Source organism: Salvia splendens, chromosome 3 (genome assembly GCF_004379255.2).
Source record: "Salvia splendens isolate huo1 chromosome 3, SspV2, whole genome shotgun sequence".
NCBI classification, from domain to species: domain Eukaryota; kingdom Viridiplantae; phylum Streptophyta; class Magnoliopsida; order Lamiales; family Lamiaceae; genus Salvia; species Salvia splendens.
Window position 1 is genome coordinate 11,481,332 of NC_056034.1, and position 120,095 is coordinate 11,601,426.

Consider the following 120,095-nt stretch of genomic DNA (forward strand, 5'->3'; position numbering starts at 1 on the left):
ATGTCTCGCGTGTGTGTTTTTACTTTCTACAGTGAGAGCACCATAGCTTCGGATTTGTCCTCCTCCGGTCGTCTGCTCCAATTTTCACCATTTCCGCCACCGCTTCGTTGGGTGGGGTTCCGGTGCGCTGTTGGATTTGGCCATGGCTGAGTCACAGCTAGCTCGGCGCCGATTCCTTGAGTGTTGACAGAGTCTCTGATGCACTTTTTATTAGCACTAAATAAACCTGTAAGTATACAGAGTATATAGTATAGCTAAGGGTCAGTACCGGATATCGAACACGGGGAATAAAGTCACAGACTGGCTACCTTCTACTAAGCTTCGTTCACTATTTGGAAAACCGAAAGTTTTGGAGAATTTTGAAAACAAGAACAACTTGAAAGCAATAAAACAACTAATAGTAAATAATTAAAAAGATAAAATTATGAGAGATGAGAGAATTCCACGGATGTGCGTTCACAGTTATGGTTACACAAATTCCAACTACAATACCCTAGCACAGTTTATACTTCGATAGGACGAGTCACATAAGTCTTGCCTATGCGGTAGCGTAGATTACTAACACTAGGGTTGTCAATCCTAGATCCGTAACTCCTAATAGTTCCTAAGACTCTTATAAAGTCCTCACTCTCAATTAACAGTGCTGTTTTAAAGGAAGCTAATTGTAGTGTCTACTAAATGGATCTAACTTGACAACCTCCTCTCACGATTATGTAGCAAGTTATATTAAATCATCACCGAATGTGTCACTCAAACGTGAAGTATTATGGAACAAATTAGGGAAGAAACGAAGTAAAAACAAAACAGATATTAAATAGCAAAACAGAATTGTATAACCAAAGTCGTTACTAACACATCCCTATAATCATATGAATTTAGTTACACATAATTGAATAAGCTAAAAACATTGCATGAAGGGAAAACAAAATGAACATAGGAACTAAAGTAATAAAACCCAAAGGTTGAATCCTTATTGCCTTGATCTTTTTCTTGATTCCTTCTTCAACCTCTTCCACAATGAAGAACTCTCTCAATTTTATGCTCTAGAATTATATGGCAAAATGAAGATTTTAATGAAGAGGTTTGAGGGGCTATACATAGAGGGAAAATCGGGCTCCATCAAATAAGGCAAAAAATGGCTTAGTTTGGTAAATCTTGGGGATAAAGTATGTCAACTTCGTGCGCCGCATTTTCACAGCGGGCCGCTGCACCTTAGCCACTGGTCGCTGCACAATGATCCGTAGCCTCTGCCCCTTGGATAGCGGTCGCTACACTGTGTTGCAGCAGTCGATGTGAACATTCCAGTAGCTTCGGAAACTCTTCGAGCGGTCACTGGACGTGTTCTTTGTTGCAGCACAACTTTCTCCGGAGCGGACCACTACTGGCTCAGTGGTTGTTGGGCCCCAACGGTCGTTGTGCATGTTGCAGCGGACCGTTGGGCGTCTCGAATGCTCCAGATTTCCAACTTCGGCTTTTTCCTGTCTTTTAAGGCTCAAATATGCACAAATCTCACAAAACACCTCAAAATATCAAAATAGAGAAAATATGTAGAATATGGACATGAATTGTGATTTTGACATTAAAAATAGGCCAAATAAAGGCCTTAAAACAATGTAAAATCCTAGCGTATCTGTCTCCTGACTGCAGGACATTAGATCTGGCATCTTCTTGCTGGAGGATGGTGTATGCGACATCCACGGAGGGAAGTGGTTCGGTTCTGAGTATCTCTTTTTTGATGCCTTCGTATTTGCTGTTTAGGGCTACCAACAATTGAAATAACCTATGTTCTTGTTTCTCAGTATTGTAAATCTCTATATCCTCAGTATACTTCATTGGATTTGGGTGTCTTCGATCTTTGGAAATCCATATATCATTTAGAGACGTCCATAGATCCTCTAGAGATTCCTCCTTCTGTTTTAATGTAATTGCTTTCATGTACAAGTCATACACTTGAATTTTATCGCCTCCACTGGCGTAGGTGATCTCCAGGCTGCTCCATATTTCTCTGGCCGTCAAGTATTGAGACATACGGCTGACTAATTTCGATTCCATGTTGTGAACTAACCACGTGAAAACACACTGGTCCTGCTGCTGCCATCGTTCGAAGGCTTGGTCGGTCTTTGCCGGAGGGGGTGAGACTCCATTGATGTGAGAGATCATTCTCATCCCACTGATTGCCGCCTTCATAAGGATAGCCCAAAGAGGGTAGTTTTCGCCGTTTAATCTTTCTGAGATTACTAACGGTGAGGAGTCAATCCTGTAGGCTTCTGGTTTCGGTTCTGGAGGATTTGTGGGTATCATTTGTTGTTGGTTGTGCGCTATTGTTGTGCGCATCAGTTCGGCAAACATTCGAGCAAATTGCTCTGTTTCCGATGGCTTTGGTGGTTCGTTGTTATCTGACATTTTGCTGAATTTGACAGGATTATGCCGGATTTTGGTTTAGAGGGTTCGAGATTGGTCCCAGACAGTGATGAGACTACTTTGAGTCTCACCCCTGCTCTGATACCATCTTGAATGGTGTATCAGGCATGGTTTATAGTTTAGGATGGAGAAGTTGTAGAGAGAAGAGTATAATCGATAATTCCTTGATGATTTTTATTACTTCACATGTAGTCTCTTTATATAGGCATTTATAAGTGTGCATACAAGGAATGCTATCAATCTATTTTAATGATATCAATCTCTTCCCATAATTGTATCAATCTATCTTTGGAGTATTATTGTGATTGACCTCCCATAATCTTCTCTTCTTTTCCTTGTTTAACAGATTTGAGTTTTTTTTTTATGTTTAATTTTGCTACTTTAATGTTGTGTGGTTCTTGATACTTCTTCCGAATCAAATCTACACCAGCAATGTTCTCATCGTGGGATACAAACTGGAGAAGACACTCGTACTAATTTTTATTTGATACTACTACTAAATATTTAAATATACTGTATTATTAACCAATCACAGTAATAAACAGGAGGATTATTCTTAGTATATAGCCTCCAGTTTAAACTCCGTGGCATTTTCTTAGCTCGAATTTACAGTTATTTTGTTACTAGTAGTATTTTTTTTCCGATAAACACAACACAATATATACTACGAAGATTTAATTCTATCTTACATCTATCTTACCAATTTGTGACACCTATTTGATCAGAGAAACTTCTTCCAGGGTCATGAAAAGATACAATTAATAACGAAAGAAAAAGAAAAGAATATATTGCATGTTGGCCACTATTTCATTTATTTGCATTATTATGAATCATGTCATCATGGCCACTATTTGAATGCATAATGCAAAAGAATTTAGAATTAGGCAAGAATTTTTACCGAATAGTTGTAAGCAGCATATATGCCTGAATGAATTACTAGATTTTGTGCATTGTATGATAATAATAATTATTAGGAATAATTGTTATTTAAGTACATAACTTTTTTGTTAACTTCAGACCATGTCTCAAAAGTTATTGAGAATATCTCAAAAGTTATGGAGACATGGTATGAAGTTAACAAAAAGTTATTTACTTAAATAACAATTATTCCTAATAATTTAAATCATGTACTTCATGATTTTAATAACTTTTTGAATAATTGTTTTGAGAATGTCTCAATACATAAAAGTTATTGAGAATAACTTCATGATTTGAGGTAATTAAAAGTTATTGAGACATGGTCTGAAGTTAACAAAAAGTTATTTACGTAAATAACAATTATTCCTAATAATTATTATTAAAAGTTATTGAGAATAACTTTTTGAGAATAATCATGTATTTGAGGTACTTTTGTATTATTATCAATACATAATGAATATGAAATCAAACTTAATGTGAAAAAATCAAATATAATGTGAATATATATAAAATCATCACTTTTTATTACTACCATTGAAGAAATTTGATGCCACAATTTCCTGCTCATATGTACTTCATCGATCGAATTTGATTGCTTTTAGAGGATGAAACAGATGCACCATGTTTTGCTGCTGCTACCTTACTATATGTTGTTCATGTTATTTTTCTTTCTTTCGTGCTTTCTGCTTGTCTAGTTATTTGTTGAACGAGATGTTTTGAGTATGATATTGTGCTCTTTCGTTGGTGCCTTTGTGCTAATTGTAGACTTTTGAGTATTAATTGACAGATTACTCCCTCTATTCCACGCTACTTGACAGATTTTTTTTGTAGTCTTTTTTAGAAAAAATGATGGACTACTAATAAATAGTTAAATAGTGAAAAAGTAAAATAATAGAGAGAAATAATGTAGATAAAATGTGAGTCAAATATCGGGGGACGAATAGATAAGTGAGATAAATATGCATATATACATGGAGATGAATATATAACTAAAGTTACTATTAAGATTATGACTTAAAAAATAATTAAATTTTAATGCATATTCAAATAATCAATTATACAGAAGTCTATTTTTTATTACAAGCAGATTATTTCAAGTTCATACTATTGATTAAATGGGCTGTTATGTTGGTGGACTATTATTATTGGGCCTGGAAGTTGTTGTGGCCCAGGTAATTTTGCGGGCTTGTGTTTGCCCTAGCCCAAACCCTGGGCGATATACATCCTTCCACTCCTCTCCACCTGATTGATTGTCTGTCTCTCGCTTCTCTCTGCTCTCTGCTCTCTGCTCTCTGGCGATTAAGTTTCCCTTGAGTGATTTTCTTCTCCGATGGTTCTACGGTTGATTCACTGCAGTTTTTCATGGATATTTGAGTGATAAACGTGTGTGTGTGTAGGAGAAAGCAACTAGTTCGGTTGCTTGGGTTCTGGAGAAACTAGGGTTTCTTGTTGAGAGGTTTCTTGTGAAGTGTGACTTTGAGAATCAATAGATCCAGTGTTGTGGAGTGGTTTGGAGTTGTAATCCGTGGTATGTGAAGAGTTTCACGGTTGGATTCAACGTTGCTTCCTTGGATCGTGGTTTTGGTGAATAGATCTGTACTATTAGCGGGTGGTTGAGCCATAGCTACAAGATCTATGCGATTCCTTTGGTTTCTCTCTTTTACATGCATTACTTGTTTAGATCCGAGAGGATCTTGTATTGTATTACTAACTAGGGTTCTAGTGTGCAGGGTTCTCGGTGGTTCTTGGAGCTTCTGGTCCAGGAGTGCTGTGGTCTGATATAGTTAGCTATATTTGCTGAAATAGCTAGACCTTACTTGTATAAAATCAGTCGCGAGGGTGATAGTTTGATTGAGCTATCTTGTACAAGACCAAAGAGGTCTCGGTAATTAGTGAATCCGGGTAGTCTGATCCCTACAGTGGTATCAGAGCCACGGGGGGACTATTCCGGCACGCCGAGTCACTTAAAGGAGGTGTGCAAGTTGAACCCTCCCTCGAGTGAGGGTTTGCTCTGGTAAATTTGCTGAAACTTTCTGGATTTCTGTTTCCTGTATAATGCCAACTATAGGATTGAGATTTTGCTTCTGGTAGACAGTCTTGGCAAGACTTAGGGTGTTATCTGTGTTTCTTCACTGTGTTTTGCTTGCTTCCGTGGTTTCTTGAAGCTCTCTGATCTCTGATCTCCTTTCACCTGACCACCAAGCATATTATACTGCCTAAGTGACCCCCTGCGCCCTCCAGAAGTGAGTGATTGCGAACTGGGATAGCCTTAGCCAATGTTGCTCGTGACAGTCAGGGATTTTGAGGTCTGACCAGTGTGTTTGTGTGTTTCTTGGGTGAAATCTGTGAAAAAACCTGTCCTCTGTCTGTGTGGACTTGTTTCTGTGTTTGCTGATGCAAGATTGTGTGTTTTTTGTATATTTTCTTGATCTCTGTGTTTTTTGAAAAATATTTTTGGTTTCAAAGATGGCCCAACCTGTTAGCTTGGTCCCATTTAATGACAAAAATGATTTTGTAATTTGGAAACAGAAACTGAAGTGTATTCTTATTCCACAAAAGGTTTTCAAATCTGTTGATGGCTCTGTGCCTGATGATACTCGACAAGAAAAACTAGATGAAATGAATGAGTTGGCTAAAGCAACTATTATTCTTAACTTGCCTGACTCTGTGATTAGGAAGGTTAATCATATTGAATCTGCTTCTGAAATGTGGAAACACCTTGATACTTTGTATACTGAAACTTCTATGTCTTCAAGGATGTATCTGCTTGAAAACTTTTCAAATTTAAGCTTGATTTGTCAAAAGATATTGATGACAATGTTGATAGATTTCAAAAGCTTGTTCAAGACATAAAGAGATCAGGAGATAAAACTATTGATGAATATACAAGTATTGCTTTGATGAATGTCATACCTGATTGTTATAGTGATGTGAAAGCTGCCATTAAATATGATAGAGATACTGCCCCTCTGGATTTTATTATTAGTTCCCTAAAATCTAAAGAAATAGAACTGAGGGAAGGGCCTCTGACAAAAATATTTTAAATAGAGCTTTAAATGTTAGAGGAAGGTCTAAATCAAGAGGGAGAAATGAATCAAATGGTGGGTTTAATGCCAACTTAAATTTCAAGATGAAATTCAGATCCAGGTCCAGTAGCAAGGACCCCAGATTTGTTAAGAAATGCTATAATTGTGGAGAAGCTGGGCATTTTAAAAGGGATTGCAGTAAGCCTAAGAAGAATAAGCCTCCTAATAACAATGAAAACTCTCAGATTGAAAGTGTTGCTAATATTGCAAAGTTTGATGCTGACAATGAATCTGTGTTTATGTTGCATGATTTGTTGTATATAAATGCTTCCCCTATGTGTCCTTTCTCATCAAATGATTGGTTGTGTGATTCTGGTTGTACATATCATGTTAGTCCCTTCAAAAAGGTGTTCACTGAGATTAAGTCTGTAACTAACACTTATGTGTCAATGGCTGATGACAAGAAGTGTAAAGTTCTTGGTATTGGCACTGTGTGTTTAAAATTTGAAAACGGCTATGTGCTGAACATGAAGGATGTGAGATATGTGCCTGAATTGTGCTATAATTTGATGTCATGCACTGCTTTAGAAAACTCTGGCATGGGTGGAAAATGGGGAGAAGGGTACATGAAAATCTGTAAGGGTTGTCTGCTCTGATGTGCCTCTTACTTGTGAAAAAGCATGTGCCAATGTTGTTAAATCTGACAAATTGATGTTATGGCATAATAGGCTAGGTCACATGAGTGAAAATGGGTTAATATTCTGAAAAAGCATGCTATATTGTCTGAATCTGATTTGTCTGGTGAATTGCCTTTTTGTGACACATGCGTGCTAGGTAAACAGCATAGGGTTACCTTTCCTAATCATGTGCCTGCAAATATTAGTGAAAATATTTTGGAATACTTGCATATGGATGTTTGGGGCCCTGCTTCAGTATCCTTTCACTCTGGTTCTGTGTATTTTCTTTCAATCATTGATGATTTTTGATAAGGCCTATTTCATGCATCGGTTTAGGGGTGATATGTATGCTACTCGATCAGTTTATCGCGCAAAGCGAGTGTTAATTGTGCAGGAATGCCGCTTGACCAAGGGCAACAAGGTCAAGCTGATCTAGTTGGTACAAAAAACGTCAAGGCCAAAAATCGAGTGGAATAATCAAGGGGGTGATCAAGCAGTTAGGCGGGGACCACTGTGTTCTAGAAGAAAGACACGTGAAGCTAATGCGCTGGATGACGATCATCAATCGGTTATCAAGGACGACATTCTAGAAGGGGACACGTGTTGATGCGTAAGACGCAAGGACGAAGCCAAATCCCCATTCCTTTATTGAAGAACCATTGTATTCTAGAAGAAGAGCACGCATCAATCGATGAGACGCTCAATCCCAGCAAGGACGAATATTCGCTGCAAAAGACGTTACCCCAGCTAGAGATTGTTGCGACGAGCTTATAAATAGAGATGTGCCACCATAACGAAGAGTTCTGCTTTTGATCTTCTCTTTTCTGTTTCTAGTTTAGAAGATAGCTTAGTTAGAGAAATGGTAAGTTAGAGAGAGCGAGCGAAGGGAGCACCATCTCAAGTTTCCGACCGAGAGCTTCTCGGCTTTACTCGCTTTCTTACTTTATGAAGTTGTTAGCTTAGTTTAATTCTGTATTGTTCCGTAGTTAAATAATCGATCTTTTTGTATTCATCATGTTTACAGTTCTGTTTTGGGCATTGAGTATAAAAATCAGAATTATTTTGTTTTCGTCATCTCGATTACTGTTCCAGTCTAGTTCAACGTTAAAGTCTCTGATCCAGTGTTTAATCGTGATGAATGGCAAAGTGTTTTGTGTTTTCATAGCAAGCCTAGGTAGTTAAGTCCTTTTCCAGCATGATGAGTGCCTTGATCAAGCAAATAGTTTATATTCTGCCTAGCGTGATCCAATAGCTTAAAAACTCCCAAATTAAAGCGTGGTAGCAGCCGACCCCTGTTCACTATTCATACACTCAACGCACCGGTTTCTCTGTGGGATCGATCCCGAACTTGCCGTTGTACTGTTAAAGTAGTGCAAATTTGGGAGTTATAAATATTTCTTCGGTGGAGCGAGAGAGAACACCTTGATCAAGTGGCAACGACATTTGCTAACTAATCCACTAGGTTCAGTTATCTTCCATATAGCTTGATCCACTCGCTTCTTAAATCGCGTCCGACCAATTTTTCAAGGAAGGTTTGGTGCTTCCTTATGAAGCATAAAAATTATGTTTTTGAAAAATTTGGGGCTTAGGAAAGTTTTGATTGAAACTCAAACTGGAAATAAGATTAAGGCAATAAGAACAGACAATGGTTTAGAGTTTTGTAATAAACAAATGGATGAGTTGTGTGCTGGCTTTGGTATTAAAAGACATAAAACTGTCTCTTATACCCCACAACAGAATGGGGTTGCTGAAAGAATGAATAGGACTTTGCTTGATAAAGTGAGATGCATGTTAGCTAAACCTGGTTTGTGTAAAAAGTTTTGGGGTGAAGCTTTGATGACTGCTACTTATCTTGTGAATAGGTCTCATTTTGTGCCTTTGTTAGGACAATGTCCTGAATATGTGTTTAGTGGAAAATCCCTTAACCTTTCTTATCTGAGAGTGTTTGGTTGTTCTGCTTTTGTGCATACTAAAACTGACAAACTTGAACCTAGATCTAGGAAATGTGTGTTTTTGGGATATCCTGAAGGTGTGAAAGGGTATAGAGTATGGCTGAAAGATGAGTCTGGGTTTAGAGTCATCATTAGCAGGGATGTTGTGTTTAATGAAACTGAGTTCCCCTGCTTGAAATTGACTGAAAACCCTGTTCCACAGAATGTGGACAATGACCCTCTCACTGAGGTGGAGTCCACAGACAAGCCCACTGATGTGGAGCATCCAGAGGATGTTCCAAGTGAGGTGGAGCAGCCATTTTGGAACTCTACATCAATCTATACACCTAGTGAAACACCTACTGAGAGAAATCTGTAAGATAATGTTGTTAATGTGCCTCTGCCTGTTGATGATAATGCTGATGATATGCATGCTAGTCCTGCTAGAGTGAATGTTCCCTTACCTCCCCAGAATGTGTTAAACAGTCCCTCAGGGATTCAAAATGCTATTGATGCTCCAAACCTGAATGATTATGTGTTATCAAGGAATAGGCCTAGAAGGGTTGATGTTCAAAAACCTGCTAGATATGATGGATATGTAGGGCTGGTTGCCTTGATAAATTTGGCTTTCCATGTGCATGAATCTGATGGGGATGAGCCTCAATCTTATAAGCAGGCTACTAAATCCAAATTCTGAAATGAATGACATAAAGCCATGTTGGAGGAAATGAATTCACTAAAAATCAATCTTACTTGGATACTTATACCCCTGCCTCTTGGTGCTTCTGTGGTAGATTGCAGGTGGCTTTATAAGCTAAAATCTGAGGTGGAGGGTCTGAGGTACAAGGCCGGATTAGTGGCCAAGGGTTTTACTCAACAAGAAGGGGTAGATTATACTGAATCTTTGCTCCTGTTGTTAAATTCACTACTATGAGATTAATGCTTACTTTGTGTGCTCATTTTGATTGGGAATTGAAACAAATGGATGTCAAAACTGCTTTCTTGCATGGTGATTTGGATAAGCCAATTTACATGAAACAGCCTGAAGGCTTTGTTGATCCTAAGTTTCCTAATCATGTATGTTTGCTCAAAAAGGCTTTGTATGGCTTGAAACAGTCCCCTAGACAATGGAATATTAAGTTTAATACTTGTATGCACAAACTTGGCTTTGTTAGAAGTATTTTTTATGCATGCTTGCATGTGAAGAACCTGAACACTATGCATGTCTTCCTTCTGTTATATGTGGATGATATGCTGATTATGGGTCCCTGTTTGAAAACCATAACTGCTGTGCAAACTGCCTTGAGTGAGAATTTTGATATGAAAGACTTAGGGGATGTTTAGAAAATATTAGGGATTAATATTTTCAGAAATAGAAAAGAGTGTGTGCTTGTTTTGCATCAAGAACCCTATGTGCACAAAATTCTGAAAAAATTTAACATGTTTGATGCTAAGCCTGCTTCAGTGCTCTTAGCTGCTCATTTTATGTTGAGTAAAGACTTGTGTCCTAAATCTGAATATGCTATCAAAGCCATGAAGAAAGTTCCCTATGCTAATGCTATTGGATCTGTGATGTATTTGATGGTTAGCACTAGGCCTGATATTGCATATGCTGTGTCTTGCTTGAGTAGATACATGTCTAATCCTGGTCCTGTTCATTGGGAAGCTTTAAAATGGTTGCTGAGATATCCGAAAAATACTGCTAAGTATGGACTGTGCTATTCTAGATGTGAAGAAGGTGTTAAATTGATTGGTTATGTTGATTCCAATTATGCTAATGATAGAGATAAGAGGAAGTCCACCACCTCCAATGTCTTTACTGTATGCAGATCTTGCATGAGTTTGAAATCACAGTTGCAGCATATAGTGGCTCTGTCCACTACTGAATCTGAGTACATTGCCATTATTGAGGTAATGAAAGAGGTTGTATGGTTGAAGGGAGTACTTTCTGAACTCAATTTTCTGAAAACCCCTCCTGTTGTGTTCTCTGATTCTCAGTCTGCTATTCAATTGTATAAAAATCTTGTTTTCCATGATAGAACTAAGCACATTGATGTAAGGTTTCATTACATCAGGGACATTGTAGAAAAGAATGAAGTTTCTCTTTTGAAAGTGCACACTGATAAAAACCCAGCTGACATGGGGACTAAATGCTTACCACTTGAAAAACTTTTTTTCTGCATTAAGTATTTGCATTTTGACCTAGGATAGCTGCATGTCCCGGGGTATAAAAAGACCTCAGCCACCTGACTATTGTGGTAAGGGTGTGTGGTGGCTGAAGACACTAAGACCTATAGGCTAATGGGTGTCAGCCCCTCTGGAGCATAGTAGGCAAACCTGGTGATTTCCCTAAGCAAGTGAACTTGGTTCTTTGGTGCTGTGGGGACTGCCTTGTAGGAAATGATGAGTTAAAACCTTAGCTAATAGTGCAATTGGTTTCCCAAAATAATGCCCAAGGTGGAGTATGTTGATTAAATGGGTTGTTATGTTGGTGGACTATTATTATTTGGCCTGGAATTTGTTGTGGCACAGGTAATTTTGCGGGCTTGTGTTTGCCCTAGGCCAAACCCTGGGCAATATACACCCTTCCACTCCTCTCCACCTGATTGATTATCCGTCTCTCACTTCTCTCTCTCTCTCTCTCTGCTCTTTGGCGATTAAGTTTCCCTTGAGTGATTTACTTTTCCGATGGTTCTCCAGTTGATTCATTGCAGTTTTCATGGATATTTGAGTGATAAACGTGTGTGTATGTGGGAGAAAGCAACTAGTTCGGTTGCTTGGGTTCTGGAGAAACTAGGGTTTCTTGTTGAGAGGTTTCTTGTGAAGTGTGACTTTGAGAATCAATAGATCCGAAGTTGTGGAGTGGTTTGGGGTTGTAATCCGTGGTGTGTGAAGAGTTTCACAGTTGGATTCAACGTTGCTCCCTTGGATCGTGGTTTTGGTGAATAGATTTGTACTATTAGCGGGTGGTTGAGTCGTAGCTACAAGATCTATGCGATTCCTTTGGTTTCTCTCTTTTACTTGCATTACTTGTTTAGATCCAAGAGGATCTTGTATCGTATTACTAACTAGGGTTCTAGTGTGCAGGGTTCTCTGTGGTTCTTGGAGCTTCTGGTCCAGGAGTGCTGTGGTCCGAGATAGTTAGCTATATTTGTTGAAATAGCTAGACCTTACTTGTATAAAATCAGTCGCGAGGGTGATAGTTTAACTGAGCTATCTTGTACAAGACCAAAGAGGTCTCGGTAATTAGTGAATCCGGGTAGTCTGATCCCTACACATACAAATACGAATGTCATTTTAAAATTATTTTAGTTCATATTATGCAAACTATCATAACCCTACATTGGGCTTTTACTTAATCACAATAATAGTTACTAATTAAAACATGTATCTTTAAAATATGAATAGTAATAAAAAGATCAAACACAAAATAATAAAGGAATATGAAACGAAAAATAAAAATAACAATAACAAATCAATAAAAAGAAAAAAATTAAGAAATGAGCAAAAGAATTATTTACAATCTTCAGTTTAAGATGGATATTGCATATTTTATGAACAATATAATATAATTATTAACTTATAGAATAATTCTCAAGCTTTTTTTCAGAAATATAATGCTGACTTGGTCGCAAAAAAACGTTACTAATGTTTCTTATGATGATTTTGCTTATATTATTATTATTATTATTATTATTATTATTATTATTATTATTATTATAATAATAATATGTATAATGTAGGAGTATATATTTATATACTAATAGATATATGGAGTGGGACGTGATCAAATCAGTAAGTGAAATATGTAAAAAAATCAAAGCAAATCTCAGTCATTGGATCTTTTGATGTAAGCGTTAGATTAATGTCACGTGTCATCTAATAATGTAGATTGTGTAGTTTGATAATGTAGTTCGGCTAATAATGTAACGCGTTTTAGTCTAATAATGTAGATTTTGTAGTCTAATAATGTAGTTCGGCTAATAATGTAATGTTTTTAGTGTAATAATGGTGCTCGGATATTATTATCACAATCATTCAATCTAAGGATCCAAGGGCTGAGATTTATTTTAATTTTTGACAGAATTTCACTTATTAACTATAGTGCACCCCATATGGAGTACTATAAATGTAGTAGGCGTACAATATAATGACGTATAGATTATGCCAAGAATACTGAGAAAAGCAATTAATTAGGTATGCATAGATAATTCTTCAATTAAAGTGGGATATTCTGAATTGATAATAATATTTTACCAATAATATAGGGGCATTTGCATGGAATCCTAATCCAGAATCATATGCTTACATTTTGTTAATATTGTTGACACGAGGAAGCACAATGCACATATGGAGTATATATAACATCTCAGTATATTATATTTCGTCGTGGCATGAAGAATATTTTTATTAATTAATTATATACATCTAATTATCAAACCATAGTTAGGCATAAAGTAATTTAAACACTAATAAATTAATTATATTGCTATGTTTACTGTGTTTAAATATTCCGAAATTAGGGGAGGGTAAAAACGTAAAAGCCAAGGAGGCGAAGGGGCGGAATAAGTTTGGGCCCTGCTTACGTGCGCACCCACCAAAAGTTGACATCCTACTCAGACCATGATTCGCATAACTTTGCCATTGCTTGTTTGGACTAAAAACTTAAAAAGCCTTAACTTTCGGGGTCTTTTTGTAATTCCCTTTCTCTTTTTTCTTTTTCCTTTTATTCGCAAATGCCATTGTACCAAACATAGGGCACACAAAAACGAGATCAAGTTTTATGTTTCGTCCTTGATATTCAATTTATGTCTTATTTCGTGTTTATAGATTTTCGTAATCATCATGCATTTATTTTTCTTTGTAACATTCTTTATTTTTTGTAAAAACTTCACATGTATTCCACACAACGCACATTACCTTATTAAATTATGAAATAAAAAAAACAAACTTTATAGTATAAACAATCAAAAGTAATATTAGACCTTCAACTATATAGTCTATATTGTGAATATATTTATAATGATTAAATCTACGAGGATTGTGTAACTAAGTTTATGGAGTACTAAAATAATAAATTACAAATGCGCGCGTGTGTGGTCACACGTGTGATGAAAAGAAACAAGAAAAACAAGTTGGTCGAGCGTATCTTGAAGTCATCACCTCTGCAAAAATGGCGCTTTCAATTATCCACATATGTAACATCATTGCTATTGCAATTCCTTCTCAAGGGACAAAATAAATGGGTTCATATTTTTTTTATTTTAATTTTAAGTGGAGTTTTTTCATGTGAATAATTTGGTGGAATAGGTGGGGGGAGTATTATTATACATAGGATAAGAATATAACTATTTCTCATTGTACTTACAGCATCTGTCACAAACAATACTCTCAACTATCAACTAGAGTAATTTACAGGCAGCAGTTTATGAAATATTTTTCCCTAATTTGACATGGATGGCTTGGATTAATTATTTCATTCCATCTTTGAGCAGTAAGAGAATGCACTAATACTACTATATATTGCATCTTTTTAGTTTTAGTGTTTTAATTTGGACAATAATGCAATGCCATACTAATCTTTTCTTACTTAAGAAAGGAAACCTTTTTCCTAAGTGAAAGTGGAGATTATTGCAAAGCTATCTCTTTTATTTTTTGTTATCTTCAATTTAGTGGGTATCAGGCTGGTCTAATTAGAGACATCCTTCGTGTGATTACAGATGATTTGGCCAATAATCTTTAATTCCATAACAAGGAACTATTGACCAAATGAACACAATCCAAATCCCAATTTTGCCCTCCGCTCCATGCAGCCCCCAGGCACATGCACAGGGACATCATAGGAAATTAGGAATTCCCATTACTACAAGGCACAACTTTAAATTCAGACCTCTTCAATAAAGGCTTTCATGCAGAAGGTTGTCTTAGAACAAAAAAATAAAAGAAAAAAGAAGCAGCAGTTTGGCAAGTCTGCAGCTGCAAAAGATTATAGTGGAATGAGCATAGGATAAAGATGCAAAGGATGTAAGAGAATGTGCTGTCGAGCATCCGCATCAATCAAAATTCCCTTCCTTCTCCATAAATAACACGATTTTAGTGCTCAAGAGATATAACATTAGGCCATTTTTTGTCTTAATTTTAAGTAGAAGTTATAAGCTTTGAGATGGTGAAGTTTTCGAAGCAGTTTGAAGGGCAATTAGTCCCTGAATGGAAAGAGGCCTTTGTGGATTATTGCAAGCTGAAGAAGGAGATCAAGAAAATCCATTTCCTCAACAATCTTGACACAAACAGCAAGCAACCCAAGTCTTCTTTTCCCCACACAATCATCTCGTCTTTGAGAAAATACGCGTTTGTTGAGTATAATCAGAGAGATCATGGGGTCATTCATGTATTTCCCCTGCCTCCATTTCAGTCAAAAAATTTAGTATATTTCTGTCAATCTCACTGCATTGAATGTGAAATGTGTCGCGTCTCAATTTTCAGGTTCACCGGAAGCTTGCAGCATCGGATAGCAAGGGGGACATGTATGAGACAGAGCTGCTCGAACAGTTTGCTGATACTGATGCTGCAGTGGAGTTCTTTGCATGTTTGGATCATCAGCTTAACAAAGTGAACCAATTTTTTAGGACAAAGGAAAAGGAGTTTCTTGAGAGGGGTGATTCTTTGAGGAATCAAATGGAGATTCTCATTGAACTCAAAACCGTGCTAAAACAAAAGCACGGTAAAGGCCCTTCTTCTGCAGAGGAATCTAAAGAGGATGATTCTGTTTCAGGCACCATATCATGTGGTAATTATCAGACAACTCTCTTTACCACATTTTTTAATAATGATGATGTTGATTTTGTTCTGTTTGGCTGTAGATGAAGAGGTGTTAGAGCAAGGTTTGGAGAATTCTAGTGATGTAGACAAACTTGGAGCTGAATTCTCAGTCTCTCCGAGGTCAGGTGAAGTAGGGAAGCCATGTAAACTCAAGAAAGAGGACAGGAAAATGAGGTCTTTTTCAGACAGAACTGTAAGCTGCCGTGGAAAGAATCTACGAATCCACATCCCTCTAACAAATCCAACACGCACGTTCTCAGCTATCTCGTACCTTCTCTGGGATGATTTGGTAAATCAGTCCTCCAAAAAATGTGGTGTGGACGGAAATAAGTTGCAAATTAACAAAAAAAAGTTGCATCATGCAGAAAAAATGATCAAGGGAGCCTTCATTGAGCTCTATAAAGGATTAGGATACCTCAAAACCTATAGGTATAATTAATCATATTTGGTATTACTTAAGAAATAAAGAGAACACTCTTAAAAACATATCTTGTTTGTGACATTTCAGGAATTTGAACATGCTTGCGTTTGTAAAGATTTTAAAGAAATTCGACAAAGTAAGTATTTTCAGCCAGTACGCGCATTATTTCCTTCTTTTAATCAGAATGGCCAACACCACTTCTATGTATTTTTCAGGTGACAAATAAACAAGTTCTCCCAATTTACCTAAAAGTGGTTGAGAGCTCTTATTTTAACAGCTCAGATAAGGTAAATCTCTAATCCTAAAAGTTGCAATATCTAGTAAAATATCGAGTGAACATAAACAACAATAACTTTTTATTCATAACTGGAGGATGATTGGATGTGGAGTTGATAATTTTGGACAGTACTAAGTGTGATATGTTAGTTGAGAGCCTTTTTATGTGTTTGTGTGTTTGCCTAGATTCCCATTTCATGTTGTCTGAGATATTCTTGTCTCACACTACAGCCAAAATCTGTCTGAAATCTAAACTAAGCTTCCACTAATATGACAGGTTTTAAAGCTAGCAGATGAAGTAGAGGAGCTTTTTGTGAAATATTTTGCTGATGATAACAAAAGAAAGGCCATGAAATACCTTAAACCGGCTCAGAAAGAAGAGTCGCATTCTGTCACATTTTTCATCGGTGAGTTTCTAGCAATACTCTATACCTAATGGAGAACAAACAAGAAATTGAAAAGATGAAGAAATGCAAGATAATGTTCAAAATTAAAGATTTGAGTACATAAAATTTGTGACTATCAGACAAATTAATGACCATGAACCAGACATTGAATCCTCAATAAAAAAGAATCATATAGGGTCCACTCTTTGGCAGTGGACAATAAAGAAAAGGTCATTTGTAGAAGCCATTATTGATTGAATGAAAAAAAAATAGAAACTGTATGTATTGCTATGGACAGATAACAGCAGAAATCCTCTCTCTGTTCCTCAAAATTTGAAATGATACTAATGAAAATCTAAGATAAATATCTCTATTGTAACTGATTTTTTTTGTTCCTTTCGCAAACCAGGGCTTTTCACTGGTTGTTTTATCGCGCTTTTTGTGGGATACATTATCATGGCGCATATTACTGGGATGTATCGACCTAAATCCGATGCTATGTACATGGAAACAGTGTATCCAGTCCTTAGGCAAGTGATGAAAAAAATCACTAATTTTGATTCATTACCAACTCAACTAATAAGAGATAACTAAACATTCAAATCTGATTTTTGCAGCATATTTAGCCTCCTGTTCCTTCATTTATTCCTCTACGGATGCAACATGGTCATGTGGAGAAAGACGCGTATAAACTACAACTTCATCTTTGAACAGTCACAGACGAAAGAACTTAAGCACAACGACGTGTTCTTGATCTGCACAACATCAATGGCTGCTGTGATAGGTGTCATGTTTGTTCATCTCTCCCTTGTATCTAAAGGCTACTCATACGCTCAAGTTCAAGCCATTCCCGGCCTTCTGCTGCTGGTAACTTCTAGAACATCACGGTCAAATACCATGACAAATTTTCCATTTTCTTTAAGTACTAATTACAGAAAATCATCTCTTCTGGTGCAGGCATTCATCATAGTTTTAGTTTGCCCCTTGAACATAATGTACAAGTCAAGCCGCTACTGTTTCCTTTCTGTGATAAGAAACATCGTTTTATCACCTCTCTACAAGGTTGTAATGCTGGACTTTTACATGGCAGATCAACTCTGCAGCCAGGTATAATTAGTACACATTACGCCTTCTGAAACAAGAATTCTACACACTAAACATGGTACAATCCGTTCATTTCCTCAGGTGCCGATGCTCAGAGATCTGGAAAACATCGCGTGCTACTACATAACAGGGAGCTACAAAACTCAAGACTACCAATACTGCATGAGAACCACCTACTACAGAGACCTCGCCTACGCGGTTTCATTCCTACCATACTACTGGAGAGCAATGCAGGTCCAGGCCTAATCCATCTTTCTCCAACAAAAAAAACTAAACAAGAATCTCACCAGAATCACACTAAATCCTTTTTTCATTGGTTTGGTAGTGTGCAAGAAGATGGTTCGACGAGGGGCACACAAGCCACCTGGTGAACCTAGGCAAATATGTATCTGCAATGGTGGCTGCAGGAGCCAAAGTGGCGTACGAGAAGGAGAAGAGCGCGGGGTGGCTCTGCCTCGTTGTGGTGGTGTCGAGCGTTGCAACACTCTACCAACTGTATTGGGATTTTGTCAAAGACTGGGGCTTGCTGCAGCTCAACTCAAAGAATCCATGGCTCAGAGATGAACTCATGCTTAGGAAAAAGTTCATCTACTATATCTCAATGGTATATGCCTCTTCATCACAAGATTAACACCACCAAAAAATGATGATTTGTTCTTGACAAAAGATTCATGTTTGTTGATGAATGAAGGGATTGAACCTCATTTTGCGGCTAGCTTGGCTGCAATCGGTGTTTCATTACAATTTTGGGAGAGTAGACTACAGAGTAACCATGCTGTTTTTAGCAGCACTTGAGGTTGTAAGAAGAGGGCAATGGAATTTTTACAGGTACATAAATATCATCAAGATTTATCAGTACATAAATGTATCAAGATTGTTACATATTTTGTGAAATGATTGTTGTTGTGCTGAATTTTCAGATTGGAGAATGAGCATCTGAATAATGCAGGCAAATTTAGAGCGGTGAAGACAGTGCCACTTCCATTCCATGAAGTGGATGATCAAGATTGAATATTACCTTATATTCCTACATTCTTAATTATCCAACTAGAAAAATCAGAATAAAATTTTCTTGCAAGTTGATGATGATTGATGAAGAATATTGTCTCAACTTGCTGCACTGTATTTCTTTTCTATTGTTGGATTATATTGAATAAATTTATACCTATAATTTTAGGGGATTTCGAACCTTATTATCAACACCGTAATTATTTTCGTATTTCTGTGTTCTTGCCATTTTGCCAACTCCTTACACATGTCAATGTCATAGGTAATTCAGAAATATAATGAGTATTTCTAATAAATACTCCGTCCGTCTCAGTTTAAGAGTCCTATTTTGTCATTCCACCCGTCCCAGTTTAAGAGTCTCATTTAGAATTTACTATATTTGGACATAAAATTTAACTTTATTGTTGATGAAATTTACACTCAAATGACATTACTTTCATAAAAATAAAACAAAACAAAATCTTAAACATACAAAAAGTCAAAAAGGTCTCACTTTCCACTACCTCACTTCAATTATTACACACTCCAACAATTTCTTAAAACTCGTGTTCTAACTAAATTGCACTCCTAAACTGGGACGGATGGAGTAAAAAACTACTCCCTATGTCCCACAAATATTGTCTTATTTTGACTCGGCACGAGTTTTAAAAAATGTAATGAAAAGTGAATTGAAAAAATTAGTGACATGTGGGTCTTACTTTTATATATTAGTTTTATAATAAAATGTGAGTAGGAATGAGTTAGTGGAATATAGGGTCCACTACAAAAAATGGTAAAATATGAAATGAGATAAATTTTGTGGGATGGATGGAAATAGAAAATTGGGACAAACTTTCAAGTACGGAGGGAGTACTAGAACAGCAAGCCCATTTCCCACTCTTCAGTTCAGGCCTATTTTACCGAACTTTGTTTACAAGCTTAGCATCCCCGGCCCATATTGATTATCAAAATCTATGACTAATATTATTCTTTGTTTTTTTATCAATAGACAACAAGTACAGAAATAGTACAAAGTCTTATAAAAGCAAAATGGATATACGAGCAAAATTCCAACACACAAGCAAACGGAAACACACAAGTTTAAGATAAGGTACCCTCCAAAGTCCAAACAAATCATCATTAAAACGGAACATCCGTCCGTCGTCAATAAGAGCATCCGCAATAGGGCGGATATCCCAAAAACACTTCCTGTCACGTTATAAGGACATCCCACTATACAATAGCAGATATCCCGGCGGTCATCCACAATAATAAAAATTCACCAAATTAAACAATTTACGGAATTAAAATTTTGATACGAATACGGATGGAGAAAGTGCAATGATAATTTCATTAAATAAAAAAAGTACAGTTCAACAAAAAAAAAATCAAACAAATTACATTATAAATATCAACGTGCACCACTCCGCGTCCATAGCTCTTCAATTATATCATTTTGGAGTTGAATATAGGCTTGTTGTTGGCGCATGTCGGCAAATGCACGAACCCGATCGGCCTCTCCATGGGGTATCCCCATACGTACATTGGCGGTGGCCACGCCGTGGCTTGGACCGGCAGCATGAACATCATCATTTCCCTAATCAGTCAGTGTTGGACCTTCATTTTCGACAATTATGTTGTGCATGATAATACATGCGTATATGACATCAACGATGCTGTCAATATACCACAGCCGTGATGGACCATTCACTGCCGCCCATCGAGCCTGGAGCACACCAAATGCCCGCTCTACATCCTTGCGTGATGCCTCCTGACGTTGTGCAAAGTAGATCTTCTTATCTTCTACTGGGCATCTGATCATCTTCACAAAGACGGACCACATAGGGTATATCCCATCCTCCAAATAGTAATTCATATCGTGCTGGTTGCCGTTTGCGACGAAACAGACGGCCGGACCAACGCCCATGCACTACTCGTTGAAAATGGGCGACGACTGGAGGACGTTGATGTCGTTATTCGACCCGGCTACTCCAAAATACGCATGCCAAATTTACAGCTGGTAGTCAGACTACCACTTCGAGGATCATCGTGGGATTCTTGACTTTGTAGCCGGTAGTGTCCACTCCCAATGCATACAATCTATGTTGCCCAACATTCTCGGAAACTCGTGCTGACTCTCGTGCATATCCATCAGAGCCTGGCAGTCCTTGGGGGTAGGCTTCCGAAGATACCTATCCCCGAATATCTCCCTAACGCCCTCACAAAATACTTCAAACAATCGCGAGCAGTCGACTCGCCGATGTAGAGGTACTCGTCGAACAAGTCGGTCGCGCCTCCGTATGCCAGCTGCCTGATTGCGGCAGTGCACTTCTGTATGGGCGTGTGACCGGGTTTACCTACCGCATCCTCATACAACCGACGGTGTGCAGCGATGTGGTCCCGGGGTACTATAGCTCGACGATGGATGCGGCGAGGTACCGCCGGCTGCTTCTGCTGCAAGGCCGCTTGTATCAGGCGATTTATCTCCTGTGACGTATAGGCCCGCACCTCTTTGTTAATTCGCCGCGTACGTCATCAACACCTCCACCACTACCACCCGCACCACTACCACTACCACTACCACCACCACTAGCCATTTTGGATATACTGATAGAAACGTAGAGAGAGAAACTCGTTAAAATAAGTGGTGCGAATGAAATGAAGTTCAACGAGCCGTATATATAGAGTTTTTTTTTTTAAATTAAAAATCGGGACGTCCGTCGTGGCACCGCAATGGCGGCCGTCCCGACGGACGTCGCCGGACGGCCACGGATACCTCACATCCGCGGCGGACGTCTGCATCCGTCTCTTCTCGCCTAATGGCGGACGTCCCAAGCGGACATCCGGCACGCCGGTCCGACGTTCGGCGGGAAGTCCGCCATTGCGGATGCTCTAAAGCTGAAAAACCACTACTCACCGAGAATTGAAGGAATAATACGGAAGTCACCTTTACTTTATCCAGCAAGAAGATAATTGTCTCTGCAATTATGTTGGATTATCTTCTAAGGCTCGTTTGATATATTGGTGATGGCAAGATATGGCCCAAATACAGAAATATATCTGGTCATTTCAGGCGTTTGATAACAAATTGTATAATTGTAGTGGCCCTTGTTTTTTTGCAAAAGCCCAACTCGGCCCGCAGATTTTTCAACAAAATACAATGATATATATCTTCAACATTTTGTGGGTTAGCAGCATCGAGAAGCGTACCCAAATTCAAAAAAAATATCCCTTTCATACCCATCTTGTTCAAGCCTCATTTTGTGAAACCTTCTTCCGAAGTCCGACGATCTCCATCGAAATTACTTCATGGAATGGTAAGATATCAAAATGGTGGGTGAGATCGACGAAGTTGGTTGTGTCATTCTGGGCATCATTTTTTGGAAATTATTTTGTGATATTTACTCTGATGGTCAGCACGTTTCTATTTATCTTTGAGGCAAATGTCAGATATTTTTTGGGGGAGGGGGGGGTTGAGGAGGGGATTGGGAGATGAACACCTTTGCTTCAACGCGCCTCGATCCTGTGATGTAGTAATTTTTTGTTTCCTAGAGTGAAGGAATGTATGAGTTTTTTTGAGCAGGGAAATTGAGCATCAGACATGCGAGTTGCAGTAAGAGAATTGTTACAAAATTCTAGTGTAAAACCATAGCTTACCTTGCAAACTCATATGAAGAACAATGCCAAAGATAAGAGGGAAATTTGGACAGAGAATTGTGATTCCCGCTTGGGCTATTTAGAGAGGGAAATTAGAGGGAAATTAAAGAGTAAAAAATTAGAATGAAATTAGAGAGGGAAAAATGCGAGGGAAATTAGAGAGGGGAAATTGAAGGCCAACTTATGGACATTGCGTATCAAACATGCGTTAATGAAAATTTTGGGCTCTCAGACTAGGCCCAATAACTTGGTGATGTATCTCACCTGTGCATAACCTAACCAACATATCAAACGTGCCCTAATTCTAGATAAACCCTCGCACACTAGTTGGGTAAATATGAAAATTTTAGACACCGTCCTTTGATCCATGACACAAGCCTTCAGATAATGTCATATTTCTCGACATGCCAGTTTGCTTTTATCTTTCCAAATATTATTTTATCTATGTGTGTCATTAATGAACCATCTTACATACATTTCTTGGATGTTATGGGTTTTAAGAGTAATTGATTAATGTGTGTACTAAAGAGTCTAATATTATTGGATGTATTAAAAAATAAAAGAAATATAATGTCATATTTTTAAGAGAGAGAAAAAAAGTAATGAATATTAAACGGAGAGAGAAAAGTGTTCGAACTGTTTTATTATTTCTAAAAAATACTCATTTGTACCATAATAGGAGTCACTCTTATTGTGGGCACGAGTTTTAAGAAAGGTAAAGAATAGTGAGTTGGAAAAGTTAGTAGAATATGAGATCTACTTTTTATATTAGTTTTATAATAAAATATGAGTAAAGTGAGTTAGTGGAATATGAGACCTATTTATCATTTATGGTAAAAATGAAGTGTGGCTTTTATTGTGAGACGGACCAAAACGACAAAGTGTGACTCTTATTGTGGAACGGAGGGAGGGAGTACTATAGAGTAACAACGTTATTTTGTTGGAGATAAACTCGGTGGGTTTTAATATTTGGGCCCGAAAATTCGTCGGAAATAAACTATTTATATATGACCGGAGTCAACATAATCTACAATTGGACGTTACGATAATTAATGATCATCTACTCAAAATTGATGGTACTTCTATTTTCACTAATTTTCCAATTTTTTAAATCATTTATGTACCAATCAAAATCAACCCATATTCAGCCTAACAAAGGTATCGTTTGTTCCAAAACAAAATTTTATTCAAATCACACGCGCGCGCACACACACATCTTTGAATTTAGGCATAATCATAATCTAGAAGTATGTTTTCGATGTACTCTGTACTTCCTAATTTATTACACACTTGGAATAAAATCCAGCTAAATATTTGGCCAAGTAAAATGAACTGCCGGACATCTTACAAGTTAAATGCAATCTTACATTATTTTAGCTAATTTATCGAATTAAAATCGAATGTTTGTATATATGTGCAGGCGAGATAAATGATTCAGTCATTCAGCATCTTTGAATGGTTCTAAACCCTCCTCTATGTAACCCCCAAATTCACAAAAAAAATATACATGTTCATTTATCATCTACACGAGAGAGATGGATAAATTTTGCACAATTCTACTTATTTCTTCATTTTTCATAGCAAGCACACACGCTACATCGAGCAAAGAGGCCGAAAAATGGTTCAAAAACGTGCCTCATCGCAAAGAAAAATTCGTAAAACTCCATTTCTACATCCAGGACGCCCTAGGCGGGCCCAACGCCACCATTTGGGAGGTGGCGCGGGCTCAAGTGACGGCCAACTCACCTACTTCATTCGGGCAAGTTAGAGTTTTGGATGACTTGATAATAGCTGAGCCCGACCATAACTCAAAGAAGCTGGGACGGGCTCAAGGGCTCATCGCATCTGCAGGCCTCCACGAATCGTCTCTCACCATGAACATCAATTTTGTGTTCATGGCGGGCCCGTATAATGGTAGCACGCTTTGTATTGCTGGCTGGAACCCTATCGAGAGGGTTAATCGGGAACTGCCAGTTATCGGTGGCACCGGAATTTTACGGATGGCTAGAGGATTTTCCATTTCTAACACTTATTCGTATGATCCTATTAAAGATTTAGGGGTTTTGGAGTACACGGTTTATGTTTCTTACTTTTAGAGTTTTTATGTAAGAAAGAAGTGTGTTTAATTCATTATTTATAATTTTTGTACTACTAGTATGTATTATGCGTAAGTTATGTTTTGATTAATTTGTGCGATTTAAGGTTTTGGGGTATTTTATATTTATGTATGATTGTATTCGGAAACATGGCTAAATGATTCTAATTGATTTTGAAATATTTTCTCATGCGCTTTGAGTTATTAAAGATTTCTAGCAGCTACACTACAGTTGTGATTTAAAGATTTCATGTAGTAATATTGTATTTGCTCCCGATAATACTATATGTTATACGAATGTCGAATACTATGAAACTAGTTCGGCTCTAATAAAGGCCCATTAAACGGCCCAATATGGCCATAAACAGCACATGTTCTATTTCAAACAATTACTACTCCTAAACTATTCTATTTTTAGTTTATCATATTGTTAATTCTATCTTCCAAAATTGTTCTACATTTAATTGTCAATAAATCTATACATATATAAAATAAAGTTCTAGTTTTTTGGCATGCCGTGTGGCACTGATTTGGGTGGGAAAATGAGGTTTCTTTATATTTTTATATTTTTTTGCTTTATTTCATGCATTATTGTTACTGTTTTTACCCTCAATGTAAAAGCAATTTATGGTTCCAATGTTTATATTCTATTTTTTCAATTTTTTATCTATAGGTGTCATTGGTGTGTACTTAAACCTATTCTATTACAAATAGCTAGGTTTTATAGAAGATTACATATATACATATTTGAATAGGAATTGAGATACAAAAATACTCCAACTTCCAATGCAACTCGAAACCTGAACAAACATAAAAATACAGATTAATTTTCATACATTTATAACATGAACATTAGGATAAAATTATATAATTGAGTTTGTACAACTAAAATATGTATTGGAAATTATATAACCGCATGTTTACAACTAAAATATGAACTGGAAATATGAACTCTATGTACATTTGTATATTTACAACTAAAATATGAACTGGAAATATGAACTCTATGTACATTTGTATATTGAAAGTCATCTAGAGATATAGCTAATCTGAAATGCATAAGTAAAAGTCATACATAAAATCTATGCAAGTTTGATAATCATATAGTAAAATTTAAAATAGCAAAGAGAGAATGAATAGTATATTAACACTAAATGGAAAGCATCAACAAAATTAATTAGTTTTGGAAGTCATCTAGACTTATTGCAAATCTAAAATATTTGATTAAAAGTCATACATGAAATGTATGCAAGTTTGATTATGATGTAGCATTAATTAAGAGAAATGGCAAAGAGATAATGATTAGTATATCAACAATCAACAATTAGTAAAAAGCATAAACTAAAATAAAGAATAATGTTTTTCGAATTGATGAGCATAAATGCATTTATGATTAGATTGTATTGCGGATAAGTCATGTATAATGTTTCCGTATTTTTATGATTCATGTGCAACTAATAAAAACAATAGAAATCCATACCTCTTTTAAAATTATCTAATTTCATAATCCAATATAGCACTTAAGTAGCCACTGGAATGTTGCATATTTCCAAATCTACTTTTTAATATATAGATGTCAGTGTTAATTGAATCATTACAATCTGCATTAATAAAAAACATATCAATTAATGTAATCCTTCATATTATAGCTGGATATATAAATCAAATCATTTAAGAACTTAGACCTTGAATTCAATATTTTACCAATGATTCTATTATAATCTTATCATTTTTAAAACATCTAATTTTGAGCATAACTGTGTATATTAATAAATAAGAATAATACATTTTTTTGGACAAATTCTGATATTAGTTTGTAAAATCCTTCATTGGTCTTGCAATTGTTCTTGAATATATATCCTGCAAATGAAATCATTTGGAAATTAGTATGTTAATCTGAGAAGAATATAGTTGTTAATTTTTTTTAAAACAACTAATGTTGAACTTGAACTGTGTTTAACGCATAGTAATAAATAAGGATAGTACCTTTTCTATTGGAATAATTCTGATAGGATTTTGTATAATACTTCTCTTGGTTCTGCAAATAAAATCATCTGTGGATAAGTATATTAATCTCAGGATAATATATTTTTTAAAGCTTCATCTATAAAATATTTTACCATTTCATAGTAATGCCTTCTTCCTCTTCTATTATTTACTTTTTAGAGAGTAGAATCAAAGAGGTATCAGGCGTGCAACACCCTTTGTGCCATCTTTCTGTAATGATTGCTTCTTTTATTCTCTCTCATTCTCTTTCCATATGAGATGTATTTTGTATCCTTTCTTCTTCCTCTTATTTTTGACATATTCTGATTTAGGTTGCAGATTTGAAGAGGTTTTTACATATTCTGATTTAGGTTGCAGATTTGAAGAGGTTTATAGGCGTGCATCCTCTAGGTCTCTTTTTGTATTTATTGTAGCTATATTTCTCTCTCCTCTACCTCGAAAATGTGGGGCGGCTGTTATCTCATTATGTTTTCTTCTATTTATTGTTCTTATTCCAGCAAAATAGGGCAAATATCAATAAGGGAACACAATATATTAGTCATTAATAGGGCTGTCAGTAGGCTCAATTAATGAGATCTGTATTTAATACACAATGCATGGAAACTCACATTATTTATATTCCTATATATCAGTTCTAATAAATAACCTATTTCAGAACATGGGCATTGTTTTTTTATTCGATTTTGCATATTTTTTAGTTAATTCTTTGTGTTATCTTTTATTTTTTATTATTTGTTATTTGAAAGGTCTTACCAATGATTATGTTTGTTTTCCAAAGCTAATTTCTTTTTATTCTACTGCTTTATGCAAATGAACTCCTATAAATACTCTCTTCTACTTCTTCTTTACTCACCCTGCAATATACCTCACTCCATCATATACTTCCATTCTTCTTTTGGTATCTGACTCTTTCATCTATTCCATTCTCTCTGATTTCTCTAATAATCATCTTTCATCTTTTCATACCATCATAATTCCAGTTCTCTTTGCAGCACCATTCCTTAGTTTTGTTATTTTAGTTTATACTCTCTGGATATTCTTTGATGTATCTGCAGTTTAGTTTAGTTTAGTTTAGTTTAGTGTAATTCTTCTATACATTCCTCTAATATCATCTATACATGAATCTTATATTCTATATGCATTAGTCATTAAAGATCTTTGGCAGCACCATTGTTTAGTTTTTTTATGTATAGTTTATACTCTCTCTATACTCTCTGGATATATCTACATTTTAGTGGACTTTAGTGTAAAAATCATGGATTAAATATGCTCGGTCAATGGTTTTGACCAAAGAATAAATGTGACGAGACATTTAATTTTGTGAAATTAAATGATATAGCGTCGATCTACATTTTACGTAGATAAATGTAGTATATTCACTTTCTCAAATCCGATTTCCGGTGAGTGAGAAATAGTGGATTAAAGTTGGGCATAATTAGCTTTTAATTAAAGCTTAGAGCATGTGCTTAGGGAATAATTAACTAGTGTTAATTATCTCACATTGGAAGATTAATACATCTTTAATGTGTTTAAATTAAGTGACTTTATGTTACTTAATAATTATAGTGGATCAAGATGGGTGAAAAAGCCCACACGCGCGCACACGCGCGCGCCGCCGCCGCCCGCCCCGCCCGAGCCCGAGCCCGTGCTCGTGGGCGCGGGCGCGGGCCGCGGGCCCGATCCCGATCCCGATCCCGATCCCGATCCCGATCTCGATCTTGGGCTTGGGCTTGGACTTGGATCTTGGCAATTGGTCTTTGGGCTTGGGGCTTGGCCCAAACTATTCTTTTTGGACCACCGCCGAGTCAGCAATCCAAGTGGCTTGACACGTCGTCAAGCAAGGCACAGTCACGGCTGCCACGTGAGAAATCCACACGCTCCACATGCGAAAGGCACACGCCTGCCACACGCTCGTAACCGACGTCGGTTACGAATCTGCCATGATGAGCCTTCATGGCTCGGTTGACCCTGCATGGTGGCTTGGCCTATAAATAGGCTAGCCATACCACTGCATTAGTACACACCATTACAAGCCTTCTGCATCATCATAAGCTCTCTCCCTCTCTCTGCATTGTCCTTCTGTCGAAGCTCTGCCCTCTCCCCCATCCAGTTCGCCGGAGCTCTACTGATTGCGGTGCTGCATCAATAGAGACGTAGCCGTTTTACCTTTGGGGACGACACGCCAAACCGAAGAGCACTACCGGGGCGTATCTCGTCTTGCGGGAAGAGGCCTCCTCGACTCGGCTCAAACATTTTTCACGGTTACTGTTTCGTTTTTACATTTGTAATCTCATTCTAGTTCAGTTTCCTCTTTTGTATTCCTTCTTTTGGGTTGTATTACGCCCGGCTCTTATCTCTTGTAATCCAGAAACCAACAATCGCAAGACGAGATAACTTGCCTTTGAAGGGATTTGGACCTTTTAAACTGAACTAAAAACTTTCGAAACTTAATACACCTTTGCTGGAGATGTCGACGGAATCCAACACTACCGCTGCCGCCACCACCGCCGCCATTCCTTCAACCATGGCGACCACTGGACCTGTTAACACGTCGTCGACTCCGACGATGATGCCCACTCCCGGGCGCTATCCTTCTTCCTCAACAACCCCTTGGGAGTTCGTTAACCCTCTTGGGCTCACTGGTGGATCCACTTCGAGTGGGTCGGTTGGTTCCACTTTGAGTGGTTCCTTCGGGTCCTTTAATGGATCGAGTGCTGGGGCCTTCGGGTCTCACACGGGTGTTGGGGCCTTCGGGTCTCACACGAATGCTGGGGCCTTCGGGTTTCATGCGGGTGCTAGTCCCTTCGGGGCTGGTACGACCATGGCGGGCTCTATGCCTAACGTGAATGGTGGGGGCTCTATGCCCAACCACGTTGTTGGCTCCTTCGGGGGCAACGGAATTGGTTCCTTCCAAGGACCAACTGCGGCACCTTTGGCACCAAGAATGATGCCACCTGCCGAGAAGCCACCAAAGTTTGGAGGATCTGACTTCAAGCGGTGGTATCAAAAGATGTTGTTCTACTTGACAACATTGGGCGTCGCCAACTTCCTCACGGAGAACGAGCCGCCCGCGCCAAGCGACCAAGAGACTAGGCTCGAAGTCATGGCGGACTATGAAGCTTGGAGAAAAGGGGATTATCTATGTAAAAATTTTATTTTAAGTGCATTAGATGATAGCCTCTATAATGTATACTCCAATGTAACCACATCTAAACAAATGTGGGAAAACCTAGAAAAGAAGTATAGCATAGATAATGCTGCAGGGACGGAACAAGTTGTAGCATCCAAGTTTATGGACTACAAAATGGTCGACTCTCGACCCGTCATGGAGCAAGTCCAAGAGCTCCAAATGATCATCCACTCATTAGTGGCTGAAGGGATGACCTTGCCCGATAAATTCCTAAGGTGCACGATCATTGACAAGCTCCCTCCAAGTTGGAAGGACTTCAAGAGTTATCTCAAGCACAAGCGAAAGCAGATGACCCTTGAAGACTTGATCGTGAAGTTGCGCATCGAGGCCGACGTGCGCAAAAGTGATTAAAAGGCTAAGGGCTTCACCCCAAATGAGGCCAAAGCCAATCTGTTGGAGCGGGGCGGACCCTCCAACAAACGCCCTCGCCCAAACCATCCAAACGACAAAGGGAAGGGAAAGCAGCCTTCAAAGAAGTTTGAAGGCGACTGCTACAAGTGTGGCAAACCAGGCCACTTTGCTAAAGACTGCCGCAGCAAGAAGAAGAAGCCGACTGCCCACGTCATTGAGAAGGAATTCAAGGACTGGGATGAGAACGACCTCATTGCTGTGGTCACTGAAGAGGTCAACCTTGTTAACAACAACAAGGGTGGCTGGTATATTGATACCGGCGCTACTGTACATGTTTGCGCAGATAGGAGTATGTTCTCCACCTACAACAACGTTGAAGGGAGAAAGATAAACATGGGGAATCAAGCCTCGTCTGAAATCCTCGGAGTTGGTGATGTAATCCTCAAGATGACGTCTGGCGTCTCAATCACCTTGAAGGATGCGCTGCACGTTCCGGACATCCGGAAGAACCTAGTTTCAGGATCAATACTAGTGAATAAGGGTTTTAAACTTGTATTTGAATCCGATAGGTTTGCATTGTATAAGTTTGGGAAGTCCCTCGGAAAAGGTTATGTAACCGACGGACTTTTCAAGCTTAGTGTAGCAACACTGCGTGTTCCAAAGCCATTGGCTAATAAGAATAAAACATCTACTTCCTCTTATTTGATTGAGTCTTCAAATTTGTGGCATTGTAGATTGGGACATGTGAATTCAAAAGCTATTAAAAGATTAGTGAATTTAGATTTACTAAAGGCTAATGAATTGGATACCCAAGATAAATGTGAAATTTGTCTTGAAGCAAAAATTACTAAGTTGCCGTTTCACTCGGTTGAACGAAGCACAAAACCCCTTGAATTAATTCACACGGATGTATGTGATTTAAAGATGGTGCAAACTAGAGGTGGTAAAAAGTACTTTATCACTTTCATAGATGATTGCACAAGATATTGCTACATCTATCTTTTAAGAAGTAAAGATGAAGCAATAGAAGCGTTCAAAAATTATAAGAACGAGGTTGAGAATCAACATGGTTGTAAAATCAAAATGATTCGAAGCGATAGAGGAGGCGAATATGTAGCCCCGTTTGAGGAATTATGCAACGCAAGTGGTATAATCCATCAAACGACTGCACCATATTCACCACAATCTAATGGTGTTGCAGAACGCAAAAATCGAACTCTAAAAGAGATGATGAATACACTGCTACTGACTTCAGGATTACCTCATAACATGTGGGGGGAAGCTGTTTTGACAGCCAACTATATCTTGAATAAGATCCCTCTCAAAGGAAAAGATGTTACTCCTTATGAGTTGTGGAAGGGAAGGAAGCCATCCTACAAATACCTCAAAGTGTGGGGGTGTTTGGCAAAGGTAATGGTTCCTCCGCCCAAAGAAGTTACAATCGGACCTAAAACGGTTGATGGTATCTTCATTGGATATGCACTTAACAGTAGTGCATATCGATTTGTTGTTCACAAGTCTGAAATATCGACTATAACAGTAGGGACAACAATTGAGTCAAGGAATGCCGTATTTCTCGAAAATACATTTCCTTGCAAAGACAAAGAAAAAGTCGTAACCAATTCTGAGACAAGAATTGAAGAAGAAGCCACTAGTTCTAAACCAGTGGAAGAAGAAGCCACTAGTTCTAAATCAGCGGATGAGTAACCTAAATCGCGCAAGCGTTCAAGGCCCGATCCGAATGATACAGTACTAAGACGTGGTAATAGGGTCAGAACGCCAAAAACATTTGGTCCTGACTACATTGCTTTTATGCTAGATGAAGAACCGACATCTATAAAAGTAGCTTTCGATGGCCCAGACGGGTTGCATTGGAAAGAAGCTGTTCAAAGCGAAATTGATTTAATTTTGCTAAACCACACGTGGGTGTTGGTTGATCTACCTGAAGGTGCAAAACCTCTAGGTTGCAAATGGGTCCTTAAAAGGAAATTTAAGGCCGATGGAACAGTTGATAAGTATAAAGCCCGACTAGTAGTAAAGGGTTTTAAACAAAAGGAAGGACATGACTTCTTCGATACATACTCACCTGTAACGAGGATTACTTCCATCCGCGTGCTTCTCGCGATTGCTGCATTGCACAATCTTGAGATTCACCAAATGGATGTAAAGACCGCGTTTCTGAATGGTGAACTCGAAGATGAAATCTATATGGAACAACCTGAAGGTTTTGTAGTACCTGGACAAGAGAAAAAGGTCTGCAAACTGGTTAAATCCCTCTATGGATTGAAACAAGCGCCATTGCAATGGCACTTGAAGTTTGATAATGTGATGTTATCAAATGGGTTTAAAATCAACGAGTGCGACAAATGTGTCTACATCAGGAGCACTAATAACGGTCATGTTATAGTGTGTCTCTACGTTGATGATATGTTAATCTTGGGTAGCAACACTCAAGTAATTAACGATACAAAGGCCATGTTAAAGAGAAACTTTGACATGAAAGACATGGGTCTAGCCGATGTAATTCTTGGAATGAAGATTCTAAGAACGAATGATGGAATCATCTTAACACAATCACATTATGTTGAGAAGATATTGAATAAATTCAAAGCCTACGATGGCGCGCCGGTTAAGACTCCAATTGAACTCGACGTTCACTTGAGCAAGAACAAAGGCGAGCCCGTTGCTCAAGAAGAGTATGCACGGGTCATCGGGTGCATTATGTACTTGACTAATTGCACTCGACCTGACATCGCTTGTGTCGTGAACAAGTTGAGTCGTTACACGAGCAATCCAAGCAAAGAGCATTGGAGAGCTCTTGTAAGGGTTTTGAGATATTTAAAACATACTCAAAATTATGGGCTACGCTTCTCGAGATACCCCCCGGTACTTGAAGGGTACTGTGATGCCAATTGGATATCTGATAATAGAGACTCACTTTCGACAAGTGGATACGTCTTTACTATTGGGGGTGGTGCTGTATCGTGGAAATCCACAAAACAGACATGTATAGCCCGATCAACAATGGAATCGGAGTTCATTGCCTTGGATAAGGCTGGTGAGGAAGCCGAGTGGCTTAAGAACTTCCTTGAAGATATTCCATTTCTGTCTAAACCAGTGCCACCAGTGCTAATCCACTGCGATAGCCAAGCGGCTATTGGAAGGGCAAATAATGGTTTCTATAACGGTAAGTCTCGACACATACGTCGACGACATAACACCGTGAGACATTTGATCACAACTGGCGTGATTACAATTGACTATGTGAAGTCAATAGATAATCTAGCGGATCCGCTAACCAAAGGGTTAAACCGTGATCAAATGAATAAGTTGCTAGAGGGAATGGGTTTGAGATCTACAAACTAAAGAATTGTCATAGTGGTAACCCAACCATGATGACTGGAGATCCCAAGAACTTGGTTCAAAGGGACAACTAAGCTATGAGAGTTCATGAAAAACACTCAAACTATATCTATTCCCTAAGAGCAATAGAGTGTTGGAGAACTTGCCTAGTGGTAAAGGCTAAGTCTATGACTTTTAATGGTTCTTAAAGATCTCAAAGAGATGGAGTTCTCAAAGAGACCAAGTATGGCAAGGTACTTGACTAAGAATCACCTATGTAAGTGCGAAGTGTGGTCGCTTCATAAAACGTACTTATGAATCCAAAGTGGTGTCCAAGACCGCAATGGACACAAAACGTGAGAACGGATGAGGTTGAGGTGTTTAAGCGTTAACACCATTGTCTCGGTGCACGCCGTGGGGGATTAGTTCAAAGCATCGCGCTACTAAGCCGCATGTGTATCCGATGGTGTCGACTATGGAGGGTTCAAAGTCAACAACTACCTATCCTTATGCTTATATACCTCTCGAGGGTTGAGCTTATGTCTGCATGCATATGCATTTGGCTATTTCCACTCATGTGGGGGATTGTAAAAATCATGGATTAAATATGCCCGGTCAATGGTTTTGACCAAAGAATAAATGTGACGAGACATTTAATTTTGTGAAATTAAATGATATAGCGTCGATCTACATTTTACGTAGATAAATGTAGTATATTCACTTTCTCAAATCCGATTTCCGGTGAGTGAGAAACAGTGGATTAAAGTTGGGCATAATTAGCTTTTAATTAAAGCTTGGAGCATGTGCTTAGGGAATAATTAACTAGTGTTAATTATCCCACATTGGAAGATTAATACATCTTTAATGTGTATAAATTAAGTGACTTTATGTTACTTAATAATTATAGTGGATCAAGATGGGTGAAAAAGCCCACACGCGCGCGCCGCCGCCGCCCGCCCCGCCCGAGCCCGAGCCCGTGCTCGTGCTCGTGGGCGTGGGCGCGGGCGCGGGCGCAGGCCGCGGGCCCGGGCCCGGGCCCGAGCCCGAGCCCGATCTCGATCTCGATCTTGATCTTGGGCTTGATCTTGGGCTTGGACTTGGACTTGGATCTTGGCAATTGGTCTTTGGGTGGTCTTTGGGCTTGGGGCTTGGCCCAAACTATTCTTTTTGGACCACCGCCGAGTCAGCAATCCAAGTGGCTTGACACGTCGTCAAGCGAGGCACAGTCACGGCTGCCACGTGAGAAATCCACACGCTCCACATGCGAAAGGCACACGCCTGCCACACGCTCGTAACCGACGTCGGTTACGAATCTGCCATGATGAGCCTTCATGGCTCGGTTGACCCTGCATGGTGGCTTGGCCTATAAATAGGCTAGCCATACCACTGCATTAATACACACCATTACAAGCCTTCTGCATCATCATAAGCTCTCTCCCTCTCTCTGCATTGTCCTTCTGTCGAAACTCTGCCCTCTCCCCCATCCAGTTCGCCGGAGCTCTACTGATTGCGGTGCTGCATCAATAGAGACGTAGCCGTTTTACCTTTGGGGACGACACGCCAAACCGAAGAGCACTACCGGGGCGTATCTCGTCTTGCGGGAAGAGGCCTCCTCGACTCGGCTCAAACATTTTTCACGGTTACTGTTTCGTTTTTACATTTGTAATCTCATTCTAGTTCAGTTTCCTCTTTTGTATTCCTTCTTTTGGGTTGTATTACGCCCGGCTCTTATCTCTTGTAATCCAGAAACCAACATTTAGTGTAACTTATATGCTTATACTATTTGTTTAAACACTTTTGAAGTAGATGCAGTATAGTATTGTTTAGCTGACCCGTTTGGAAGCTTTCTTCTCTCCAGCACTTCTTAGATGTCATTTTTCATTTTTGTTGAACAGCTCCTAATGTGGAATCATCAGTATCTGCAACAGAATTTATTTAGAATGTTCATGTTTTGGTATTTGTCTATTTAATTACAGTGGCTAACCATTAGCTAATTCTATCATTAATCATATGTTCATTCTAATCTTATATGCAGTTTCTTTCATTATACAAATGTACTGTTATTGCAAAGCTTTTTTCCTATATAATTGCTCATACTTTGAAATTGTATCTTAGGTTAAGTTTATTTTAACTGGCCTCTTTGGAAGTATTGTCTTCTTCTTTCCTTCTCCTCCCCTTTTTGGAATCTTTTGAACCTGCATAAGAATAGAGTTTTTATTGATTTAAATTTTTGCAAATGTTATTAAAATCTATATTTTTGTCTCTAACAGGCTGTTGTTGAACTATGGCTCCTTATGTTACCTTGGTGCAGAATCTTCACACTGCCATTATAAACTCTATCATAAAAGTCTGTTGTGTTCGTGTCTTTGGAGGTCTTCCTGATGACAATAAAGATATCAATTCAGAATGTGTTCTTCATGATTCAAAGGTCTGAATGACTAAAACCATATAAATGTTTAGTTATCTTTGTTAAATTACTTTTTATATTTCTATTTCATAAAGGGGAAGACATATAATCTTCTATTTATCATTTCACTCATATTTGATAGCTTATTTCTTTAATACTCGGGGTACATTCATTCAAGCAACATTTCCCAAAAGGGTGCTACAGAATCTGGAACGCAAACTTTATGAAGGAGGCATCTATTATATAAAAAATTTCTTTGTTAGGGACAACACCCTCATAAACAAAGCTACTAATCACCTTTATAGACTGAATATGAATTTCAGAACAGAGATGTATGAAGTCAGAGATCTTGCTTTTCTAGCAAATTTGTTTTCTTTTAAACCATTTTCTGACATATCAATCAATGAGAATGAAGATCAGACATCATTTTTTGGTATAACTTCTATTATATATTTTGTTGCAACACTTTAATTTACAATTTTTTGGTTCATTTATTTAGTTTTTTATTTTCCAGATATTATTGGTGTAATAACTGCCCCTGGAAGAGATTTGAAGCAAAATAGATATAGGTTGATTGAGGTTGAAATAAGTGATGAGCAGTAAGTCTCTCTGCCCCTGCATTTCATTTTTTATATTTGATTCTGTTTTTGTAACTAACTTTATTTCATTCTCAACAGCCATAATAAGATATTATGTACAATTTGGGGTTCCAATGTGGATTCTTATTTGTCTCAATTGAAAAAGGCTAAAGAGACTGTCCTATAATCATTGTGCAGTTTTGTAAGCCTAATGTTTTCAGAGGTTGTATTTCTATCATATTTATATACTCTCTTTGATATTTTGAAACTTTATTTATAATATTTGTTTGTCATATTTTCAGGTGAGATTGGTGTATCCACTCATTATCAAGCATCTAAGATTTTGACCAATGCTGATGTGACTGAAGTCTAGGAGTTTTGGAACATGTGGTATTTTTTTCAAAGTCTATATTACTGTATATTTTTCTGAATATTATACACTTTTGTAGTTTTTATTCTTTTGATCTTTGAGACTATACTGATATACATATAGCTTCTAACAAATTTTAATTCTAATGTTTAGGATTAAGCATGATGATACCTTCATTGCACAAGGGTCAGTGAATCAATCTGGAGTGAAGCATAATAGAGAGTTCGATGATCTTGATGTCAAGTCTATTAGTGATGTTGTTTGTTTGGAGGTATTGAAAGATATCATTTATAAATAATTTGTTTATAAACACTGATCAACAACGGTATACAATCTGTTCTCTTTTTAATTATGAAATAGTTTATTTCTGATCTTGGTAAACATGATGGTTGCTACTGGATTTTTGGGAAAGTTGAATCAATTGAGGCTCATTTTGGAGAGTGGTATTATCTAGCATGTAAAACCTGTGTTAAAAAAATTAGAGTGTTGGATGGCAACAAGTTTAGGTGTGATTTATGTATCAAGAACTATGATGTTGCTGTGAAAAGGTATTCTTATGCATTCTGTTTTTATCTAACTTAGTTGTTTATAATTTATTGCAAGAAGTTAATTAGTTTAACATCTTATTTCTCTTGTTTAAGTTCAGGTTTGTTGTCAACATTGTTGATGACACAAGCAATGCATCCCTATTGTTGTGGGATAGAAAAGTTGTTCAGCTTATTGGAAAAAGGGTGACTAATTTGATTGGAAGCAATATGGAAGTAATAAAAGAATCAATTCAAATATAAGGCTATTTATTATGCATAAGGATTATAGGTTTCTATGTTTTAATCATGAGTGGCTTTTGCTGTTTTACATAAATCTGCTATGGAATATATTCCTAGGAAAATTGAGGAGCTGGTTTTGGGTTAAGAGGTATTGTTTAAGGTTCAAGGCAGGAATAGCAAGGAATATTATCTCAGATATCCATATACGGTTAACAAAATTTGCAATATCCCAGAAATTGTTGAGAAGCATGTTCCTCTGAACATTGGATCACAAGTTCTGAATTCTGATGTGAAGTTGTCTGATTTACTCTTTGGTGATGATACTGTAGAGGTAATTTTTCAAATATTAAGTTGGCCTTTTCTTACATTCTGATGTTTATTTGAGTTGTATGTAATTCATCTTTAACTTCTTTTTTAGGTAACTGATAAGGGCTTTGTCACTCCTAATTTATCTGTGGTACTAAGCAAAATGGTGTTGAATGAATTGCTGAAAGAAGTGTGAAGAGGTGCTTGGAAGATGAGTTTGGTAACTGTGATGATTTCTGCTTTGGAAAGATCAAGAAGAAGATGAAGAAAGTAAATGTGATAGAAGAAGATGATGAGGCTTCGTCAGCTACAGTCAGGACATCTCTATTGCTGATTAGTGTGGGAAAAACTTCTGAATTTATGTGTTTTTTTAATTTCTGCTTAACCTTTTTGAACTTATCAGAATCTTCATCTTAGTTTTTTGGTTTTATTTGGCACTCTTGAGATGAATTTTATTTGTATTCATGACTGATGCCTTTTTTTAATGAATTCTTCTTTTGGTTTACAATTCTTGGTTATATATTTCTTCTTTGAAGTTGTTTATCATTTATTAGATTTATCTTTATTCATGGCAGATTTTTATATTTTTTCAACACTTATAAATTTAACATTATTTTTATTTTTTCCTAAGTCTTCACAGATACTTTCATAGAGTATCTTTCATAGAGTATTGCAGATACTTGCAGAGACTATAAATGAAATACAATTACACACTACTTTTGCTTATTTTAGATAATTATCTTGATTAATTTATTTACTCTCCTAAATACTACACAGAAATTTTTAAAAGAAAATTATCACAGTCAAATGCTGAAATTAAGAAGTTATTTTAGGCAATTTTACATACATGTATCACCAAATATTAATCCATATATATTAGTATCCATTTACATGCAGATTGATTCAACATCATTTTTAAAAAACAGAATGCATAAGAATACATAAGAATTATAAACAGAAGGAACCACTCTATTGAGATAAAGATATCTTACATGCATTTTTAGGTTTTACTTAGGATTTCTTGAGGCTAACCTTTGTTATTACTAAGTTTTGATTCCTAACATGCATAATTAGTTAACTATGAGGATCATTATTTTATAGTTATACCTTAAATCAAATATGTCTGCCTCCTCCATAGCCATCTTGTAGATATTCTTCCTGATATGTTTTCTTCCATCATTTAGGTACCTCTGCATATTAATTAACTGTCCGTATAAATAAAGAATAGAAATTGGAACATGTGTACATATGTTTAAAACCTATATGTTCCTAGAATTATACTACATATTAAAACCAATTCTAAATAAGTGTATGGATGTGTAGAAGTATATTAGCCCATTCTAAACTCATTTTGATCCCCAAACCCTAGGATAGTGTAACTGAAAGGTCATGTTGGAATCTGTGATACTCTCTAACTTAACACCTTTTTAAGAACACTTTTGCTTTAAGTAATTCACTCTTTTCTTGCAGACAATTGTGTTTTACATTTTTTAGGTGTTTGCAATGAAAAAATTGAAGAAATCTACAAGCTTAAAGAGTTGTTCCTATCAAGGTTTATCAACTGAAGTTTCAGGTATAGATTATACCTTTGAGTTATTTGATTAGTTTTCTGTTATAGCTATTTATCCTTCCTCTTTATGGCTATTCCATTGGTTGTCAATGTTAATCCTGTCAAAAAACAAATGTAAGTACAAGTTTTTGTAATAAAATTTGCAATTTAATATAATAATCTCATAGAATCTGTATTCTATTCTTCTTCTTCTTTTGAGAAAATTCAATTTACTTCGCTTACAGTGTTTTTATATTGCCAAACCAGAAAGATTATATGATTTGAATACTATATTTGATTAGTGCTTCAATATTTCTGGGCAAAATGTTGAAAATCCCCCAATTTTTGAATTGTAAGGCCAAATTTTCAATTCCCAAATTTTTTCACTAAAATTCTGTTTTTCAATATCTAAATTTAGCCCCAGCTATTCCATTTTATTCTGGGCAAAATTTTGAAAATTTATGTTTAGGCCACAAACTTGCATCAAATTTGAAAGCACATTCTGAAAATTTGATGTTTTATTCATAGTCACAGTTTAGATCTCCTAAAATAGAGTCTGATAACAACATCAAATAAAAAGTTCTTAAAAAATTTTAATTCGATTATTAAATTGAAACTTATCTCTTCAGGCATGCAATCCTAGGGTTTGGAAAACTAGATTTCTGATTTGTGTCTGCAATTTTTTGGGTATCATCTTTGAATCCTTTAATGGCAGCCACTCTTTCTCCGTTTCTGAAAAATATTACTCCCTCCGTCCCATTAAATATGCAACATTTGGGAATCGGCACGGGTTTTTATGTAGTGTTGTTTTGTGAGTTAATGAAGAGAGAGTAAAGTAAGAGAGAGTAAAGTAAGAGAGATGAAAAAGTAGAGATAGAGATGTTTCCATTTTAGGAAACGTTTCATTTTTAATGGGACAAACTAAAAAGGAAAACGTTTCATTTCTAATGGGATGGAGGGAGTACATGAAAAATGTCAGATTCCTTCCTAATCTTCTACCTTCTGTAAATAAAAACTGAAAAATCTGTATTGTACCTGTAATCGAAACCGGAATCAAACAATTTGAGTAGCATCTAAACCGATTTGCTGAGGTTAGGGTTTCAATCATTCCGTCTTCGATTAGGCTGTATAGATCTGTTTTGCGTCCGGCCAATTCGTCGTCTAATGGAAGGAATTGCGCCGAGATGGAGTAGATAATTTTTATGGTTGTTGAGTGGAAAACAGGAGTATTTTAGCTCCAAATCTTTGTATCGTCGTTGCTAAGCGTAGAGACGGTCGGTATTGTGTCGCCGACGGAGGCGATTTGCTGGTCGTGTGGATTTTCTGGCTGGACAAAAGATCGATTTCGTCGGTAGGGTTTTGATAGTAGAAGCGGCGCCTCCTTTCGTTTGGAGGAGGAAAAAGCCTTTTATATGGCTGTATAAATTATGGTTTTTACTCCTAAGTGTATTAATTTAATTAATCATAGAGTAATTAAATGAATTAATTTGCTACTTATGTAATATTATAGATTTGGGTTCATTGTTGGGCCTATTAATGTAGAATGGGCCAATTTAATAATCCGATTGGGCCACTTCTATTCTTTGTTTGGGTATGTGTTTTAATTTTGATTGGGCCATTTATTAGTGTATTGACCTTTATAATTTTTTTGTAATTTTAATTAACTTTTTTTTATTTAAGCAATTATATTTTTAAATTATTATATATTTTGGAATGTATTTATTTAGTCTTTATATTTTAAAATGGATTTTGTATGTCTTCATGAAGTTATTTTATTCATAATATGATGTAATAGAATATAGATTAGTTTTCAACATTTTTGTTAAAGTATATGACATATTTTTTCGTATTCAAGGTTTTTACTAATTAAGGAGTATTTTCGAAAAATAATATGACATTTATTTTCTTATTCAAGATTTTTTCTATTTAAGGAGTATTTTCTAAAACCTTATAAGAATATCTTGGTATTATTTAGAGTTTTATTTGAACTTTTATATAATTTTTTTATATTTAATAAGAATAATTTGGTCTGTATGTATATTTAATAGAAGTATTTGTTGAATTATTTTTTGTTAAATTCAAATGTACTAAATATTTTTTTGAGCAATGAGTAAATAAGGAGTATTTTCTAAAACCTTATAAGAATATCTTGGTAATACTTAGAGTCTAATTTGAACTATTTTATAAGATTTTTATAGTTAATAAGAATAATTTGGTTTCTATATATACTTAATAGAAGTATTTGTTGAATTATTTTTTGTTTAATTCAATTGTACTAAATGTTTTGTTTTTTGGAATTTATGTATTTGGTATTTGTAGTTTAAAATGAGTAAATTATGTTTTAATGAAGTTGTTTTATTCATAATATGATGTAATATAGTATAGAAAAAATTTACAACATTTTTGTTTAAGTATATGACATTTATTTTCTTACTCGACATTTTTTCTATTTAAGGAGTATTTTCTAGAACTTTATAAGAATAGCTTGGTATTAGTTAGAGCTTTATTTGAACTTTTATACAATTTTTTTATAGTTAATAATAATATTCTGTTTTGTATGCATATTTAATAGAAGTATTCTTTGAATTATAAATATTTTATAGTTAATAAGAATAATATCGTTTGTATATATAGTTAATAGAAGTGAGTCGATTCTAGGCCGGGTCGGGCCGGTTCTGGGTCGGGCTATAGGGCACGGCTACATTTATTTCATATATAAATATAAATGGTAACTGTTGATGTTAACACAAACATCAGGTAGTTTAGCTCGTACTTAGAAAGAGCAATGTCAGTAGAAAAGCCTTATAAGAATATCTTGATAAATATCTTGGTAATGCTTAGAGTTTTATTTGAAATATTTTATAAATATTTTATAGCTAATAAGGCTTATATCGTTTGTATATATAGTTAATACAAGTGAGTCGGGCCGGGTCTGTTTTGGGCCGGGCTATAGGGCACGGCTATATTTATTTCATATACAAATATAAATGTTAACTGTTGATATTAACACAAACATCAGGTAGTTTAGCTCATACTTAGAAAGAGCAATGTCAGTAGAAAAGCCTTCATTTTTCAAGGTTCTTGCCACCTTGGATTTCACAAAGCAATTGTTAAGCCATTATCCTATTTAAGCTTATATATATACATCTACTGATCGATCAGTTGTTAAATATATTTTTTTTTGTGCAATTACTAAATAAGGAGTATTTTCTAAAACCTTATAAGAATATTTTGGTATTGCTTAGAGTCTAATTTGAACTATTTTATTAAATTTTTATGAGTAGTTAATAAGAATAATTTAGTTTCTTTATTACCTAATAGAAGTATTTGTTGAATTATTTTTTGTTTAATTCAATTGTACTAAATAAATTTTTTTTTGAAGCATGTGTTGGTGGATCCGTTGAAAGTCCTATTATTATAAGTGATATTGTACCAGATGAACGGAGTATATCTCTTACGGAAGGGAGCACTATGGTTTCGTCTTCGTTGTATCAATCTGGAGGTATTCTTTTATCACTATTGAGATGGAATTTTATTAACTTTATGTTTATGTAAGTTTAATGAATTTGATACATTGCATTGATAACTATTTTTATTATTTATTTTTGTTAATAAATTCATAATATCCGATAATTAAAATTACTATATTTAACCAATGTATACTTTATAACGCTTTTGATACGAGGAACGTCTTGGCAAACCGAATAAACTGTTTGATCCAAGGCTACCTTTCACATTCCAACGACGTCAATTTCCTCTGGTTGTGTCATATGCAATGACCATTAACAAAAGTCAAGGCCAATCATTGTCCCATGTTGGATTATTTTTGAAAAAACCGGTCTTCAGTCATGGACAACTTTATGTTGCTATATTTAGAGTCACAAGTCGTGAAGGATTGAAAATTTTAGTTTGTGGGGATGAGGTTGATAGTAGAAGTGATTCTACTCTTAATGTTGTATACAAAGAAGTCTTTCAAAACGTATGAATTACTGGTGTTAGAGAGAGGTTTGTAACGTTTTTGTTAAGAAGATATTTGAATTCTATATTTTGTTGTTCGAATTTATAATGAACAATTTAATTTTTCAAACGGTTTTATTTATTTACTTCAGTATTTAGTATTTCTCAATCTTTTGTTTGTATATCCTATTCTGTTTGTATTTCTTTCCCTCATGTCTTTCTGTTATTGTGGATCGATAGATTGATAATGTAGAAGTAAAAGTATGTTTTTGAAATGTTAATAATCAATTTTTACAAAATATTCAATAGTTTTTATTCTTGAATTATGTTTGTATTTCTTTCCCTCATGTGTATCCGTTATAGTGGATCGATAGATTGATATATGTAGAAATAAAAGTATGTTTTTGAAATGTTAATAATCATATTTATACAATATTTCAATAGTTTTTATTCTTGAATTGCAAAAATATCAACAATATTATATTTTAAAAATATATATATTTTATTTTTTTCTAAAGATAATTTGGCCCGTGCATAGTACGTTGGTAAAACTAGTTTTACTAAATTGAAGTGTTAGAGTGTCCACTATAGTATAGGTGCGCCGGCCGCCCCGGCGGGGGCGAAGGCGGGGCGGTCTATAGTGGGCGGGACGTCCGCCCCGAAGCGGACAAAAAAAAAGGGGGCGGAAGGCCTTCCGCCGAGAAATGTGCGAGGACGCGACGGTCGCTGGGCGGCGGGGCGGACGATTTTTTATTTTTTTGTTTTTTCTTAAATTCACTTTAATTTACCTATAAATACACCCTCATTTCACTCATTATTTTTACACCATTCCAATTCTTCACTCATACTTTCTCTCACTAAAATTTGTGGATTCCATTGGTATTTAAAATGGACGATTTGTGGAACGAGGCATAGAATTCTCTGATTCAAGAGGTGCAGAACGACGCCGAGGCGGAGGATGCGGCGCGCGCGGCGGATATCGCGGAGGCCGCGATCCCTCGTGCGATTACTCGTCGTCGGACCATCCAACAAGACCATAGCGGAGCGCACCAGCGTCTAATGGCAGACTACTTTGTGGATAACCCTTGTTATCCACCCGAGATTTTTCGTCGGCGATTCAGAATGTCGCAACGGCTCTTCAACCATATAGCGATGAATTTGGCGGAGCGGTACCGGTGCTTCACCCTCCGAAGTGATTGCACTGGCCGGATCGGGCTGTCTACTCTTCAGAAGTGCACCGCTGCAATCGGGCAGCTTGCCTACGCCGGACCGGCTGATATGTTCGACGAATACCTACAGATGGGTGAGACGACTAGCCTAACGGTGCTCGGGCAGTTTTGTAAGGGGATCCGAGAAATATTTGGTGGGGAGTTCCTACGAAAGCCCACCCCTGATGAGTGTCAGAGACTGCTAGATATGCACGGTGCGGTTCACGATTTCCCGGGAATGTTAGGAAGCATCGATTGCATGCATTGGGAGTGGAGAAACTGCCCGGTGGCGTGGAAAAGCCAGTTCACTACTGGTTTCAAAGGCAGACATCCCTCGATGATCTTGGAAGCCGTTGCTGACTACCGTTTGCGGATCTGGCATGCGTATTTCGGTGTTGCAGGTTCGAACAATGACATCAATGTTCTTCAGTCATCGCCTCTATTCAATGATGAGTGCCGGGGTGAGGGTCCTGAAATCAGCTTCGTAGCCAACGGCACACAGTACAGTAGGGGATATTATTTGGCAGATGGGATATATCCTCGGTGGCCCGTATTCGTCAAGACAGTTCGCCAACCGGTTGGACCGAAGAAACAATATTTTGCGCGAAAACAAGAGGCTGCTAGGAAGGATGTTGAGCGAGCTTTTGGTGTCCTCCAAGCGCGATGGGCCATTATACGGTGCCCGGCACGAAGATGATGTTGCGAATATTATGTTAGCATGTATCATATTGCATAATATGATAATAGAAGATGAATGATTTGCTGCAGAGCGCTGGGCACCAGAAGATAGCGCAAGTACAAGTAACGGTGTTGCCTCCGCGCCGATCCAGATGGGTGTACCACGTAGCAATGAATATTTGATCTAGCGTTTCACTGATATGCGCAGGAGCACAGCACATACCGCACTCCAGGCCAATTTGATTGAAGAAGTTTGGGCACGTAGGGGAGGTGGCGGCATAGTGTGAACACCATCGTGATGTTCAATAGATTAATATTTCGTTGTATAATTTTTCTAGTACTTTAATACGACGAAAATGTAGTGTTTAATTTTAATTTCTTCACTTATAGCCGTTTTTTTCAAATTACGTATAGTCCGATCATTTTAATTATAATTGAATTAAAATAAACGAAAAAAATTGAGGCTATTGGAGGTATCCGCCTATAGTGGCGGAACCCTATTTTTTAGGCGCGGATAAAAAAACTGGGGTTGTGGACAAAAAATGGGGGCGAGACTATTGGAATTGTCCGCCTTATAGTGGACACTCTTAGATGGACAAATGACAAATTAATAAATATAATACTATACATTAAAAACTCCACTAATTTTGTAAGTGTAGAGTTGTAACAGATCCCAATGCTTTGGTTCTGCAACATTCTAAATGCCAATATCAACTTAGATCAAAAGAAGACATCTGCCGCCCCAAATGCCGCGGCGGCAGTGGTGGCGATGGTGGCCGCGGCCACAGTAGTCATGAACAAGCGTGCAGTTGATGGTGGAACGACACACAATATGTTTTAGGGGAGTGCAGTGGTCCAAACCTGGTCCAATTGCTTTACTCACTTGTCTCACTCTCTCCCCTACCACACAACAAAATTGCATCATACACTAAAAACCAAATACTATTATTCAAGATTTATAAATTCTTGTCTCTTCACCTTACCATTATTACTTAATTATCTCTTTCTTCACTACCATAGTCCACTGTGTGTACATTCTCATGTTTTCCTGATTCAGCTTGGTGAGGCTGAGATTACCTTCTTTTTGTCAGAATCACTCTCCCACCATCAAAAATCAAATATACTACTAGATATATAACCATAAATTATTAGTAGTTCAAAACACATTCTTCCTTTTTTTTCCATTTTACCAAGCTCACTTTCAAGACAAAAAGAACCCATCTTTTCCTTTTTAATTTAATTTGCTTGCTTTTAGCTAGTCCTCTCCTTGTGTAGATGAACCCAATCATGGCTAAAACCCCTCAAGACTCACTCTCTTCCTCCAGCAGATACTTCCACTGGAAAAACAAGGCCATCCAAGACCAAGACAACGAAATGGAAGAAATCTTGAATTTCACCCACAAATCCAAATCCAAACCCAAATCAGAAAACCCCAAGATTTTCCCAATTCACCAATCCCCACCCACCGCCACCGCCGCGAGAGCGAATTACCGGAAAAGGGTATCCGTCAAGTTTCGGGCCGCCCTCGCATTTGGCCGGGCCCGAACGCCGTTTTCGTCGGGCCTAGGGGAGCGGGTGGTGGGAACCCTCTTCGGGCAGCGGCGCGGGCACGTTCGTTTCGCGTTCCAGGAGGATTTCAAGGCGGCGCCGGCGTTCCTGGTGGAGCTGGCGACGCCGACGAGCGCGCTGGTGAAGGAGATGGCGTCGGGCCAAGTGAGGATCGCGCTGGAGTGCGAGAAGCGGCAGCAGCAGGAGAAGAAGCTGCTTCTGGAAGAGCCCCTCTGGCGCACCGACTGCAACGGCAAGAAATGCGGCTACGCGATGCGCCGCGACTGCGGGCCCGACGACTGGAAGGTGCTCAACGCCGTCGGCCCGATCTCCATGGGCGCCGGCGTGCTCCCCGGCGACGGCGAGGTCATGTACATGAGAGCCAAATTCGAGAGGGTCGTCGGCTCCAGAGACTCTGAAGCTTTCTACATGATGAATCCGGATAGAAATGGAGGCCCCGAGCTCAGCATTTATTTACTCAGAGTTTGACCACTTTCTTACCAATATGTAATGCGATTTTAGTTTAATTTTTGTTTAAACATAGTGAAGAATGGAGTGGTGAGATTGGTATAAGTTGTGAATATGTTGCTGTTTTTTATCAATGGAAGAAGAAGCCATGAGCGATTTCCAGTTTTTTGTCTGAGTTTTTTAGATAAGGAATTTTGTCGAACACTTTGCATGCGTTTCTAATTTAGGATTAATGAAGACGAGTGAACAAAGATTTTTAAGGAAAAAAATGTACTCCCTCCATCTCGGACTACTTGCACTTATTTCCTTTATAGGCGTCCCAAGTTATTTGCACTCTTTGCATTTTTAGTAAAAATTATCACCTATAACCGCAATTGTTGACTTTGCTATACCCTCATTCCTTAATCTCCGTGTGAAAAGAAAATGTGCGAGTAGTCCGGGACGGAGGGAGTACTAAGAAAGATGGAATGGCAATGATTAGGCATGATTTGGAGTCAGGGTTATGGTGACACACGTGAAGGAATGGATCAATATGTTTCTTCAATTCTAAGTTTAGTCACCACTTTAATTATCATATATAATGATGTATATTCAATTTCTTCTTTCTTAAATTTTTTTTTCTTACTCATACATTACCTTAAGATGTTATATGGGGACGGTTATGTAGCGTTGGAATTTAAGTGAGTGACAATTTGGGTTTGGAAATTTATGAATTTGAAATTTACCATTATTCTTGGTTGAAATTTTTAAAAATCGTGCAAGTAACCTTCTTCTCTGTCACTCTATACTTATGGAAATGCTCACAAATGATAGTACGAAGTACTCCCTCCGCCCCACTCAAGATGGTCACATTCTTGAATGGCACGAGATTTTAAGAAATGTTGTTAGATGAAATAAAGTAGAAATAAAAAATGTAGTTAATATTTTAATGAGAAGAGAGGAGGTTATTTCTAAAATTAGAAAGTGACCATTTTGATTGTGATAAACAAAAAAGGAAAGATGGTGATCTTGAAAGAGACGGATAGAGTAATAATCAGTGATTGACACCATAAATTAGGGTCCTATAATTCATAATACTTGCATTTAGTATTTTTTATGATATTTCTATAATTTAATGAGTATTATTTGAAAGTCATATCTCTAAAAATACGTCAAAGTTATTAATATAATTATTGCTAAAATTATTTAAAAGTTGTGTTATTGGGGTATTATTCATCGTGAAGTTTCTTCCCTATATGTAATGAGTAATTGACGGCCTAGTCGACAATTTTTTTAAATTGATAATTGACAACTATGTCAATAATATACGTTACAGATGTCAACACGAATGCATTTATATGTCAACAAAATGTAGCTGATATACATATGTCTTCTGTTGACATCTAAATTTACATGTTAATGGAAGACATGTAAAATATATTTAGTTGACATACAAATATTTTTATTTTAACATTCATATTATTAGCTATTAATTTAAAAAATTATCAACCGATCCCGACTCATATTAGTATACACATATCCTTTCAACTTATATGGATAATGAAGAATATAATAGTCATAAAAATTATGGTGTACGGAATACTTTTTTTAGGGGAGTTAACTAATTGTAGTAAAACTTAATCGATATTTACTTTAAATAAAATTATAATGCAAAGTCCTTGAAAAAGTACTACTACTCCACTTGTTTTCTTTCCTTAAATTTCACACAATTCCCAATTTTCAAGAAATTAAACAAATCTTATATGCACGCGGATCTTCAAAGTGGGTTTAAACTTGAAACGTAAAAAATCAAATCAAGCCCGGCGGCTGCATATTAAACGTTCGATTTTTATAATGATCTCTCAAATAATTCACGATTATTTAGAATGAGAGGGAGATTACTTTTGCCTTGTGTTTGATAGTCACAATTCATATGTCAGAATCTGAAACATGAAACAAATTGTCAATTAGTATAATTGCTTGTTTTTTGTCATGTAGTAATAGTAGAATTGAAGGCAGAATATGTATGTATATCAGCGATTGTTGGTTGCAGCACTGGCAATTCTGCCTATTTGGATCCACTATTTTAGTCAAGTCTTATTTTCTTTTTTATTTTTCTTGCACCATTCCAACACTACTTTTTCTTTAATTTTTCTTTATTGTTTTGAGTCTTTTTATGCAACAAAGTCTGAAATTCAGCGATCATACCCTACTCAGAGTAGTACTCCATCCTCCTTCAGTCCTTGAATAAAGTACCATTTTTTTTCATTTTAATTCATCCACAAATAAATTTCAATTCACTTTTATTATAAATGGTAATAAATGGTAATAGAATCTCATATTCCACTCATATTTCATTAAAATTAATATATACAAGTGAAACTCATATTCTACTAACTTTTTCCACTCACTTTTCTTGACATTTTTTAAAACCCGTAGTATCGCCAAGAAATGAAACTTGTAATTGTGAAAGAATGGAGTACTTCTTTGCCTTCTCCTTTTTCGTGATTTATCATATCTCAGTTTCAAAATTTGTGATTAGGAGGTGTACCTATAAGTATGATTTGTTACAAAGTTTTACTACTACTATATACTCCTCCGTCCCGAAAAAATATGCACTTTGAGTTCGACACGAATTTTAATGCAAAATTGGTAAAGTAAGAGAGATATAGAGAGAAAAGGTAACTAAAGTATTGTTAGTGGTCTTGGCGGACGCAGGATTTTGAAGTTGGGGGGTCCAATTCTCCGATAACAATTGTAAGGTATTATTTGATGTCGTCGTAGCCGAAAGTTGCGATATTATTACGATGCGATGGAAATGAGTAATGAGATTGATTTAATTAGATGATATAGAAACTAGATATATGTATATATTTAATATTATTAATTGTTAAATGCTAGCCTGAATTCGAATTTGATTTTATAAAATGAGCTTGATTTAATAAAATGAGCTTGATTTTATTCGAATTCAGGCTAGGGAGATGCTAGGCGAGGAAATTTACCATATGTGCTAAGTTATCATTTAATAACTATGAATATAAAACATATACTAATATTTAAAATTGTTGGGGGTTTCATGGGACCCCCAAATCCCCACGTAGGTCCGTCACTGGTTAGTGGAGAATGAGTCTCATCTCATTGGAGAAAAAAGAGTTCAAAATTAAAAAAATGCATATTCTTGTTGGACGGATGTAGTACTATATAAAATTGCACTGTTTTGCCTTTTTTTAATAAAAATATCAATAATGGTTCATCTCATTAGAGATAATAGAGTTTTTAAAATTAGAAAATGTATATTCTTGTTGAACGGAGGGAGTACTATATAAAATTGCACTCTTTTGCCTTTTTGTTTTAATAAAAATAGTATATCATTCTCTTTCACAATCGAGACCGACCTCCCCGGCCTTGTCGCCATGCATGTATAATGTATTAATGAGAAGGAGAGCAGTGAAGATTAGAGTTTTGAAAGACGAAGATGAATTAACATGAAAACAAAGCCATTGTAATTTGTAAAGTACTTTTAAAACTCTATTTATTTCTTTTTTAAAAGAAATTTTGGGAATGGTGTATAACTTTTCTTGGTGATGAAGAAGAGAGAGATAGATTTATATATATGTTGTATGCAGTGGCGGATCCACTAAGGAATAAGGGGGTACAATTGTACCCCAAAGTATGATATTATTATTATACAATCAATAGATAACCAAGTTGATTGGCTAGCCTAGTGGTAAATTCTTCCACTATCAACGAAGTGCCCCAAGTTCAATTCCCTTTGATCCCAGTTATTTAAGTCCATTTTCCTCTTTATTCATTTCAGTAAGTACTTTTTCTCCTCATTTTAGCTTCATTTTATTAAGTACTTTTCCTATTTATTTTAGTTTCTTCATTTCAGTAAATACTTATTCTCCTAATTTTAGCTTCCATATTTTATCAAGTATTTTTTCTTTTCATTATCCTCTCTACTAACACGTCTTATATTGTACTACTATTTCTATTTCAAATTTATGTATGCACTTTGTTTTTAAAACAATTCCTTATTTAATAAAGATTATGCATTTCGATTATTTTCTAATGTATTTTAATATTATCTTTTTTATTTTAAATTCTTCTATCATATTTTATTTTTTTTATCATCTATGTTTTTAAATAATTGAAACACTAAAGATTTATTAGTAAAAATAACACAAAAAAGTTGATTTATTAGTAAAGATAACCCGATCTATTAAAATAATTTATTTATAATATTTAAATCTAAGAACATTAATTTAGAATAATGAAAGTCATTTAAGTAGTAACACCAAAATTAAAAATAATTCACGTTTATATACAATGAATAATCTTAGTTTAAAATACAGTTAAAAATTTTGATTGAGAGAATAAATTAAAGAGATGAAAAAATATAGGTATTTTAAAATTTCAAATCACTACAATTATTTATCGTACTCCCAAACTGATAATCTTGGATACGCCACTGGTTGTATGCACATATGTGGATGGTTTTATTGAGGATTTGTTTAATTATCATATATTAATATTACCTATTTTAATTAGTACTACTACACTACTACTATATACCACAACGCTGTGAGATTGAATATGTATTTAATGGAGTATATATTTCTTCATAAAAATGGAAACAATCGTCACCGAAATAAAATAGTAGATATTATTCGCCAACCCAATTCCATATAAGTGGATTAAACAAACCTATATTAACTGCAAATAGTTGTCGGTTACCGGGTGAACTAATTACTAATTGGAAGCTGCTTTGTTTCGAACTACTAATTACTACAAAAAATAATAAAATTTGCACCCTTTTTGCTTTGTTTTTCTCTTGTCCCTCAGAGTTAGTGTTTATAAATTTTTATAGTACATTTTAATGACGTCAGCAAGCTTAATGTAACACAAAAATGATGGCTAAGATTTTCTCTCTTCTCTCAATTAGTGGCATCCTAATAAAATATGCCTCGTACGTTTTACAGGCATATAGCTATTTCGAATGAAAACCATAAATATACTACTAATATTTATTTATTTATTTATAATGCTATGTATAGAACTTTCTAAATGAAAAATCTATATGGGAAGTTTGGGCCAGTTCTAGTAAAAAGGCCATAAGTTGAAATGAAATAAAAACTATCATTTCCTGGCCTTTTGCTTGAAGGCCCGATTCAGTTGGGCCTAAGCCAGAATAGATTGGCCCTGGATGACCAATTATATTTATTTGTTCATAATATAGGTAGAAGTACTATAAACAAGATATCAATAAATGTACGTTCTAATTAATCAACAGGCAATCCACAACTTAATTTAATGTATCACAAGAAAAAAAAATTAACACATGAATTTTGACCTATATATTCATCTATGTAGAAAGCTAACGAAAGACAACTTTTTACACGAACTCTTTGACTACGAATAAATAAATATTCCTCTACAATAATTACAATATCAAATCCAAGCTTTATTACATTTCCAATTAGGCCAGAACTCTAATCTTGAATTATGAAATACTCCCTCCATCCCACAATAATAAATGATAAGTGGATCTCACATTCCACTAACTCACTTCACTCACAATTTATTATAAAACCAATATTAAAAAGTGGGTCTCACATTCCACTAACTTTTCCAACCAACTTTTCTTTACATAACAATAAGACTGACAATTATTGTGGGCGGAGGGAGTACTACTCAACAAAGCCATAATATAACTATTATCACCCATTTGTAATGTTTTTTTTCTTTTGAATAGAAGAAAAAAGTTTAAACAAGGATATCATCCTGTATATATTTTCAATCTTGAGGTAAAGAGTTGTGGTTCTTGGATGGACCAGAAGGAGGGATAGGTACCCCTTTTGGAAGCTTAGCAAAGTACAACTCCTCACTGCGTCGCTTTGCCTTTTCTTGGAAATAATTTGAAGCCATTGAAGAATGATCACTCTCCTTCACAATCAAGATGGATCTCCCCGGCCTAGTCGCAATGCAAGAACTCCATGTATTAATGAGAAGAAGAGCAATGAGGATTAGAGTTCTGAACGCCGAAGATGAAGATGAAGATGAAGAATAAGAAGAAAACGAAGCCATTGTAGAGTATTTTTAAAACTTTTTATTTTTATTTTTTGCTTTTAGAGAATAATTAGGAACGGTGTACAGCTTTTGTTGGTGATGAAGAAGATAAGGGTTTATATATACTTATGTGGATGATTTATAGAGGATTTGTTTTTGCATGGGGAGGCCGAGAATAGCTGAATAGGATAGTTGGAAATGTGATGTCAAGAGTTGAGAATTATCTAATAATTTTAGTAGTACTATATGTATGAATGTATTAAACACGCAAAAGAGTGTTGAATTTTCGTAATTATGAATGTATTAAACCGTGTATACAATTACAATGCAGGGGAATTCTATTGGATGCCGGCTTGAGTTTTTCTTAATTTAAGTATATTTTTCGTGTTAGGGTTTTCATTTTTCAATGAAGAATAATATTTCTTGTACGTCAAACTCAATTATTTGTCATATATAGGAAAAAGTGTGATATTGGTTTAGTTATAAATTTATACGTCTATTTATTGGGTTATAAGATTCTGGTGTATTTGTGGAGCCACCGATCACGTGACATATGGTAGTCTTATACTCATACTCTTACCCAATATGGTCATCAATTTTTAAAGTGAGCTACGTATTTAATTTACAAAAGATTAAGAGCATTACATAGCTACGCTACGTATCTACTAAATCTTAAGCACTAATCTACGAAGTGCTTATCTTTCTACATTCATATGTATTTAAGGGCAATTAAATCTTAACAATAATCATATTAATTTTTTTAAAAAAATTATTCTTAATATTATATTTTATCAATAAAATAAAATTAATAATATCATTAAATAATTAAAAGAACAATACGTAATTGAACTTACATAATTTCAATGAAAATGAAACTTCAAAACAAAAAATGAAATAATACACTAATTAATTGAAGGTATATTAAACATATGTATATAGGAGTATATGTTTGTGGTGTGTATACCTCTGCCATTATGTGTATCTAACTATTTATACACGAGTTCCTTAAATTGCATGTTTGGTGCATTAGCATGAATTTATTGAAGGAAAAAGGAAGATTAAAAATTTCAACAATGAACTTTTTTATAAATCTTTTGCGTGAGAAGCTACCAAAAGCTACACATGGGCCACTAATTACGATTAATAATCACTTTACTATTTTAAACTCGACAACGATAGTTATGTGCTGTTATTGGTTCAAATCTTAGTACTATCAATCTAACTGAGACTTGTAAATAATGAAATCAGTTCGGTTTGCAATAATCGAAGTTGAATAGTTATAATTATTGTTTAGATTATGATACTTTGTTTGTTGTTAAGCGGCAGCTTTATTGACCATATCATGTTCATACAAAAATTTTCTCTTTTTTTAACTAAAAATAAAATTAAGAGAAAAATAGGGTGCCATATATATAAATTACAAATAGTTCAATATATGCGATATCAAAGTTCAGAAATTACCATAAGTATAAATAGAAATAGAATGATTCTTCTCATTTCATTAGTGATCTAATTGATGAAGTGTGAATCCTAGCTACTAATCGTTACTAATATTTTTTTAGTCTAGATATATTGTGGGCATTCAAGAATAGCTAGGTGTTGTCATTATTTTTCAATTCTCTTTTTAAAAATTGAGATTTTATGATTGTTTAAAAATCTAATAAAAAGTTATTATGAATTGCGGTTGTTTGTAGAGACTATAAAATTTTTATGTTTGTAAAGACTGCATCTTTAAAGCATTTTTTGACGATTTGCTTAATTTTTATGTTTATTATTTCAATTAAATTTTGTAATAATGATCGAAGATGATGAAATTTCCTTTGCGTGCCTTCTTATTAAAATTTGCAACCATTTATTTATTTATCAATTTTCTTACTTTAATTATATTATACGACCTTATTAATTAGTATAAAAATTGAATGTTCTTTATGGGTATTTAATGGAGTATATATTTCTTCATAAAAATGGAAACAATCGTCACCGAACAAAATATTCGCCAACCCCAATTCCATATAATTGGTATAGTACATTAAATAAACCAATATTAGCTGTAAATTGTAGTAAAATGAATCACCAACCAATTTTGAGACAGCATATACATAGCCAGAACTGCCGGCCGGCCGGTAATGATTTTGGAAATAAATTCATACTATGTCAGTGACATTTGAAGCAGCTATAATCCAAATTTTATGTATAAGTATTGAAAAATAAAATAGTTTATTTAGCATTAGTAAATTTTTGTGTAAAAATTTGGGATTATGCATGAACAGTTGTGACAGCTCTGGGGTGGACCCTAGAGGCCAAAGAAGTCCAAAACAGAACACTAAAATCTAAGTCACAATAGATACCTAGAGCAACAAACTCTGAATTAAATTTAACCACATCCTCAATTCTGACACCCTTGCATCACTCTGCATTACTGCCCTTTGTAATTTCTAGTATGATTTTTTTTATCTTCAAATGGTCCTCCACCACTTCCACAATCTCTATACTTTCATGGACCACATTTCTCTACAATCAGTGGCGGATCTAGGGGGGGGCAGGAGGGGGCGGTCGCCCCCTCCGTCCGACTATTTTTCCCTTATCGGGATGTAAAATTACCGTGTTCGCCCCCTCCATTTGCCTCCGGCGTCGCCCCGAACTACAAAAGAAATAGCCATGTCCGCACTAAATCAAGCTAATACTATATATTCCGCCCCCTCCGTTTCCGGATCCTGGATCCGCCACTGTCTACAATCTATACATATACACATGCAATGCAATGCAATGGTGGATAGGATCGTGGGGTCGAGCGACTCTATCACGAGCACTGTAGTTGTTGTTGACCTCACGGTGCGACGTCTCAGGGTCCAAACCCTTCGTGGTATGATTCACTTTCGTTTTTCATCCAGTTGCCGCACTGCCTCTACCTTTCGACATTGGCAACAACCTTTGTTAATATGTATCCCTCATGTATTCCACCTTCTAGATCCGTCAGTGTTCACACGACTAAATTTAAGTGACTAGTGTGTGTGTGCAACAAATATTCTACCCATACCTCCAAAACATAGCTACAGGTTGTTAGTTCCATTGCAATTGATATTTCGCTTTCGCATCATTAATCACCTCAACAATGACTGGATCAAGAAGGTGCTCTTGATAATTCCAATTTTATTTTTTTCCCCTTTTTGTCGTTTTTATTGGCTTTCAAAAGCCAAAAATTATTTGGGATATTAATTAAAAGACTAATAGACAAAAAGGTAATGCAAGGAGTAAATATCGTTGGAAATATAATGAGTTTAATTAGCTTGATTACATATACAGAGTGACATTTAGCAAATTTTAAAATGTTGTTAAGCCAAGACTAAGAAGGCATCAATAAGCAAAAGTAGCCCACTAACACTAAACACTTTGAATTCCAAAGAAGGCACTGATGATGCGGGGTGATGTGTCCAATTCTTGTCGAAATTTGAACTCGAATCGAGACCATTTTCGTACTTGATCACTTGAGTTCGACACAGCTTGACCCCAAAGGGCGCATAAGTGGGTGACTCGAGCTCAGCTTGATAACAAAGGTTCGGGTTTCCCCACGCCCCGAAGCGCCGTCCCATCCGCTGGTAGAAGAGCTCCGAGAAATCGAGCTCGCCGGTGAGATTGTTGCCGTGGAGATAGATTGCACTAACATTAGGTAAAGTTGCAATCTTTGATGGTATATCCCCTGTTAACTTGTTGTCATTGAGACCCAAAAACCTTAGACTTTTCAAATGTGTTAGAGACTCTGGGATGCCACCTGTCAAGCTTGTATTGGCCAGATCCAAAGCAGTTATACAATTCAAATCTTGCCATCCAATACTCATTATGTCTCCGCCAATGGGATTGTTTGAGAGGACTAATTCTTGCAATGACCTCAATTCTTGAATAGATTCACCCAATCCTCCACTTAACCTGTTGTTACTTAGGTCTAAAAGTGTGAGGTTCTTGAGATTCCGAATATCACTCGGAATCTCGCCCTCTATTTGATTATCCCTCAAGTCGAGTTTTAATAGGGCCGTGAGTCCTCCTAGAGTGGCAGGCAGGGTGCCCGACAGCGCATTCCCACTCATATCAAGAATCAAGAGTCGGTTAAGCCCACCTATGCTGCTCGGGACCCTGCCCGTGAACGAATTCCCGGCAAGATTCAAACGCCTCAACTCCACCAAACTACCAATGCTCTCGGGCAGCTGCCCTATTAGGCCATTTTCTGTAATCACCAAAGATTGAAGATTCCCAAGCCACCCAAAGGTCTCGGGAACTGTTCCGGTGAGGCCGGGATTTGACCGGAACTCGAGCGATTCCAAACTTCTGGAGAGAACCTCCCAATTCCCGGCCGGGATCGAGACGGCACGGCGGCGAGGCGCCACAAAGCAATTGAAGAAGGATAGTGATTTCAAATGCCTTAGTGCAAACAAATTGGGACTAAAATCCACATCTTGACTACATGTTAAAGAGTTATCTTGAACAGGTCCAATGCTTAGATCAGTCACGTACCAAAATCCATCATACAAATCACAAGAAACTCCCTGCATTATGAGTGATAGAAAAAATAAATTTCCATATGTAGACAATTTGTAGCAAGATTCATTTTTCAATACTTATTATATCAGACAAATTGAGTCAGAGAATGAAGGAAGCTGCACAAGCGAAAGCTTTATTTTGTTTCAGTCTCTTACACAATGCAATACATATAATAGAGAATAAAACTAGAAATAGAAAGTGGAAGTCTTGAATTTTAGAAAGCTTCTCCAAAACGACGTAGTTTTAGTCAGCAAGGAAGGAATCCACAGTATACCAAAAAAAGTTGCACAGTTCTGCACGGATTTGACTACTCTTGCAACTTAAAACGAGATCCTAAAATAAGATGGATATTCTACTTTCCAATACTACAACTTTAAAACTGGATAAAAGATTCAAAGAAAATTTATGGAAAGTTTTTTTTTGAGAGAGAGAGACCTGAATAGGGGTCCAACCGCAAGGATCTGGATAAAGATCAGAACCATTCCACCATTTTCCAACAAAATCTTGAATAGTATTATACAAAGCTTCTTGCTCAGCTCTCACCATCGGAGCTCCGACGCTCTCATCTTGTCCAATGCACGTCGCAGTGAAATGAAGCAAACACACAACAAGAACTGAAAACCTCAAAGACTCGATTTTTATCATGGCTGTTTAAACCCCAGATAAAAAAAAAAGCTAGCTAGAAACCAGCAACCAAGAAAATGCAAACAATGGCTTCAAGAAATCAACAAATTTACAAGGATGCGAATGATAAAAGAGAAAAGATTAGATTTTTATTGAAATGAAAGCGCATGGATTAAACGCTGAGAGAAGTAAATGCCGGGAGATGCAGGAAGTGGGTAGTGGACAGAATGAAATGCGGAAAGGTGGGATTTTTCGAAGCGGGATTGCAACACGAAAGTAGTGGAGGCTAGAGTTCGATTCTTGCATAAATGGGGAGTAATGAAAAGGGAGCGTAGACTGTAAGAGCGGCAGAGTTCGCAGTAGTCTGAGGAAGCCTAAGGCATCTTTTCAGCTAATAAGTTCACAACCACAGTTGTCAGTTCGAAAAAGAGAAAAACACACATAGCAGTTGTGGTAACTCCAATAATACCAAAATCTAACCAGTGGCAAAAGAGCTGATCAAGAAAATGTTGCAGCTTCTAATTTGTACAAAGAAATCTACTTCCAAAAGCTCGGGTTCACATCAAAATACCTAACTCAAGTTGCTATAGTTTGAATTCTTGATTGGATTAATATCGATATGTGAAAACCAATGCTAGATAAGTGATGGTAGTTTAATGAGTGAGTAAACAGTTGGGAGATTTATTGTGGGATATAGGCATCTAGGCTTCTGATCAAAGGGTTTCACGAGAGATGGGGGGTGGGGTGGGGGGGGGGGGTTAGGGGACCATATGAATCTTTGATGCTCAAGTCAAAACTCAAAAGTGAAATATGGGCTTGTAAATGCATGCAAGACAAAGGTAGTTTTTTGTCTAGAGGAAACTTTGGCTGTTGGGTTCAAAACTGATTTTGCTGTAATAAAAGAGGACAAAAGGAGTGGGCATGAATTCAGACATGGTGAAAGACTCTTCGAAATTTGGACACAACTTTTTTTTTCTTTCTTCCTTGACAGTTCTAAACGCTTGTTTAGTAGTGGGCTTCAATTAATACGTTTCGTTTCATTAGAGCCTTCACAGTAATGTCAATTCTCAACCCCAACAGCAACTAGAAAAATGGCAGAGCTAAATTATTGCTTGTTGGGACTGTTTAATGCACAATTTTGTGGTTAAACAACCGTAACATATGCAATGATGTGTGTATTCACAGACAACACACTGTAGTGTGTGTACTATGATATTTTTGTGAGGGGACCAAGGAGATAAGAGTGTCCACTATGGGAGCGGCTCGGCGGTCGCCGAAGAGGGGTGTGGGGCGAGGCGGGAGGCGCGGCGGTCATAGTGGCTGGGGTGGCCGCCGCGCCTGAGGACGGGGGAGGGGGGCGGAAACGGCTTCGCCGCGTGCGGGGCGAGGACGCGGCTGGTGGGGGTGAGGCGCGCCTATAGGCGCGGCGGTCATAGTGACCGCAGCTTCCGGCGCGGCGGTCGACGCGTGCAAAATTTTTTATTTTTTATTTTTCCTTTTTCCTCTATAAATACAACCATTCCCCACTTATTTTTACCATTTCCACAACAATCATTCAACATCTCAGCTCTCTAAAAAATGCACCGAGGAGACGACGAATCACCCGACTCTCAGGAATCGGGATATGGCAGCAATCCGTCAAACCAGTCGGCTAATCCTTTCCATGCAGCTGGATTTGGCGGATATGCAGGTCAGGGGTCGGGATTTGGCGGATATGCGACTCCGTCCCAGACATGGAATTGGAATCAATCTCCCCCACCGTGGGCATCGAGTCCACCCATTCATCCATCTCAGTCGTGGAGGTCTTCTCCAACTCCCCCATCTTTACAGCGGAGTCTGAGTCGTGGAGGTCTTCTCCAACCCCCCTAGGGATACCGCGGCCGGCAGCAACGAGAGAGGAGGAGGAGAAGACGAAGAAGAGGAAGACGAGGAAGCCGACTCCGACACCGAGTAGACGGTGGCGGAGTTTTGTAGTTGTATTTTATTTTAATTATTCGTTGTATAATTTTACCACCTTCCAATACAACGAATATTCGGCCCTAATTACCTCGTTTTCTATTTATTTTACACTGCAATTATTTAAATTACACTTCATTAAAATAAAAAATATTTTAAAATGAAAATTGATTATAAAATTTGGGGGCTATTGGAGGTGTCCACTATAGTGGCGGAAATAGAATTTTGGGGCTATGGACAAAAATCCGGGGCTATGGACAAAAAACTGGGGCGGGGCTATTGGGCGTGTCCACCTTATAGTGGACACCCTAAATGCAGTGTTGTAATGGGGAATTAATGAGGCTTTGGTGTTGGAGAAAGGGCAAAAAAAAAAGGCTAGTAAAAGAGAGAGGGAGATGGGGCTAGCCCACTCTATAAATATCATTTTCCAGACCTAACAATGTGATAAGTCATTTTCTAGACTTTGTGCCTTTTTTTCCTCTAAGATCCTTTCTAAACAAGATTAATGCACCCAAATTTAGCATTTGATTTTGATGTGAATCCAGGTATTCACAATCATAGAATGCAACGATGTCGAGGGTCATGGGTTGATTGGGGTCCGAGGAGAGGGTCGAGACATGGCAAGGAGCCTAGCCGGATTAGGAGGTCTGATTCAAACTGGAATTTGCCTATGAAGATAAAGTCCAAATCCTCTCTTAAGACAACCATTGTCTTTATCGTCGAAAAAGCTTCGCGTGGGTATCTTGCATGCCTCAATCGGAGCCCGAATGAGGAAGTTATGATCGTTTTAAGAAAGCCGCGCAATGCAGAACAAAACGCCCGGTCGGGCGTTTTTGTCGAGAGATCAGTTTTTGTCCAGAAACTTTGCGCGGTCGGGCGAAATGAGCCTAGGGAAACGCCCGGTCGGGCGTTTTGTCCGGGATGTGACTTTTGAACAAGATTTGTTTTATTTTGCTCCTTTTCACTCATAGTATAAATAGACATGTTAGGGTTTCTTCTAAGGAGCTTTGAACATTTTGTAAACCTACCAAAGACTCCATTGTGAGCATTCCTCTTCATCTTTGAAGATTTATCAAAATCCCTTGTGGTTGCATTTTAATCTATTGCCGGGCTTAGATTGAATGTTAAGGTATGCAATTCTAGTTCTTGTGTTGCTAGTTTTGTGGAGCCATTAGATTCTTGCTTTGGTGAAAGTTGTCTTGGGTTGTCTTCATTGTTTTGTAGAAGGTCCATAGGTTTCAAGCATCTATCTAAATCATAACACCTTCACCTTCTCCCTTTTTCCATCATTTTTATTGTTTCATTTCTTGTTGGGTTTGTTTGGGTTGTTGAAATATTTACAAGAGCAAGTCCGGAGCCAAACATATGTATCTTGAATCCTTAAGATTCACATTAGATTTTCTTACTTCTTTGATGATATGTGACTTAATAGGGGAAAAGGATTAGGATTGGCATTGGCCATTGCATTTCTGGATTTGTAACTGCTATGGGGTTGATGGAAGTGATTGGGGTCCTTTTCTTGCGTCTTTTCTTAAGGCCATTTCTTGTTGGCATGTGCACGAACATGGGTCCCCCTCAGTATTAATTAGCTTCAATTGATATGAATAAGGGTGCCTTTGCCTCCACAAAAATATAGTTCAAGAATTATTGTCAATTATGAGTGGAGCAGATACATAATTGCCACCTTTTAACTTTAACAGATTGAATTATTAGAAAGTTTCTCAAATTATTTGTGAAACAAACGGCTTAGGCCATAAATGAAGTTTCTCAACCTAAGTTGCTCTCTACTGTCTGGATTAGTGGATGTAATAATTTGGGGCACAATTATTAGCTTTAGGTGGTTTTATTTAGTGCAAAGATTTGACAAAATTCAGTTTCCCCGTCCTTAACAGAAGCTGATCACACTTGGTTTGAAAAAATAAAATAAAGAAGAATAAGGTATTTTGAAATACAACCTGACTACAAAACCGAATATGCTGAAGGATTCTAAACAAAAAAAAAATAGACCCCAACAATTCGGAATCCACGACTTACCTATGAATATTACTACAACATTCTAACCTTGTGAAGTTCTACTACGTCAAAAATGACAGGTTACAAGATAAAGAAAGCCATCAAGATGTGAAGAATTTCCAAAGCTTTCTGGGCACTGAAGCTTCACCGGGATTATCTTCTTCATCTTCCTCTTCCTCTTCCTCTTCCTCTTCCTCTTCCTCTTCATCATCCTCTTCTTCTTCTTCTTCGGGATTACCTTCATCTTCTTCTTCTTCTTCTTCTTCTTCTTCTTCTTCTTCTTCTTCTTCTTCTTCGTGCAATGGACTTTTGTGCTCATCTTTGTGGTTGTTGTCATGATCATCTTTGTCGTTGTATTCTGATGTGCCATTGACCTCCTCACTGACTATTTCCACTTTATCCGTGGACTTGACAGCATTCGAATTTTCATCAATCTTGGCTTCTGATGGAACAAACTGCATTGCAAATTTGCAATATACAACTGATTTAAACAACGAAATACTTGAGGAAGAAACGTGATGCATTCATAATTTCAAGAGAAACTTACCCTGACTACTCTATCAACCATGATCGTTTGTTTGCGTTTATGAGCCACGACCTGGGCTGGATCCTCAGGGTTGTCACTCCGACTGGCGACTTCAGCTGGTGTGGAAGTAATTTCATTTGTGTTGCTGTCCATTTCAAACATGCAAAAGGAAATCAATTTGAAGAATGATGCATCAACTCATAGTAACTATTTTCATGAATGTGTAGTGAGATTCAGGACTAACGCTTTATGACGTCGAAGGTTATAACGTGACTTTCCAGCATCTTGTGCCACTGGAGCAGCAGCCTGCCGCCTTTTCCTGCAGCCACCCACACTCATGCTTTCTGACTGGCCATCACTTTCATCGCCATCACTCATTTTAGAAGACACTGCACGAGTTCGCTTTCTCTGAACAGAACCAAATCCTTTACCAGCAAGGCTAGAATCTCCTCCACTTTCCTCATTGACAGAAGCAGGGGCGTCCTTATTTTCCTCCTCATCTGGATGATCATCTTTTGATGTCCTCCTCAAGAAAGCTTCAGCATCTTCAACTACTGCTTTAACAGAATGTGTTCTGTGGATTCCATTCCCTGGTTTTCTAGCATATTTTCGTCTACGATAAGTCATCTCAGAATGCTTTGAATCTTCTGAAACTTCTGGTGCAGCTCGATCTATTTCGGGCGCATTAGATTGAGTGGCACCTCCAACTGGCATGCTGGGCTCTCCAACATTTTGAGCACTGACCAGTGTATCAGACAATGCTTGGTCCAAGTTTTGAGAAGGCACGTCTTGTTGAACTTTTGTAGTTGGAGACAACTTAAAGACTCTGGGGGTGCACTTCCTAAGAAGCCAGGATATACGCCCACCAGAGTCCGGAGATTTTGCATCATTTTCACCAGGAGTTCTCTGAGCCTTTACTTCATAAGAAGCGACTTTTTCCAGAAGTTGTTCACCCATTGCCTGAAGAGGAGAGGCTCCGTTTTCGTCCAGTTCAATAATAAGATCAGCTAGCATGTAGTCGCTTGCCATGTCCCCGCAGTTTTGACAACTCTTTATCCTCTCAAGAAAAGAAACAAATCGGCTTCTTTCTTTGACAAATTGCTGCCTCTCTGACTTGAGTTTTTTACTTAAAATGCCAAGTTCATTAATGTCATTTTGCATTTCTAGCTGCCGCTCTTCCAACTGCTGCTTATTCCGGGTAATATTTACTCTTTCCTTCTCTAATCTGCTTCTCTCTGATCTCATATTTTCCATTTCCTTGTCAGCAACGTCCTTCAAATGGCTGATATTGCTACATTCTTTCTCAGTCTTCTCCTCAAATGCCCTCTCTCTTTCCTGAAGAGATTTCTCGAACTCCTCTTGCTTATTTCGCATTTCTGCCTCAAGATCACTCTTACGAGTCTCAAAATCACGAATTAACTGATTATGCTCGTGCTGAGCCTTTTCTGATAACATTAACTGCTCATGCTTCATTGTAGCAGCAAATGTTTCTTTCTTAAGTCTAAGAGCCTCCATCTCCCTCTTAATGTAGTTTTCCAAAGCTATTTTATCTTCTTCCAATTTCCTTTCCAATGAGTGTTTGAATTTATCATTTGTTTTTTTGTCTTCGTCAAGTTGTTGCAACTCTCTAGTAACTTCAGCTCTTTTTTTATCAAGAACCTCCCACTCTTCCTCGAATCTCTTCCTGTCTAGCTTTAAATCATCCCGTTCCTTACAAAGCAAATCATTCTGCTGATTGTACCTCTGTATCTCCTGTTTCAATTCCAGTATCAAATGGTTATGATTCTCCCTCTCTTCTTCAGTAATTCTAAGCTTCTCTTTTTCATCATGCATCTGTAATTCTGTCTGACTAATCTCAGCTTTCATCTTCTCAAACTCATCCCTGAGACTTTGTAATGTTTCTTTCTCTGAAATTATTTCTTGTCTAACCGAGTTTAGATTCTTCTCCTCCAATTTGAGGGCCTTATCTTTTTCCTTCACTCCCTTTAACTTTAGATCAATATCCTTCTCTTTCTCCTTTACCCTTTCAGATTTCTTCTCCAGAGCCTGCTCCCGCTTTTTCAATTTTTCCATCATATGGCTGGTTTCGCTCTCCTTCTTAACCAATTCATCAGTTTTGACTCTAAGCTCATCCTCAAGCAACTTTCTCTTCTCTTCCATTTCTACTTCAAGGTCCTGCTTTTTTATCTCAAATGCAGCTTTGTGCTCATCAACAAGGTTCTGAATCTCCATCTGCAATATGACTTATAAACCTTCAGAGGGTTTCTATGAAAAATAAAAGGGACCCTAAATTCCAACTATCCAACTATCCAACTAAATAGCTGATATATAATCGAATGAAATTGCACAATAGGGGGATTAAGCAACCATATAGTAATCTCATCTTTTGCACTACTGTCTACACACCCTATTTGTTATTGTACAAGATAGGTAGATTGATTGCAGGAACAACACTAAACATTCTTACAAATATAATGAAAGCATATGATGGCCTACCTAAACTTGAGTAGGAATATCAATTCAATATAAAGATGAATTTTTGGTACCGAGATGATGCAAAATCAACAAGATATATTCCACAAATAAATTTCCCACAATCTATAGCAAATTTTCCAACACAAAGTAGTCATTATGCAAAACAGTTTCTCGTCCGTGAAGAGAGGAAATGCAGAAAAAAGGCTACTAACAGATACCATTACATTACTCAACATCCGCAAATTATTTGGATCATTAAGGAAGCTATAAACAAAATCAGAAAGTGCAGCAAAAAAATCAACAAATCTGCATGCAAAATGCAAACTAAGGAAAGGAACTCACTCTCTCCCTCTTGCTCAGCTTCTCAGTCAACACACTCAAATCTTTTTCCTTCGTCTCTAAACTAGATCTAAGAGCTTCAGCTTTCTGCACAGAAGTCAATCCTAAGTTAGACATAAAAAGTATAGAGTACAATTTAAAAACTAAATCCAATCAGAGGCTTACTTCCTCTTTCTCAATCAGCTCAGAAAGTTTTTTGTTGACCTCCTCTTCTTTTTTCTTTAGATTCAAATTTAGCAACTCAGTCCTCTTCTGTTCTTCAGCAAATTCACTCTCTTTCTGCTTCAACATCCTATTTAGTTCAATTAACTTCTCCTCTCTCTCATTAATATGTCTCCTATTCTGACAAAGTCTCTCTTCACCTTCTTGCAGTTTCCTTTCCCACTCCTGCATATCTTCTTTATGCTTCAGATAAGTTGCTTCGTGGGCATCCTGCCTGGTATATAATTAGACAAAGATATTTATAAACAAAATCATGAGCTACAATCAAATAAGCAAAACGATTAAGCCATCACATTAATCATACTCGGAGATGAAGGAAATGCGCTCCGTTTTAAGTACACTTTCATGTGTCTCAACCTCTTGCAATTTCCTCTCCATCTCTAAACTCTTTCTGCTGGCCTCAGCAAGCTTTGAATCTGCAGCAAGCAACTTCTGTTGCACCTCCAAAGACCGATCTTCAATTCCAGCCACCAAATGATTGGCATCAGCAAGCTTCGTATCAGATGTTATCTTAATTTTTTCATGCTCTGCATATATCTGACGAAGAGACCTCTCGAGCTGCAGAAAGTAAGCTTTAGCAAATTTCACAATGACAAACACCACACATTGAATTTACAATGATAACATAATCACCTCTGCCACACATTGTCTCTCAACCTCCAAAGCCTTTCTCAAATTAGTTTCACGCTCCTCCACTTGATTAACTGCAGTCAAGTGTGTTGCCTTTTCACGTTTGAGAAGCTCCTGCGCTTCTAGAAGAGATTGATGAAGTTCTTCATACTTTGAAGTCCACTCTTTATTCTCAATTAGTAGCAAACCCATATTATATTGATAATCGTGAAGCTGCATGAACATGACAGAAGATTGGACAAGCTTCAAATTGGTTCCACACTTCCAGTATATGCTGCATCTTAACATAATCAATGATTCAATATACACCAACAATATATGGCAAATTTTAATCAAGTCCAGAAGAAAGAGTTTATACTTTCATCTTTGGCAATAGTTCATTCACCTTATCGATGTCTCAGCTCATTATATTTATCATTCTCAGCATTATACAATGTTACTATGATTTAATTTCTGCTCCATTATCTCGTATTGCTCCAGGCACCTCACATGAAGCAACTACTTTATTTCTCAATGAGATGGACGAATTTCCAGCAAGCATTACACATAAGCATATCAAAACCTAACCAAGAGTGCTATGTGATCACCTATTTACCTGGCTCTACAACGCAGTCAAGTTAAAGACTCAAACGTTCAAAATGAAACAAAGCCGCAAAAAGTAAGTACAAATTTGGCAAATTTGGCCATTCTAACCTCTCTTTCAAGCCTCTGGGCTTTCTCCAGCAATGCTTCTCGATCACGTCTCTCCAACGCCGCCTCATCCAGCAGCCCCACCTCCCGAAACCTTCTCCAATCGTCCATATTCTCCGTCTCAGCTCTATCCTCATTGTCATTCAACAAGCCCCTCGGTGGAGGCGGCGGAGGTCCGTCAATAAATGTCACCAATTTGTCCTTGCCGGTAGTAGGGTTTGGCGTACGCACTCCATTCCTAGGTGTTCTCGACGGCCCCTGCCACTGCCGCTTGGGAGTGAACATTGCAGATTTGATTTAAGATATAAGCTTCAAAATTTTAGTTCCAATTCTTGAAAAAAGGTATAAAACCCCAATTGAGATGATTGAACAATGGCCTGAAAAAAAAGATTGGGTTTTCACGGTAACTAGAAGTTAACAGGTTCCGGTAGCCAGTGGAAAACGGAGAAGCTACTATTGGACGGAATATTCTGGCTCCGGTGAGGGAATATTCAGAAAACTGTGTGCTTGGAAAACTTAATGAAAGAGAAAGAAGAACCCATTGCGATGCGGAAATTTCGTCTGATTTTCTGTTATACTGTACAACTGTGTGCTGTTTGGCGGTGCCATATTACATTTATACCCTTAGCGGTTGGGCACCAACCCTCCACAATAGGAATAGCCAGCAATAGCTCAACCACAAACTCCTTCTGTCACATCATCAGCACTAAAAATCCTTCTGCCACATCTTCAAAACAAGCAAATAGCTCAGTCATAGCCTAGCCACATCACTAATAACAATTATATAAAAATGAAATAATTAACAATCACACAATATACAAAATTTAATTTACGAGACATATACGGGAAACATTAATAATACTATTAAAATTTTAAAAAGTACAATAATTTTAAAAAAGTACAATATTTTTAAAAAATTACAATAATTAAAAAAGTACAATAATTCACTCTTCGTCTCCGTCGTCGTCTTCTCCGTCGCTGTCGCCACCCCCGCCTCCGCCTCCGTCGCCACCATCGCCGCCGCCTCTACTCCCGCCGGTCTCTCTCCGTGCCGCCTCCAACTCGTCCTGCATGCTCATGAGCAATGTTTGAAGCAAACTCTTCTCCACGGGTTCCACCGTCGTCCGCCATTCTGCCATCGTCTTGACCATCTGAGCGCGCGTTTGTTGACGCGCGAAGAATTTGAGATCCGCTGTGGATTGGCCAAGGGGGATGCCGACTAGACCTCCTGGGAACCCCCGACGACCCCCCTCGCCTCCCGTTGAGCCCGCTTGTGCCCAACCGGGCGAGTTCGGCGAGCGAACGAACGAGGGGTCGGGACCTCCTGGGCCGTCTCGGGGAGGTCGTGGGAACCACCGCTGCTGCCGCTGTAATCACCGGTATAGTTCAGTCGTTGCTTCTTCGGCCAGCCAACGTCGTCACCTACTCGGAACCTCTCGGAGTCGTTCAGCACAAGATAGCAGTTCCAGTAGGTGAACTCCTTATACAACCCGGGCTGGGGGAAGGCTTTCTCCGCTATCCTCCTGCAGTCTTCCTCCGTTTGGCCACTGCTCTGCATGCGGAGGGCGTTGGCGTACAAACCCGAAAATCGGGAGACGGCAGCCCTGATTCGGTCCCACCCCTTCCGGCAATGCTCCCCGTTGCGTGGCCTCCCCTCCAGGCAAAATGTCTGGTAGGCTGCTGCTAACTTGCCCCACGAGTTGACGATCCTCTGGTTGTTCGAAGCGAGAGGATCATCGCAAACACTGACCCACGCCTTGCACAACGCGACGTTCTCAGAGTCCGTCCACCTCCTCCGGACCCGGCTATCCTCACCCGACTGCGACGACTCGCCCTTCTTCTTCCCCTTGCCCTTCTTCTTTGGGGCGCCCCGCACTGCTCCCCCCGTGGGAACGGGAGTTTTCGGAACACCGAGCATATCAATCCCCAACTCCTCCAAGGAGAAAGTCTCAAATTGCGTGAACTGCGTCTCCGTTGGGATCGAAGTGTGCGAAGAAGCAGTCGAAAAATCAAAACTGGGGTGATAGACGTTTTCATCCCCCGGCGTCCCCTGCGTCCCCGGTACCCCCCCTGTCGGGGGTTGCACCGCCGGTACCCACCCTGTCGTCCCCTGCGTCGGGGGCTGCATCGTCGTCCCCCCCAGGCATCATCTGCATCCCGAGTGCCCACCCCAGCATCATATGCACACAGGGTTGCATCCCTGGTACCCCCTGCCACGCCGGCATACTCCCCCCAGCTGCCATCCCGGGTATCATCCCCTGTCAAGGGTACATGTTGTAGTACCCTGGCATCGGACCCCATCCACCTCCCACGGGTACCGGGGAAGTTTGAGACCTGGTCGTCACTGGAGTACCTTCGTTGGTGTTCTCCATTTCTCGGTGTTGATCTTGTACATAAATTATAGAGAGAGTACTCGTTAAAACAAGTGGTGCGAATGAAAATGACGTGCAAACGGCGTATATATAGTGTTTCGAAAAAAAAATCGTCTAGGCGATGCGCTAGGCGATCCGGACGCTGCAATAGTGCCGAGCGGATCGCCCAGCATATCGCCTAGCGCCACGAAATCACCGAGCGCTAGGCGGTTTTTAATTCCGAAAATGGCTAGGCAGTTGCAATGGACAGCCTAGCGCCGGCGCTCGGCTAGACGGTGCGCTAAGCGCCATTGCGGATGGCCTAACTACTCCATCTCACCTATTAGAAGAGTGGTGTAACTGAGTTGGCCAAACGAGCCTTGGATACAAATTTCATGTCCTCCGTGATATGATCTTTAAAATTTTAAATTTAAGTTTATTTAGCTATAAAGGTTACTTTGTATTTGAGAATACTTAAAAATTTTATTTTAAAAAATTAATGAATAATTTTATTGGAAAATTAGTACTAGAACTAAACAATTTTTCCTTTCCAAGACCATTTTTAATGGTATACTAAAACTCAAAATGGATTACATAATTAGTTGTAATAGTATTCCAAAAGACCAAAACCAATTTCATTGTTGATTTTTGAGTAAAATTATAGCTATCCAGAAATGCCCAAAGTGTAGTGAACCTACTGATAATCGTGAAACCGGAACTGCCGGTTACGGTTCCTAACAGGAATCGTGATATTTTGAACCGCTGGCCAGTTAAGGTTCAAAAAGTTTGGGCTTGAAGCCGTGACGGAACCGCCAGTTCTGAACCGGAACTGCGAAAAACAGCCCAAAAAATGGCTGATTGAAACCTTAACCGTAACCGTTGGTTCCTGAACCTTGGGCATGTATACACTTATTTTTAGGTGTGCACTAAAACAAACTCAAATCAATTTTTCAAATTTTGTGAGTAAAGAAGATATAACATAAAGAATATTCTTTTAAGTTTTAGTTTAATATAAAAGATTAAAGAATTACTATTTAATGTAACATTTGCACTAAAGTATGTTTGAGTTTAGTGCAAATGGTTGGATATGCTCTCAGTTCTAATTTTATACTTCAATGTAGGGATGTCAATCAGTCATGCCTAGCGAATTTCGGGCCAACCTACTTGGATTGTGGGTTTATCGGGTGCCAGCTTATCAGGTTGAAATTTTATCGGGGTAAAAATTACAATCTTAACCCTAAGTACTCGGGTTGCATGTTTTGACCAAAATTGACCTTTACTCATTCAGTAATTTGCACATTTCAAATACTTTTTCCTTTTTTATACTATAATGTCCTCTAAGCTTTGAAAAGTATTTTGATATATTTTCATATTCTAATAGTAGTACTAATAAATTAGATATCTAAAGACATAGTAGTAAATATAATACTAATACATATTTGTAATATAAAATCAAAATCGTACAGATACTATATGAGTATGTATTACATAAATATATTTGTTTGGAGTTAATAATAATTACATTTATTAATTAAAGCAATCCAACCAATTTGTGAAGTGTTACGAGGGATTAGTTAAATCAATTTAACAAATACGAGAAGTGCATAATTCTTAATTCATAACATCTCACAAATTGGCTAAATAATTTAACAAATCAATATATTTTTAATTAACTTTCAACAAGTATATTTTTGTAATACTTATATAGAATTATTTACAGGAAAGATTTTATCACTAGCATTAATTATTAAAATATATTGAATTATAAATATTATGATGAAACCCATAATATTATATGCATGAATTTTATATTATTAAGGATAAAGGGCATGTAAAATATATATAATTTTTATATTACGAATTGCTATTATAATATTCAATAATATGTTTACCTACTTAATATTCTATTTTTTTAACATGTGGAAATGCAATAAAATGCCTTTTGTAGCTTTGGGGACATTTTAGCTCAAAAAATTTGAAAAAGTGTAAAAGTATTTTAAATGTACACTGTGAAAAGTTAGAGATGTTTTATTATAATATTTTTTTAGAGCATTTACAGCGGTGGACTAGCCCACGCCCTAGCCTCTCGCCCATTGTGCGCGCTAGTCGATCGCTAGTCCAGTATTGCGTGGACGAGCGACCGGCTAGCCGATTTTTTAAATTTTTTTTCTATTCCCGTTTCATTTTTTTCTATATTTTTTTTCTCCAATTCATTTCGTTGTTTTTTTGGGATGGCTAGGGCATTGGCTGGGCTATTGATGGGCTATTACTTGGCTAGAGCATTGACTAAGCTATTGCTAGTCCATGATAATGTAACATGAGGAGTTTTAGGCTAGGCTATTGCTAGTCTACACCATTGTGGATGGTCTTATAGGAACAATGAATGTGCATGTAGAAATAATTTGATTCGGTTGATTTAATTTATACTTATAATATTTTCATTATAAAATATCCCACCATATCATATCATATCAATTCAAATTAAAATTATTTAAAATTATTCAAATTAAAATAGATTTAAAACATCCCAAAATTAGTCTCATGCATTAAGAAATAAAGATTTTTTGATTCTCCACATTATGTATGTTATCTTTTTGTCATAGAAAATATATTTTGATTTATATTTAATAGTTCCATACAAAATAAATGATTAACCCCATTTTAATATGATTAATGAGTTAAATTAATGGACTAAAACATATTTTTCTGTGAATATGTGTAGAACCAAATAATTTTTTTGTGCAAAATTTTGAATTTTAAAATGCGTTTAACTGTTAATTTTTATGAATAGTTAAATATAGATCAATAAATTATTTAAAGACTAGAAATTAACACAGTGAATATGTAAGAATAAATTTTTTTGAGCAAATCTGTGTTTAGCATATGAAATATCCTCATTTGTTGTGTATATCCAAGTTTTAAAATTGTTTAACAAAAGATAAATGCACCGAAAACCCTAATATATTGCCTATTTCACTACATTACGATTTGCCTCACAAGGAAAGAAGAAAGCGATAGAAAAGAGTAAAATTTCTCTCTGATAAATACTCATCTCACACTACTGGAGCTGTCCAATTTCCTCTTTCTACAAAATTTGCATATATGCGCGAATAATTTTATCTTTTCTGTATAGTTAAACGCCCAAAATTAGAGTAGCAGCTGAAGATTTCGAAGATGGCTGCGGAGCCTTCGACGGCGGCGTCAAGCGGTAGATCTGGCGGCGGCGGGGCATCGGCGGACTCGTACATCGGCAGTTTGATAAGTTTGACTTCGAAGAGCGAGATCAGATACGAAGGTATACTGTACAACATCAACACAGAGGAGTCCAGCATCGGCCTACGCAACGGTGAGTGCAAATCGAGCAGTTATTATCTGTATAGAAATGGTCAAACTCTTTAATTTTCTATGTGTTTGTTTCCCGAATTCTTATTCACCAGTGGTTTGGATTCGGCTTAATCGTTTTTTGTTTTAAGTTTCAATCGCTGTATTGTTCGTTCGTTTAATTTTCGTAATTTTTATAATTTTGTGTGCCACATATTCAGTAGCATATTTGGGTTAGGGTTTCCACTGCATTTCTCTATTATAATATTTTTTTCCCGAAAGAGCTTGCTTTTGTTAGATGTGTTCAATGTCAATTGATGTTCATCGCATCTTAGCTTATTACTCATGTTTCTCTAATTATTGCCTATAATGAGTATTCGGTATCGTCAAATAGTGAATATGTTGTCAATAGGACTTTGATGCACTAACTTGTCTAACCTTTCATTCTTGTGTGCATATAACCAATTATTTTGTGTTCTGCTTTCACGAAATGTGTATTTTTGAGATACTTGTCAGAAATCAAGGATGCTTTATGTTTCGAACTAGAAAATCACTAACTTTTGTGTGAAACCAAGATCGTTTTCAATTGATAATGGTGTTCTTGTTTGTTACTTTTAGAATGGTTTTTATTATTTCGGCTGATTGGTTCACCCCATAGTAATTTTCATGTTGGGCTTCATTTACATGGCTGTTAGATGAGAAATGTAATGTACTTGAACTTGTTTATTGGTTGTTATTCTTCATGTAGAATTAATTGATTATCTTAATATGTAATTTGTTTCAGTGAGATCATTTGGAACTGAAGGACGGAAAAAGGATGGACCCCAAGTCCCTCCTGGCGACAAAATTTATGAATACATACTGTTTAGAGGAACTGATATTAAGGTACTATTTGATTTGATGCTTGTTTGTCTCTTCAGGATGTCAGTGCTCAGCAAAACCTTTGTTCATGTTGATTGCTTTCCTAATTTATATTGTATCAACCTTTAGTTTCACAGATTTTGTCAACACTCATTTTTATTTATGTTCTTATCCATTCTTATGCTGCATGTGGCATTGGCATTTCCTCATTCAATTCATATCAGACCCAAGTTTTTAATACTTGTCTATTTTCCACAGGATTTGCAGGTCAAAGCTTCCCCTCCTCCAGTTCAGACCACACCACCCATCAATAGTGATCCTGCAATTATTCAGGCAAGTAGTAATGCAGATTCTGTCATAATATGATGCATGAAATAATTTAATCTGACAATCTGAGTTCTGATGCAGTCACATTATCAACGTCCGGCAGCCCCACCTACAAGCTTGCCTACAGGTCCTCCTGGGTCTTTAGCAGACCTTGGTCCTCATTCTGCTCCAATGGGACTCCCTGGGCCAAATTTCCAAACTGGTCCGCCTTCATATCAACCTGGAGGGAACTTGAATTCTTGGGGCCCAACTCCACCAAATGCAAATGGTAGTGGCTTACCTATGCCAATGTATTGGCAGGGATTCTATGGTGCACCTAATGTTCTTCCACAACTACCTCAACAGTCCTTGCTTCGGCCTCCTCTTGGCATGTCAATTACTCCACCCATGCAACAGATGCAGTTTTCTGGCTTCAATTCATCTTTACCAACGGCTGCATCTAGCCTGCCGAGTTCTAGTTTGCCTGATCATCATTCTTCGATTATTCCTAACAGCACTAGTTCTTCTAGTTTACCATCTAGTAGTTTTCCTGCTTCAACTTTGACTTTGAATCTGCCCCCTATGCAACCTGTTTCTTCATCTGAAATAATGACCAATCTGCTGCCAAGCAAGGCTCCAGTTTCTACCATCCCTTCATCAATGCAGAGTTCTGGATTGCTATCTTTAGCTCCATTTTCAGTTCCTGATAATGCAGGAACATCTTCCATCACTAGCAAGAGCATAGGACATGTCCCAACAGCCGTGCCCCAGCAGACCCTATCTCAGCCTGTAACATCTAATGTTGGGACATCTGGTTCTGGTCTTACAGAAACTCCAATGCCTTCTTTAATAACCCCAGGGCATCTGCTACAGTCTGGACCATCTACTGCTTCTGCACCTCAATCTTTACAAACAACACATAAGGATGTGGAAGTAGTCCAAGTGTCATCAAAGCCTGTGAAAGAACCATCAGCTCCTGTGGCAGCGGAAGCTCAACCACCTATATTACCATTGCCACCAAATGCTCGTGCACACAAGGTTATCTTCTTTTTCCTTTACATCACATGCACTTATTCTTCTAGAATGTTCGCAATTCAACAGGAATTCCATATTTTAAGACTTAAGCCATGTTAAATGTAAGAGAGATGAGTTTGGAACCAAAGTGAAAATAATTCGAGAGTCGACTGGTGTTGGGAAGTGGATCAGAATGGTTTTTTAGAGTGGGTTGGGGGGGGGGATTATTAGTTTAACATGGATACTCTAACCCTGTTATTAGACTTTATGAGCTAATGATCTTCTTGTTGTCCCTTAGCCCAATGGAGGCCCTTATTACACGCGTAACAATTACAGAGGCCGTGGTGGTCCTGGTGGAAGAGGATCTGGGGTAAGATCTTTGTCTCTATATTATTGCACATCGTGGGTTTCCTGCATGTGTATATAGCCAGACATAGTTATACATCAATTTTTTCTATGCATGGCTGGTTACTGGATTTCCTTTGTAAAATGTTATCCAAATTGTTTATGGAGCTTTAACTTTGCCTTGCAGAATCAGCGACCAATTATGAAATTTACTGAAGATTTTGATTTTATGGCAATGAATGAGAAATTCAATAAGGACGAAGTTTGGGGTCATCTGGGAAAAGGTAATAGATCCAATGATAATGAAGGAAATGGTAGTGGCAGTGATGAGGAAGATCGAGAGGATGAGGATAATGTTGAACTGCCTAATGTTGAAGTGAAGGTTGTTAATATAGTCAATGCTTAACTTGATGCCCAGCAATTCAAAAAAGATTTCATGCTAATGCTGAATTATGTCTCTTGTTGTTGCAGCCTATTTACAATAAGGATGACTTCTTCGACTCCCTTTCTTCCAATGCTTTGAACAATGATGGAAGGACAAGATACTCGGAGCAAATAAAGTTAGACACAGAGGTATGCCCCACCCTTGTACACCAATCTCCTAGTTTCTGCTTAATGAGATTGCTCATGGTGATTTTATCGCTGTGCACAGACATTTGGAGAATATTCAAGGTATCGAGGTGGTAGAGGAGGCCGGGGACCATATCGTGGTGGCGGTCGTTATCGTGGGTCGTCCTATGGAAGAGGAGGTTATGGTGGTTATGGATATGTAAATAGGGGACGTGGACGCGGGCGTGGCATGCCCCAGTGACTGGGATCAGCGTATAAACTTTCATGTAATGTGTTTGTATCTTGATTGTGATTTGAGTATTAAACTTAGGGTATGGGACAGGAGTCGTTGATCTTCCTCTTATATTCAATTTCCCTTTTTCATCAACGTGAAGTTGAAGTAGAGGCTCCGAGTTGAGTGAGCCTTGTAGAGGAGGTGAAGTTGCTGATATTTTGTTTTTCGAAGATGTACTTGAACTGCAAGGTAATGAAGACTTCAAGTGGATTCTCTTCGGTGTTGAGAGCATCCGCAGCGGTGGCGGTTGGCGCCACCGCCGTCCGTGCCAGCGGCAAGGCGAAGGACCGCCACCGCTGCAACCGCGCCGCTGGCACGGCGCTGCTCGATGTATCGAGCACGTCCGTGCCAGCGGACGCACACGTGGCGGTCTCCCATTCGCCAACGGCATAGCCGTTGGTTTCAAACATTTTTTTATTTATTTTTTAAAAAATCGGATTTTTATTAAAAAAAATCGATAAAAAATAAAAAAAAAAATTTTTCACTTCCTCAAAAAATTATATCCGTTTATAACCGTTTTTCCCCACTTTTTAATTTTTTTTTATTTTTTTACCCCAAAAATACACACTTTCATCTATAAATACCCCCAATTTCACTCCAAAAAATTCACACTTTCACTACACAATTCTCATCATCAATCTCTCATATCCATTTTCATCTTCCTCTCACACCCTACAACACCACTATGTCCGGTAACGACGACAACCCAAGCGGCTCTCACGGTTGGAACCCCGAATGGTTCGGTTCGCAACCGTTTCATAGTCCGGAAACGGTTGCGAACCGAACCATGATATTGGGTCTCCAAAAACAATTGGGGTTGGTGCCGCCGGATGCGTAGTCTTCCTCGGGTTATATTAGCCAATAATTATGTAATTTTTAATTTTTAGGAGTTTAATTATGTAATTTTTAATTTTTAGTATTTTAATTATGTAATTTTTAATTTTTAGGATTTTAATTATGTCTTTTTATTTTATTTGTAATTTGTTATTTTTATTGTGGTTTTTTTAATGAATTTTAGTATTATGAAAATGTTTTTGTGTAATTGAATTTTATATTAATTGTGCTCGTCCTTGCGGAAGAGCACAGTTGTGGGTGTTGTGCTCTTGCCAGAGAGCAGGCATGAATAGTACCGCCCGGGCCCACAACCGTGCCGCTGGCAAGAGCACGGTTGTGGATGCTCTGACTATTGATTGATTCAATCATTCGAAATAAATCTTTGGCAAAACACCTTTTAAGGCTATCCATAACGCTGTTGCTATACCGTTCATTAAACTACTATTTGCGGGTCTCGGGCCCCACTGTACTTTTTAATTTCATTTCTTAACTATGGAACGGAACCTGCAACTCTCCGTGCCTTATCCGTCCCTTAATCGTTCGCTAAATTACTATTCATTCAATTTCATTTTTTAATTTTATTTCCAACCAAATTTAATTAAAAAGAACACACTTCATTAAATAAAATAAACTTACAACATAAAATTTGTAAAAAAAACATAATTTAATAATTTCTTAAAAAATAAAAGTACACAATTTAATAATTTCATCCGCCAAAGTTTGCCAAAATGTGCTCAATTAGATCCTCTTGGAGTTGGGTGTGAGCGCTAGAGTCGTGTGTCCTTGCACGAATAGATAACCGTTCTTGTATAGACGGATGCGCTCCACTTCGAGGCGGACTACTTGCGGTTGAGCTTCCGAGGGATTCGGGGTCGAACCAATTTCCCGCCTCGGGTCCTTCGTCTTGGACAATCATGTTGTACAAGATTATGCACGTATACATGATGTCGACCATGCTCTCCATGAACTACGTACGAGCCGGGGCTTTGATGATGTTGAAGCGCGCTTGGAGAACCCCGAACGCCCTCTCCACATCCTTGCGAGCAGCCTCCTGCTTCTGCGCAAAAAGAGTCTGCTTTGGGTTCGCACGCCTGCTGCACGTCTTCACGAAGGTAGACCACTTCGGGTAGATGCCGTCGGCGGGATAGTACCCCATTTTATAAAGCCGGTTGTAGGCGACGAAGTTGATGGCCGGCGCTTTACCATCCAAAACTTCGGTAAAGAGGTCGGATTGGTAGAGCACGTTTACGTCGTTGTTCGACCCGGGGACCCCGAAGTACGCGTGCCAGATCCAAAGCCGGTAGTCGGCAACTGCCTCGAGTATAACGGTTGGGTGGGTGCCTTTGTGGCCGCTCGTGTAGGACCCCCTCCACGCCACCGGGCAATTCTTCCATTGCCAGTGCATGCAATCGACGCTGCCGAGCATCCCGGGGAATCCGTGCACTGTTTCGTGAAGGTCGAGCAGGAACTGACAATCGGTCGTGCTTGGCCTCCGGAGAAATTCGTCGGTGAAGGCTGCCCGGACGCCTTTGCAGAATTTGAGCAAGCACATTCGCCCAGTTGTGTCTCCGATGTGGAGGTATTCGTCGAACATGTCGGCCGTTTGTCCAGTCGCAAGCTGACGGATTGCTGCAGTACATTTCTGCAGCGTCGTGTGGCTGGGACGGCCGACCGCGTCGAACCATTCCTGGAAGAACTCTTCCCGGGCTGCCAAAGTATTCGCGATGTGGAGAAATAGCGGTTTCCCCATGCAGAAATGGCGACGGAAGTACGTGTGTCCCCAAACTGGGTTATCGCAGAAGTAATCGCGTACTAACCTTGCGGCGGCTTCCTCCCGGTTACGATGGATGTACGTACGGGAGCGTCGCTGGGGCGGCACGGCTTCCTCCGCCTCCCGTCGTCGATCTTCTTCAAGTGATTGTTCCATTATTTGACGCATTTGTTCAAAAGGATCCATTAGTTTGATTAAATTTGGGAGAAGAAAAACAGAGTTGATTTGAGATGAAAATTGGGGTGGAAATAGAGAGGATTTGAGAGGAATAGATGTGTGTTTGTGAGTGATATGAGTATGAAATAGGAGTATTTTATAGAGTAAAGAAATAAAAAAAACTGAAAAACGGCTATAAAAACGGTAACATTACCGTTGTAAATTTTTTTTATTTAAATTCGATTTTTTTTAAAAAAATGAATTATTGCGTCATCGTAACGAAACCCACTCGCGGGTCAGCGAGTGGGCGACACGCATGGCCTGGGAGCTCGCCACGTCGCCTCGGCGCGTGGCGAGACGTCGCGTGCCGCGTCTCGGGACTGGCTGGGGACGAAACGGCCTGCTGCAACGCGTTTCTCCGCGGTTTCGTTTCTCCGTCACGGAACGTGGTCCGGTTGCGCCACGCGTTGTGGATGCTCTAAGTCCTTATACTTTGATTGTTTATTTCAATAGATCCTTGTACAAATTTTCCATTTTAATAAGTCCTTTATTTTTGTTCCTTTATTTAATTAAAGTTTGAATATTAATTAATTTAATATTCGGTTCCAATAATATAAATCTGTGAAATTCTTTTAAAGTTTAGAAATTTTTTAGGTTTTATTTTTGTTTTTATCTTTTTTTAATATTTATGTTATGTTACATTTTTCAATTAGGATATTAGGTGGAATATATTTAAATAATAAATATATGATGTGTTATTTTATAACGGAAAAGTTAACGGTTCTATTAAATAAGGATTGAAATATATCGAATATAAAAGTATAAGGACTTATTAAAACAGAAAAATTGTATAAGGACTTAAAGATGTGTTTTGCCTAAATCTTTTCGTGTGCCATATATATATAGCATGATAATGAAAATAAATTAAGATTTGAAATATCGATTTGATGTATTTTGCTGTGAAAGGACCAACTCATCACTCTGAAGATAAGATTTTTTTTTTCTAATTAATAGAGAAATCAAGTCATGGCATTGACACAATTAATTACTTCCCACCGTTTGTGAAATGTTGTCCACTTTTGCCATTATGATCCGTGCATGAAATGTTGTTCACTTTGTTTTTTTACCATTTTTTGGTAAATGAAACTCACTTTTCCCTAATTCATTATATTCACATTCTATTATAAAAGTAATATATAAATGTGGAACTTACATTTTACTAATTTTTTCATTCACATTTCTTTACATTTTTTTAAAATCTACCAGGTTAAATGTGAACAATATTTCAAGGATGGAGTACTTTAACTGTAGTAATTGCAGTATAAGTATATCCTCAACCACAATAAAAATTTGATGCCGACAACTCCAGAACATTTGTAACGGCACCAACAACGTTGTCGATTTGTGTGTGTTACTACTTTGTTTCGGTTTGATGTACTACAATCATAAAACCAAAATTAGTAAACTGAAATTCATGGATGGTTATTCTTTTTGTTTAAACAATCTGAGTTAATAGTTATTTGGCGATCCACACTGCTTCACTAAAATAGCAGAAGGATACTCCAAAAAAAGTAGGACCCCAATAATAAAGATGCTTCTTTTTCCTAATAACCATGTACCCTACTTAAAAAGTTGGCATTGTTACTTAAAATTGAGGCCACATTATCATTATTGCGTCGGTGGCTCACTGTTTCTCATCACTAGACACTACCACTATGGCCAAGAAAGTGCTCTGAAAATCAAGGTTACTTTGAGGCCATGGCCGCAGCTTTTACTTCTTCATTTCCTGTCCTGTTCTTTGCAAGATTTTCAGCTTGTCTAGTTGCACTGCTTGTAGTAATATGGGCTCTTCACTTCAAGGATAGCTTCATTCCTCAGTCCCCAATCCAAGAAGAACACATTTACGCTGTAAAAAATGAACCCGTTTTTCTATTTTCTTGATCTATGGTTTTTCTTGAATGGAAGGTGCATGCATGTTTACATTGAATTTCTGTGGATTTTTTTGTGAGCAGGTTATGCACCCTTTGTTAATGGTGATTGGCTTCATCCTCATCAGTGGAGAAGGTAGATTTTTCCCCCTTTCTGAAAAAGTGGGAAATTGGGGAAAAGGGACAAGTATTCAAAGACTAAACAAAATTTGTGCCAAACTGGGGAGGAAAATTCTGATTGGTTTCGAATTGGGCTTTTTTTAATAAAATAACTTTGTTATATTGTGGTTGTTTCAGCCATTTTGGTGTACAAATGGTTGCCTGGTTCAAGAAATTTGAAGAAATTAGTGCATCTCTGCCTCCAAGGTGTGGCTTTGGCTTGTGGGATTTTTGGGATTTGGACAAAATTTCAAGGCCAAGATGGAATTGTTGCTAATTTTTACAGTTTACATTCATGGATGGGAATAGTCTGTATGTGCCTGTTTGGGGCTCAGGTTTGTTATAGCTATATCCTTTTTAGACAGCATTGGTTGCATAAATGTTAGATTTTGTGAGTGATGAAATTAAGAAACTGATATTCCCATCATCTCATTGACTCTACACAGAGTGAAACACACTTGCTAAGGCTAATTTCACATAGATGCTACGCACGGTGAAATACACGCGCATTAGTGCCTATAGGGCGAGTTTTCGCTTAGTGAAATGCAAGCACTCTAGTGCTTAGTGGAAGGCGAGTTTCACATAGATGCTACACATGGTGAAATATACGGGATTTAGTGCATAGTAGATAGAACATGGGGTGAGTTTCACATAGATGCTACGCGTAATGAAATATACGAGCACTAACGCACAGTAGATACTAGTTAGTATTTAAAGAGTGTAGCATCTAAAACACTTTCCACATTTATCATGAAATTGAGTGATTCTCTCCACATAATGGTGCAGTGGTTGTTTGGATTCATGAGCTTTTGGCACAAGGGCGAGGTGCGAATGACAAGGCTAAATGTACTTCCTTGGCATGTCTTCCTAGGTTTGTACACATGGTTTAGCAGTGGTAACAGCTGAGACAGGGCTTCTTGAGAAGCTCACTTTCTTGCAAACCTTGGGAAACGTGTCTAACCGTTGCCCGGAGACGGCGGTCGTCAACGGTTTAGGGCTCAGTTTGGCCCTGCTGAGCAGTGTTGTGATTGTAGCAGCGGTTACACCACCAATGCGCCAAACTTCAGACAGGAAGCTTTCTTCTTTCTAGCTGAAAAGAGTTTTGTTACATTGTACATATTGATATACTACATGCTTTGTAATGTGAAGTGCTACTTCTAAAACAGTCTTTACTTTTGTGTCACTTTGCATTATTGTCTAGTTGAGTTATGTAGTTTTGCAAATTTGTAATGGAGGATCTTATGTGATTAGGGAAACCTGGAGTTAATAAGGCCATCTGCAACGCTGTCTCTTATCCGTCCCTTGACCGTCTCTTAAATTACTATTCTTGGGCCCCACAGTACTTTTTACTCCATCTCTTAACTAAGGGACTGAACCTGCAACCCTCCATCTCCTATCCGTCTCTTAACCATCTCATAAATTACTATTCATTCATTTTCATTTATTATTTTTATTTTCAACAAATTCAATTAATAAAAACACATTTCATTAAATAAAATAAAGTAACAACATAAAATTCATAAAAAAATAAAAAAACATAATTAAAAATCCTAAAAAAATGAAAAAAACATAATTTAATTTCTTCCGCTCACTCTCACTAAATTCAAAATCTTTAAAGCTCAAAGAAGCAGAAGAACGGCGATGATGTGCGTCTACCGGTTGCCAAATTTTGCACAGATCATCTTGGAGTTGGACGTGGGCGGTAGAGTCACATGTCCTTGCTCGAATAGACAACCGTTCTTGTATAAAAGAGTTGATTTGAGATGAAAATTGGAGTGGAAAGAAATGATTTGAGAAGAATAGATGTGTGTTTGTGTGTAAAATGAGGATGAAATACGAGTATTTACAGAGTAAAAAAATATAAAAAAAAATTGGGAAAATGGTCGAAAAATGGTAATATTACCGTTTTCGAATTTTAATTTTTTTATTAAATAAATCATTTTTTATTAAATAAAAAAATAATTTATTGCATCAGCGTGACGAAACCCACTTGCGGGCCGGCAAGTGGGCGTCACGCATCGCGCCGGAGAGCGCCACGTCGCGCGCGCGCGTGGCGAGACAGCTCGCGCGCTGTCTCGGCGGGCTGGGGACGAGACGGGACGCTGCAACGCGTCCCGCGCCCGTCTCGTCACGGAGGGACGGGATTCGAGCCACCCGCATAACGCGTTGCGGGTGGCCTAATAGAACTATTTTTTAGTTTCTGCGGTAAAATTTGTACAGTTGTTTTAAGTTTTAACAACCTTAAAAAACTCTGTGACATTTGTTGACCCAATTCCAGGACCACACACGGTTGTGGTCTAGATCATGATAATCATTCTTGGCCCAGATTCATCAGCCTGGACTTAATTTGAATTTGAAATTCAACTATTAATTTAAATTGGAAAATTCCGGAATATAGTTTATGTATTAAGTATCAATTTTTGAATAATTATAAATCAAAATTTTACAGTAACAGCATCCACATCCATGCTCTTAGGCAAGAGCATGGAGGTGGGTCCGGACCCATATTTATTCATTTTTTACTCTCTGCTATTCCGGAAGAGCACAACATCCACATCCATGCTCTTCAGCAAGAGCATGCTCAAGGGTCCCACAATTCTATTATTTAATTTAAATACTTTAATTACTAAAAATATTTCCACAATATTAAAATGTATTATAAATACATGAACTACTATTACAAATTAAAATAAAATAAAAATTACATAATTAAATCTTAAAAAATAAAAATTACATACTTAAAATCCTAAAAAATAAAAATTACGTAATTAAAATCCTACAAATTAAAAATTACATAATTAAATCCTAAAAAATACATCAGTGGAAATTTAAAGAAGACTACCCCGATGGCGGTATCCCCAATGTTTTTCGGAGAACTCGTATCATTGCGTGATGTGAATCAAGTTGCTCGGGAGTCATCCGAGACATATCAGTCATATTGGCTTGACCCAAAAGGGCCCACAACGAGTTGGTGGGGGGGGGTGGAGGTGGCACAAAGGGAGCGGAAGCTGGAGCTCGCGTTGTGGCTGGGGTCGCGACGCGACAACGGTTGGCCGTCGCCTGTTTCTTTCCTGGCGGCCGGCGTTGGGAACTGTTCGGGCCGGCGTCGGCGCTATCCAAGTGAGCTCCGGCAAGCTGGCTAGCCACCTCATCCTCACCGGCGTCAGATAGGGATACCAACCTCGACCGTTTACTGGAGGAGGATCCGACGCCTCCCTTATACTTCGGATGATGACACACCTCATGCCAAGCGTTGAGATGCTTGAATGGTTTGTACTGAATTGATTGGTAGGTCGACCTCGCTCGTGCCGCTCCCTGCCGACCGTTGTTCCTGGAGGTAATACCCCTGGGACTTTTGGATTCCACCAGGTAAGGCCGGTAGCCACCCGGAATATGCGAACCTTGGGTTTGAGGAGAGAGCGAGCAATCCGTATCCGGATTAGGGAATGGCGATGAGCTGAACCATTCGTGGTTCCATCCGCGGGAGTCGGGGGGTGATCGCCGGAGCCGGACATTTTTATGCAAGAGTGAAAGAGTGAGAATTTTGATGAGAATTGACAAGAGAATTGTTTTGTGTAGTGTAGTGTAAAAACTTTTGTGTGGAAATGGGGTATTTATAGAAGAAAATGTGAATTTTTGGGTAAAAATAATGAAAAATAAATTAAAAGTGGAGAAAACGGATATATTTTATTGGGAAGTGGGAGCATATTTTTTTTATTTAAAACTGATTTTTTTAATTTATTTCAATTTTTTTTTAAAAAAGAAAAATGCCAATGGCATTACCGTTGGCCAATAATACGCCGCCACGTCACCCTGCTCATCGGCACGGCAGTGCTCGATGCATCGAGCAGAGCCGTGCCGTGCCGTCGGCAAGAGCACAGCGACAAGCAGGGTGTTTGCCGCGCCTTCAGCACGGTGCCTGCTCGATGCAAAGAGCACCAACATAGGTGCTCTAATACAGTGGAAAATGACTCTGCCCATTATGCAGGCAACTAGTTAAGATGTGTATGGAGGTGTTAATTAAAACATTTAGGGCCTGTGAGAATATTAGTTCACAGGCCCAACTATACAACTCTTTAGGGACTCACGGGCCAATGGGCCGCTCTTTAAGACCTTACACCGCCAACCAAGATCGAGAGTATGATGTCAGTGATTTTAGAGCATTATCAATGGGAGCCGATCGCAAGAGCCGAGCGATTGGGTCCCCCATCGGCTCCCATTGTGGAGATTGAGCTGATGGCCACTCCCTTCCGCCTCCACCCCAAGGCCGATAAATCGGCCAGCCGATCTGCACCCCCCCTTCTAAATCTAATTCATCTTTTATCCACTATATATACCTCATTCCCCATCAATTCACATTCATTCCTCTCCAATTTTAATTCTCTCTTGTTTTTTTTTAATGTAGGATGTTTTATTTTTAATTTTATTTAAATTTGCTTCTCGTTGTATTCTTTTTCCCAATATTGTAATACGACGAAGAATTAATTTATTATGTATATTTTATTTTAAAATATTTCGACATTGATATTAAAAATAAATTAAAATAGTGATGATGTGGAAATGAGATGGACTCTAATTGCAGGGAGATAGGCTTCGAGATGGGCCTACTGACGTGGCAAGAGAAAATGGAGATAGGCCCTGAGATAGGCTCCAGAGATGGATGATAAACCTTCGATGGTCTATCGCCGGAAATCAAAGAGCACACGAAAGATAGAAGATGAACGGAACGATAAAAACCCTAGTTGAGGTTCTAGGGTGCGTTTTCACTTCAAGAAGAATGAGAATAAATTTATGTTTATTTCTCAATGAATGAAAATACTATAGAATTCTAAACCCTAAAACGTATCTTGCTAATCAAGCAAGATAATTAAATAAAATGCTTACAAAAGATATGGAAAATAAATAAGGATAACTAACTAAACTAAAAGATACTGAATCAAATAAAATCAAGGTATATTGAAGATGATCATCGGCGAGATTTGCTAAATCGAGGACCCTATCAATAGACCACCAATGCTAATGCCCTTAGAGCATCAGCAATGGCATCCGTCCCGGCGAAATTCGGACCGGCGTGCCGGAATTCCACGGCGGACGTCCGCCATTGTGCATGGTATGCACAGATACAGAATTCCGCCGAGGACACCGCAGTTCCGCGGCGTTACGCGAAATTCCGTCGTGACGGGCGTGCGGACGTCCGCCATTGCATTGACTCCCACGGACGTCCGCGCGAAATTCCCGTTTATTGCATTAATTTTTTTTAAAAATTTCTATATATACGGCTCGTTGAACTGCATTTCATTCGTACCACTTGTTTTAACAAGTATCTCTCTCTACATTTCTTTTATATATCTGAAATGGCTGGTAGTGGTAGTGGTGGGCATTATGAACACATGATGCGTCTGATTCATGCACGTGTGCGGGAATCAGCGGAGAGGGAGGAACAAGCGGCCTTGGCGCCGGCGGTACCTCGACCCATCCATCGTCGAACTATAATACCCCGGGACCACCTCGCTGCCCACGCTCGGTTGTATGAGGATTACTTTGCGCCGGAGCCACGGTTTGGGGAGAACCTGTTCCGGCGACGGTTTAGGATGCATCGTCCGCTCTTTCTGCGTATCCTGGGCGCTTTGGAGCGTCGATACGAGTATTTCAGGGTGCGGGAGGATGCGGCTGGTAAACCCGGCCACACGCCGATTCAGCCACACGCTGATTCAGAAGTGCACTGTCCCAATCAGGCAGCTGGCATACGGAGGCGCGACCGACATGTTCGACGAGTACCTCCACATCGGCGACACGATTGCCCGCGATTTCCTGAAGTATTTTTGTCAGGGCGTTAGGGAGATATTCAAGGATAGATATCTTCGGAGGCCTACCCCCAAAGATTGTCAGGCTCTGCTGGATATGCACGGGAATCAGCACGGGTTTCTGGGGATGTTAGGCAGCATAGATTGTATGCACTAGGAATGGAAGAACTGCTCCGATGCCTGGAAATGGATGTACACTACTGGTTTCAAGGCCAAGAATCTCACGATGATCCTTGAAGCGGTAGCTGACTACCGGCTGTGGATTTGGCATTCCTATTTTGGAGTAGCCAGGTCTAACAACGACATCAACGTCCTCCAGTTGTCGCCCTTTTTCAACGAGCAGTGTATGGGCGTTGGTCCGGCCGTTAACTTCGTCGCCAACGGTAACCAGCACAATATGGGCTATTATTTGGTGGATGGGATATACCCTATGTGGCCCGTCTTTGTGAAGTCGATCAGATGCCCAGCAGATAAAAAGAAGATATATTTTGCAGGTCTCTAGGAGGCAGCGCGCAAAGATGTGGAGCGAGCATTTGGTGTGCTCCAGACTCGATGGACGACAGTGAAGGGTCCAACACGGCTGTGGTATGTTGACAGCATCGCCGACATCACGTACGCATGTATTATCATGCACACCATGATTGTCGAAGATGAAGGTCCAGTACTGATTGATTGGACCAATGATGATGCTGGTGCTGCGGGTCCAAGCCACGGCGTGGCCACTAGCAATGTACGCATGGGGATACCCCATGACGATGTCGATCGAGTGCGTGCATTTACCGGCATGCGCCAAAGACAAGCCTATGTTCGGCTCCAGAACGATATTATTGAAGAAGTATGGCAGCGGAGGGGTCGTCGTTGATGTAGTTTTTAATTATTGAAATGTTTTTTTTTAATTTGGTGATATGTACTTTTCTTTTTTTTTATTTAATGGAATTTTTTCCCTATTTGTGTCGAAATTTTAATTTCGTAAATTGTTTAATTCTGGAAATTGTTTAATTTGTGAATTTGTGGTTTTTTAATTGTGGGAAGTCCTTCAGGATGTCCGCCACTGTGCAGTGGGAAGTCCTTATGACGTGACAGTGCAGTGGGAAGTCCGTATGACGTGGTAAGAGGTGTTTTTAGAAATTCCGCGGGGAATTCCGCACCACCGCTGATGCTCTTAGTGAATTAGATCCTAGGCGGTGAGGTAGATGCGACATAATGATTGTCTCTGGCAATGAAAGTGAATTCTAATCCCAACCACATTGGGTTTGGCACCAAGCGTTTATAGCCGGCAATGGGTTTGGTGGACTCCGACCTGACTTGAATTATGGGATGGCCACGTTCAGAAAACAGATATACGGTATATACCTTATAAGTTACTCCATTCGTCCACCAAATGTTGTCTACTTTTGTCTTTTTAGTCCGTCCATAAAATATTGTCCACTTTGTTTTTTTTCTTTTTTGATAAGTGGACCTCCACTTTCCACTAACTCATTATACACTCACATTTTAATATAAAACTAATATATAAAAATGAAACTCACGTTCCATTAACCTTTTCAAATACATTTCGTCACATTTATAGAGAATACTTACAAATGCAGCCAAAAAAATGAGCCACATATTATTAGCTAAATTTTGTTGTAATCTACTTATGTTATGGAATATGGATAAATCAATCCATATGCACCAATCCAATCACACAAAGCCACCAATTAAATTCCAATATTACATTTTTCAACCTACTGAAATTTAACTCCTCATTTTCTTTAAATCCAACAAATTCTACTTTTGTATCTTTCTCATGACTCGTAATTAGCATATTTTGTTTCATGTTTAGAAACTAAATTTTCATACACGAGAGGAGAGCAGTCTCACTAATTTGAGGTGTTGCCAACTTGAAGAATAAAATCCCCTGGTCGGCCGCCTTATTTATGACAATCCAAAAAAGACATTTTTTTAGTTGTAAGTTGTAACTAACAAGTAACAACAATTTCTCAATGAAACTGCTGGAGCTGTTTCAGACAAGTCGCTTAATTCTTGTCCAAGATCACCTCTTTCATTTACTGTTGTCATTGTCAGTCATTTATTTGCCACTTTTATTATTTTATTTTCAGTTCTCATCAGGTTAGCTAATCAGACCCACCACATGTTTGTAGAATTGCAATCCTCTTGGTCTTGGAGGATAATTGGCCACTCGAAAATTGGTGTCGATTGTGCTGCAAAATCCTATTTATCAGAAACTTTGTTTGCAAGCAAGTTTCTGCTTTTATCTCGTTTTTATGTGAAGATAATGCCATTGAGGAATAAAAATCCTGTCTTGTGTCATTTCATATCCTAGGAAAGGAAAAACCTTTTTTACTTGTGATTGTATGGATTCTTGGACTGAAGCATGAGATATGGGGTTGAAGGGAGATGAGGGAAAGCCTTCTGTTTTTATTAGTCTATGAGTGGAAAACACAGTATTTTCCATCAACAGTGCCTACATGATTGTCAGGTTAGGCTTTGTTGTTGCTGCTTCTATTGCAGCATATGCAGTTAAGCAGGTTAGTGTCAAGAACTCGAGGCCACCGGACAATTCTAAGAAGCGCCGAAGTATGCTTATAATTCTAGATTATGTGTTTGTTATGATTTTGTGTATATTGTAATGAACCAAAGGCAGATTCGTTTGTTGAGTGTGATTTTGCATGCGTAGTTTGTGTCATTCATTTTGAAATTTGGTTGCTTTGAGTAGCAGAAAGTGATGAAGCATCCCTTGACAAGTCTTGGAATGAAGGGGAAAAGAAGGAGCATGTTGTGTATTCAGACACAGATTTTAAAGAGGTGGTTATGGATATATGTGTACATGTGATTTCATGATTTTTTCGTTGTAAATTTGACATATTTGTAACGTATTTGAGACGCTGTAGGGCGAAGAGGAAGAAGAAGAGGATAAAGAGGAGGTGAAATTGATCAACAGTATTATAAATCCTGCTTTAAGCAGCCCTCCTGATTTTGAGGATGAGTATTTGCCAGAGTTTGATAGTCTTTTGTCTGGAGAGATTGATTTCATTGCCTACAGACAAGTATGACACGGCTGCTAATCTCAAGGCAGAGAAAGACAGGGTCTACGAGAGTGAGATGGCGAACAATGCCAGTGAGCTGGAGAGACTGCGTGATCTGGTGAAAGAGTTGGAGGAGAGGGAGGTGAAGCTCGAAGGGGAGCTGCTTGAGTACTATGGACTGAAGGAGCAAGAGTCGAGCATCTCTGAGCTGCAGAAGCAGCTCAAGATCAAGACAGTGGAGATTGACATGCTAAACATAACCATAAACTCTTTGCAGGCTGAGAGGAAGAAACTCCAAGAGGAGCTGTCTCAGGGAGTGGCTGCTCGGAAAGAGCTTGATATGGCGAGGAGGAAGATAAAGGAACTGCAGAAGCAGATTCAGCTTGAAGCCAACCAGACAAAAGGCCAGCTCTTGCTGCTGAAGCAGCAAGTTAGCAGCCTTCAAAGCAAGGAGCAGGAGAGTGCCGAAGTCGATAAGAAGCTTAAAGCTGTCAAGGAGTTGGAGGTCGAGGTGATGGAGCTTAAGAGGAAGAACAAAGAGCTTCAGCATGAAAAGAGGGAACTAATAGTTAAACTGGATTCTGCTGAATCCAAAGTTAGAACTCTTTCCAACATTACTGAGGTAATTGTTTTCTGCAAACTGCATAATTTTGTACAAGTATACTTTGCTAGCAGATTCTTGATATGATCTAGTTTTGACTGCTGTTTCAGACAGAAATGGTGGCCAAGGTGAGAGAAGAGGTGAATGAAATGAAGCATGCAAACGAGGACCTCGTTAAGCAAGTGGAAGGGCTTCAAATGAATAGGTTCAGTGAAGTTGAAGAGCTGGTGTATCTTCGTTGGGTGAACGCGCGTCTAAGGTTTGAGCTGCGCAACTACCAAACGCCTTCTGGGAAAGTATCAGCTCGAGATCTTAGTAAAAGTTTGAGCCCGAGATCCCAAGAGAAGGCTAAACAGCTCATGTTGGAGTATGCAGGATCAGAGCGTGGAGGAGGGGACACAGATATGGGGAGCAACTTCGACAATACCTCTGTTGACAGTGAGGATTTCGATAATATGTCTATTGATAGTTCCACGAGCAGATTCAGCAGTATAAGCAAGAAGCCTGGTTTGATCCAGAAGCTGAAGAGGTGGGGAAAGAGAGACGACTCAAGCGCTCTCTCCTCTCCTGCTCGATCTTTTGCAGGTGGATCACCGGGCAGGAGCCACAAACCTAGGGGGGCCCTTGAAGCTCTAATGCTAAGAAATGCAGGAGATGGCATTGCCATCACTAGCTTTCGAACTAGGGAGAACGATGAGTTCGATTCCCCTGAAACCACAAAACTGCCTCCTAGTGATTCACTTACAATGTAGCATCATCTTTCCATTTGATGCCCAAATCAGTCGAAGGAGTTCTAGACGAGAAGTACCCTGCATACAAGGACCGGCATAAGCTGGCATTGGAGAGAGAGAAACACATCAAAGAGAAAGCTCAGCAAGCAAGAGCTGTGAAATTCGGTGACCCTTTGAGGGTGGATAGTAAATCTGTTTCTCTGCCCCCAAAACTTGCTCTTATAAAAGAAAAACCTATTATCTCTGCAAGCTCAAATAATCAGTCTGGTGAGAGCAAAACCAATTCTCCGATAGTCAGCAAAATGCAGCTCGTGGAGATTGAGAAACGCCCTGCAAGGACTCCTCGACCACCCCCTAAGGCATCAGGAGGGGCCTCAGGTGACACTAATGTTCCAAGTCGGGCCCCAGGTGGTCCCCCTCCACCACCTCCCCCTCCGGGTGCACCTCCGCCTCCACCCCCACCCGGTGGGGCTCCTCTCCCTCCGCCTCCACCGGGAAGTCTGCCCCCAAGAGGAGGTGCAGGCGGTGATAAAGTTCACCGGGCTCCTGAGCTAGTTGAGTTCTACCAATCATTGATGAAACGTGAGGCGAAGAATACAAACGCCTTGATCTCTACATCATCAAACACCTCAGAAGCAAGAAGGAACATGATTGGGGAGATTGAGAACAGATCATCCTTCCTGCTAGCTGTATGCTAATCCTTAACTTATTTTCTTCAGTAATAATTTCATTTGCCTTTCTCAAAGCTAACAATGCAACAAATCTTGCAAACAGGTTAAAGCTGATGTGGAAACCCAAGGTGAATTTGTTCAGTCATTGGCTTCTGAAGTCAGAGCAGCCTCTTTTACAAACGTAGATGATTTGCTGGCATTTGTGAACTGGCTAGACGAGGAGCTCTCCTTCTTGGTAAAGTTTTGTTTTTGATGGAAATGATTTGAGGCTTTCATGCTTAAAAACTATTTTGTTAACTCTTTTGTGCTCATGTCTGTGCTAGGTTGATGAGCGCGCAGTCCTCAAGCACTTCGACTGGCCAGAGGGGAAAGCAGACGCGTTAAGAGAGGCAGCCTTCGAGTATCAGGACCTCAATAAACTGGAGAGGCACGTTGCAACATTCGCAGATGATGAGAATCTTCCTTGTGATGCTGCTCTGAAGAAGATGTATAAGTTGCTCGAAAAGTAAGTTCTCTTTAGCAAGGAGCTATTGGATAACAAAAATTCGATTCAAATGGTCAATCAAACTCTACAAAATAAATTTATTTCCAAACTGGAGAGGCACGTTGCAACATTCCAGTGGACTGGCTTCTTGATTCCGGAGTAGTAGGCAAGGTATGTAATCTTACAAAACACCATGCAACAAGCAGTGATAAATTCAAGTTCATTAGCATGTTTTTTCATGATAAATAACACAAATCACCATTCATCTATGCAGATCAAGCTGTCATCTGTTCAGCTAGCACGAAAATACATGAAGCGCGTTGCAACAGAGCTCGATGCAATGAATGAACCAGAGAAAGAGCCTACCAAGGAATTCTTGCTCCTACAAGGAGTCCGGTTTGCTTTCAGAGTGCATCAGGTACACACACCTCTCCGCAATTTTATTCACTACAGAAAAATGAAAGTAGTCCAAAAATATGAAATTTGAGCTCATGACCTTTTAAATAACTCTTTCAGTTGGCGGGAGGGTTCGATGCAGAGAGCATGAAGGCTTTTGAAGAGCTGAGAAGCCGCGCTAAGACCATCCACAACGCGTCTCGCGCCGGGCTCGCGTCTCGTCTCGGAGAGACGAGACCCCCGCGAGACGCATTGCAGCGCCCATCTCGTCTCTATCTCGCGCCCGTCTCGTCGCGTAGCTCGTCTCGGCGAGACACGAGACGAGATGGCTCGTCACGCGCTAGGGACACGTGGCACGTCCCCATGCGTGCGTGACGCCCACTCGCTGGCCCGCGAGTGGGCGTCGTCACTGATGACGCAATAATTCATTTTTTTTAAAAAAAAATCGATTTTTAATTAAATTTTTTTTTTCAAACGGTAATATTACCGTTAAATTTTTATTTTCATTTTTTAAATTTTTTAATTTTTTTACTCTATAAATAATTCTATTTCATACTCATTTCAAACACAAACACACATCTATTCCTCTCAAATCCTCTCTATCACTCCAATTTCCATCTTCAATCAACTCAAACAAATGGATCCTTTTGAGCAAATGCGTCAATTAATGGAACAATCACTCGAAGAAGATCGACGACGAGAGGCGGAGGAAGCCGCACCACCCCCACGACGCTCCCGGAAGTACATCAATCGGAACCGGAAGGAAGCCGCCGCACGGTTAGTACGCGACTACTTCTGCGATAACCCGATTTGGGGAGATACCTATTTCCGTCGCCGTTTCCGCATGCGGAAACCGCTATTTCTCCACATAGCGAATACTTTGGCGGCCAGGGAGGAGTTCTTCCGAGAAGGGTTCGACGCGGTCGGTCGTCCCAGCCACACGACGCTGCAGAAATGTAATGCAGCCATCCGACAGCTTGCGACTGGACAAACGGCCGACATATTCGACGAATACCTGCACATCGGAGACAGCACTGGGCGCTTGTGCTTGCTCAACTTCTGCAGAGGCGTCCGGGCAGCCTTCAGTGACGAATTTCTCCGGAGGCCAACCACGGAGGATTGTCAGTTCCTCCTCAACCTGCACGAACAAGTGCACGGATTCCCCGGGATGCTTGGCAGTGTCGATTGCATGCACTGGCAATGGAAGAATTGCCCGGTGGCTTGGAGGGGTTTCTACACGAGCGGCCACAAAGGCACCCACCCAACCGTTGTACTCGAGGCCGTTGCCGACTACCGACTTTGGATCTGGCACGCGTACTTCGGGGTCCCTGGCTCAAACAACGACGTAAACGTGCTCCAACAGTCCGACCTCTTTACCGAAGTTTTGGATGGTAAAGCGCCGGCCATCAACTTCGTCGCCAACAACCGGCGGTATAAAATGGGGTACTATCTCGCCGACGGCATCTACCCGAAGTGGCCGACCTTCGTGAAGACGTGCGGCAGGCCAGCGAACCCAAAGCAGGCTCTTTTTGCGCAGAAGCAGGAGGCTGCGCGCAAGGATGTGGAGAGGGTGTTCGGGGTTCTCCAAGCGCGCTTCAACATCATCAAAGCCCCGGCTCGTTCGTGGTTCATGGAGAGCATGGTCGACATCATGTATACGTGCATAATCTTGCACAACATGATTGTCCGAGACGAAGGACCCGATGCCGGAAATTGGTTCGACCCCGAATCCCCCGGAAGCTCAACCGCAAGTAGTCCGCCGCGAAGTGGAGCGCATCCATCTATACAAGAACGGTTGGCTATTCGGGCAAGGACACGCGACTCTAGCGCCCACACCCAACTCCAAGAGGATCTAATTGAGCACATTTGGGAAAATTTTGGCGGAGAAGATTAAATTATGTCATTTTTATTTTTTTAGAATTTTAATATGTCTTCGTTTTTTTAATGTTAAGTTGTAATGTTGTTTTAATTTTAATAAAGTGTGTTTGTTTAAATTGAATTGGGTTTTAAAAAAAATTTATAAATTAAATTGAATGAATAGTAATTAAGAGACGGTATAGAGACGGTTAAGAGACGGAGCGTTGCAGGTTCCGTCTCTTAGTTAAGAGATGGATGAAAAAAGGACAGTGGGGCCCTCAAATAGTGCTCAAATAATAGTTAAGAGACGGTTTAAGAGACAGCGTTGTGGATGGCCTAATACCACCACAGCAGAGAATAAACAAGAAGAATAAATCTACTTTTATTCTATATTTTTTTATAAAAACCTTTTTATAGTTGTACATTTTATCATCTGTAAGAACACAATTTTTTAACTTAGATCAGTTATATAAAGATTATAGCCTGTTTCATGCATATATGAAGAAGACTAAATAATACTCCCTCGTCCAGCAATAGGAGTTCCGTTTTTCCGTTTTGGGACGTCCGGGAATAGGAGTCCCGGTTCACTTACCATATTTAGAAAAATTAATTACCCTCCCCCAATTCTCAATTACACTCTCCCACTCTCTCAATTACACTGCCGTTTACTCCATCCTCTTCCTATTTGGAAACCTTAATCCACGCCGCTTTGACGAAGATTCACCGCCGCCACCGTCGCGATCTACCCCGGCGTCACGAAGATCGTCGTGAGGGGAGACAGCGTCGTCGATGTCTCAGGGACGGAATTCGAGCTCGATCTGTGGCGGTTCCACCTGCCGCCATCCACGCGCCCCGAGCTCGTGTCCGCCGCGTACGAGGACGGCAAGCTGGTGGTGACCGTGCCGAAGGGTGAGGACGAGGAAGACGGCGGCGGGGATTTGGGGAATCGGAGTAGCTTGTTCTTGTACAGTAACCTAATTTCCCCCCTCTTTCTCTTAGCTCCAATTTCAATTTCAAAGAAAACGTGATTCACTTATTTGGTGTTCGTGATTCAGACTCACTTATTTGGTGTTCGTGATTCACATTTGGTGTTCGTGATTCAGACTCAATTTCGTGATTCACTTATGTAATGGAAGACATTTTTTTATGTTGAGTGTTCTTATTAAATTCAGTTTCCCATTAATTGTGTCCATTTTTTTGGCAGCCTAAAATTAAATTCATGATGCATAAAATTAAATTCATGTTGCACCCCTTGATATGAAAAGGTGCTGCATTGTTGTAGGCAAAAAAAAAAGCAGCTGGTTGTATGCAAGCTAAAAAAAAGGGTTTAAAACAATTAAGGTGGGTCTCAAATTCCACTATCACACAACATTTATTACACACTTCAAAACTTTCTTAAAATCCGTGCCCTGGAGAAATGGGACTCCTTTTGCTAGACGGAGGGAGTATAAAACTACAACATGGTCACCATATATACTAAGATGTTACATTTGATTATTTTGCCGTGTCATTGAACAACTTGAATACAAAATCATATTCTGTCAACTATTGAAATATTTTATTCTATCTAAGTGGCGTCTAAAATAATGGAGTGAAAAATTCGAATAGGCAGAATTGATATGTTCTTCAAAAAACAAAACACATCCACAATAGTTTCTAATAAAAAAATACGGAGTAAAAAGGTAGGGGCAACGCTGCACGCCGTTTTCATGACGATGCACCCCAAGCATTTTTCAATTTTTTTATTCATTTAAATTTATAAATAGCATTATTCAATTTATACACAAAAGACTTTCGTTAAAAAGGCGTAAAAGGTTTTACGAAATATTAGTAAATTTAGGTTAGGTCACCTAGAGTTAATATTAATTGAATTGACCACGTAAGCAATTAATCCTACACGAAATCAACTCTTTAGAAAGACCAAGTCAATTTCAAAAGGCAGCAACTATTTATTACACTAGTTTACCATAAAAAAAGAGGAGAATATGAAACAAATTAACTTTCCTCTCAAAAAATAAAATAAAAATTCACGACCACAAACCACTGAAATAATAAAAAGCGAAAAAGATAAATAGAAAATAAAACACTACACCAAAATTTCATAATTCATATAAACACTAAAGAAAAGAAAAAAAGAAAAGCTCCAAATTATTACAGGATAGTATCAATAAACAGAGGCGTCATTTTTCTGCGGCGGAAAACTAATATTCTTCAACGGCGTCATGGAGCCGTGGCGCGGCGACTTTGGCATCTCCGGAATCCTCTTTCCGTCGTAATCGTAGTAGATGACGCCGGAGAATTCAGGCGGCTGGCACTTCTCCCCCATCAAGATCGCCTTCTGCCACACCCCATTCTCCTCGCCGGAATCCGCCGCCGCCGCCGACTTCTTGCCGTGGATTAACGGCGATATGGCCTTCTGGCTTATCGCCGACATCAGCTGCTTCGGCGACGGCAGCGGATGCCCGCTTTTCGAACTCTCCTTCCGACCAATTTGCTTTGCATGCTTCGCACACAAACCTACCAAAACAGAGACCGAAACAAACAGCCCCAACGCTACCGCGATCGCTGAGAAGCTCTCACTTTCATGGAATATTGGAATTGAACGAACCATTTCTTTAATTTATTTTTTTCTTCTTGAATTCTTGAAATTTTGAAGGTGGTGAATGGAAATGAAATGAGAGAGAAGTGTTGTGTTGTGTGTATATATATAAGTGTGTGTGGGTGGGGGTTGGGGGGTGGGAAGGGACGTAGTCAACTTGGATTACTTGTGGGATTAATAAATGGTGGGCAATTAGTGCTTGATGGAAATTGAGGTGTGTTTGGGTCATTTCATGATTAGGCAAAGTGTTGATAACAAAATTAAGGGGATATGGAAAAAATGGGCCACTATAGATTTATCATGCTTTTGGAAGTTTGACTTGGGGGATTTTGAAATTAAATTGAGCTAGAGTAGTAAAATATTGATGGTTGTTATTGGGAGAATATTTTTGGTGGAAAAATGGATGGCTCTTGGACACATGATCACATAAAGTGATGAGTAGATATATCATATTGCAATTTCATTATTATATGCATGTATTGTATAAAGTGTTTTTCTATACATTACTAATGAAAATAATTAGATGGAAGGTATAGATAACAAGATAAGTAACAGACATGAATAATTAGGCGAAAACTAGGTGAGCAAAATGTCAGCTAGTGCAGTTGGGTCAACTGCAACTATGCAAGAAGTGGCATAGACCAAGTCTACCTATACGTATCATATGGGAAATATAAAGCCAAAAAACACAGTTGACCGAAGAAGTATATTGTCAATGACTATGGGAAATTAGTTCGTATTTTTGTTAATAGTTGCATATTCATGATATAATTTTGAAGGAAGCAAAACAGTAAAAGTACATATGAATTAATAAAAGAAAGAAACAAAGAAAATTGTTAGCTATGGGATAAGATATAGTAGTATATAGTAATATAGATTAATAAATGATAGAAAAGAAAGTCACGAGATAAGAATATGAATTGACAAAAAAGAAAACCGCTAGGAGTTTTTAACCTGACCAAATTAATATATGTACTTATTTTATCCGCCAGTGATTTAATTTTGTTTAAATATAAATATATAATATTAGATTGATAAAGTGTTTACCGATTGATATGTCTATAATGATACTTACGATGCCAAAATTAATTAATCAGTGAATTCGATATATAGTGATTTTGGTGCATAGATTTTGCACCGAGATCCGTTGGTCATCCGTCGGGGAATCTCGTCAAAAAGTTGTCGGAAAATCCATCGGTAAACAGACTTTTTTTGGCAGTGGTTGACATTTGTTGTATGTCATTATTCTCATTAATTAAATTGCAAATTGGCATTTGACTATCAGATATGTATGGGGCGACTTAGTCATATTAGTTTGCAAGTTGGAAGTTTCGGGGTTTATCACTTAGCACTTTGTAAAATCTGCATAACACTAATTAATTATCGATTTCAGTAGTTCTTTTATTTTTTTTAGATATATGTTGGTTGCGTTAGTGTGCTTACTAATTTACAGTAATAACTAATAACTTTTAATTTTGTGTATTAAAATTATCAACACAAAGACATAATTATATCAATACAACATGTAAATTTAGATATCAATACAAGAAGATTGATATAATTATATCTTTGTGTTGATATTTTTAACCTACAAAATTGATATTAGTTATTAGTTATTACTATAAATTACTTAGTATTTGATCACACACCTCACCTATGTACCAATAATATAAGTCGAATTAGAAAATTGTGAAGAACCGAGACCATAATATTTTTAGTGATATGTTACTCATATAGTATTAGTAAAGGCCACATATGTAGTTAATCTATTAATTAGGTCTCGTGATTTTCATTTTAACACCGATCGACTCGATTGTCCAATAATATTTTGTTCTCGTTGGTGCATATACTTAATTTGTTTGTTTTATGTGAGAAGAAATAGAAAACAGAATATGGAAAAAAATGTAAATAAATGATATAGTCCATTCGCATTTGCTTCTTTAGGTATTTCAGCAGTAATTTTGCGTTTGACAAATTCAACGACTAATTGAAGTATATATACAGCAGTTGTTCAGTGTCTATGCAAAAATTGCAGTATGAAGGCGTTGACGCCTTGAAATTAATTTACATGATGTAGATATACATATATATGAGGACATATATATGTATCGTGCGTCCATGATTTATACTAGTAACTACTAACTACTAACTACTAACTACACATGAATGTATGATTATGTGCTTCCATTGCCATATCATTTATGTTCTGTCTTTTTCTTTGAGAAAACATGTACATCGTAAAAGAAAATAAGATAGCTTTTTTTTGGAGTGGGTATAGATTAAATTCCATGATTAGTTTATTTTATCTAATCAAAATGTTATGGTAATGGGCCAACGAAGAAGTACGACAAGGCCTAAAAAATCTTAGGCCCAAATACGAAACAGAGAAGCCCAATCTAACCTTATTTTAATTTAGCATCTAAACTTCATAGGCCCATTATGCCTAACATTTCTATTTACTTTTTTTTTACATTTCTATTTACTTGGAATGCAACCAATTGCTTTATCATAAAAAGGTTGTTTTTTTTAAAAGTACTCGAACATAAGGGGTGAGCCTATGTCCACCAAATACATATGTAGAGAATAGAATGTTGCCATACGGTGGCAAATCCAGGATTCTCGGTTTGGGGTACGATAATGTTATATCGATTTGAAGCTTCATAATCGATCTTTTATCTTCAGTTTAAGGCCATCCACATCCCTGTCTCAATACCGTCTCATATCTTAACTATTCATGGGCTCCACTGCACTTTTTACCCCATCTCTTAACTAAGAGACAACACCTGCAACCCTCCATCTCTTAATCATCTCATCCATTAACTATTCATTCAATTTCATTTTTTATTTTTATTTCCAACAAATTCTATTAATAAAAACACACTTCATTAGATAAAAGAAAATTACAATTTAAAATTCTAAAAAAACAAAAAAAAACTCATAATTAAAATCTTAATTTTTTTTTAAAAAAGACATAATTTAAAATACTAGAAATTAAAAATTGCACACTTAAATTATAAAAACTACTCCGCCGGCAAATCATCCCCCGAAGGCGGTTGCGGTGCACCCGTTTGAGGCGGAATACCAAGTTGTCTTGCCAGATACGCAATGCTGGCAAGATGGGCTTGATATTGGTCAGGCGTCATGCGGGAAGTGTCTGCCATCGTGGCGGTGAAGTACATGGACACTAGGGAGGGCGGCAACCCTTGGGAGCCAGCCTGGCTTGATTCGCCTTGGCACCTCCCTGCGCGAGCTCTAGCCGCCTTTGCCGCCTTGTTCCCTTGCGGCCGACGTCGTGTACCGGAGGAGCCCCCTGCATCTGATGTCGGGAACTCAACCTCTTGTGAGGCGTTGCCTTCCCCGCTCTCACTAGACGAGTATTGGCCACCCGCCGCGTGCTTGATGCACTATTTATTAGCACTAAAAATACTTGCAAGTATACAAGGTAGATCTAGTATAGCTAAAGGTCAGTACCGGGATATCGAACACAGGGAATAAGATTGCAACTGTATATTGTATACTAAGTGTCATATACTATTTAGAGACACATGATTTTTGGGTTGATTAATTAAACTAGACTGAAAGAAATAAACAAATAACAGAAAATATAAAAATATAAATAACAAATAATACAAAGCAGACTAAAGAATGTAGAATTTCAGGAACCACAATCAAAAGCTATTATCCAATCGACTTCCTTGAATTACGGTCTCTAGAGTTACTAAGCTATCACAGATGTAAAATCATATCTTCTCTCGAAGCATACAGTTTGTAGATTGCTACCTAGAACCGAAGTCTCATTCCTAGAACTAAGGCAACAACTCCTAAAAGCTCCTAAGATAAATTTGCTTCATTCAAAGGCTCAAATCTCTCGATTTTATTGGCAAAGACGTCAATTTCTCCTCTTTCAAATTAGACTACTCACTTCTCAGTTCTTGTAGTAAAATCCACATGCATTCATAAGACAGCCAATCAAACAAATGTATAAGCACAAGAGAAATTGAAATAACTACAAGAGCTAACAAGGAAAAATAATTGAATAAATAACTCAAAATCATAGCATATTTACCAAAAATTCTACCAAAGATGTTTAATACTTATAGACAAGTAAAACAACAAAAAGTACTAGACATGAAGAAAAACAAAACAAAACCCAAGGTTGAATGATGCAGTCTTCAGTCTTCTCTTGCCTGGATCTGCAGAGCTCTGCTCCAATGGAAGATGGAAGAATAATATGTGGAATATGAGATGGAAGTAGTGTAGAGATGGAGGGGTTGGAGGCTCTGAGATAAATATTACATGGGGTATATATAGGCTTGAAAAAAGGTTTATAATTGGTAAAAAAAGTATCCTCCAAGTAATGGTAAATATGGTAAATTCGAATTCTTCAATTAATAGGAGAGATTTGGCAACAATTTCTTTCCTTCCCTAATTTCCGCCTGCTTTTGACTGCACTGCGCAACGTTCGTAGAATGGACATAACTTTCTCCACAGAACTCCTATTCAGATGTTCAAGGTACCCACGTGAAGCTATTTCGAAGACGAAGAGAATGGTATATATTAAGCACTGATTGGACTTCAAACTCGTTGGAAGATGGGCTCTAACAGAGGCTGCTGCACCTTGGCCATTTTTGCACATTTTTTCTATCTTTTTCTATTATTTATCAACAAACACGTCAAAATACCAAAATATATAATATATGCAATTTAAGAACATAATTTGCATGATTGAAATTTAGAACGAGTTAAATCTAGGCCTTAAAAACATGCAAAACCTGTGTTTATCAGTGCTTCGTGCGTTTCGAGCTCGAGTCCGTGCTGGACTCGACACCGCCAGCTCACCTATCAAGCTCTTTGACCGTCTGCCAAACATCTGAATGTTTGAAATCTTTGCCGGTGTTGGATTTAAAGACTCGCAAAGCCGCTCTTAGAATGTCGGCTCCACTGGCTCCGCTTTGGTAATTCTCCGCTTCATGCTTGTAGATCCCACAAAATATTTTGATATTTTTGTCGGCTCGCTCAAAATTACTGCGAAGCATCTTCACGTTGCGGCGAAAGGTCCCCTTCGACTTTCGCTCGTTGTATACGTCGGTGACCTTATCCCAAAAACACTTGCGGGTTTGTTGATTCCCGACGATGAGATCGTACGATGTGCTGATCCAAGCGTCGAACAGAGCCATCGTCTCCGCAGAGCTGTATGGATGACGGCCTAAGTCCTCCACCGCCTCGTCCTCCTCCTTGTTTCCGGATCCACGACTGGCGGAGCTTCCACCGCCTCGTCCTCCTTCTCTTCCGGCTCGTCCTCCTCCGCCTCCTCCTCTTCTAGCTCCGATCGGAAGGTTTTCCGGAGTGTGTTCCTTCGAAATATTCTCCCTAATTTGGGATAATCCCTACGTTAGCCCATACCTTGGGGCGGAGGGACGATAGTATGCATCAATTGGAAAAGATGGTGTTTGGTATGCCGGCGTCGACGAGCCTTGGGTGCCCGGTGAAAAACCGGAACCGGAAGCACCCAAAACATTGTGCATGCCCCCTCAGTCGACAAACGCGTTCAAGTCGTAGCCGCCCTCGCCGCCGGAGTTTCCGTCACCGGACATTTTTGCAGCAATTGGAGAGGAAAGGGAGATGATATGATAGTGATGAGAAGAAAAAAAGATGAGAGATAGTGTGTTTATGTGTAAAATGAAAGAGGTAATGGGAGTATTTATATAATAAAAAAATAAAAAAATTTAAATTTAAACGGTAATATTATCGATTTAAAATTTTAATTTTTAAATTTTTTTTTGGAAAATTGATTTTTATTTATTGTGTCACGCCTCGCGCCAGAGCTCGCCAGCTTCCTCGTCTTGGAGGGACGCGAGACGCGACGGGAGGGCTGCATCGCCATCTTGGTGTTGGCTCGTCTCACCGAGACGAGTCCGAGCCCGCATCGAGATGGCGATGCGGATGCTCTAATGCTCCATGTCATTATTTTTCAATAAGAAGTTTCACTATCTAAAAAATGATAAAAATAAATAAACTAAAAAGATGTAAACAAACACTTTAAAAAATTTAATGCATGACAAATAGACAATATAGAAAATAAATATATCAAAAGAATTAAGTTTTATAAAAAAATAATGAAAAGATAATTTTTTTATTGTATTAATAGAATGTTTAAAAAATTGATAAAAAAAATTAGAGGCATTATATATTTTAATTGAATTAGTAATGGGTTAAAAGATTAGATTAATCTCAATAGAGTAAGAAATTTTAAAATGTTCTCTAGGAGGTCGAACCCACACCTAGAAGTAGAGAGGCTAGTACTCTACCACTGGGTCATTGATGATGCTCGTTTCACGCATGTGTTCTATCATAAAACTACATCAAAATTCAGTAAACTAACATTCAATTTTGAGCTAGGTGTGTATGAAAATTCGCCATATTCAGTAAATGAACAGATCAGTTGGGCGGATGAACGGATCAAGGAATGAAGCCAAAAACTGCAGCGCTAAGTTGATCAAGTCAGAATTAAATGGAGCGAACAGGAGTTTCCGCATGGAATATAGAGCTAAAAGACCACACCAAAAGTGAAGGGCGGGAATGACATTTCGGAGAGGATGGTACCCTAGGGATCAGAGCCCTATGCCTCACTATATAAAGGAAGCCCAACACGAAGAAATGGAGGTCTTACGGTCATCACACAGACATCTTAGGATTTCAGCTCTCTTCTAGGGCTGAAATCGGAGCTCATTTTACTTCATCTTCCTGATTTCTGTTGCACACACACTTGGTCCTGTTTCAGTTTAGTTTAGTCGTAGTTTGGTGCTGGTTTTATCACTTAAATCGTTTTGTTCTTGTTATTCCGCTTCGAGAATGAGCGATGAAACAAATTCCTATTTTCGTTTGATTACTTTCAGTTTACTTTTGATATTATCGACTCTTGATGTTTTTTATTTAGTAAATTAGAGTTATGGTTTCGGTTCCATTTGATATGTTCTGTTTTCATGCATGATACTTTTGATCTGCGTTCGGTTTCTGTTTTATGATGCATATCTTAGCTCAAGTGTTTGGATGTGGTTTGATCTGGTCAGATCTGAGTTTTAGACTTACGATTTGTCTAAGTTGTATAGGAAATTATGGATAAGTTGTTTAGGATGTTTAGATCTATTAGCTAATATTTTATTTCTGCATGATCGTGGCTTAGTTTCGTATTTACGTAGTCGTAGTTTAGATTTTAGGAGTAGATCCAAGCTTACAAGTTGTTATGATGTTTCGTTTTTCGTAACTTTTTAGATTTGATTTTTGCTCAGCTTTTCATGTTGATTTAGTGAAGAAGATGAAGTTGTTATAAAAGTTTTACTTTATCGTACATTTTGCAGGAGACTGACAGTCGTCCATTTTATGTTGTTTGTCCATTTATGGAAAGTTTTAGTTGAGTTGATCAAGTAGATTTAGTTAAGCTTTAGTAAGTTGATCAGTTTAGAACCCTAGCTTGTTTAATTTCTCAAGTCAAGTAGTTAACTTAACCCACCCCTAGAAAGCGTGGCAGCAGCCATTCCCATTTCGTGTCCAACAACAAATGTAAAACACATCATCTCCGTGGGATCGATCCTTACTTCCCTATACTAGTTAATAGTATTGTGGGTTAAGGTTTTGAGAACGCTTTTAAGTTTTTCTGTTCATCTCACTCGAGTAGGATTATTTTGAGTTGATCGGCCTGAGTCTCCACTTGACCCGTTCACCAGCAGTTTGCAGGTTGATGGCATATCCAGGCTAGCTGGATCAGCTTGACGATCCAACTTGAGCAGTGCACAACGATAAAAAGAAGAATGAGAAGAACGGAAAACATAAAAAAAGAGCAAGACTTCTCAGTCATTACAGTGAATTGGTTAAAATTGGATCCTCTTTGTCATTATTGGAAGGTTTGGGGGTACAGTTGTACCCCTAGTTCTATTCTCCATCCGCCACTGTTGCCATATAATCAACATTATCTAATTAAAAGTAAAAAAACACAACAAATAATAAGGACAACAAAAAAAGCACGAGTCACAAGTAGGGGTGGGTTATTATACCGAAATACCGGACTTACCGTACCGAAAAAGACCAATTTTTCGGTATACCGTAGTTTTCAGTACGGTAACGGTATTAGATTTCCTATACCGCGGTATACCGTGGTATACCGAAGATTCGGTATACCGGTACATACCGGCATACCGAATCGTCGATATATACCGACGCTTTGGTATACCGTGGTATACCGGTATACCGATTGATTATTACATATATAAACATATATATAGGGGTGATGTATTCATTTTCAACATGTAAAACACTTGTTATCTATTGGATCTTGTGATTTAACGGTTAGATTAATGTCATGTGTTAACTAATAAAGTATATTATTAGTCTAATAATGTAACTTAACTAATAATGTACTCCCTTCGTCCCAAGAAAGTTGAGTCACTTCTTTTTTGAACCTGTTTTATAAAATTCGTAATAAATAGTTAGAGTGGGTGAATAGTAAAGTAAAATCGGAAATAATGTAGATAAGACTCTTATCTTCATTATTCTCGCTTTCACTTTACTATTTATCTACTTTAACTATTTATTATGATTTTTTCAAAAAGAGTGCAAAAAAGAAGTGACTCAACTTTCTTTGGACAGAGGGAGTACTATTTTAGTTAAATAATGTAGCATTTCAGTGTAATAATGTAACTTGATTAATAATGTAGCATTTTGGTCTAATATGTTGCTTATCACAATCATCCAATCTAATGATCCAAGGGTTGTGATCTGTTTGGTGCTTAACACTAAGGAGGTAGTAGGACCTTAACGTTCCCCATATATATATTTATGTTATATTTATACTAATATTTAAAAAGAATGATTGTATGAACAAGATTTGATTGTGGTGAAGTTTAATTGTTTCGAACTTTTTGAAGTAGTTGAACACTAGAATTGTTTATTTGAATATTTTGGGTATAATAGATTTTTTTTCCGGTATAACAGACATAACGGTATGTCGTACCGCATTTCGGTATACCGCAAAAGTAAGGTATACCGAAAAAATGGTATGGTAACGGTATCAAAAACTACCTTACCGAATTTTCGGTATACCGAACTCCGGTATACTGAAAAATTCAGTACGGTATCGGTATGGTGTTTTGTCATACCGGAATTTTCAGTACGGTGTACGGTATGACACTCACAGTACGGTATACCGTACCGAACCACCCCTAGTCACCAGGATATCCCAACGAAAAAACAAAAGGAATAAAAGATAAATAAGGTTGTAACAAGAGAACATCGACGAGGCCAGAGGTGGTCAGAAAGCTTTACAATCAACAAGATAAAAAAGTATAGATTACCTAAAAAGTGAATCGGTCTTTTAGCGTGGACTGGCGTTTAGAGGATTTTTATGAACTCTTTTACTCTTTGATTTCTTTAAAACTTTGAAGTATGATTCAAATGAATAAGGAAAGTTGAAACGCCATCCTCTCATTCACTTGCTAAGTAACTAAAAAAAGTCTCTTTTTCAAACTCCGGATTGGATTTGAAGTTTTAAAATTGTTTCGTATATCTCAAATGGACCACAAATAGTACTCGTATAGAGCATGAAATTCTATAGTTATAGTATTTTTTTTTCAAAGCCTCTAAATGGACCACCGAGCTAGGGGAGAAAGCTCTTCTTTGTTTCTTTGGGGGAGAAACTTTATTAAAAGTGTCACGGTTTGTGCTATCATTGTTTTTCGGTAACGGTTGAAAAATGCGTTTGGTAGGGTCTAAAAATTTTTACAATTAAGAACAGATCACTTTAAGACTTAGCCGATTATAAAATATTTACGTGGATATAAATTGTAGAGGTAAAACAAGGAGGACAAACTATCAAAAAATTCATTAAAATTAATTAGTTAAATTTTATTTAATCTTGCAATTTAAGTAATGATAGTATATATATTAGTATACCTTTGACATTTTTTTCAATATTCTATAATCTTGGATTCAAAGTATATTATGTATGCTGTGTATATTAATAAAACGCTTGACTAGTTAACGAAATCGTTTAATACACTTATTAGTCGGTTACGCCTGTAGTTGTACATATGTGCACACCACTTTGTTGTTTTTCCGGCAATTTGCTCAAACAAGAAATAGCTTAAAACTTTCGATGACTGTTGCAAAATTTTCACGTAAATATAATAGACTAATAGAGTATTACAGAACGTGTCTTAGGGTGTCCACTATGGGACGCCCGCGGCTATAGCCGCGGGTTGGGGCGGTAGGCGGGCGCATTATAGTGGCGGAGTTGTCCGCCCCGCGGGCGGACACCATTTCGGGGGCGGTATGCGGCGGACGCGCGTTCGCCGACTCCGGGGCGAGGACACGGCTATGGGGGGGGGGGTGGACGTGGCTATAGGCGCGCCGCCTATAGTGGCGGCGCCAACCGCCGCGGCTATGCCGATTTTCAAATTTTTTTTTTTACATTTCAATTCCCCTATAAATACACCCCACTCCATTCATTATTTTCACACAATTCCAACATCCAACGATGATACTGGAAGCCGTTGCGGACTATCGTCTGAAGATCTGGCATGCGTATTTCGGCGTGGCAGGTTCGAACAACGACATTAATGTTCTTCAGTCGTCACCGCTCTTCAACGAGGAGTGCCGGGGGGAGGGGCTAGAAATCAGCTTTGTAGCCAACGGTACGCAGTACAGTAAGGGCTACTATTTGGCAGATGAAATATATCCGCGGTGGCCCGTATTCGTGAAGACTGTCCGTCAACCGGTAGGACCGAAGAAACAATATTTTGCGCGCAAACAAGAGAGTGCTAGGAAGGACGTTGAGCGGGCTTTTGGTGTCCTCCAATCGCGGTGGGCTATTATACGGTGTCCGGCACGAGTTTGGCACGAAGATGATGTCGCGAATATTATGTTAGCCTGTATCATATTGCATAATATGATAATAGAAGATGAAGGATTTGCGGCAGAGCGATGGGCGCCAGAAGAGGGCGCAAGTACAAGCCACGGTGTCGCCTCCGCGCCGATCCAGATGGGCGTACCACGGAGCAATGAATATTTGATCCAACGCTTCGCTATATGCGCAGGACCACATCACATAACACACTGCAGGCCGATTTGATTGAAGAAGTGTGAGCACGTAGGGGAGGTGGGGGCGTTGTTTAAACTTGGTAGTGATTTGTACTAGATTCAATGTAGTGTGTGATTTTAATTCTAATTCTAATTCTAATTCTAATTTTAATTTTAATTTTAATTTTAATTTTAATTTTGTGTGTAATTCTAATTCTAATTTTAATTTTAATTTGTATTTTATTTTTATTTTTATTTTTATTTTTATTTTTATTTTTATTTTTATTTTTATTTTTATTTTATTTTTATTTTTATTTTAAATTCGTATAGTCGGCTTCTTCTAATTACGTATAGCCCGATAAATTTGTTCATAATTACTTGAAACATAAAATGAAAGTTGATTATAAAATTTGGGGGCTATTGGAGGTGTCCACCATAGTGGCTGACACAAAATTTTAGGGCTATGGACAACAAAATTGGAGCTATGGACAAAAACTGGGGCGGGGCTATTGGGCGTGTCCGCCTTATAGTGGACACCCTTAAATTAGCCAAATTATACATCAACCTAGTGTGTGTGTGTGAGAGAGAGAGCATAGTTACTTGAGTTCTTTTTTTTTTTTTTTTCTTTTTTTTTTCCTTTTTTTTTTTCACCCAGCATAGTTACTTGAGTTGAAATCAAGACCTTGCTGTGTGAAATCATGTACACCAAAGCCACGACACACCGTGTAATTGAATAGGTATATTATATCAGTTGGTCCCTCCATCTATAATAAAATATGAGGTCAAATATTTCACAAAAATCCCCCTTTAACTGGGTACCCAAAGATCTAAAGTTTCTGGTTTTATGCAACTTTCCTTTTTTAAAACTATAATTATAATCTATATACATAGCTTGGATAACCTACACGTTGCTTTCATTATGTTGTTTAACAAAGGTGTTCATTCTATCATGATTAATTAAGTATCTATTTTTTTGGCTATGCCAACACTAGATAAATTTAGCGTGATGATTAATTCTGAAATATAGTAGTAGTAGTAGTAGAATTTGACCTTTTAGAATATACATCATACATAATATACTTTGGATCCAGATCTTATTAATTGACAATTTCCTACTCAAATGTACTTATTAATAAGCTCTGGATCTCAATGTACTTTAAAATAAGCTCTGGATTTGAAGCCAACAGAAAGAAAACAAGAATCCAGAAATTTATGGGCCAACCAGAGAAAAGGATTTCTCCATGTCGATATCCAGCTCATCACGTGCAGTGCACACTCCAAAAATTAAATATTTTTAATGTAATCATTTCTCTATTTTTGACTAAACAATATTAATTGTACGATAATCTAATGGTGTCTATACTCTATATTAAAGAAAAAAAAAATCGATTTTCCCCTTATCTGCTGCCGTGCCGTCACAACTACTCATCTTTCTTGAAATTTCATTCATCGTTACATACATAGCGGCGATTAAAATGCCCATAAAACTTTATTCATCAAATTCCAAATCCATGCATTAATATCTATAGATCATAGACGAAACTTTAAAAATGTTAGAAAAAAATAATCATTCATATATCGTATCTTCTATACCCTATAAACTCTAAGCTTAATTCTCATCATCATACAAATATATACAACACTCACGATTCCCAAAAACTCAAATATATTGTGACTAATAAAAATTAATTTCGTAACATATCATGACGCTAACCATGGAACCATATAACACATAAAATATTAGCACATATATATATGTACCGACGCCTTCGATCTCGAGCTTAATGGTGCAACGGGTTGGGACCGGTCGGTACCAAGCGCTTTTCAACCCCGTAACGAGGGTCGATTTCACCTCCATCACCCGCAAGCTGTCCTTCCCGGTGGCGTTGACGTTGGCGTTTGAGGAATGGAGTGAAATCAAATTTAGTGCGAGCTAGTGCTCTCCGACGAGGGAGCGATCCGGCCACCAGCATGGCCTTCTGGAGGTGGTGGAATTCATGTGAGAGAAGCAAGAAGAGGAGGAGAGAGAAGCAAAAGGAGTATAAAAGGAGAGGGATTTTCATGATCATAATAATGTGGGGAGTGTTGTTGGTGAAGGAGGAGGAGGGATTGATGAAGAGGAAGCATGGGGCAATGAAATAATAAGGGGAAAAATGATGGCAAAATTTGTATAGTGAGATTGAGAAATTTTGAAGGCTTGACAGCTTGAATCTTATGGAGAAGAGGGTTGAAATTCAGAGGGTTTTGTGCTTGCTTCCATGTGTGAATTAAGCTAGTTAATATTGTAATTTAATGAAGGAGGGAGAATTATTTGGGGGGTGGGGGGCAGTTTCCAATAAATGTTGCTTAGAAATCAAGGAAGTAGAAAAGGGGTCATTATGTGGATTGCCAAAACCTGAATTATATATTGTTTGATTATGTTTGTGAAATGAATGTTATTACTATATATATCTTGAAAGTGGGGAGCATATATATATGGTAGTCAAATTTCCTTCTCTCTTTTTGTGTAAATAAATAAATTGCTTTAGAAATATGTTGTACGAATATAGGCTCTTGGTCAAATCCAATAATTAAATTAGGAAACGAGAATCGAAGGTCAACATCTGTTCAGGTCACGGCGTGTATTTTATGATGAATTGATCCATAAAATAAAATTGTAAGTCATAATGGATAGAAATCCATGAGTTTTAATATACTAGTTTCAGTTTTCTCTTTGCATCATCGATGTGAGACAGTTATATGAAGTTTGGAGAGATTGGACTTTTTCCTTATCGGTTGGACAATTGGCCCAAATTTTAAGCTCAGATATACTGCTGGGTAAGTTATTTTTTTAGGTTTCAGCCCAGATATACTGCTGAGTCAGTTAATTTTAGCCCACAAATTGGCCCAAATTTTAAGCTCAGATATACTGCTGGATAAGTCATTTTTTCGGTTTCAGTCCAGATATACTGCTGGGTCAGTTACTTTTAGCCCACAATCGGTGACCCGCTCTGATATCATGATAGAAATCTATGAGTTCCATTCTAAAACTAATTAGTGATAGGAGGAGTGACCCATGTGATGTATATACTAGTTTCAATTTTTTCTTGACACCGACGTGGGACAATTATATGTTACTTTTCTAGTTTCAATTGCCAACAATAAGTACTCATGTTATTATGTTAATTATTTACATTTTTTAAGATAGCTATATATACCTAATTTTATAACACGATTTTATGTGCCGACAAGTATAAATAAATTTCCTATTTCTTAGACCAAGAAATGCATCATGAACTGTTTGAGAAAGGTGAAGAAATCATTAGCATTAATGGAAGAAAAAGAAAAGGTGAAGATTGACGAAGAAGAATAGCAAAATGAATATTGATCGATGGCCATATATAGTGTTCATGTCATCTCTCTCTCTTTATCTGTCACACACACACACATACACTCACTTACACACACTCTATTTGAGCGATCATCTTTGGCTCCTAAAATAATTTACAATCATGAAAGATCATGCACAAAGCAGAAATTATATACTATACGTTTGTGCGTAACCCATTGGTCTAATAATATCTATTCTTGCTTACTTTTCAGATAATGAGGTGGATAATTATTTAAACCTAATAATAACACGTGAGTTGTTATTAACTTATTATTATTATTATTATTGTTATTATTATTATTATTATTATTATTATTATTATTATTATTATTATTATTATTATTTTTAAATCGTTTGAAACTTTTCAAAACTTTTTGAGAAAACATCAAATGGGAGTAAGATGATATATATTCTTAAATAAAAAAACTTAATTAAATCAACATTGGTCTAGAACATACTAATAATTTTTTTTTGAATTTCAATAACTTTGCTAAACACACAATATTCTTTTGAGTTGTCCACTTTTTTAGGGATGTCAATCGGGCCAGCCCGTCGGGTTTCGGGCCAACCCTACTCGGGTTGCGGGCTAATCGGGTTGTATTTTTCGGGTTATAAAAGTTCAGTCATAACCCTAAAAGCCCGGGTTTCGGGCTAGCCCAACGGGTTAATCGGGTTGCTGCCGATAGTATTAACATGCGATCAATCCAATAAATAATGATTAAAATTAGTTATATTCATACAATGTAAAACATTTAATTATGATATATTTGAGATATATGCTTAAACTCAATCACAAACATGATCAAATACTAATATTTGAGATATTTCGTGGAATTTTAATGCATGGTTTAGATATTTAAATATTTTTTAATGAATTTGAAGTTTTTAAATTTATTTATCAGTTACTTATTATATTAATAAAAATTCAATATATAATTTGCATATTTAATTTAAAATTGAAAGTTATTTTTTTAGTTATCTATATTATAAAATTAATCAATAAAGTGTCGAATTAGGAGTAAAAAAAATAGAATAATACAAATTTTATCGGGTTTCCGGGCAAGCCCATTGGGTTTTCGGTTCTGGCCGTAACGGGTTGCGGGTTAATCGGGTGCGGGCTAATCAGGTTTTGATTTTTATCGGGATAGAAATTTCCAGCTCTAACCCTATAAATTTGGTGGGCTATTCGGGCCAACCCACGGGTTATGGGCTATACGGACATCCTTACACTTTTTCATGATACTAGCTCCTTAAAATTTGTTTTAGAGGAGTGATATTAGTATTTTCTCTTAAAATTAAACCATGAAGCTGGGCTTTAAATTTAATAATAAATTCATAGGCCCAAGAGTATTGCCGATATTTACACAGACCCTCACCCAGTTACAGATAGTGGGCTTGCAGGCGGTGACTGGCCCAAGTCATCAATTATTAAAACGGCGTCGTAATTCATGAACTGTGAAATAAATGGGAAGAAAAATGCCCTCGTTTGATAACTTTGATTCAGAGCTATTATCAAAATCAATCAAAGCGTAAGGGATCGGTGGAAAAACCTCCAAGTTTCTTTCGACGATATAACCAGATCGCAAGATGGTATGGAATTCTCTCTCTGATCTTCCTATTAGCCATATGATTTTTGAGGGGTTAGGGTTTGTGCCATGGTTTTGTGGTTGATTCATGAATAACAATGTCATGCTACGTGAACCGGGGAAGTATTTGATTGGGCTGTGTAAATTTGAACTTTTTAGATTGATTGGAAGAATTATTCATCAACCGGGATCAATTTTAGCTGTTAATATCTTTTACAATGATTCGAGTTAGGTCTTCGATGCGTGTTTTTCTTAGATTCAGAATTCAATTACTCGTAGGTGAACAGGAAAGATGAGTTTGTGTTTTCCCTTTGGTTTAAACGGTTTTTGATATTTGTAGATCCTGGGCATCTTAAAATTTTCATATGCAGATCGCCAAACTGACTATGTCTAATTAATGTATTGTAAAATTTTATTTATTGATGCTACATGCCTTTTATTCTAATGAAAAGGTTGTTTTCTGGGTGGTTAAATTTTTATTTTTGCTTCCTGCAGTCGACTCTTGCAGCAGCTCGGGCAGATAACTTTTACTACCCACCAGAATGGGAGCCAAAGAAGGTATGTTTGTGTTTGAACTTCCTCACATTCATTCTACAAGCATTTCTATTTGTTTATATGCTAAGAATCTTTTGTTGCATTTGTTTGCAGGGTGGGTTGAACAAGTTCAATGGTCAGCATGCTTTGAGGGAGAGAGCAAGAAAAATAGATCAAGGCATCTTGATTATAAGGTACTGAACCAAGCTAGACTAGACTTTAGTTAACCTCTGTTGGCCCCTTGACGATGAATTTTGAAGAGCATGTTTATTTGATTCTGGGTGCTGGACAGAGGAAAGTGATGTAGAGATTCGGACTGGATATGGTTTTTGAGTATTTATGTTGATTATGTCACTTGTGATAGAAAATCTTTTACTGTTTGAGTCAGTAATATACTAATATGGTGTACGAGTCTTTTGAACACCAGGTTATACTCCGCTTGTTTTCCAGAGATTAGGTTTTACATTGTCGTAAGCTTTACAAGAAATAGTGATTCAATGAATGCTTTCATACTTATTTTCTTCATCATTTAAGTTTTGATGTGCATGTTTGATCCCAATATGTAGTCTAGCATTCACAAACGGAAGACGTGATTTCTTTTAAATTCCTATCATGTGAATTTGATGTGATTAAGAATTTGGCTGCTTAGTATTATGGTTACCGTGACTGTTTGTAGAACAATTCAATAAATGTTCATAGTTACTTGCTGAAGCACCACACTTGAGTGAAAAATGATGCTGTTATATAAAGTTTGTGCAGTCATTACATTTTGAGATTTGAGTGTGTTTATCATTTGCTTTGATTTTCACAGGTTTGAGATGCCTTATAATATTTGGTGTGGTGGTTGTGAGTCCATGATTGCAAAAGGTGTAAGGTTCAACGCAGAGAAAAAGCAAGTGGGGAATTACTACTCTACGAAGGTATTATGCTTGCTTCGAACTGGATGCTGAACTTATTTGTAATTTTATCAGTTCTGCTTGTTCTGAATACCTTCTTTTCTTGCAGATATGGAGCTTTAGTATGAAATCACCATGCTGCAAACATGAGATTGTTATTCAAACTGATCCACAAAATTGTGCTTATGTGATAATGAGTGGAGCCAGACAAAAGGTTGAGGAATATGATGCTGAAGATGCTGAGACTTTGGTACTCCCTGTGGATGATGGTGAGTGTTGTGTATATACAAATAAATGCACCTGGATTCATGATACCCCCAAACTAACCCTTACTCTCCTCTGCTTCAGATAAGAGTAAGCTAGCGGATCCATTTAAGCGGCTTGAACACCAGGAGGGAGATATTAAGAAAAAGAAAGAAGCCGAGCCTGTACTGGTACGCCTGCAGAGAATATCAGACTCCAGGCATTTAGATGATTATGCATTAAACAAATCGCTGCGTGCAAGGCTTAGGAATCAAAAGAAAAGAGTAGCTGAAGAAGAAGCTAGTGCCCGGAAATCAGGATTTGGTGTAAGACTTCTCCCAAGTTCTGAAGAGGATGCAAGATCTGCTAAACGTATTAAATTTGCTACGAAGTTTGAGAAGAATAGAAAAGACAAGAGAGCTCTAATTCAAGCAGCCTCAATATTTTCTGGATCATCTTCTTCTGCCTCTGATAAAAGGCGTTTGGAGCTAGAAGCTAAGAGGAGAAAAATTAATGCTGGCACTGCATCAAAGCTGTTAGCTGGAGGAGTCAAACCATCTTCATGGGCTCGTGATTCTCTCCCATCTCGGAAATCCCTCAGATCCTAGTGTGATAACATCTTTGTCGGCAAACTATCATAGATGATTTGAACTCTGGCCAGTGGGGAGATGGATACGTATCAGTTGCTTTCTTCTTATATTTCCCAAGTTTACTTTCTCAGTTTGTAAATATTGTATACACTGGAGGCTATGTTTCTTTGACCTCAACACTCTTTGTTTGTAATTTCGTGTATTGTTGAATTGAGATGCCATTTTCACTTGCCACTTTCCTCGTTGGTAATAGCATAAATTTCATTGTTCCTACTCGCATAGTTGTCTCATTTTTTCTTTCTTGTTTTTGTCATCTTTTAAAAAGATTGATTTTTGGATTTGTTTCTTTATAACCTGCGCAAATGTCACGATCCACCTAAAAATTAGATATATGTATCAGACAAGGACATCCTTGATGTTGTTCAAATAGTTATATCCGAGTGCAACAAATGCTCCATTCTATTACCATCTACAGAAAATTTAACTTCATACGAAGCTTAGGTTGCATCCGTTTTAAAAAATGTGGTGTACAATTATCGAGATGAAGACTTCAAACATTAATTTTCCGGACTGAGATGAAATAAAATAAGTGTGGCTACAGTATAAAGAGTAATTGTGTAATTGCGCAGAAATTTGGTTACTTTTTGGAGTACTTATTTTTATTTTAGTATATTGCTTTTACTTTGTAATTGTAATTTCTCCTAAATTTTATTGATGTCTGAGCAATTTTTTAGGATATAGTAAAACATTTCGAATATATTTAATTTATTATATAGAACTACTAAAAGAGTATACTAAATATAACCTATAAAAAGAAATATTAGTCCTTTTTTTGCTTAGTCCTCATTATTAGAAAAGAGAAGAAAAATGCCTTAATTTTGATTTTTTTACGAATATAAATTCATTAAATAATCGGCTTCTTGATCATGGAAAAAGGGCCTCCAAGAAATTAGGGCTCCGATACAAAGCAAAATTACGACAAGCATTTAGTATTTGTTAATTATTTCAACATACTATTTCCTCAACTTTTAAATTTATACACTAAAATGCACTACATTTGTAAACATAGGTGCTATACAACATTGAGATATGAAATTTGAAGCGTATAATAAGCTACCTAACACTTCTCCTTCTCCACGCAATAACCCACAATTCAACTGCTACAACTCTCAGATGGTAGGCTACACAAATACTACTGTATATCTTGCCAAAAAGAAATGAGTTCAAGATTTACTTTTTCTAAGTGCTAGATTTACCTTTTCAGCTATATCTTTTCTTTTCGGCTATGATCCAAGGATATAATATAATTGTCCCAATCACATATCGGTATGATCATGAAGTTGTACAAAAAAAATACTCATGACTCATATATCTACACATGTATGTGTGTGTAAATCTATAGGCAGATTCTATAATCTTGAAATTGGTTGCCTATTATTGGACACAGATTCCACTTTAAACATCTTACATTGAACCATGCATTAAGAGACAAAATTTAGCAACATTACTCTTGTTTCTTTTTCTACCAAAATCTGCATACGCATGCTTTAATTTCCTGTGTGTGTTTGGACAAAACAAAATCGCAGGATATGAGGATTTCTACTTCCAAATTTATCAGCCTGCCCTATATCTGTACATTTTCTGCAACATTCACATAGCTAAAAACTTCTCACAATCTGCATTCAGTTGAAGACACTATGGAATTGAGAGAGTTTCAAGATTCATCTTCCTAATCAGGTGAGCTTTTAATTCAAGAATTGGAGTCTTTCATGATTCTACCTACTTCAATTTGATTAGCATTTCTTAGGTTAATTTGGTGCTAATTGTTAACTGATAAAAAAATGCCCAATTTGGGATCTCTCTTAGAATTAACAAACAAGGGTTAGGATTAATCTTGTCTGTTTCAGTTTGATGTGTGTGTGCCGACATTCATTGCCTATATGGTTCGAATATTGGGGTGATCAGTGATCACGATTCCATAGTAGTAATAAATAAAACATAAAGTTATGTAGCTACTGAAATTTAATTGAATTTATTCTTTTCTTGGTAATGTATAATGGGGATCATAGATTTGAAGAAATAATGAAAGGGGTTGCTCACTTGCTCTATTTGACTAGATTTTGCTGAGTTTTAATCTTATACCAATAACCAATCTTATTATATAGTTTAAATAGATTTATTTCTCATCAAAATTTTGTTGTTTACTGTTTTATTGTCGTCATTATCATCTTTATTGCTGGTGTCACAACTCACAACCCCACATTTAAAGATGATTCGTCTCTGTCATGTGGTCCGGTATATGAGTAGATCACTGTCCAAATTCATTCAACATTTCTGCATGTAAACTTTTTTTTTGTGGGAGTTTTGCTCTATTTATAAGTATTTTGCTAAATGCCAAGTCGTGGCTGGACTACATTATTGCTGCAGCAGAAAAATACAAAGAATGTGTTCAATGATTCAACTGTATCTCATCTAAAGATATTTAGGAAGTAGATTTGGATTTTCCACTCCAAATGAAAAGGACTGATGAAGGCGAAATAAGATATTATTATCGAATTAATTAATTAAAGGACAGATAGGATCATAGGAAGTTTGACTGTTAACTTTACATTATTTTTTACTACTCCGTATATATACATATATGTGTGTGTGTGTGTGTGTCTTATAATAAGGTTCCATTTTGCAGTGAGAATACAAATCTGGGTTTTTGCAGTGAGATGCAAATGAGGTATGTATAAGAAATGATTGCTGGACAAAACTCTCGGATACTAACGTAGAATGTCTTATGCCTTGTTGTTTTCTCCCACCATTATTTTGTCTCTAGTTGACTGCATTGCCTAAACTCTATGAAAATCGATAACCCTAACACATCAAGCACAATTTTCCGCACTATTGTTTAGGGTCAAGAATTGCAGAGTGGATTTGGTAGTTATAATTAAATTATTTAATACTAATACATACTAACACACTGCACACATAAAAAGACATTTCTTCTAATGGAGTATATCCTTAAACACTATGATTGTAGAAAGGATAAAAACCTCGATTCGTTTCTTAATTACTATTTATCAAAATTTGTCAAACTATAACTTTTAAGTCGCCCGTCCAAACACACCCTAAGAATAAGCAGTGTTGTTAGACGATGCAATAAAGGAATATTAATCTCATTGAATACTAGAAATACATCTGCTGAAACTTTAAAATCTTGAGGTAGAGCAATTTATGATCAAATCTTAAATTTTATTTCAAAACGGGTGTTTTGGGCTAACTTCCTCGCATTCATATACATACTATTATTAGAAATCTTGCATTCATCTACCGATTCTTAATACTACTATTACTTTACTATGATTCCCTTTTTTTATGGATCGGTCTTTAATGTTTCTGATATAGTTCCTGGAAATTTTTGTAATAATTATTATTATTATTATTATTATTGTGATGTGCAAAGATGTGATTTAGGTCAATTCGAGCCGTATGAACGCGAATCACACAAGATTATACATACAAACGTACAATTGACTTCACTTAGCAAAATTTGGTGGGACAATCAAACTTACAAAATTTTACTACTCCACCAAAGTTACTAAATTTCTCATTGATCAATTAACTTTGCAAACTACATAAAACAAGGCGTGAAAGCCTTGCCAACAAATTTATTGATAGTGGTTGTGTGTTTATATGCTGAAATAAATAATACAACTAATTACCTACTCATGGTTTATGAGTATTTAGTAAGGCTTTTTTTTCAGCAAAATAACAGACACGCGATAAAACGTCTGTAATATAAATAGAAGCGCTTAATAGATTATATACTTGTCATCATAAGTATACAGTAGTACACTAGTACTAATTATTTTGCTTTTGTTTGATTATTCCTATTTGTACCTAATTGTACATTTCTGATGTCCTCCCACCAGTTACTCCAAAATTACAAGTTACTCCAACATTATTCATAAACTAAGCGTCTCAAACACCTTCGATGAAACACTTACTTCGTTTCTACATTACTCCCTCCGTCCCAGTATAATTGGTTCGTATTCATTTTTGAACCGTCGCAAGATAGCTGAGTTGTTTCATTTTCTTGACAAAAGACTTTATTTTTTCTTTTGATGTACTCTCTCTTTCTCCCTCATACTTTAATCTCTCTCAATTTTAATGTTTAAACACCTATTTCTTATGTTTAGTGCACAAGAGAAACGTCTTAATTAACTTGAGAATGAGAGAATATAAAATATATGGAA

General features: G+C 37.8%; 9 protein-coding genes, 2 long non-coding RNA genes and 2 pseudogenes across 14 annotated transcripts; 8 read left to right on the forward strand and 5 right to left on the reverse strand.

Annotated features, from left to right (window-relative positions):
• The first annotated feature begins 10,413 nt into the window (after positions 1–10,413).
• Positions 10,414–11,184, forward strand: LOC121796561 (secreted RxLR effector protein 161-like). The gene has a single exon (XM_042195385.1). The coding sequence runs from the start codon at positions 10,414–10,416 to the stop codon at positions 11,182–11,184; it is 771 nt and encodes a 256-aa protein (XP_042051319.1).
• Positions 11,185–14,892: 3,708 nt separating this feature from the next.
• LOC121794944 (phosphate transporter PHO1 homolog 1-like) lies at positions 14,893–19,160 on the forward strand. The gene is made up of 13 exons (XM_042193359.1): positions 14,893–15,361; positions 15,457–15,760; positions 15,834–16,221; positions 16,301–16,349; positions 16,429–16,500; positions 16,767–16,896; positions 17,285–17,405; positions 17,493–17,742; positions 17,833–17,982; positions 18,061–18,213; positions 18,305–18,583; positions 18,671–18,807; positions 18,900–19,160. The coding sequence occupies exons 1-13, from the start codon at positions 15,137–15,139 to the stop codon at positions 18,988–18,990; spliced, it is 2,349 nt and encodes a 782-aa protein (XP_042049293.1). The 5' UTR covers positions 14,893–15,136; the 3' UTR covers positions 18,991–19,160.
• Positions 19,161–24,158: 4,998 nt separating this feature from the next.
• LOC121796562 (dirigent protein 22-like) lies at positions 24,159–24,719 on the forward strand. The gene has a single exon (XM_042195386.1). The coding sequence runs from the start codon at positions 24,159–24,161 to the stop codon at positions 24,717–24,719; it is 561 nt and encodes a 186-aa protein (XP_042051320.1).
• Positions 24,720–26,337: 1,618 nt separating this feature from the next.
• Positions 26,338–28,090, reverse strand: LOC121794946. The gene is made up of 3 exons (XR_006049377.1): positions 26,839–28,090; positions 26,705–26,756; positions 26,338–26,578 (listed from the first exon to the last, which is right to left on the reverse strand). It is a non-coding gene; the product is annotated as an uncharacterized LOC121794946 (long non-coding RNA).
• Positions 28,091–32,462: 4,372 nt separating this feature from the next.
• LOC121794945 lies at positions 32,463–40,996 on the reverse strand. 3 transcript variants are annotated; one of them, XR_006049376.1, is made up of 7 exons: positions 40,621–40,996; positions 39,623–39,704; positions 39,144–39,226; positions 35,910–35,986; positions 35,706–35,803; positions 35,441–35,527; positions 32,463–32,502 (listed from the first exon to the last, which is right to left on the reverse strand). It is a non-coding gene; the product is annotated as an uncharacterized LOC121794945 (long non-coding RNA). The 3 variants fall into 3 exon arrangements; XR_006049375.1 differs by lacking the exon at positions 32,463–32,502 and having other exon boundaries at positions 35,243–35,527; XR_006049374.1 differs by lacking the exons at positions 32,463–32,502; positions 35,441–35,527 and having other exon boundaries at positions 35,603–35,803.
• A 5,333-nt stretch (positions 40,997–46,329) lies between these two features.
• Positions 46,330–47,610, forward strand: LOC121793776 (protein MIZU-KUSSEI 1-like). The gene has a single exon (XM_042191808.1). It carries the CDS (start codon positions 46,704–46,706, stop codon positions 47,463–47,465), a length of 762 nt encoding a protein of 253 aa, XP_042047742.1. The 5' UTR covers positions 46,330–46,703; the 3' UTR covers positions 47,466–47,610.
• Positions 47,611–56,748: 9,138 nt separating this feature from the next.
• Positions 56,749–59,337, reverse strand: LOC121793580 (piriformospora indica-insensitive protein 2-like). Its single transcript, XM_042191610.1, has 2 exons — positions 58,461–59,337; positions 56,749–58,030 (listed from the first exon to the last, which is right to left on the reverse strand). Exons 1-2 carry the CDS (start codon positions 58,668–58,670, stop codon positions 56,825–56,827), a joined length of 1,416 nt encoding a protein of 471 aa, XP_042047544.1. The 5' UTR covers positions 58,671–59,337; the 3' UTR covers positions 56,749–56,824.
• Positions 59,338–62,490: 3,153 nt separating this feature from the next.
• On the reverse strand, positions 62,491–68,066 carry LOC121794947 (nuclear matrix constituent protein 1-like). 2 transcript variants are annotated; one of them, XM_042193361.1, is made up of 8 exons: positions 67,504–68,066; positions 66,814–67,023; positions 66,485–66,738; positions 66,124–66,394; positions 65,962–66,045; positions 63,389–65,376; positions 63,166–63,289; positions 62,491–63,073 (listed from the first exon to the last, which is right to left on the reverse strand). In XM_042193361.1, the coding sequence occupies exons 1-8, from the start codon at positions 67,783–67,785 to the stop codon at positions 62,720–62,722; spliced, it is 3,567 nt and encodes a 1,188-aa protein (XP_042049295.1). In that variant the 5' UTR covers positions 67,786–68,066; the 3' UTR covers positions 62,491–62,719. The 2 variants fall into 2 exon arrangements, with proteins under 2 accessions (XP_042049295.1, XP_042049296.1); XM_042193362.1 differs by having other exon boundaries at positions 66,814–67,084; positions 67,504–67,630.
• A 4,700-nt stretch (positions 68,067–72,766) lies between these two features.
• LOC121794948 (protein decapping 5-like) lies at positions 72,767–76,755 on the forward strand. The gene is made up of 9 exons (XM_042193363.1): positions 72,767–72,875; positions 72,985–73,197; positions 73,957–74,057; positions 74,292–74,366; positions 74,442–75,377; positions 75,652–75,723; positions 75,886–76,080; positions 76,170–76,271; positions 76,351–76,755. Exons 2-9 carry the CDS (start codon positions 73,026–73,028, stop codon positions 76,507–76,509), a joined length of 1,812 nt encoding a protein of 603 aa, XP_042049297.1. The 5' UTR covers positions 72,767–72,875; positions 72,985–73,025; the 3' UTR covers positions 76,510–76,755.
• Positions 76,756–80,931: 4,176 nt separating this feature from the next.
• Positions 80,932–82,672, forward strand: LOC121793731 (annotated as a pseudogene).
• A 6,492-nt stretch (positions 82,673–89,164) lies between these two features.
• On the forward strand, positions 89,165–96,080 carry LOC121796563 (annotated as a pseudogene).
• A 1,047-nt stretch (positions 96,081–97,127) lies between these two features.
• LOC121796564 lies at positions 97,128–97,574 on the reverse strand. Its single transcript, XM_042195387.1, has one exon. It carries the CDS (start codon positions 97,572–97,574, stop codon positions 97,128–97,130), a length of 447 nt encoding a protein of 148 aa, XP_042051321.1.
• A 15,899-nt stretch (positions 97,575–113,473) lies between these two features.
• LOC121797358 (coiled-coil domain-containing protein 130-like) lies at positions 113,474–116,126 on the forward strand. The gene is made up of 6 exons (XM_042196114.1): positions 113,474–113,592; positions 114,084–114,146; positions 114,237–114,316; positions 114,934–115,042; positions 115,128–115,287; positions 115,367–116,126. The coding sequence occupies exons 1-6, from the start codon at positions 113,590–113,592 to the stop codon at positions 115,867–115,869; spliced, it is 918 nt and encodes a 305-aa protein (XP_042052048.1). The 5' UTR covers positions 113,474–113,589; the 3' UTR covers positions 115,870–116,126.
• The last annotated feature ends 3,969 nt before the right edge of the window (positions 116,127–120,095 follow it).

What these genes read in the sequence shown, in the direction of transcription:
- LOC121796564 (XM_042195387.1), bottom strand. Translation starts at nt 97,574, where the DNA reads ATGGTTCGTTCAATTCCAATATTCCATGAAAGTGAGAGCTTCTCAGCG.
- LOC121797358 (XM_042196114.1), top strand. An exon ending in CAGAATGGGAGCCAAAGAAG is followed by an intron (nt 114,147 to 114,236) that starts GTATGTTTGTGT and finishes ATTTGTTTGCAG; the next exon opens with GGTGGGTTGAACAAGTTCAA. An exon ending in CAAGGCATCTTGATTATAAG is followed by an intron (nt 114,317 to 114,933) that starts GTACTGAACCAA and finishes TGATTTTCACAG; the next exon opens with GTTTGAGATGCCTTATAATA.
- LOC121793776 (XM_042191808.1), top strand. Translation starts at nt 46,704, where the DNA reads ATGAACCCAATCATGGCTAAAACCCCTCAAGACTCACTCTCTTCCTCC.
- LOC121796561 (XM_042195385.1), top strand. Translation starts at nt 10,414, where the DNA reads ATGTTTGATGCTAAGCCTGCTTCAGTGCTCTTAGCTGCTCATTTTATG.
- LOC121794947 (XM_042193361.1), bottom strand. Translation starts at nt 67,785, where the DNA reads ATGTTCACTCCCAAGCGGCAGTGGCAGGGGCCGTCGAGAACACCTAGG. An exon ending in AGCTGATTGAGAAAGAGGAA is followed by an intron (nt 66,046 to 66,123) that starts GTAAGCCTCTGA and finishes ACTTCTGTGCAG; the next exon opens with AAAGCTGAAGCTCTTAGATC. An exon ending in AACCTTCGACGTCATAAAGC is followed by an intron (nt 63,290 to 63,388) that starts GTTAGTCCTGAA and finishes TGAAATGGACAG; the next exon opens with CAACACAAATGAAATTACTT.
- LOC121796562 (XM_042195386.1), top strand. Translation starts at nt 24,159, where the DNA reads ATGGATAAATTTTGCACAATTCTACTTATTTCTTCATTTTTCATAGCA.
- LOC121794948 (XM_042193363.1), top strand. Translation starts at nt 73,026, where the DNA reads ATGGCTGCGGAGCCTTCGACGGCGGCGTCAAGCGGTAGATCTGGCGGC. An exon ending in CAGCATCGGCCTACGCAACG is followed by an intron (nt 73,198 to 73,956) that starts GTGAGTGCAAAT and finishes AATTTGTTTCAG; the next exon opens with TGAGATCATTTGGAACTGAA. An exon ending in TGCCTAATGTTGAAGTGAAG is followed by an intron (nt 76,081 to 76,169) that starts GTTGTTAATATA and finishes TTGTTGTTGCAG; the next exon opens with CCTATTTACAATAAGGATGA.
- LOC121793580 (XM_042191610.1), bottom strand. Translation starts at nt 58,670, where the DNA reads ATGATAAAAATCGAGTCTTTGAGGTTTTCAGTTCTTGTTGTGTGTTTG. An exon ending in GCGGTTGGACCCCTATTCAG is followed by an intron (nt 58,031 to 58,460) that starts GTCTCTCTCTCT and finishes CTCATAATGCAG; the next exon opens with GGAGTTTCTTGTGATTTGTA.
- LOC121794944 (XM_042193359.1), top strand. Translation starts at nt 15,137, where the DNA reads ATGGTGAAGTTTTCGAAGCAGTTTGAAGGGCAATTAGTCCCTGAATGG. An exon ending in ACAGTGTATCCAGTCCTTAG is followed by an intron (nt 17,406 to 17,492) that starts GCAAGTGATGAA and finishes TGATTTTTGCAG; the next exon opens with CATATTTAGCCTCCTGTTCC. An exon ending in ACTACTGGAGAGCAATGCAG is followed by an intron (nt 18,214 to 18,304) that starts GTCCAGGCCTAA and finishes TTGGTTTGGTAG; the next exon opens with TGTGCAAGAAGATGGTTCGA.